At 36.2% G+C, this 144,179-nt stretch overlaps 2 long non-coding RNA genes and 2 pseudogenes across 5 annotated transcripts; 2 read left to right on the forward strand and 2 right to left on the reverse strand.

Moving 5' to 3' along the window:
* Positions 1-30,845: 30,845 nt before the first annotated feature.
* On the forward strand, positions 30,846-39,398 carry LOC118238579. The gene is made up of 2 exons (XR_004769179.1): positions 30,846-32,497; positions 36,451-39,398. It is a non-coding gene; the product is annotated as an uncharacterized LOC118238579 (long non-coding RNA).
* Positions 39,399-52,745: 13,347 nt separating this feature from the next.
* On the reverse strand, positions 52,746-58,950 carry LOC103160003 (annotated as a pseudogene).
* LOC103160002 lies at positions 57,962-79,741 on the forward strand. 4 transcript variants are annotated; one of them, XR_004769182.1, is made up of 8 exons: positions 58,985-59,160; positions 59,520-59,623; positions 62,375-62,458; positions 63,412-63,456; positions 64,699-64,880; positions 66,640-66,783; positions 70,901-71,158; positions 74,310-79,741. It is a non-coding gene; the product is annotated as an uncharacterized LOC103160002 (long non-coding RNA). The 4 variants fall into 4 exon arrangements; XR_004769181.1 differs by lacking the exons at positions 58,985-59,160; positions 74,310-79,741 and adding an exon at positions 57,962-58,099 and having other exon boundaries at positions 70,901-72,677; XR_004769180.1 differs by lacking the exon at positions 74,310-79,741 and having other exon boundaries at positions 58,987-59,160; positions 70,901-72,677.
* Positions 79,742-83,283: 3,542 nt separating this feature from the next.
* On the reverse strand, positions 83,284-100,694 carry LOC107978187 (annotated as a pseudogene).
* Between the last annotated feature and the right edge of the window lie 43,485 nt (positions 100,695-144,179).

The following is a 144,179-nucleotide window of genomic DNA, read 5'->3' on the forward strand; positions in this document are numbered from 1 at the left end:
TCCTTTTATTTGTCTATCATCATTCAAGTCTCAGGTCTCTGGATATTAAACAGCTTGAGATTTTACTTCCATCTCATGGTCTTGATCACAAACCTCATACTTGTTGATATTTTCTCAATTTTTGGCCAAAGTGACAAAGATATTATTTAAGATCACTCACTATTCTCTGTGTTATGTCATATTGATCATGAGAGACACCAGTTTCATTCCTACTAACTTTTAAGCCACTAACATGCTTATTAACCTTCCATTGTATTACCTGAAGCTTCTAAATGGCAGCAGATGGATTTCTTTGCTATAATGACATAAGCATAAAGCAACATCAACAATAGGTTCTTTCTCTCATAATTGAAGTTCTACTAATATTTTTAAACCATCTGTGAATATAAATTATGTCCTCATATGCATCCCTTTGGTCAAGAATAAAACCAAATAAAACATTACTGGCATCAGAGTGAGAACACTCTCTTATGTCTTCACAGTATAAGGGGTCTAGTTTCTCAATATCACTCTAAATATACTATGATTCATTTCAAGGAATTTCAAATAAATAAATAAGTTCACATAAGTGTATAGGTTGATTTTTATGTATATTATATGTGTGTATATGCTTCTTTACATTTTACTTGCCCTATGGGAGATCCCTTGGTGGAATGTTTATGGCATTCTAGGTTTATTCAGGAAAATTTGATTGACATAAATTACAATCAGTAACATTTGTAGACTCTACCCTGTCACCTAATTCTATGAATGAAACCACAATATAGCAGAGCCAATTCTCTTTTTATCATCCTATTCACATTAGGTTCTCACAGGTTTAGCTTGGCATTCTGTGCTGGTACTCTTACTCAAATTTTTATATAGAAATTATTTTACCTGATTTGTTTGTACAAGTCAGAGCATTCCAGTCTTAGAAATTAGACTGGAAATGACCTTTTTGGCAATCTATCTTTTACTGATGGTGGCAGGAGATTATGAAACATAGGATTTAATTGTTCTTATTTGAGTTGTTTTAATATGCTTTAAACAGTATCAACATCTTGTGCCTCCTGTCTCAGACTCTGAATTCCTGTGTCTGACAGTAAAGTTGAGACTGGGAAAATTGGGTCATTTTTTTAAAGAAACACTCTTCTTTACATAACAATCCCCCAATTCACTGTCCCTCCCATTATCACACCCTCCTCACGGACCCCCAATCCACCCCCCCACCCATTCTCCAAGGACAGTGAGACCCTTCAACGGAGACCAAGAAAATCTGTCATATCATTTGGGGGAAGGACAGTTTCCACTATCTTGTATCTGGGCTGAAATAGCACCCCCATAGGGAATATGTTCCCAAGTTCCATTTGTGCTCCAAGGATAAACACGGGTTGGACTTTTAGAAGGCCCTGTCTTCCTGATTGTTGCCCGCATTCAGAGGGCTTGTTCTCTACAATGCTGCTTCCCTAACTTTACAACTAAAGTCTCTGTGCTTTCACTAATTCTGTTCAAGTGTTTCTGCAGGTTTCTCCAGCACTGTTTTGGCTCCTTTGCTCATCCATCCTCCCTATCCTTAACTGGATTTAAGGAGTGTGTCTCAGTGATTATCTGTGGGTGCATGTTTCTGCTTTGATCAGATAATGGGTGAAAGGTCTAGATACGGCAACAAAGAGATTAATCAATCACATTATAGGGAAATGGCATCAAAGGCACCAGTCCCACCACTGTCTAGATTCTTAGTTGGGGTCATCTCTGTGCATCCCCTAACTTGTTCGCTATGACATACTTCTCCCCAAACCTATAATGGCTCCCTCTACCAAGACTTCTCCTTTCTGATCCTCCATTGTTTCCTGCCTGTCTCAGGCCTCCCATTTTCTCCTCATCTCTTGCCACTTGCTCTTCTTTCCCTCTCCCTTTCCCACACTCATCCTCTCTCCCTCAAGGCTCCCAGTTTGCTCAAAGGTACATTTCCCCTTTCCATTCTTTGTAAGAACATGTATTCTTCTCTTGGGGTCTGCCTTGTTCCAGAGGTTCTCTGGTGTTGAAAATTTTAGGATGGTAGACCTTCTCTATAAGTCCAATATCCATATTTGAGTGAGTACATACCCTGCTTGTCTTTCTATGATTGGGTTAACTCACTCAGTATGTTTTCTTCCAGTACCAATCATTTGCCTGCAAATTTACAGATTTAATTGTTTTTTTTTTGTTTCTCCTGAGTAATACTCCATTTTGTAAATGTATCACATCCCTCCAGCCATTCATCATTTTAGGGCCATTTAGGTTGATTCCAGGTTCTAAATATTACAAACAATTCTGCTATGAACATAGTTGAACATATGTCTTTTTGTATGAATGTGCATTCTTTGGGTATATACCAAGAGAGGAATTCCTGGATCATAAAGTAGATTGCTTCCAATTTACATGAGAAACCACAATATTGATTTCCAAAATGGTCTCAAAGTTGCTCTCCCACCAGCAAAGGATGAGTGATCCTCTTTCTTCACATCTTCTCCAGCATAGGTAATCATTGGTGTTTTTGATTTTTGCCATTGTGGCCTGTGCAAGATGGTATCTCAGAGTTGATTTCAGCTGCATTTCCGTGATGGCTAAGGATGTTGGGCACTTTCTTGCCTTTCAAACATTTTATATTACTATTGAGAATTCTCTAGTTATACACCCTACTTTGTAATTGGATTGTTTCATGTTTCTTTGTCTAGCTTTTTGATAATTTCCAAACATAAACCTTTGAAATTGTTGATATCTTTCTGCTATATTCTCAATACAAGAATGTGGCATTCAGTAAGAATTTGAAAAAGCGGGAATACATCAGAATATAGAACGCATTAGACACTTAGTTTCTATAGAAACGGCTTCCATACATGTTGCAGTGTTATTTCCCAACTTGTAACTAAAGGACAGATGTCACTGTTTATCAATATCTTATGAGGACCAAGGTTATTTCTGTTTGCCTGTGGCAGAAAGAAAGACATAAGTGTGGACTTTGGTAGCCCATTCCACATTGAGGGATACTCCCTGAGCCAAGACACACAGGGGTGGACCTAGGCCCTATTCCAAAGGATAGACTCTGATGACCCCTTATGGAAGGCCTCACCCTCGCTGGTGAGCAGAAAGGATATGTGATATTAGTAGGGGCAGTAATAGGAGAGGAGGGGAGGGAGTGGGAACTGCAATTGTCTTGTAAAACAATCTTGTTTCTAATTCAAATAAAAAATAAAGTATTAAAATAATAAAAAAGAAAGACATTCAACATATTCATTCAGTATATTCTCGGGATCCTAAACATTACCGCACCATAGGGTTTTCCTTCCAAGTCATGGTCTTGATCACATACATCATAATTATTGATGTTTCTGAACTTTTGGTCACAGTGACAACGATATATTTGAAGATCGCTCGCTCCCAGGGAACTGGGATTCACATGTACAATAATATTTCTAGTTCAAATAAAAAAAATCTCCTAATGAAAATATTGGGAAGGAATATTCTATGTGTCTCTTAAACCTATAATATCTATATAGGTTTCTCAAATATTTCACACATTAAGCAGTGATTATTTTCAATTCTCACGACTATTACCTGAGCAACACCTACAAACATGGAAGTTTGCCTTAATATATGGGATAGATTTAAAGCATGGCATTATATTTTGAAGAATATGATCAGGGTAATTAGGTAGGTGAAATCAAGATATTATAGGCATGACTAAAGCTTACTTGAAACTGAATAGAAGGAGGACAGGTACCTATGATATTGAAGGTATCACTGATTCAACTGGTAAGTTTATGTGCAGAATAAATGGTGTGCTATGTTTTGTTGAAGCAGCAATGTTTAAAGTATACGCAAGAAATTCCCATATATGTTAGAAATCAGAATATAACTGCATCTAATAGTGGGATTTTGTATCCTGCAATATCATATCAAAAATTTTCACTTAAAAAGTCCCCTGATGGCCCCTTTTCATTGTCAAGCTCTCTTCATTGGTGATATGAAGAGAGCGGAGCAAATCAATTTCAGAGAGAAAAATACAGTGACACTGATTATTTCCATGAGATAAAAAGTCTCACTAAAGGAAAACCATCAAGTGCCTATTATTTTATCTCCACTATTTGCAAATACTCAAAAGCAAATCACAGTATTTAAATATTTTTGAATATTTTCTTTTGTTTATATATGGTTTACTGGGACCTTAAAAATCCACTAAGATTACCACACAGAACATTGCATCACACACACACACACACACACACACACACACACACACACACACAGAGAAGAAGAGAGAAGAAGAAGAGAGAAGAAGAAGAGAAGAAGAGAGAAGAAGAAGAAGAAGAAGAAGAAGAAGAAGAGAAGAGAAGAAGAGAAGAGAGAGAGAGAGAGAGAGAGAGAAGACACACACACACACACACACACACACACACACACACACAAAAGCACACACACAAAAGCCAGATAATGGGAAGCTGATTAGGGTTCTGGGGTGGGGTATTGAGATTTTTTTAAAAGCTTTTTGGGGGACATCTGTGGAAATTATTTTTTTATTGTTGTTTTTCCAAGACAGGGTTTCTCTGTGGCTTTTAGATGCCGTCCTGGAACTAGCTGTTGTAGATCAGGATGGTCTAGAACTCATAGAGATCCACCTGCCTCTGCCTCCCAAGTGCTGGGAGTAAAGGTGTGCAGGTGTGCACAACCAACGCTCGGCCATCTGTGGAAATTATGGCCCTACACAAGAATGCCATTTTTGGAATGTGTAGAGTGTCCCGCCAGGCAGTTTCCAAATTAGCACACAGAGACTTGTTATTAATTTTAAATATTCACTCAGCAGCTCAGCTGTGTTAATGGCTAACTTATACATTGTACATTAACCAATTGTTCTTATGTAGCCTCTGTCAAATGGATTTTTTACATTTTATCAGCAATACAAGTTAATCTCCTCTGCATTTCTCATGATTCTGAGACACCTGGCTTCTTCCCAGCAACTATATATTTTAATTTGGAGTGAAAATCAATTTTGGGAAGTGTGTGGATTCTTCAAATAAAATACACATATAATAATATTAATAAACTTTTTCTGAATATGAAGGGATTAGGAGAAACAAAAATATGAGTGAAATTTTCAAATGCAACTATCCTACTAGGCTTTACAATAGAAAAAATTAATTCTTGAGAATAATTCATATTTAAAATTCTCCTTTCCAAAATAAGTGTATATTAACTTAATTATTTTTGTGAAGGCAATGTAAAATACTAGGTTCCACTAAGTTCAATTTGGTACATGGATTGAAAAAAGCATTTTTCTTCAAGCAAAGCATATTTTATTTAGCACTCTGATAAGTACATATTTATATATGTATATACATATATGTATATAAGCACATGCCTAAGATAGTGTTATAATACACATACACAAAATATATTCATAAATTATGATTATGCAATATTATGTTACATGTTATATAAATTTAATCCACATATAATTAAAGTACCTAAAATTATAGATTAAAAAACTCGTAAAACAGTTCACAACTAGGCAGCACAGTGTCACTACCATGAAAATCCAGACAGAACTGGAGACTACCTGGCATATAGTTTCAGCTAGTATTTGCTCAACCACCAGGCACCATTAGGGCGTGCTGTCTACTGCCAAATATCAAAATCATGGGTAAAATATATTTCATCATGTCTTCCAATTCACTTCCCCTGCTTCTTTCACACAAACAGGCAGGAGGGAGATATAGAAGAATCATCAGTTCTCTTGGAGATCTCCAAGAACTGCAGTCATTTGTTTCCATGTCTGGGTTTGAGATCTCTCTCCTGATTTGTTCCTATTGCATCTCTAAATTCATGCCCTCCTCCAATAGGAGGCATTACATCTAATGAAAATGTCAGTCCTGTAGGATTTTTCCTGTCAGGCTCCTGGATTAAGTTGGAATTTAGCCAAAGCCTGACTGTAAACAACCCCAGAGCAGGGAAACTGTCCCAGACACCTGCAGGAGACAGGGGCAATTAAAACCTAGGATAGATTAAGTGAATGGTGATATTTCCCACAATCCTACCACCAGTAACTGCTCCTGATTGCTGGGCAGAAAATGAGCCCCTGGCTCTGAATCCACAGCATTTGCATATTATCTTGATTACTGGCTCACTCTTGGATCCTTCATTTTGGGCAAGGAAGATTTACTTTTAACTCAATACTTGGCAAAATCACGCTTGTGCTGATCAAATGTGCCCTTGAAGATACAATGTAAATGACTATATTAGGGAGAATAATTACTTACCCATCTGAGCCTCCGTGAATTTCAAGTGTCAGAATCCACAAATATATGCATTTGTGGAATATGGCATGACATAAAAATCATTACAAGGCAGCAGGATCTAGCAGCACAGAGTAAAATTTCAACATCAGAAGGCAGAGATGGAGGATTTCATCTAGATAGCCAGGATATAGGCACAAGAAATTGGAAATATTTTCACCCCTACTTACCCCAGGATACATTTCTCTTTTGTTTATTACTCTTTCCAGGGCTGAGAATAAATTATATTATTTCCTGTCATCCATTTTACATATCATTTTTTTCCTGTGGCAGCACATGTTCACTTGGGAGGGATAAATGAATGAGCATCTAAGAACGAGATCTCCAAGCTTTTCTCAGAATTTGCTTTCCATTGATGGAATTGGGATCAATCTCCTCATTGGTTCAGACTCCAAGCAAAATTTAAATGCACACATACCTGAACTTCGAGAAATGTGGAGATTACATGTTGTCAAAATTGAAGGTTCTTCCTACTCAGGATCTGGCTATATGCCCAAACTCAATTGCTCTTAGGCATAACAAAATCCCACTGTCTATTTTCCTAGACAAAGGCAACTAACAGATACAGATATATGCAAGAGACATTACCCATACAAATTAGGAAATTCAGGATTCTTTTATTCCTTGTAGTACAGCTATGATTAACCTGATTCTGTCACATGTGCAGCAAGGCAATACCTGCATACTTATTTTCTTTACAATTGGTGAAACTCTTTGTCACACTTGAAGTTCTGTAAAACCTGCATTTAAAATACTTCACTTGAGGATAGTATCTGACATAGACTAAAGTTGTCCTGCTGTATCCTCACACCTGAGAGTTCATTGTGGGAATGGTTATTACATTGTAGTTTTATTAATGAAAACTTTGATTGACTGAAATTACAAGCAGTAACATCTGTAAAAGTGCATGTGGAGAATATTTCCAGATCTGAATCCCTTGAATGAAGAATGATTGTGTTGCAATGAACTGCAATCAACCAGAATCATCTTGAAGGGAAGGGTACACACAATTCTCCCATAGTCACTGTCAATCTCACTCTTATATGCTATAATTAGACTCTGTGCAGGATTCATCTTGACAATGTCTACAAAACCTTGGCTTAATTCCATGCACTCCATTACTGTCTAAAAAACAGCAATCTGTGTTCTGGGAGTGTCAAAACATGGGATAAATTCCCAACAGTACATGCATATCAGGATTGCACAAACCGGATACTTGAGCCCACAGATCTGTAACATTGAAAGGAAAATGATCAGGATAGCAAGCCTAGATGATTCAAACTTCACATTTGAAATTTAAATGGTCTTCTCATCCCTTTAATCTGCTACATCACTCAAAAACTGAAACCAACATAAAACACATATTAATATGTTCTTTTCATATAATTCTGATTATAAAACTGACAGTGGCATATGCATTTATTTCCTTATTTGTATATGTTTTATCCTGAGGTAAAATATTAATATATGTCCTGAGAAGATACTTCTAACACTACTATGAGTAGGTAAAATATAATACATAAAATTTCATAAGCAGAATAAGGAATGAAAATTAGTGAGCTATACAGTTTCTGGGCTACAACCAAACAAGTTAAAGTCATTTTGCATTAGTGTTATATGATTTGAAAAGAGGACACAGTTACCACATCAGCCCAAATGACAGCTTGTTATATGTAATATCCTACAAGTAGTAAAGATTTCATGATTAAATGTATTTCCCATTGGCATTTTCAGTATTTTCAGTTTTAGGATCCAAAGCCCATTGCTGTTAGCACTAATGGCTGATCTCCATCTGATATTTTTAAAATATTTCAACAGATAGTATAGAGCAAATTTGCAACTGAATGTTTGTCTTGTCTATACCATGAAATCAAAATTTGTAAAACTAAAATTTGTGACAGCTACTGGTTAAGAAATATTCACTCTGTGTTTGTCTGTTGTGATGGAAACCAATCTCCATTTGGTTGTTCATGCCCATATATATGCCCAAAACATGGGTACATAGGGTTATTATGATTGGACTTATTACTTAAAATAAAATTAGATTGCTGAGAGGTAGATTTGATGAGACAGGGAAAGTGGAGGAAGTGTCATGGATATGGATGTTATCAAGAAATAATGTATACATATAGGGAGTCTTCAAAATTGAATTACTTACATCTTATATCATTGTTTTAAAAAATGAAATATGGATGTTTATACAGATGAGGTACTACTTACTAAAAGGGTAAATATGAAGTAGTACATAATTCAACTTCATAAACAAATACTTCCTGGCAATTATTGTTACTTCATGCAATGATTAAAGAGGTAAAGATTCATGTGTTATTCTCGTTACCTAGAATATCTTAAAGTAATTATTAATACTTAATTTAATTTTTGTGATACATACAAGCATACATGTATCAAAGTTTGCTGTTGCTGTATTCTTAGTCTCCAAGTTAAATTATCGAATGTTAATTTTCAGTAACTTTCAAAGCACTTGTATAAAACTTGGCTGCATTAACTTATACAGGTGTGAAAAATATCTTGAAAGTGATAACACAATCATTTACTAAGTACATGTAGTGTTATATCTATTCCCATTTTTTCTTGTGTCATAATTTATTCACTGAATGGTCCACTTCAATATGTCATTAAAACACAGAATATTTCAGAATGTCTCTCCCAGGATGAACTAAAATTCCTTTGTGTATCTGTCACCACTTTACTCTCAGGATAATGTCCATTTAATCAGCATGTGGTATTCCTTCTAAGGATTTTAATGGTAATCCTCTTATTTATTTGGTTTCAACAATTATTTTTTGGCCAGTGTTACAAAAATACAGCTGATGTTTGCTAATCATATCCTCTTGTAAAATTTATAGCTCACAAAAGTAGAGAATTTATTTATTTATTTATTTATTTGTTTATTTTTGGTTTTTTGAGACAGAGTTTCTCTATGTAGCTTTGGAGCCTATCCTGGCACTCACTCTGGAGTCCAGGCTGGCCTCAAACTCACAGAGATCTGCCTGCCTCTGCCACCTGAGTACTGGGATTAAAAGCTTGTGCCACCAATGCACAGTGAGAACACAAGTCTTTACATGAAAGAGACCCATATCTGCCCCTGGACAAACTAATATACTACAAAGAAAGACACACTAGAAAAGGATAAAAAAGGAAATCACAATTTATCATTACAACACAGATGGTAAACTCTCTCAAATTTCCACACTTAGCAGAAAAACCGAGGATATCATTGGAAGCTAAGATGGAAAGGATCCATTTCTACTGAACCATACCTTACATTTACTTATTTTATATATGTACACACAAGTAACCTACAGTGTGTACACAATGTGGTGATTATGAATAGCTGTTTTTAGTATTGATCTTTTGTAACTGAAAAGCCTATGTAATGTCTAGGGCAATAGAAACAGATCTTTTCTAACTTTCTGTCCAAGATTGTTATTGGATTTTCTACAAAGTGTTGGTATTTGCAAGGGTTGGAATTATAATTTGCTATTTCATTGTGCTAACCTTTTTAGGTTCAGTTTGCTCTCCTTTAAGTTTCGTTGTCCTTCGAATTTTCTACACCCTCTTTTAAAAATTTGGTATCACTCTTATATGACAAATACCTAACAGCAGATTTCATTTTCGTTTGGATAGTAAACTATGTCTGGGTAAATTTCCATAAGACAGGAAGAAATATAGCAGTTCATAGAATTTCCAGAAGAAGAATCTCCTTCTGGCTCACTATCACCCTAGCCACGTTGACTAAGCTAAGCTTTAGTATTGGTGATCATGGTTTGTCTTCCTGTCAATGTTATATGTCTGCATTACCAGAAAAATATTTGAGTGAAGAATTCTTTCATACCTTTGACAAATGAAAGAATAATAATACATTAAGGGCTAAAGGATAGTAAAATATAATCACTGAATCAACTGGTAAATTTTTCAAGTTAACCTGGAAGTGTTATTGTCCTATTAGGTGTAATTGTCACCTTAATAAAGCAGAATGAACATAACTAATAATAGTAGCAACAGTAATAACTTATGGGTCTTTCTTGTGATCCTAACCGTGTTACAAATTGTTTAAATGACCTTATTTTTAGTGTAATAATAATACAACATGAAATTAAAATTACATATTGTACATTTTTATTTAAGAAGACTAATGAGCATTATCTTGTTGAATGTATTTCATTTAGTTAAAATAGCACAGAATAAAAACTGCCTTTTGTAGTAGATCAGTACTAATCACTAGAATAGGAATGGACTTTGGGATCCCATTTCACATAAAGGGATACTCCCTCATCCTTGACACATGGGAGAGGGCCTAGGCCCTATGCCAAACTATATGGCTGACCCTTAAGACCCTCATGAAAGGCCTCACTCTCAGTGGGGAGCAGAAATGGTATTGGAAAGGCAGGTTGTTAGTGGGGTGCTGGGGAGGAGGAGAGGGAGAGGGAACGGGGATTGACATGTAAAACAATCTTCTTTCTAATTTAAATTTTAAAAGATTTAAAAAACACAAAGAGAAAAAAGAAAAAAACTCATATATGTATATTTTTAAATACATTTTAACCTGTCTGCAGTTTTGTTTTTTGGTCTGAATCTATCTCTATTGTTCATTAACTGTATGAAGCAAATCTTCAATGTTAGTAGCAGTTAATAAAGTTTAGCTTAGTACATGTGTTGCAGGTTGGCATTGGTGGCTGCATCCCCGCCCTTGTTCCTATGAGTGGTAGCTTCAGAGCTGAGTATTAGGGAGCCATGTTTACAGCTGAAGCTCTGGGAAGTTGAGTGGTCCATGCTGACACTGAATAGATTGCTGACCACTGCTCCAAAACACAATTTATTTCTTTGTTTCTATTGCCTCTTAAAATTGCCATTCTGTTTTGGTCACTACCATATAGCCCAGAATTTGGCTACTAAGGATTCATTCCTCTATTTGACTCTTGCCTTGAGCTTATGCAAGTAAAGACAAGTTCACCAGGAGCCACTTCTGGATTTGTTTTGGACAATTAGAATAGATTTAAAAGCATGTTTAGGTCTTCTGTGAGTAAATCGAGAGAATATCAAGATGATTAATTCTTTTTTTTAACTATATAAGGACAGGTGATGCCTTGCCCTAGAGTTTGTCATTGATTCAACACCCAATTTCGTGTGCAAAGAAAGATTCTGTCCTAACTTTTATTGAGGAAACAATGGTTAAAATAATGAATGATATTACTATTTGCAGCTTGAAAAAGAATATTAATATACCTAATATTTGGATTATATGTCTGCACCTATCAGGTCAAGAACTGTTTTTTTCCTCCATTTTTATCTAATTAGAAACAAGATTGTTTTACATGATAATCCCAGTTCCTTCTTCTTCCACTCCTCTCCTGCCACCTGTCACTAACACCCTACTTATCCTATGACCTTGATGCTAAAGTAGTGAGTGTGAGGCCTTCCATAGTAGATCCTCAGCGTCTCTCATATCCTTTGGGAAAGGGCCTATGCACTCTTATGTCTATCTAGGAACAGGGAGTATCCCTCTATGTGGAATAGACTCACAAATTCCAGTCCTATGCTAGCAATAAATAATGATATACCATAAAGGGCCCCATAGATTTCCTAGGCCTCCTCTCTGACAACCACATTCTTGTGGACTGAATCAGTCCTATGCTGTTTTCCCAGCTATCAGTCTGGTGACCAAGAGCTCCCCCTTGCTCAGGTCAGCTGCTTCTGTGGGTTTCACCAGCCAGGTTTGGATCCATTTGGCCATCACTCCTCCCTCTCTGCACCTGGATTCCAGTTCAATTCAGTGTTTAGCTGTGGGTATTTGCTTCTACTTCCATTAGATGCTCGATGAAGGCTCTAGAATGGCATATAAATTAGCTATCAATCTCATTATCAATGGTGTGCATAGATGCTTAGATTGTTAGTTGGTGTCATCCTTGTAGATATCTGGACATTTCCATAGTGCCTGATTTCTCTTTAAACCAATAATGGTTCCCTCTATTTTGGTATCTCTTATCTTGCTCTCCTCTATTTTTCCCATGATTCAAACTACCTTTTCATTCATGTCCTCCTCACACCTCGTCTTCTCCACTTCTAATTCAACTAGCTACCTCTCCCCTCCCCACATGCTCCCAATATACTTAGTAGGTCTTGTCCCTTTCCCCTTCTCTGGAGGACCATGTATGTCTATCTTAGAGTCCTCCTTGATTCCTAGCTACTCTTGCAGTGTGGATTGTAGCTTGTAATCCTATGCTCTATGTCTAAAATCCATATATGTGTGAGTACATACCATGTTTGTCTTTTTGTGACTGGGTCACCTTGCTCAGAATGGTTTCTTCTAGTTCCAGCAATTGGCCTGTGAATTTCAAGTTTCAATTCTTTTATCCAACTGAGTAGTACTACCTTGTGTAAATGTACTGCATTTTCTCTGTCTATTATTCAGTTGAGAGGCATTTAGGTTGCCTCCAGGTTCTGGCTATTACAAATAAGGCTGCTGTGAGCATAGTTGAACAGATGTCCTTCTTGTATAGTGGTATAAAGTTCAGGGACCAGTCTTGTATACCAATTATTTCAAGAGTACTACCCAATTTATCTTCTAATAAGTTCATTGTGGCTGGATTTGTTTTGAGGTCTCCGATCCATTTGAGCTTATGTTGTGTGCATGGTGATAGACATGTATCTATCTTCAGTCTTCTACATGCCAGCATTCAGTTATGCCAGCAACATTTGTTGAAGATGCTTTCTTTTTTCCTTTGTGTAAATCAGGTGTTGGTAGTTGTGTGGGTCCATCTCAGGGTTTTCAGTTCAATTCCATTGGTTTGCTGCCTATTTATGTGCCAATACCAAGCTATTTTCAGGACAATAGCTTTATAATAGAGCTTGAAGTCAGGAATTCAGGAATGGCGATGCCTCAGGAAGTTCCTTTCTTATACAGGGTTTTTTTTTTTTTTTTGCTATCCTGGGTCTTTTGTTTCTCCATAAAATGTTGACTATTGGTTTGTCAAGGTCTGTGAAGAATTGTGTTGGCATTTTGATGTGAGTTGCATTGAATCTGTAGATAGCTTTTGGCAAGGTTGCCATTTTTACTATCTTGATCCTACCTATTGAAGATCATGTGAGACCTTTTCATTTTCTGATGTCTTCTTTAATTTCTTCCTTTAAAGACTGAAAGTTCTTGCTATACATGTCTTCACTTGTTTGGTTAGTCAAAAAACTGTTCCTTAAAAATCCTTTGATGACCCATTTTATTTCTCATCCTGCTACTTCCATAATTAATATGTGAAGATAACCACATGATCATGGAAGTTGAACCAGGAGGGTCCATGCTTAATTCCATATGGTAGGATAGTCATACATAAAAAACTGTGTAAATATAGGGGACAAATATTAGAATGAGCCATGAGATTGTCAAAACATATTAACCAATTAATTTTGTTACTCATTGACAAGAGAATTGTAGATGTGACTATAACTTATTTTATACTAGATATTTTTATGTAGGTGACTGTAACCTAGAATGTGTCACTGAAGTAACTGCAAAATTTTGTGCAAATTAAGATACTGTGTTTAGCTTTATTGATGAAACAATGTTCAGTCATATACATGAAACTGAAATATGAAGTTTGAACTCAATATTTCTGCATATAAAATTTAGATTTTATGTTCTCCAACTTTAATATCAAAACCTTTTTGTTTTCACAAGACATCTGCAGGTCCCCTCTATTACTCATGCTGCTGATCCCATTCTGTGACATGAAATAGAGAAACTCATATAGAAAGAGTAAAACACTGTGAGTATAATTATATTCATGAGATAAATAAAATAACCTATAAAGTAAAATATTCCATTGCTCATTGTTTTATGTCTACTATGTGCAATTTTTCAGTAACAAATTCACAAGAAGTAGCACTAAGTTATATGTAAAAATTGATTTTGTTTCTCATATGTGATGGGGGACATCCTTCTGTGTATGTTTATCTTTTTTCCAATTTTTTATTTGAATTAGAAACAAGATTTTTTTACATGTCACTGTATGTTTATCTTATTGGTTGTTGAATAAGGCACTGTTCAGCCAATGAGGTAGCAAGTTAGGTGGGACTGGGATTCAAAGAGTATTCTGGAAAACATAGTAAAGTCTTCTGATCCAGGCAGGAAGTGACACAGCAGGCAGACTCAGAATCTAAGCAGGGACAAGTAGGAAGTTTTTCTCTTCCTCTTCCTCTTCATTCTGCTCTCTGCTCTGGAGTTGACATGTGATTGCCAGTAAGACAGGATGTATTCCGGTGGCATCTTCAATAAGATAAGCTTTTAAAATATATAGACTAATAATTATGTTTGATAATTAAGAGTTCGAGACAATCCTGATCTACAAGATCTAGTTACAGGACAGCCTTCATAGCTAAGGAGAAACCATGTCTCAGAAAACCAAAATTAAATAAATAAATAAAAAATAAAAGAGAGGCTTCCTGACACAGAATAAGTGGCAAAAACTGCAAGGCTCTTTAGAGGTCTTGCTAATAACTGAATGATATGTATGAACAGTGGCAATGGCATGCTGCTTGATTTCAGCATAGAACAAAGTACTAAGCACAGCTCTCCTTGCTGGCAGTAAACTGATGCCTACAATCTTAGAAAGATATCTGCTAAAAGGGTGCTGCTTTTAATTTTAGCAGCATTGTTTAGCACATAAAAGACTGTGTGGCCAGAAAAGGGTAAAGATGTACTGTAAAGACAGATTCATATGAAGAAGAACCTCTAAATGTGTTTAAAAATATGCATAGTCTTATGAGAGAAAAGAAACAGGATAAAGTAATAGAAAGTAAGTAGGAAAGAAAGAGAGAGAGATAGAAAGGAAAGAAGGAAAGAAGGAATGATGGAAGGAAGGAAGAGAAGCAGGTGTTGGTAGTAAACACCAGTAGGATTTGATGAAGGAAGCAGAGGCAGGCAGATTTCCATGGAGAAACCCTGTCACATAAAAGGAAAAAATAAAAGTAAAAGAAATAGAATAATGAAAACTCCAAGTAAAGATGGAAAATACACAGAGTGTCTGGATACTTTATGCTATATTTTTCTCATTAAATTGTTTGATTGCTGAGGAATGAGTTACAGCTGCTAAAATACATTTGATTATAGGTACTCCTGAATTATCCAACTTGTACATTTTAAAAATGGTTTGACTTCAAAATTGAAGTCTAAGGACAGGCTACTTGGGAAAAGAATTTCTGGTTGTGTTTTCACAGAAAATGTAAAGCTGTGGATTCCATCCAGACTAATATGGATTGATAGAGCAAGATCCGCTGAAGCAGTGGCTGAACTCATCCTATATCCAAAACAGCTGAGATGATGCAGTAACAGACCACTACAGCCAGGATTTCTGTGTTTTATCATGATCCCCCATGATATAGATATTGTCCCCAACAAGCAGGAAGCAGTTTGGAATGAAATTTCCAAATATTGCTTTAACTTTATGCTTTCATTTAAATGTGGTTATTTATAAATGGTAATGATCACAGTCAGTCTTCTTTTAAAGGACAAAAGGGGACAAGGTTATAGGAATGAATACATTGGTATGGATTTTCATTTATTGATACAAATTTAAGGTTACTTTTGTTATATGTAAATTTCTACTCTTATTTAGGTATTGTGTTCATAGAGATCTTTAAAAATGTAATGCATAATTTAAAAAAGATTAATAGTCACCTATAATATTCAGAACTTTTAATTAGTTATGTTTATAGATATACAGAAATGTATTTTAGATGGGTAGATATTCTTCAAACCTGTCAATGACCTACAGAATATATGGCATTTGATTAGGGTTTTTCATGACAGTGAGACACAACTGCTCCTAACACACCAAATATGTCACAAAGGAGGATGGGGATCAAAGAAACTCAATATGGAGTTTGCTTTCAACATGACAAGATTAGCCATTTGGGCAAGAAACTGCTCTTGGCTAGACTGTTGTTGCAAAATAAACTGGACGTAAAGGACCCACAGTAAAGTGACTGCTGTACTTGCAAAACAAGACAGTCCTGAAGGGTCCTGCTTCATGAGAAGTCTTCCATACACACTGTGGTCTATAGGCTGAAGATGGATGTAACAATGTTACAGAGGAAATTTGAGTGACTGTCCAGAGAGTGCGATGTCTATGTCAGTATTAGAGTTTATATATTATCCTTCTGTGGTCTTTGATGGAGTTGAAGACAGATAGTTATGGTTATAGATTTCTTTAGTTATTATAAAATTCAGTTACAATTAAAACCTTAAACTCACAAAGAAAGGTTAGATGATCGAATATTTTCTTTAAAACTTGCTGAATATTAATGAACAAAATATTGTAACCATTGTTCTTACTTGATAACAGTTTTGTTATATATTTTACTATGATAATGTTAAAACCCTTCTTTTTATTTAGACAGAAAAGAGGAGATGATGGGGGACATCCTTCTGTGTATGTTTATCTCATTGGGTGTTGTATAAAGCACTGTTTGGCCAATGCGGCAGCAAGTTAGGTGGGACTAGGAGTCATGGAGTATTCTGTGAAATGTAGTAAAGTCTTGTGATCCAAGCAGGAATTGAAAAAGAAGACTGACTCAGAATATAAGCAGGGACAAACAGGAAGTCATTCTTTTCCTCTTCCTCCTGCACTCTGCTCTGGAGCCATCATGTGATCCCAGCAAGAGAAGATGCCTGACACTCCCGTGCATTTAGATAAGTATTATAAAATATATAGATTATGGTTATTCATGATAATTAAGACTGAGCTAACAAGTAAGTAATCGTAATCATTGGCAAGCAGCATGTGCCTAATATAAGTCTCTGTACGTTATTTGGGGCCCTAAAGTAGCAGACAGAACTCGGGAGGCTGGTGGAAAAATTTATTGTTACACACATGTTTTTCCTGGTAACTTGAAAAAATGAAATGATTACCACAGGTATTTTCATTGTAGATCCTTTAATTCTATACATGTGTACTATAGTTTGTTTTAACCCCAACTTGTCTTGACTATGAGACAGAACTGAGAGAAGCTTCCTCTATGCTGTACTTACTGCATTGTATGTGTGGGGATGTGACTTGAATGCACGGGCACTTGTACATTTTCTGACATTTATTCAGGAAATAGTCAAAGTATTCAGAAAATAGATTGTAAGCCGGGCATTGGTGGGGTACACCTTTAATCCCCGCACTCGGGAGGCAGAGGCAGGTGATCTCTGTGAGTGCGAGGCCAGCCTGGTCTCCAGAGCCAGTGCCAGGATAGGCTCCAAAGCTACACAGAGAAACCCTGTCTCAAAAAACAAAAAAAAAACAAAAGAAAGAAAGAAAGAAAGAAAGAAAGAAAGAAAGAAAGAAAGAAAGAAGAAGAAAATAGATTGTAATACTGGAGGAACTCAGAGGACTCTATATATCTAGGGAGAGAGGAGGACACTGTGATTTATATAATGTTTAGAAGTGCGGGCTCCTAGTTTATTAATTATGTATTTTTGTCTTTTGAGGATATAATGTATACAACCAGGGAGACATCTCAGTCAGTAATTTGCTCATTTGCATATTTGTAAACTTATAGAATGTTGATGCATATTAAATTTCAAAATGAGGCATAGTAGTATTCTATACTATCAGGATATAAGAGAAGTGTGGTAACATGACTTTCTCTGATTATGTAAGACTAGGTATTCAAGAATGACATATTCCAGTCAAAGGGGAAAACCTATCTGAAATAAGCTTGTTAAACACAAACAAACAAACAAACAAAAAAAAAAACAAGAAAGTGCAGCAAAGCAGAATTTGATCAATATGCAAGCAAATTACATTTAATTCAGACTTTAAAATTCAAAATCCCTGCTGCTTTGCCATAAAACAGGGAGGGGATAGAGAGAGATGAATCAGCAGCTCTGACGCAGACCTCCAAGAACTGCAGTTATTTGTTTCCAATCCAGCGTTTGAGATCTCTCTTCTTATTGGTTCCTGATGCATCTCTAAATGTATTCCCTCCTCCCTAGGAGGCAATCTGATGTAATAAAAATGTCTGCACAGGAGGATTTTTTCAGTCAGGCTGCTGGCTAATATCCAGCTCTTAGCTGGAATTAGTCAAACCCTGACTGAAAACGACTTCAGAGAAGGGAAAATGTCCCAGAGACCTGCCGGCGACAGAGACAATATAAACCTAGGATAGGGGGGATTTGGTGGGATGTACAGAGCTGCTGGGGCAAGACACTCTCTCCTGTTTGCAGTGCAGGTAATGTGCTCTTGTCTCTAAAGCCACTGTTTCTTCTTTAATATCTGCTATGCCATTGTAGTTTTGAATCCTGCAGTATTTGCAAGGCAGATTTGCTTTTGAATCAGTATCTGACAGAAATGTGTCTTGTGTTGATCATATGGGCTACTTTAAGATATAATACAAAAAAAATCTATATAGGGAAGAATTCTTACTTAGCCATCTAGAATTCTTTGTATTTCAAATGTCAGCGTCTCCAAATAAGAGACATTGGATAACATTACAAGCCAGGTCTAATTGGCAGTTCTAAATCACAGTCAGCAATCAGAAGGCAGAAAAGGAGTAATTCATTAGAAAGCCTGGATACAGGCACAAAGAACTGGATATATGTTCACCCCTACTTACCCAAGGATGCTTTTCTCTTTTTTGTATTGTATTCAGTGCTTAGGATAAATTATATTTTTCTTGTCATCCACACTATTCTGTGGTTTCTGCGGCAGCACCCGTTAAGTTTGGAGGGAGAAATGAGTCAGCAGCTATGAAGGAGATCTCAAAGCTTTCCTCAGCGTTTGCTTTCCATTGGTGGAATTGAGAACACTGTTCTTATTGGTTCAGACTCCAAATGCCATTTGAATGCACACAGACCTTCCTTGTGAGGCAAGGGGAGCTGACAAGTTGTCACAATTACAGTCTCTTACAAGACAGACTTGGCTACATTCCAGCTCTCATTAGCTCCTGCTGTAACAAAAGCCCAACTGTAAATTATCCCAGACAACGAATACTGTTCCTGATATATGTAATAGATAGATCCTATGGATATTAACAATATCAGTGACTGTTTGATTCCTTGTATTACAGCTATGAATCATCTGATAATTTCTCCTGTGTAGCAAGATGTCTGCTTCTTGAAATACTGATTATCTTTAAAGATGTGACATCCCAGTTTCATACCTCAAGTGCCACAGTATCTACAAGAAAAATAATTCTCTTTAGGCTTTAGTATATGACAGACATTAGGAGAGTCCTCTCTTTACTCTCCTTGTTGCAATGCTTATGGCATTGTAAATTTATTCATGAAAATTTTGATTACCTGAAATTATGAGCAGTAACATTTGTAGACTCTCCCCTATAACCTCATGCTATGATTAATAACATATAGCACAGGAAATTTTCTTGTTATTATCCTACTCAAATGAAGTTCTCACAGGTTCAGCTTGGCATTCTCTGCTTATATTGTCACTAAATTTGACATATAGAACTATTTTACGTAATTTTTTCTTACATGCCAGCCCATTCCTATCCTTGAAATCAGTCAGAGATGAGATTTTTTTTTGGAAATCAATGGTTTATTTATAATTGCACAGAGCTATTAAACATCAGATTTCATGGTACATACGTGTGTGTGTGTGTGTGTGTGTGTGTGTGTGTGTGTGTGTGTGTGTGTACCATGAAATCTAATATATATATATATATATATATATATATATATATATATAGAGAGAGAGAGAGAGAGAGAGAGAGAGATAGATAGATAGATAGATAGATAGATAGATAGATAGATAGATAGATATGCTTTAAACAGTGTCAACATTATTTGCCTCCTATCTCAGATAATAGCTTTCTTTGTCTGACAGTAAAGTTAACAACCTAAAAGATTGTTTTTTTTTTTTTAATCATCAACCACTTCTGAAACTGTTGGAATCATTCTGCTATCTTCTCAATACAAGCGTTTGGCATTTCATGGAGACAAGAAATACCAGAACATTGTACACCAAAGACACTTAAGGTCCTTACACTTTGCTGTGTTCTATCCCAACTTTTGTCTGAATCGCAGATCTATGTGTATATCATTATGACATTAGGACTCAGTTTATTTCTGTATGCCTCTTGCCAAATGATAGAAATTCCTATCTATCATCATTCTAGTCTCAGGTTACTGGCTATTAAAGCATCTTGTGATTTTTCTTCCATCGCATGGTCTTGATCTCAAACCTCATACTTACTGATTTTTTTCTCAATTTTTGGCTACAGTGAGAAACATATATTTAAAGATCACTTACTATTTTCTCATATAGGGCACTTAGATCATGACAGAAAAGAATTTATTCCTGCTAACTTTTAAACTACTAACATGCATGTTAACCTTAAATTTTATCACTTGTAGTCCTTCCCAGTGAAGCTTCCAAATGGCAGCAGATGGATTTCTTTTATATGATAACATCAGCAAACAGGGACATACGAAATAGGTTCTTTCTCTCGGGAGTGAAATTCTACTCATATTTTTTTAAATCATATGTGAATATCAAGTGTGTCCCCATATGCATAACTTTGGCCAAGAACAAATTGAAATAAGACATTACTGGCATCTGAGTGAGAAATCTACTATCCCTTCACTCTATAAGATATTCAGTTTTCTCAATATCTCTCCAAATAAAATATGGTATCTTAAAAGTAATTTAAATAATTATATAAGTGTATGTAAGAGTATATGTTGGTTTTCTTGTCCATATTGTATGTATGCATGTATGTATGTATGTATGTATGTATGTATATGCTTGTCTACACTTTGTTGACATATTTCAGAATTTCATGCATGATAACTGTATTTTTATTATGTTAGTCACCATTTGTTTCCTCTATATTCCAATGATTTTATTATCAACATGCAAATACACCAATAGCAAACCAAGGCTGATTACAGATTGTGGTTATTATGTGTAACAGATTTAACATTTTGGAATTGAAAGAACTATAGTATTATGCTTCACTGGACATAGATCCTTTCTATTTTACAGGCAATATATGCCCTTAACTTTTCTGCTATAATTGTGGAAATTGAGAGAGTTTCCTATGTGATTTCACAAGACAATTTGTGATGTCATTGTGCTATTTTTTTTGGTTGTTTCTTTGCTTTTATTTTCTTTGTACTGTTCTTCAAATGCCCTAAACTTTCTGTTTTTAATTACTTTACCTTCTTAGAAATCATTGTCTCCCTGACAGATACCCTTTTTCCTTTGGATAATAACCCACATATGACCATTGCAGGCAATGTTTTCTGAGTCTAAGAATAAAAGTGGGTTGTGCAGATTGATCAGTTGATAATGCAAGTTCTTGGTCATTGGACCAATTGTGAAAGTGTGTAATTATACTGTAAAATAGTGTTATTTTGTCCTGACAGTGACAAATAATGTTGTAAAAATAAATATTCAGGATAAAGTTGGTAATAATATGGCTTTAGAAAAGATGCAGATGATTGTTCTGTTTTTTGTTCACTATCATTCTAGCAATGTGGTGGAAGTTAGACTTCCACCTATGTTGCAAGATTTTTTTCTTTCAATGTTACATGCCTTCATTGCTGAAAAATATAGAGTGTAAAATTCAGACATGTTTAGGAACACAACCAGTATCCCCACAAACACCTAACAGTTAGTAAGTTATTGTGATTGAAGCAGGCACTAAATTCTTCAAATCCTCCTTGATGTTTTGTAAACTTCTTAGCTGCAGGTTTGACACTGTAAAGCAGAATGCTTATAAGTTTATTAGCTATTGAATAATTTATAATGTCTTCCATATCCCAATAGTGAATAGAATTGATAAAATGAACTGATTTTTGGAGGAATCATGATAGAACATATTTTACCCAATTCCGAGGTCTTAAGTACAGCAGATTGAACAGCATTGTACTTCTTGGATGTAATTGTTGATTACAAAACAACAGCAGAGACACTGGTATGTGTATATTTTTAACCACACTGTCTCCTTACTGTTATTTTTTTCTGTCTGGATCTCTCTTGTCTGAATATCTGTTTTCATTTCAAGAGACAAATTTTCAACTGTAGTTGCTGTAAAATGCAACTCAGCTTAATACATGTGGTGCAACATGGTAGTGTTCACTGAGTATGATTTTCATTGCTGAATTATCAGGGATCCATTATTATAACCACAGCTATGGCAAATTGTTGTAAGCCTTCTCATGCTGAATAGCTAACTGATCACTTCTCAGAACCTCATACAATATCTTATTTGTTGGTCCTCTTTTTTGATTTTCCTTTTTAATTATTAATTCATATTATATACTCCAGCACCAATTCCCTACACTTCCCTCCTCAGCCTTTCATCTCCTTAGAGAGGGTAAGACCTCCTGTATGGAGTCTACAAAGTGTTTTCTATCATCTGGCAGGTGCAAGACCAAATCTACACCCCCTGGACTAGACTGAGCAAGTTATCTCTTCATATAGAAAAGGGTTCACTAAGTTATATTGTGCATTACTGTTATATCTTTGATCCATTGCCAATGGCCTCATATAGTTTCTTAACTGAACCAATATCTCCTATGTTCTGGAAGTCTAGGTCATCTTATGCAGGCTCGCCCCAGACAGAGTGATCTCTCAGTTGCTCTGGTCAGCTGATTCTGTGGGTTTCCCCATTACTGACTTGAACCCTTTGTTCATATTACCTCCATTCCATCACTTTGAGTGTACCCAAGGACTAGAAAAAATCATACAGAGTGAGGTAACCCAGAATCAGAAAGACATATAGTACTTACTCATTCATAAGTAGATAACAGTCATAAACCAACAGATGCCCAGCCTACAATCCTCAACACCCTAAAGCTAGCAATTGTTCCAGAAAGAGATGGGAGAAGATGCAGAAACCAACAAGTAACCATTTGGTAGAGCTTTTTAAAATAGTCCTTCCCTGCTCTCATCAGGGACAGTCATCTTTTTGGAACTACCATTGTGGTTATGCCAGGAAAGCCAGGCACCTGAAAGCAGTTTTTCCTCAGGGTTGGGATATTAGAATTATTTAAATCATTTTTAGGACTTCTGTGAAAATTCTGGCCCCAGGAAAGAATGTGATTTGTAGGCACTGTTTTGTGTCCCACCAGCCAGTTGCCAAAAAAAGCACACATAGACTTATTATTAATTCTAAATGTCCAGCCTGCAGCTCAGGGTTGCTAATATCTAACTCAAACATTTTATGTGAACCTAAATTTTTATGTACCCTCTACTATGTGAATGTGCACCTTTTGTGTGTAACACAAGTTCAGCTCCTCTGTATTCTCTTTATGACTCCTAGAATCCATGCTTCTTCCCAGCAAACACTCAGTTTGCTTCTCCCACCTAACTTAATGTGTCTAAATCTAAGCCAGTCAGCATCTTTATTAAACCCACCACAGTGACATATATTCACACAGTATAAATGAATATTCCACACACTGCTATTTACTTTTTCACACATACTCCCTATTTAATACATTTTATTTATATGCTGGAAGATACATAATTTTGTATACTTCCCACCTCTTTTTAAAGCTTTATGATTAAAATCACATGATAAAAGTATTGGGAAATAATATTTTATTTAATTTATGTGTACATTTAGTCTAAAATATCTGTTTTTTACATATTTCACACATTAAGCAGTGATTATCTTCATTTCTCAGGCCTATAACTTGAACAACACCTTCAACATCATAGAAGGTGAACCTGTAGAGTTAATGTGTAATTTTATACATGCTTGTCCATGACCTGGAGTTGCCTTATTATATCGAAAAAAAAGGTAGAAACAGCACGTGCATTTTGAAGCATATAAAACATGATACACACACACACACACACACACACACACACACACACACACACACACACACCACATATATATATATATATATATATATATATAATATATATATATTCAAGAGATTATAGGCAGGATTATATTTTATTTGATACTGAATAGAAGGAGAGCAGTTGTCTGTGATACAGAAGGTATCACTGAGTCAACTGCAAAGTTTATGGACAGTATAAGAGACTGTGGTAAGTTTTTCTGAAGCAAAAATATTGAAAGTATATGCCTGAAATTCCCATGTACAATTAGAACTCAGAATATATCTGCTTCTAAAATTGGTATTTTGTATCCTGCAATATTATATCAAACATGTTTTCTTCAAAAGTTCCCTGAAGGCCCCATTACTTAGTCAAGCTACTCTTCCTATTTGTTGACATGAAAAGAGCTGAGCAACACAATTTCACAGAGTAAAACACAGTGACTCAGATTATTTGGATGAGATAAAGAAAACTTGGTAAAGGGAAACAACCCAGTGACCATTATTTTCTCTCTACTACTTGCAATTACTCAAAGGCAGCCACAAGAGACCCTGTGAATTTCAGTGTCAGATTCCCCACATAAGTGCAGTTGGGGAACCTGACATGAAAACAGTAAACTTTACAAGCCTGCTGTAATTGGCAGCACAGAATCACAGGCAGCAATCCGGAGGCAGATAGGGAAGATTTCATGTAGATATACTGGATATAGGCCCAAAGAGCTAGATATATGTTCACACCTATTTACTGCAGGATGTTTTCTTTTCTCTTTTTTAATGGTATTTAGGGCCTAGGATCAATTATATTATTTTCTGCAATCCATTTTCTGTATGGTTGTTTCTGTGGCAGCACACATTTAATTGGGAGGAGAATTGAATCAGCACCTCTGAAGATCTCCAAGATTTCCTCAGAATTTGTTCCATTGGTGGAAATGAGATCGCTCTTCTTATTGGTTCAGATTCCACGCACAATTCTGGATGCACACAGACCTTCAGAGAGAGAGAGGCACTGAGAGCTAATATGTTGTCAGGATTGCAGGTTCTTACCAGTCAGCCTCCGACTATATTCCAAAACTCAATTCCCCTGGGCATAAGAAAATTCACTGCCTATTTTCCTACTGAAAGGCAACTACCTATTGCTGATATATGCAGGAGATAGAACACAAACAAATTAGGAAATCTAGGGATTCTTTGATTCTTTGTAGTACATCTTTGGTTAACCTGATCCTGTCACCTATATTATAGCAAGGCGATTCCTCCTTATGAAATACTTATTTTCTTCAAAACTGTGGAAACTGTTTGTCACACTTGAACTTCTGTAATAGCTGCATTAAAATACTTCACTTGAGGGATAGGTATCTGACTTAGACTAAGGGAGTCCTGCTGTTTCCTCTCCCCTGGAAGACCCATTTTGTGAATGGTTATCACATTGTAGTTTTATTCATGAAATCTTTGAGTGAGTGAAATTACAAACAATAACATCTGTAAAAGTACATGTGAAGAATATAGACAGATCTGAATCCCTTGAATGAACAATGATTGTGTTGAAATTTAACTGCATATAAGCACAATCATCTGACAGGAAAGGTTACAGAAAAAGGTAGACACGGTCAATCTCACTGTTATCTGATAAGCTATACTTATTCTCTGTCATGATTTATATTGACAGTGTCTGCAATACATTAGTATAATTCCCTTACTTCACTAGAACAGTCTTTGTTCTGGTAGTGTCAAGTCATGGGAGATATTCCTCAAAGTACGTGCATAGCAGGAATACACAAACCAGATTCATGAGCTCACAGATCTGTAGTATTGAAAGGAAAATTATCAGGATTGCAGACAGTAGGAGATTGAAATTTTTCATTTGAAATTTAAAGGGTCTTCTCATCCTTTTAATCTGAAACCTCACTCAAATACTGAAACCAATGTAAAACAGATATGAATGTGTTCTTTTTATATAGTTCTGGCTGTAAATCAAACTATGACATTTGCTTTTATTTCCTTATTTTTGTATGTTTTATCCTGAGGTAATATGTTAATATATTTTAGAACAGGCACTTCTCACAACACCATGACTAGGTAGAGCATAATACAGAGAAATACATGAGCAGAATAAGGGAAAACCACCCCATTGTGAGAAATGAAAATTAGTTACCTGTGCAGTTTCTGGGGTAATAGCAAACATGTTAAATACATGGTACATGAATGTGATACCATCTGAAAAGAGAAATAAGTGACCACATAATCCCAAATGATATCTAGTTTTATGTGATATCCTAACTAGTAGAAAATAATTTATGATAAAATATATTAGATATTGTCATTTTCAGTATTTTCAGGTTTAGACTCCATGGTGCAGTGCTGTTGCATTAATGACAGTTCTCCATCAGATTCTTGTGAAGTATTTCCAAGCTTATGAAAGCTATTGAGAAAGGACAGAGCTCACTTGCAACTGGACAGTTGACTTGTCTATATCATAAAATCAAAGTCTGTAAAGGTAAATTTGTGACAGCTTCTGGTTTAGAAATATTCACTCTGTGTGTGTGTGGTGTGGTAAAAATCACATATTGCTTGGTTATCCATGCCCAATAATATGCCAAAAACTTATTACATACATAGGGTTATTATGATTGGCCTTATTACTTTATAATAATAAAATTAGATAAGTTGAGGGTAGATTGGATAAGCTGAAGGGAGTGTCTGAGAAATGGATGTAAACAATAAACAATATATACATATAGGAGGTTTTCAGAATTCATCATTCATCATATTTGGTTAAAAATTGAAGCATGGATGATGAGGCAAATGAGGTACTACCTAGTATAATGGTAAATGATACGTAGTACTTAATATATGTTGAAATACAGTTATATCCCTGGACACACATTTTGTTAATTCATTCAATAATTAAACAATCCTAGATGCATGTATTATTCTCATTTCCCTGAATATTTTAAGTAATTTTAATACTCAATTTAAATTATCTTTTTGAGATTTATCTGCAAGCATATATGTATCAAAATTTGTTGTTGCTGTTGTCTTAGTCTTCAATATAAATCTTATCAAAATTATTTTTCAGCAACATTCACAGAACTTGTCTGAAATTTGGCCGTATTAACTAAATCATGGGTGATGAAAATATGTTCAAAGCTGTAGGAAAGTCATTCTTTAAGAGTTAAGGAAGCATCTTTACTAAGGATATGTACTGTTATATCTAGTCCACATTTTGCTTGAGTCATAATTTATTTAGTGAATGTGCCAATTTAGGTCCTTATTTTCACCACTACATTCTGTGACATTCTGATCATGATTATAGTTATCCAAACACACACACAATGACACCCAGACACATACTTCCTTATATGATTGTGTTCTTGCATTCACCAAAATACTCATTTTTGATAATGTATGCTCACATAATTTATCACTTGTTTTATAACTTTTTCTAAGACTTTTCTGAGCCCAATAAAACGAGGCAAAATGTATAAGGCAAATATATGAAGGTGTATAAAGTTAAATATAAGATCATATTTTTCCATACATTGGGCAAGGAGGGAAAAGGATGACTTTAATCATTCTTTTTAGGATATTTGCCATTACAAAGTTACATAAACCTGATACACTAGAAATATATCTTTTCCAGAAAAAACTCCAATGTTGATTTTTATTTGAGTGTTGATTTACTTATGTATGTACTTATACAGCTATTTCTAATACACAAGACTTTACCTGAGAATTAAAGAAGATATAATAATTTCACCACAATAAAAGTACCATCTTTTCAGCATCCCTATTTTATGAAAAGCTAATGGTGATTATGCAGAAAGTCTTTCCCATTGTTTTGTTTCTAGAAAATACCAATTGGGCTCAGGATGCAACAAACCTCAACACAAGTTTGCATATGACTGTTTGAAAGTGATTTCTTGGGTGAACACTGTTTCTTAGGAACATATGGCTGACTATGTGAATTGTGAGAACAGGGATCCTCACCCAGCCCTGTATACAAAACAAAGAAAATCAGCTATTATTCCATAAACAGCAATGTGCATGCACAAGTTTCTCCAGCCCAATCCTAACACCTTTCAGTCACAAATAAACACACAGAGGCTTATATTAATTATAAACTGTTTGGCTGAATGTTCAAGCTTCTTACTGGCTATCTCTCTCCTAGTTGTTAATGCATTTGTATTAATATATGTATCTCCATGTGGTCTTGACTTATGGGAGAATACCTGGGTGTCCTGTCTTCCCAGTAGTTATTAGTGTTTGTCTTGAGACTCACTCTCTCTTTTTCTCTCTCAGAGTTCTCATAGTCTGGTGGCCCCACCTAAATTTCCTCCCTGATCATTGCCCAAAATACTAACATTCATTAACCAATAAGAGAAACACATATTCACAGCTTACAGAAGAACATCCTCATTATTACCTCTTTTCTCTCTAAATTAAAATGATAATTTTAATTTTAACATAATAAGGTTATGCATACATATGTATATATAATTATTAAGCCAGAAATATAGTGAATAAGATTTTCTTCATTAATATTTGTCAAAATTTAAAGAAAATATTCCATCATCTATCTATCATTCTGAGTCTAAATTTTATATGTAAATTATCTTTTATCATAAATAAGAATAAACCATAGTCGCAATTATCTATCCCCAACTCCAGCAAATACTCCAAAAGGATAATATATCAAATCTCGAATTGACAGAAAAATTTTGATGCCTAGGCAGTGACATAAGGTTCCTGTGTGACTTTGGCCCTTTTTCAGTCTATAGGACCAGAAAGTCTGTCAGACTTTTTGATGATGCAGGAATTTGAAAGACCATACTGTCCCTTGGCAAGTACGGCAGTCACTTTTCTTTGTAACTTTCTTATCCAGATTGGACAGAATGCTGTCAAACAGTCCAGGCAAGAGCAGTCTCTTTTCCGAATGTCTATTCCTGCCACATGTTGAAAGTAAAATCCATAGTTTCTTTGATGTCCATCTTCTAATCTGACATAATTGGTGTAACCAGGATCAGTGGTATCATTGGCATGAAAAACCTAATAAACACTCCAAAGCAAGGAAACAGAACTATGCACTATGTTTCATAATGACTAAAGCTTACACAGTACCCTCACTATATTTACATGCCTAGTCTAACTTAAAAATTCAGTATTTTGGAATAAATGGAGAGTAATAATTATAATACTATATTGAATTTTAGATAACAGGCAAATCATGTAGGTAAAAATTAAGCATTTTGAAGTTAATGCAGCTAATAATGTTACATATATGATTTTATTGGTAAAGTCATATCTACAAGCATTCACATGGAAACTGAAAGAATAAACATTTCTTTTTATGTAAATAGCTACTAATAAATACTTAAGTTGCAGTTTTTAAGGCAACAAAAAGGCAAACATTTACTAAAGGTACCTGCTGTATTAAAAACCAGGCTAATAAGAACTACTTACTAGTAGGAACTCCAGGAAGAGCAACACTGAAAGAAAGCCTACACCTTGCTGGCTCTGCTTCTTAAGGAGAAATTGAACAACAAGAAGGACACCATTATAACAATAGCAGTAATAAACTTAGTGATAAGTTTTTAGATGACAGTAGTCGTATACTTGGTGAATCAATTTAAAAACAACTCCTTATTACTTTGCAGTGACTTATTGGCTCTGGAATATGCCTGGCTATCTATAAAATCTCTTTCCTTATCTTTTGCTGCTTTTAAAGATTTGTTTTAGTTAACATTCTAGCAAACAGACTTTTTCATTCTTTGTTTATACCCTGTAGTTCCAGTGTCTGTTAGTACTAACCTTCAGTATTCTGCTGCATTATTGAGAATTGCCTATATTTTTATTCATATCACCCCAAATTTCTCATCCTTGAAGTCAATTTACAATTTATATTTCTTTTTAGTATTTGCAAGAAAAATTAGAGATCAAAGAACAAGAGGTATCTTTGGACTATTTCTAAGTAAAATAATGAGCTGGACTCTTGCACACATGTGATTCCAGCAGCTAGGACGCCATGGCAAGAGCATTAAAAAGGGCCACAATTGGCCACATGTCAACTTCAAGGCTATTCTTTCCCTGTCCCAGAAAATCAAATAGCCATATTAAGAACATTAGTCCTTGCTGATTCTGAAAAATAAGAGTTCATTAGCTGGGTAAACATGGGATTCATAAGTATCGAGATAGACTATAGCTCAAAATATGTTTTGCTACTCAGAGGATGGTCATATTTCTAGATGACCAATTACTATTTCACCATGTTAAAATATATAATCCATTTTTAGAGGAAATATATGAAAAAGAAGAAAAACATCAGCAATCATTACTACCTCTTGTAAATGAGAAGGAAATTGATAAAAAAGAAAACAACCAAAACGTGGTAAAACAGCTACCAACGAAGATTTCAACAAAAGCTATCTATGCTAATTGTGAAAGTTAGCTTGCTCACCATCAACAAAAACTTGGTTCTATCTCTATCAGCCTCATCTCTGCCAAAATGACTGATTTGACAAACTATATGGCACACAATTCACAGACTTTAACCATAAGCATAAGAAGCCACAATAAACACTTTGTTGAAATACCACCATAGGATACATGTATATGACACAAGATGGAATATTTACATTTATGAAAGATGAAACCATATACCTACTTTCTAGGAGGCTGGAAAACATATATATGGTTAGATGGTCTATTTGAAAGGCTATGTGCAAGTAATTCCTAAAAGGCTACTCAAGTTATTACTTAGGTCAAGACAATTATCAAACAAGAAAGTACAAATATTTAAACCAGGGGATTATGGTCCCATTAATCTGAATGTTTTCCATTAAATATCCTCTTTTGTTTAACTAAAGTCATCTAATTGCAATGCATTTACAGTTTGAATCTTGGGTATTGCCAAATCACCTGTGCCTTTCCTAATCTTGGAGTAGACATCTCCAAGAGACTTGGTTAAGTGCTATCATAAAATCACATTAGCAGTAGAAACATCACTTCCATAAACACAGAAAAATCTCTAAATAAAAAAAAGAGAAACAGTATTCTTTCCAAACTCTTCTGAGGAAAAGACAACAAGGATTTCTTTGTGTAGCCTGGGCTATTCAGAAAGTTGCTCTGTATCCCGGGTTGAACTCAAACTCAGAGATATGCCTGTCACTGTTTCCTGAGTGCTGGGATTAAAGGCATGTGCTACCTCTAGCTGCACCAGTTTTAAGTTTTACTGTTAGTGTTGTAGATGAGTTCTATCATCTGTAGCATTCTCAGATCCACTTGGAATGAAATACATATTTCTGAATATATGTCTTGGCTATATAGAATTATGTCTTAAGTTATTGTAAAGCTAAAATCTACTACATTCCTCTTCTTGATGAACGTATTTTAAGTTAATTATTATACCTTGTATCTTACTTTTTTTCCTGTAGAGCCTAGATACTCAGGAAATTGGATATTTTCAGTAACATGCAGCAGTATAGGAGTGGAAACCCCAAGTCTCTGCATGCAGCAGAGTGCACAAAGGAGATATTTATCACTAATGCAGAAATTGCTTCTTTGAATATAAACCTTAAATACAGTTATTTAAATAATTCAATAGAGATTAATTTGTAATATATAGATTTATATATAATGCAAATTGTGTATGTACTCTGAGTTAAGAAAAATGTTTTATTTAGGTACGTGTCTTTTCCTGGAATTTTCAGTAATATTCTATCTATTATATCTTTCAGGTATCTGTAGGACTTGATAAATGACAGTCAGTGTTATATTTTTTGCCACTCAACCTATCTCAAATAATTATGTATAAGAGTATACATTTTTATCTATTTCTCTCTGTGTGTCTCTCTGTGCTGTGTGTGTGTGTGTGTGTGTGTGTGTGTGTGTGTGTGTGTGTGTGCGCGCGCGCGTGTGTGTATACAAATGCACTATCATAAGTATTTCAAATACATGAGGTACTAAAGATCAGGTTGTGATTGTCTTGGCACTAGAGGTAGCTCTATGATTAAGTGGAAAACAGGATTTAACCAAACCTCTTAACACCATATTGGTGATTATTCCTCAGAGGGTGTATGTCCCTTACAAATACAATAAAAGATTGCAAACATTAGAGTAAGACTACACTTTGACCCTGTAGCAACAAACCTGTCAATTCATTAGTCTAAAGATAATGTGGTGTCCGATGTAAGCAGGAAGTTGATGGGGAAGTCCTTCTGTGTATATGTCTCTCTTATTGGTTAATGAATATTCTTGGCCAATAGGAAACCAAGATAGGCGGGACTAGAAGAGAAGAAGGATTCTGGGAAATGTAGTAGGAAGTCCCCATGACATCCGGGGAAGGAGAGGAAGTGTGAGGCTGGCATTCTTGGTAAGATAAGACCTTGTAAAAATACATATATTCGTATGTTTACTAGGATTACAACATTCTTCTAGCATTATAGGTTAATGCTTAAGACAGAGTTAGCTCTAGATATTGGCCAGCGCCATTGTAACTAATAGAGTCTCTTTGTGATATTTGGGTGCTCTAAAGTGGCAACGGGACCTAGGCAGGAATCCTGTTACAGCAGGTAAGACCTTGCTATTGAGTTTATTCACCAGTACTGTATTTAATATGTTGCTTTTATTATCATACTCAGCTGTTTAGGAGGAGTCAGAGTTAATGATACCGTTAGATAAACTGTTGATTTTCGTTGTAAAGTGAGTTCAAACCTCAGGAGAATATGTTCCCTGGGAATGAAGAACTTTTCACATTATTTCCTTTATTCCGACATTTCTATGCAGAAATCTCCTAAATTCTCAAAGCAATGTAAACCATTAAGATATCTAAAGCATTTCTCAATTACCTCTGTCATAAATCACTCTGTGTATACGTTTCTCCATCTCTGTTCGTTCTCTGTATCTCTATTTCTTTCTCTTACACTTCTTCTTCCCTCCCTAACTCATTTTCTTATCCATCCTTACTGCAATCCATATTTATATGTATCTTTCTGTGTACTTCAGACTACAATGTTATGGAGACAGATACCCCTTCTAACCCCTTTTTCCAAATGTAGGTCCTGCCATCAGTCCTGGTAGAAGGTGCATTCACTCACTGCCATTAGTTTTTCAATCTTCAATGATATTGGCAAGTATGTGGATGTGGGACCTGGGCTACCCTTTCAGAGGTCTTGTTTGACCAAACCATATTAGACTGGAAGGAATCTTCAACCTTTTCATCTGCTTTGGAAACAAAAGCAGAACCACTTTTCCAAAACAACATATCTTTAGATGCAAATTTTGAAGTCAAGATACCTTTATGCTGGTTTAGCTTAGAAATCCCCAAACATCAAATGTCTCCCTGTAGTTACATTATTAAGTCAAAAATTTCAAAGAAAACAAAATATATACATAATCCAGATATGTGTGTTTTCCATCTTCTTATTGCCCATTATATTTTTTTACTCTATTTGTTAGTGTATAACCGAATGATCTCGGTTTATTATCTTTTAATTAGTTTTTTTTTTTATCAATGACTCTGTCTATTTTATATCATATCTCTCCCAGGCCATCTACATTTACCAAACACACAGTGACCTACTAAGAGGCGTTTTTACCTGAATTTGTTTTTTATTGTGTATCTGTAATCTTTTCGTTTGTTTGTTTGTTTGTTTGACCAGGTTTTAAAATGGTAAGCAGGCCTTGTGAGGTCTAAACCTGAGGCTTTGGCTACTGCCTCCAAACTCTTTGACTTTCCAACATGAAGGGGGTATGTTTACTGCCAGCTCTGGTAGCTATACTCACCCACCCAGCTCTGTTCTATGCTGCCACCAAGTAGCTTGTACCACAGTAAACATAAAACTGTTTAGTTTGCATGAGTAAGACCTAAATCTACCATGCAGTTGCATGGCTTGGAAACACTTATATCTCCTGCCTTGGAATTCTACCATGCTGTGTTCAAGCCTGAATGCTTTGGCATCTTTGTGCCATAGCAAGTATGAGGCTATGAGACTAGGATACACACAGTCTGGCTGTTTTCCTGTGAATTCAGTACATTCATAAGGCTTTATGTGGATGTTAATTGTCCCTCTTTGTAAATGGAGGTTTCTCTCCTGGTTTCCAGTTTCAAAAACAAAACAAATAAAGAAAAAAAAATCAGAGGCTTAATAATTATAACTATTGGTTTAAAGGCTCAGGTATATTACTGCTAGTTCTCACAATTAAATTTCCCAGACTAATTCCTGGTTTTTGTGCGTGATGTTATCTTTACGGGAAACTTGAGAAAATCGGGGTAATTTTAAAGTCTCAACTGGAGTATTCTGTGAGGCTGTATTATCTTAGCCTGCAGCCTTGCAACTGGTTTAGATGTTGGATTACCTAAGCCATCTCCTTTTCTTATAATTGGATCCCCGTACTCTGAAAATACATAGACTTTAAAAGGTATAATAAATATATGCCTTAATACAAGTATAGATTATGCATTGTACACATCTCAGCCAAAGATGATTTTTTTTTTATGTTTGAACAGGTAAAATATGCATCACATGTTTTATAGTTTTTCTAGGCTTATTTATGTAGACAGGATTTTCAGGGCTTCTTCCCTGGTCAAACCTGATGCAAGTCAACCTGGAATGATTTCCTAGACTCTCATTTCCTGTAGAAATACAAGATCAATCTCTTTCCCCAAATAACATATCTTTTGATTTAATTTTGAATTCAAGACAGTTTTAAAATATACCAGTTGGGTTAATCCAGCAGTTTTCATAATCTAATGTGTCTCAACAGCTGTCATTACTTTATTAGCAATCAAAAAAAATCTAAAGACAGCACAATAACATAAATAATCCAGACTGTGTATTTAACATCATTTTGTGGCTTATAACAGCTGTGTTTAATATACATCTGCATCAAATCACTGTTTCATTGATATTTAAGCACAGAGGCAGTCATGCATTCCCAACAGCTGGAACTAAATACATAGGTCTTGTACTATACCCAGCATTCAAAATTTCCAGTATGTCTAGGGACAGCACTAATGAAGCAAACTGTTATTAAAATGACTATTTGTTTTAATGAGCTTACAGAAGAAGATTGTTTTTTGTTTTCTTAATTCAAGGGTACTTGCTATTAGAGGCTCCTCATTTTGCCAAGATGGTTCCACATCAATGCCCACACATAAGTGTTAAATAAAGTCAGTTGTTATTAAAGATGGAAAAAGAATGTAAACATGAGATGTAATAGTTATATTGGGAATAGGAGAGAAATTGTAGTAGTGGAAATGTGGTGGATTTTTCAAAACAAAATATTTATATATTAATATTAAGTACATATTTTATGACTATGAATTGCATCTGAAAAACAAAAAAAAAATGACAGCCATTGCATACAGGTAACTGTGTAATCACATATAAGGAGTTACAACAGACAATGGAATTTTTGAGACAATGAATATATTTTAAGATTTTTTCTAATTAATTTAATTTTAATTCACTTATTCATTACTAAGACACTATGAGATATTTTATTCCAGTTTGGTCTATTTGGAAGAGTACTTTAAAGCAGCATTTTTGCTTAAATTAAAGCAGGTTTTGTTTTGTGTGTGTGTGTGTAGCAGTCTAATATATATACATATATATGTATATATATATATTAGAATTATATTTATCATATTTCTGTTACATAAAAAATGACAGTTATAGAAACTGACACAAGGATCTCACAAAGTGTCGGCATTCAGATGCACTTGGCAGCCTAGAGCCACAACCATATGTCCAAACAGTAATGGAGACTTTTTGTGGATAGCTAGAATCCAGGCAACATAGCTAGATTCATACACAGTGCACCAACCACAATTAGCCAGTTTTGTCTACTGTACTGTTAAATGGAGGCAGAGACAAGGGTAAATTACGTTTTATCTCTGGCATTCTACTTTCAAATTCCTTGCTTCTTTTACAACACATGGTGTTGGGGGAGAGCTAGATGAGTCAGCAGCACTGATGGTGAACTGCAAAATAACTACAGTGATTTGTTTCCATACCTAGATTTGAGATCTGTCTCTGCATTGGATCTGAATGCTTTCTCTACTTGAATGCATGCCCTCCTCCAATCAGAGGCAATCCCATGTAATAAAAATGTCTGCACTGTAAGATTTTTCCAGTCAGGCTCCTGGCTAAATTCCAGCCCTTAGCGGGAATTTAGCCAAAGCCTGACTATAAAGATGTCCAGAGAAGGAAACCTGTCCAGGGACATGTAGCAGTCAGAGGCAATAAAAAAACCTATGATATCAGGGATTAAGTGGGATTTCTCAGATTCCTGCTGAATCACTTTCTCCTGTTTGCTGTGCAGGAAATGTGCTCCTGTGTCTGAAGCTACTGCCTTAATATCTGTGATCCTTGGCTCAGTATTGGACCCTGCAGTATGTGCAAGGAAGATTTACTTTGGGGATTAATGCATGAATGATACAAGGCTTGAACTGATCATGTGTTCCCTTGGAGGCTCCACTAAGTAAATGGCTATGTAAGGGCAAATTCTCACTTTAGGCACCCGGGCCTCTCAGATTCCAAAACTAAGTGCATTTGGAAAATCTGACATGACATATCAGAAAATGTTCCCGAGAAGCTGCAATTGGCAGCCCAGAATCCCAATCATTCATCAGCAGGCAGAAAGGCAGGCTTTTATGTAGATAAACAGGATATAGGCCAAAGTGGCTGGATATGTAATTACCCCTACTTACCTCGGGACATTTTTCTCTTTTATAATTGAATTCACGGCCTAAAGTAAATTGTGTTTCTTTCCTGTCATTCACTTTGTATTCTTGGGTTTTGCTGGGGGAAATGAATCAGCAGCTCTGAAGGAGATCTCCAAGCTTTCCTCAAGATTTGCTTTCTATTGGTGGAATTGAGATCACTTTTCTTATTGGTTCAGGTTCCAAGCAAAATTTGAATGCACACAGACCTTCATTCATAGGTAAGGGCAGTAAATAAAGCCTGCAGAGTTTTTTTTTTTTTTTTTTTTTTTTTTTTTTTTTTTTTTTTTTTTTTCCAGTCAGCTCTTGGCTATATTCCAGGTCTTATTTGCCCCTATATATAACCAAAGCCTGACTGTACATAGGCCCACACAAAACAGACAGTTTCTGACGTATAGGAGAGAGTGTCCATAGAATTCAGCAAAGGCAGGGATTGCACAGTTCCCAGCATTAGACCACTATGTCAACTCCTGTGCAGTAAGTAGCATGCTTCTGATTCTACTGCTTTTCTTTAAAGATGTGGCATTCCTGTGTTAGACTTGAAGGGCTGCAATATCAGAAAGAAAGATAATTCTCTTCAGGATTTAGTATCTGTAACAGACTAAGGGGTCCTACTCTTTTTCTCTTCTCTGGGAAATCCATTTTGGATATGGCTATGGCATTGTAGTTTTTTTTTTTTTTTTTTTTTTTTTTTTTTTTTTTCAGGAAACGTTAGAGTCACTGAAAATATCAGTAACATCTGCAGACACTACCCTGTTTCTCACCCAGGGCTCCTGATGAACAATAAATTATAGTGTAGGAAATTTACTTATTATCATTGTGTTCCAATTAGCTTCTCTGATGTTCAACTTTGCAGTATTACTTTGCATTGGCACTGAGTTTTGGCATATAGAATCTCTTGTAGATTATTTTTTTCTTCCTTGTGAGCCCATTTCTATTTGTGATATCAGGCAGGGCATGAACTTTGTTGGTAAACAATTATTTATTGAAGATGGCAGAGAGATATTAATGCTTTCCCTGAAAGTAATTAACACACCAGATTTCTTTGTTTTTGGATCTCTTCCTTTCTTATGCTTTAAACTGATGCAGCTATTATCTTGTGCCTGCTACCTCAGACTCTGAATTCCTATGTCTGATAGTAAAGTTGAGACAGGAAAATGTTGTACATTGGCAACATCAACCACTTCTGAATATGTTGAAATCTTTCTATCATCTTCTGATTGCATATGCATGCTGCTTTCAGTATTTTTTTTTTAATGAGGACATGAAAAAGCAGAACATATCACCTCAAAGACCTTTGGGTTCTCTAGAAAGGCCTTCCCTGTACATCATTATGTTATTTCCCAACTAGTGCCTGAGTAAAATCTCTGAGGGTCAAGTGATGCACAGACATATGGGTATATCAATGTCACTAAGACTCAGTTTATTTATATGACTCTTGTAGAATGAAAGTTATTGTTTTTGTATAAGGCTGTCATCATTCTTTTCTCATTCTTGGCCATTAAAGCAGTCTGGTTCACGCCTTCCTTCCATTATATGATCTTTATCATCATTCTCAGAATTGATTTCTCCCCTGATTTTTTGGTCACTGTGACAAAAATAGATCTAAAGTTTGTTTTCTATTTCTTTTTATGGCTTGTAATTGATGAGAATGAGGAATTTGTTCTTGGTGATTTTTATCCACTAACATGCAAATTAACCTTTAGTCACACTACATGTAGTTGATCCCAGTGAAACTTCTGAAGAGCACCAGATGGATTTCTATTCTAGGATGACATAAGTATATAACAACTTCAAAAACAGGTTGCCATCATATTGGGAAGTGTCAGCATAGTTTTCAAATGGTCTAGAAAGCTTCAGTGTGGGACTGTATGCATAAGCAAACCCAGTAACATATTACTATTACCAGAGACTGATAACTCTGAAATCCCTTCATGGTAGATGGGGTGCATTTTTCCCAATATCTCTCCAACTATACTTGGATACATTTAGATTACTTTCCATATGTACATACCCTTATGTGTGTGTATATGAATGTGCTTATGTATATACATACATACACAGGCATGTATGTGTGCTCTATTTTGACATGGTGTAGAATTTCATACATGAGAACTTCATTGTATTATTTCACACTTCCTTCTGCCTGCTCCTTCAAAACTATATCTGTACTACTAAGTGTCAAATAAATATCACTTTTTATTTAAATTACTTTATTTTATTGTACATATACAAATGTATACATCAGTAACCCACACTGTGTGTAGTATGCTGTGATTATGTGTAACCATTTTTAGCATTGAAACTTAGGAATTGTATGTACTAATAGTGTTAATGTTCACTAGAAACAGATTCTGTCTTAGCATCCATCTTATCTCCCTTGCTTTTCTGCTAATTGAGAGTATTTCAAAGAGTTCCCCAACTTTGTTGGCATTATCATTTGTGATGTCATTGTGCTATTATTTTTTGGTTCTTTCTTTGATTTATTTAAGGTGTTTTGCTGGATTTCAATTTTTCTAAACGTTGTGATTTGCTTTGTGATCATTAATTGTGTCTGATCATTGCGTGCAGTATTTTATGAGTCTAAGAATAATGGTGAGTTGCATGGATTGGTCAGAAATCCTTGGACAAAACATTGCAAATTCTTTGCCATATGAGAACTTGTGGAATTGTGCAACAATGCTTTAAAATGCATTTTTCCAACCGTTGCAATAATGTTTCCTCTGGGTATTTGGGCAAATATTTAGAACAGAGATAGGAAATGCATTCCTTCAGAGAAGTTGCAGATGAAGGCTCTCCTTCTGGGTCCACTATCTCCCTAAACATGTGTAGTATGTTAGGTTATTATATTGAACTAAGGTTTGTCTTCCTGATAATTATAGATTTCTATATTATTCAAAAATGTTAGAGTGGAAAATTCTGACCTGTCTGTGGATACCAACTACTAATACCCTATGAATGGCTAAGTGTTCCTAAATTATGACACTCAAAGGAGCTATTAAAATCATCCAGTTTAACTTTTTTCTATTTTTCTATTCTTAGAGTATACTTATTTTAAAATGGCACATCAGCATTAGCATACACTCCCAGGACATGAGGAATATGTACTGAATGTAGGACCTCTGAGTTTTCTGGCCAGCTGCATACCATGTTTTTCAAATTCCATGCCCTTTAGAAACACTATGTCAAACTACCATTGCTATTATACTGATGCATAAAGCTAGTATTTTTTAGGTAATAGCAATCTTGTACTATTGAATTCCCTTTGGCTGAGTTTGCATATGAAATTATAAAATCCAGACTAAATTCTACTCAAGTGGATGAAGGAATGTGAAGCTATAAACATAAATACTTTGAACATAGTTAGAAAATATATGCCTGCAGAGAAGTAGCAGATGAAAGCTCTGCTTCCAGATTTGTCACCTTCTGAGCCAGGCTTAGTAGGCTAGGTTACTATATTGGGCATATTTTGTCTTTCTGTCAATAATGTATGTCTCTGTTATTTAAAAAAAAATTAAAATGAAAAATTGACGAATATCTTTGGGAAGATAGACTTACTTTGGGAAGATAGACTTACTTTGGGAAGTAAGACTCTAATGCCCTATAAATCTAAGAAGAAGTTGTTTATATCATCACTTTTACCGTGACACATTGTGACACATTGTCAAACTCTTAGCAAAGGTTTTGACAATAACACTTCATGAGGGATATGAGTAGAAATAATTGTGGTATTTCTAAGAAATTAATCTAAGAAATTGTTAAAAGGTTCTCATTTTCAGGAAGAATCATGATAGAATATAATTTTACTGGATTCTAAAATTTTAAATACAGGAGAGTCCTCTGCATTCACTTTGTTCCATGTATGTCTGATTACAAAAGAACAGCGGAGACACTAGATTGATCTTAAGAATTGAATTCAGTATTCAATCAACAAATGTTGAAACTGGGGTGTCGCAGAGTATACAGTTATAAGAGAGAACTAGAAATGTTAGCTATGTACAAGCAACATCTGTGTGGTCTCGGAGTAATACCCCAGAAGCCATTTTGTGCTTTTATGTTTATATTATACCCCACTTGTAAATTGCTCTGTCTACAATAAACCTGATTGCTTGGATATATGAACAACTTCATCTATTTCTAGAATAAAATTATTAAAATTCAAGAATTCTAGCATTGTCATGCAATCTAGGAAATGGTGCATAGGTAGTGACAGTAAGAGCAATGAGTTTTACTCTCTAGCTTTCATACCACCATTGCCAATCTCATACCTGTGAGAAACTTTGTCAATCTGCCATTGCTAATAATCCTCTGTATGGAAAAAAAAGTATTAGATGGTTATTTAAGCATATGTGTACTATTAAATTCCCATCTTCTGAGTTTGCATACATAAAGCTTTCAGTATAAAACTTAGCCAACATTATACTCTGTCCTGAGGAAGATTCGTAAAGTGAAAACCTTATCAGAGTAGCTTATATTATTAATGAGCTGATGAAGTGGTAACGACAGATTTTGTCAGGTTTTCTAGTCCCAAAGGCTAAACATGTTGTAGATGACTCCATACCACAGAAAAAAAAAAAAAAAAAAAAAAAAAAAAAAAAAAAAAAAAAAAAAAAAAAAAAAAAAAAAAAAAAAAAACAGTGATTTATCTGGAGTCATATATCCCTAAATTAGAGTAAGTGTATGAAATAAGGCTTGGAAAGTAATAGTGCTGATTCCAGAGGAAATCTCATGGAGGGAATGTAGTGATTTTATCCTTTTTATTTAAATTAGAAACAAGCTTGTTGTACATGTCAATCCCAGTTCCCTCTCCGTCCCTTCCACCACTTCCCCTCACCAACCTCTAGCCCATCTCCTTTATGCTCCCCAGGGAGGGTGAGTCCTGCCATGGAAGATCTTCAAAGTCTGTTATATCATTTGAAGCAGGGCCTAGGCTCCCACCATGTGTCAGAGCTGAGAGAGTATCCCTCTATGTGGAATGGGCTCCCAAAATCCATTCGTATACTAAGGATAAATAATAATCCACTAATAGAGGCCCTATAGATTACTCAGGCCTCCTAACTGACACCCACATTCAGAAGTCTGGGTTGGTCCTATGCTAATTTCTCAGCTATCAGGCTGGGGTCCATGAGCTCCCCTTTGTTTAGGTCAGCTGTTTCCGTGGGTTCTCTAGCCTGGTCTTAACCCTTTTGTTCAACACTCCCCCCTCACTGCAACTTGGTTCTGGGAGTTAAGCTCAGTGTTTATCTCTGGGTGTCTGATTCTGCTTCCATCATGAGGGGGATAGAATATTGAGTAGGGAGAACAATAGATGAGAGCAGGTAAAGAGATGCCATAATAGAGGGAGCCATTGTGGCTTTCAAGAGAAATCTGGCAGTAGGGAAATGTCCAGATATCTACAAGGATGACCCCAACAAACAATCTAAGCAATAATGGAGATGCTACCTTAAATGACCTTCCTTGATAATGAGATTGATGACTACCCTACATGCCATCCTAGAACCTTCATCCAGTAGTGTATTTTTTGTTTTGATATTCTTATATTGATATTGAACAAATTGTTTCATGAAAATGAATGGGAACTGCAAAAGCAAAATGAATGCTAAATGAATGCAAACATGTGTGGAACCACATTTAAAATAACACATACAAACCTGAATGGTTGCGAGTATATATGTATACTATGAAATTTATTCTGAAGTTCATTACTTTCTGAAATAAATACTTGAGATTAGTTTTTTAATCATTAGTATGTTCTGAGAAAGTATATGCAAATTGGTAGACTCTGAGCAGGGCTTGAAAGTAACATTTCTATTTACAATACAAGCATCTTAGTTTGGACCCTGTGTGTGTGTGTGTGTGTGTGTGTGTGTGTGTGTGTAAATAGGTTATTCACCCTTGATGTAGTTGAGTATTTCCTATACAAGTGCTGTATTTATATTATTTCATACTTCTTTCTGCTTCGTCTTACAATTCCATGTGTGCTATAGTAAATATCAAATTAAATACCTTTTCTAACTCATTAATTTTCAAACATATGCAAATGTGTACATAACTAACCCACACTATGTATATAATGTGTGGATTATGTGTATCCAATTTAGCATTGACCATTTTGGGATATAAAAGCCTATCAATATTAGTGTCAAGTAGAAATGTGTTCTTTCAGTCATCACTTAAATTGTTAATCTCTACCTTCTCTGCTCAGGGTGTGTTTCTTTGGCTAGATAAATTTCCCTACAATTTTCCTGTCTCTTAGAATGATAAGTTGGTGTGTCAGTGTTATATTTTTTGTTTGTTGATTTGTTTTTAGTTTCCTGTTTGTTTTATTTGCCTCAAGGCAATGTTGCTTTCTGTAGCCTGTGCTGAACAGTAAGAACTTCTGTATCCCTGGTTGTCCCCAGAATGGGATTAAAGGCATGTTCCAGTTGCCAAATTTTAAACTTTATTGTTAGCTTCATAGGTGGGTTGCATTTTCCCGTGCTTCACCTGGAATGAAAGAAGTATTTCTAGCTATATATCTTTACTGTGTAGGCTCATGCATTTAATTGAAAGCACAGAGAACACTGATGTAGGAGGAAGTTTCTCTCCAGCCTATTCCCCCTACCCTTCAGTCCCAAATGATCACCCAGAGCCTTATATTAATTATAACTGTATGGCTCAGGATTTGTTATTGACGATCTCTTAATGATTAACCCATGTTTTTTAAATCTGTGTATCTCTACATGGTCTTGGTTTATATGTGATACCCATGATGTTCCTTCCTCATAAGCCACATGATGTCTTCCTCTGTCATGTCACTGTGTTCCTATTCCAAGCATTCTCCTAATCTGATAGCCCAACATATACTTCCTACCTGGCTACATTCTGGGAGCCCATTAGCAAAAACAGCATTATTCATCAACCAATAAGAGAAAAATATATTTATTTTTATCTATCCTATCTTTTGTGTCTAAAGTTTTATGTTTAACTTTTTTTATTATAACTAAGGAAAACCATATCCATAATATTTGTCTTCCACTCCATCAATGACCCCAGAAGGATATTATATAAACTCTAGAATTGGCAGTGATATCTCACTGCCTGGACAGTCACAAAAAAAATTCTCTGTAATGTTGGGGCATCCAGTATCAGCCCATAGGCTACGTGCCTGGCAGACTTTTTAATGAAGCATGACATTTGAAGATCTGTTCTGTTTTGTATTGGGGAAGTTCTTCTGTTGTTTTCTTCTGTAAAGCAGGATGCCTGAAGGACCACACTTTTTTATGGCAAGTTCTGCAGTCACTTTACTTCATAACTTAGTTGTCCAGTATAGACAGCATATTTACTGTATTGCTTTATTATTTCACGAGATTTATCTTAAATTGTTATCTCAGCCACTGTCACTGCTCAGCTTACCACTAATGCATGGTCATGGCAGATATCTCTTTCACACAGGCCTGTGTGAGACACTATGGGGATCTGCTATGTGGCTTAGCTCATGCTGGTGGGACTTGCACTGGTGGCTGAAGCCCAAAATGCCTAGGAGTCATGTCTCTGTACTATAGATCACATGGGAGACATGAGACTAGGAAGCTATATTTGATTCCATTTTTATATATTTAGCACCTGTTTTTAAGCTTTATCAGGTTTTATGTGATGTAGGTGCCAAATGTTTGGGCACCATTTGTAGACAGAGATTTTCATTGGGACCGCTGACCAGCTTTAACCACCCTGAAACTTAATATTAATTATAAATGCTCAGTTGATAGCTTAGACTTGTTACTAAATAGTTCTTACCACTTAAATTAACCCATATGTTTTTATCTAAGTTCAACCACGTGACTTATAGCTTGTTACCTAATTTTTTTGCAAGTCCTGTTTCCTCTGCATCTGGCTCACCCTTCATCCTAGTATCCTCCAAGTCTGGCTCTCTCACTCACCTAACATCTGCATGCCTATCTATAGATCACTTGGCTCTTTATAGACCAATGAGAATAATACATGTTTACAGTGTAAAAAGACTATTGCACAGCAATTATGAGTATTTTGTATAGGTTTCTGTATGTGTGTATGTGTGTGTGCACATAACTGTTTTGAAAACAGGAATTATGAGTAAACTGTTCTGATTTTGTTTTTATTTTCATTGATACTGGAATTTTTGAGGTTTTCTGCAAATTTTGGAATCAGTTAGGTAATGAGAATAAAGGAGTAAAACCGTGAAGATGCATGATAAGTCACTCAATGTCTTATGATTATTAGATTTATAGTGATGTTAAGACCATTTATGTGGTATTTTCCAACTCTATAAACCTTATATAGATCTTACTATTCACATGAACTATTTTACTCTTTAGCAAATATATTATAAAATTATTTATTACTCCAACATTTTCCTCCTTTTCTGATCCTGATGAATTTTCTCATTTGCTGATCATGCTAGTTTCAGATTCAGGCACTGAGCAGGTGCTTCTTTTACTGTGACACAGACCTACACCTAAACAGTGGAGTTGTAGGTAAAGGTGCTTTCTGTCTTGAATCCATTATTATTCCTTTTGTGTAAAATGTAATTGAATTGCCGTGATGTAATAATACATTTTCTGGCTAAATGTTTAAAATCTAGACATTGTGTGCACATCTTACTATTTCTTTTGAAACAACATGATGTCCTTTCCTTGAAGAGTGGTTTGTCCTTCTTGCCATAAAAAAATATGTAAGAATTGGAAAGACTTATTCCTCATTTTTGCCAATAATTTCTCTGAGAAATAAAAAGTTTCTCTTTTATTTCTAAAACTATGGATAATAAAGAGCCCTTGAGGATAGTCTGTATATACTTCCATTTATTATTTAGAAAACTGGCATGTATTCATGACTTGATTAGTTGAATTTTAAAATTCTTTCCTTGAAATTAGTTTTTTAATGGTAATTAATGATTTCAAATATTTGTATGAGCATTAGTAATGTTTTCCCCAATGTGCTATCCCATCTTCCTCTTTCTTGTGCTTATGCCATAATTTATAAATTCTATTACTATTTCATTTTAATTTTTAAATTTTCATAGAGTAGTATATTTACATAATTTCTATGTCTTCATCTCTTCAACTTTTCCTGAGTATTCTTCTTCCTACTTCAAATATATAACTACTGTCATAATAATTTTTGTTATACATAGTTGCATGTGTGTGTGATAAGTTCTGCTTACTGTATTTAATAGTCCTAGAGCTCTTCTTATCTCTAGTTTGAAGAAATAGTATTTATAATTTTTCACGATTACATGGGTTTAAGAAAATGATGAGTAGTTCCTGTAAGTAGCATGTAGCAAGTACTAATAATAACTGTAGAAAATTATAATGTATGAGGCACATAGAACCAGGTGTCAAGTGTCCTGTCCCTAATAATAGCACTGTGACAAACAGAAAGATGAAGAATAATTCTACATTGGTGGTTATTAATAGATATGGATACAACAATATGTCATTTGGACTTACTTTAATTCTATATTCCTCTATCAAAATGAGAATAATCATTTTTATTATGTCTGTGACCATTCTATTTTAAGGTTCATGGCCATTTTTTGCAGTGTTGGCTATATCTTTCATCTCACAAAGTTAATCATTATCCTCCTAAGTTGGTGGTTACTTCCCTCATACTTAGGACTCTATGGTAATAATGTAACTGAAGACTGCTCATTATTTTCTGATTTAGGGTATGTAACTAATGAGAGTGAGAAATTCTGTACCTGTTGGTTAGCTATTATTTATGATTTATTAAAGCTTGCCTGAGGATTCAGAAAGCAAAGTAAGCCATAAACCACAGAAGCCAGGCACACAATTTAATCCCAGCAGCCAGAATCTAGGAGACAGTGGTACACACCATTAGTCCTAGGACTCAGGATTAAGAGATTGATGGATCTCTGTGAGTTCAAGGCCACCCAGGGATACACGAGATTGAATATGTCTAAAATAGTAACAGATCACATGCCTTTAATACTAGAAGTGGAGGGGTATAAAAGTATGGTGTTCAGAATCCAATAAGAGGCATTCATTTTTCAGTCACATTGACAGGCAGCAGTTTGATAACTTGGTAAAGAGGTTGTGTATGGATCATCCCTTTCAGCCAGAGCTTGAATTGAGAGCTAGTGGCTGGCTGCTTTGCTTTTCTGACCTTCAGTTTATAGCCTGAACCCCTATAACAGTCTCTGGATTCTTTTATAATTTGTGTTACAATTAACCTTCAGCTATATTACTGACAATCAATACACATGAAGCTTCTAACAAAACATTGGAAGGAGGGGTTTCTGTTCTATGATACATAAGTAAGTACAGATTTCAGAAAAACGTTCTGACCATCATATTTGAAAGTAGAACCATGGTTTGAAAATGACCTGTGAAGCTCCAGTGGGGACCATATGGATACTTTTGGCCAAGAAGTAAACCAAATAACTTATTACTGGCAAACAAGAGAGATAACTCTGATATTCCTACATGATATAAAATATGCAATATTCATAATATCTCTCCAAATATACTTTGATCCATTTCAGCTACTTTCATGTGTATATATGTTTATGTATGTGTATATGTATATTTATATATTCTATACATATATACGTACATATTAATATATGCACGTGTATACTTCGTTGACAGAGTTTGCGATTTCCTACGTGAAGACTGTATTTAATTGTTTGGACTACTTCTTTCTGCTTCCTGCTGCAATACTATGTCTGCTCCAATAAAGGTCAAGATAAATGCAACTTATTATAAAAATTGTTTTTGAGCATATGCAAATATATGTAAAACTAGCCCACACTATGTACACAATGTGGTGATTATGTGTATCGATTTTCAGCATTGGCCATTTGGAACTGAAAGGTCCATCAATGTTATTGTCAAGTAGAGATGGTTGCTAAGTTAACATGCATCGTTTATCTGTAGTTCTGTGTTAAGTTTAAGAAGTTGAGAAAATTTACCAGACAGATTGTTAGCTTTTGGCATAAGTTCCATTATGTTTTTATGTTTACCATTCTGGCATACCTGGAATGAAAGAAATATTTCTCACTATGTAAGTTTGCTTTATAGCTCAAAAAACTACCGGCATACCTATTTTTGCTAAAAGAAGAATTTCACTTTATTATTATACCAAGTGTCTCTCCTTCCTTCCAGATCTGCCTAGATTTTCAGGAAATTGTATGATTCTAGTCACATGGAATAGGATAGAAGCTTATGAAAATACCAAGGCTCTCCATGCATCAGAGTTCACTAAGGAGATACTTATCTGTTTCATAATTGCTTCCAAACCTCAATAACTGTCATTTAAATATTTCAATAAAGATGAATTTATAATATATATAAAGGTGTCTTTGTCCTCTAAGAAAAAAGATTTTATTGTGTTACACACTTTTTACTGAAATTTGAAAAAATATTCTATTGCATCATTTGGCTATTTTTAAGACTTGCTAAGTGACAGTCAATGTTATTTTTGATCCTTAAAATTATCTCAAATAATTCTGTATATATCAGTATTATTGCGGTGAAATTTTGGTTTGTGAGTGAGTGAGTGTGTGTGTGTGTGTGTGTGTGTGTGTGTGTGTGTGTGAGAGAGAGAGAGAGAGAGAGAGAGAGAGAGAGAGAGAGAGAGAGAGAACATGCCAAATTGCATAAATGTTAGGAATACAGGAAATAAGAGTAAAATGCTCTGCTTTTGTTCTTATTTTCTATATATTTTCATAAATACTGTATTTCTTACATGTTATTGTCACTTAGGACAAAATAGTAGCACCTGGGATCTTGGATGGCCACTCACTGAATGTCTTATGAATATTAGATTTATAGTGATTTTATAGTGATATTATTCCAGACCTTTGTTTTCCTTTCTATACAGTCTATGCCCTAAAGTATTGGATGTTCCCAGTATCATGCAGCAGGATAGGTGCCTGAGAAAACACAAAGAGTTTCCAGGCATCAGTTTGTACCTATCAGATATTTACATCTTCCTTCAGAAATTGCTGCTTTGGCTGCAAATCTTGAAAAAATATTTATTTAAATAATTCAGTGGAGATGAATTTGTATGAAATATGAACTAGCTCATGTTTTAAATATGAGATTACATTTGGTAAATGATTTTAATTTAAATATTTTATTCTTGATGATAAAATTTAATACAAAATTATGTATTTGCTTTGTGTTCAGAAAAAGATTTTTGTGTGGATGTACTTGTTCCTGTTTTAAAAAAATTATACCTTTTATAACATTTGACTATTTGTAAGACAATTTAAATGATAATCCATGTTATTTTTCAACCCTCATTGTATCTCAAATAATTCTCTATTTCTCTTTCTTATTCTGTCTCTGAGTGTGTGTATGTATAAGTGTGTGTTTTAGAGGGTAGATTTATGTTGAGGTCTTTGATCTATTTGGACTTAAGTTTTGTACATGGCAATAGATATGGATCTATCTGCAATCTTCTACATGTCTTCATCCAGTTATGCCAGCACCATTTGTTGAAGATGCTTTCTTTTTTCCATTGTATAACTTTAGCTTCTTTCTCAAAAATAAGGTGTTCTTAGGTGTGTATACCCAAAGAATACACATTCATACAATAAGGACATATATCCAACTATGCTCACATCAGCATTATTTAAATTGTCAGAACCTGGAAGCAGCCTAGATGCCCCTCAACTGAAGAATGGATGGAGAAAATGTGGTGTAATTACACAATTTACTCATCAGAAAACAAACAAACAATAAAACCTTGATATTCCCAGGCAAATGGATGGAACTGGAAGAAACTATCCTGAGTGTGGTAACACTATGACAAAAAGACAAACAGGCTATAAACTCTGTCATATATGGATATTAGACATAGAACAAAGTACTACCAGCCTACAATCCACACTACCAGAGAAACTAGGAAACAAGGAGGACCCCAAGAGTAGAACACATAGCCCCTGAAGAAGGAGTGGGGGACAAGAACCCCTGATCAAATTGGAGGCACAGATCTTGAGAGTAGGGAGTTGGGAGGAGAAGAAGGGGATGGAGAACAGGAGCAAAGAGAAGGACTGAGATAGAAAAGGAAAAATGGAAGGCAAGAAAGGAGATGCCTTCATAAAGGGAGCCAGGTTTGGAGAGAGGACTGGGACAGAGAAAATGTTAGGGGATCCACCGGATGACCCCAACTAAGAATCTAGGCAGTGGTGGAGAGGCTGCCTTTGATGCCCTCCCCCTATAATGAGATTGACACCTACCATGGTTGCCGTTCTTAGTGCTTTCATCCAGTAGCTGATCTAAGCAGAAACAGGAACCCACAGCTAAACACTGAGCCATATTCCTGAAATCCAGGTGTGGAGAGGGATGAGGGATGAACAAAGGAGCCAAGACTGTGCTTGAGAAACCCACAGAAACATTTGACCTGACCTAGTGAAAGCACAGAGACACTAGTTGTAAAGCTGGACACAGCTGGACTACGTAATGGAAACAGCATTAGACCGAACCAAGCCCTCTGAATGTGGGTGCCAGCTAGGAGGCCAGGGAAGTCTATGGGTCCTCTTGGAGTGCAGCCAATGGTTATTTAGACCACAAAAGGACTTTGGAAACCCAATCCCTATGGAGGGGTGTAGGGAGAGACCCTGATTACAGGTACTGGGTATCATGCCAAAAATGAGGGGAGCCAGCATGTGGGCTGTCTCTGGGCTGAGCCAGCACTGGGAAGTGTTCTGGGTCTGATCTGCTCGGAGTGCCAACCTGGTCACTGGTTACCTTGTGTGTGTATATCCCCTAATAAATTACCAGTTAATAACCTATCTCTGACTCCAGTTGTATTCCTCAATAACTTGTGTCAGAAGGAGAAGTTTCACCCCTATGCCCCCTGTGGGTCATGAGAGCCCTCTGTGGGTCATTCGGGACTGCAGGGATGGCTCAGTACAACCACAAGGAATTTTGCTCAACTATGTTCAAAGTAGCATTATTTGTAGTAACCAGAACCTGAAAACAACCTAGATGCCCCTCAACAAATGAATGGATAAAGAAGATGTGGTACAATTACACAATTACACTATTCAGCAGAAAAAAAATCTTGAAATTTGTAGGTGAACAGAAAGAACTAGAAACAAGCATCCTTATTGAGGTAACCCAGACCCCGAAAGACACACATGGTATATATACACACATAAGTGGATAATAGATGTGTAAAGGAAAGGATTACCAGACATTGGATCACAAACCCAGAAGATCTAAGTAACAATGAGAACCCTAAGAGAGACATATGTGGATCCCCTCTGGGAAAGGGAAATAGAAAAGATCCCCTGAGAAAGCAGGGAGCCTGGGGGGGAGCAGAAGAGGAAGGTGAAGGGAGAACGGGGGAGAACAAGTTGGAATGGGATGATCAAGATGGATGAAGGACATAGAGGGAGAGCAAGGAAAAAGATGTCTCGAGTGCATGAATCATTACAGGGATAGTGAGAAACCTGCCAAGAGGGAAATTCCCAGGAATCCAAAAGGATGACTCCAGCTAAGACACTAAGCATCAGTGAAGAGGGTGAGTGATCTGGTCCTTACCTGTAATCATATTGATGACTACCTATATTATCATCATAAAAATTCATTCAGTAACTGATTGAAGCAGGTGCAGAGATCCAGAGCTGAGAGGTGGGCTGAGCTCCCAGAACCCAGTTGAAGAAAGGGAAGAGCTTTAACATAAGCAAAGGTGTCAAGAACAGTTTTGCAATACTCAGAGAAATAGAGGACTTGAGCTAGTGGTCCTCATTGATTCTGGACCCCCAGAGGGGGTACTTACAGAGGATCAAATTAGGCCCTCTGAATGTGACTGACAGTAATGTGCTTTGAGATGTCTGTGAGAACAATGGCAGTGGGACCAGGATTTGTCCCTAGTGATTGAACTGGTCTTTTGGTGCCCATTCTATTTATGGGGATACCTTTCTCTACTTAGATATAGGTGGGGAGGGCCTTGGTCCTGCCTCAATGTTCTGGAACCCATATGGGAAGCCTTATCCTCTTTGCAGAGCAGGTGGGGGTTGGGTAGGTAGGAGGTGAGGGTAGTGGAAAGAGCAGATGGAGTGGAAACTAGGATTAGTATATGAAATGAAAAAAGATTGTTTTTAAAATAAAAATATATTTAACAACTGAAGTTTACAGGCAGAAAAACTACAATCAAGATAATAAAATAACTTTGTACACAATGTCTAAATGAATTTACTTTTTGCTTTACATAATAATATCCCCATGTAGTCATTTTATGTTAATTTTACTTGGGATTGAGTGCATAAGGAAATGGGGTGGAGTGAGGAAGAGACAGAGATTAACTTGGTATGTACGCCCCCAAAATGCTGTGAGCACAGGAATGTCAAGGTCAGATATCTCAAGAAGTGTTTCAGGATGGACATGCCATAATACAAAATCAACTACAAGTATTTTTGTTTATTTACTATTCATGAAAGTTCCTCCAGATTCTTGGTATAAAGCAACTGCTATATAGTAATGATACAGGTCCAATATCCTGACCTAGACCCCATATTTAGTGTATTAATTCTGCCTGTGATTCCAGCTCCAGGGGCTAAGACTTCCTCCTGAGGCCTCTTTGGGTATTGTAAAGCATGTGCATAGATATAAATTAAAGTAACACATTTTTCAATTTTTGGTTTTTAGCCTTTAACACATACAGAGATACAGACACACACATGCACACAGTCACACACACACACACACACACACAGATACAGACACACACGTGCACGCAGTCACACGTGTGCACACACACACACACACACACAGTTCCTTATCTGATTGTATTCTTGGTACCAACAAAACTACTCATTTTTGCAAATCTATGCTCACATAATTTATTACTTGTTTTATGAATTTCTCTAAGATTTTTTGAGTCAAATAAAACAATGCACAATGGATAAGGCAAAACTTATGAGTTTATATATTGTTAATATGTGATCACAAGTTTCCATGTCCTTTGGGTAAGGAGGCACAACAATTTGAATAGTTTAGACATTTAGAATATTTGCCTTCACAAGGTAACAGGAAATTGATACAATAGGACAATACCTTTTCCAAATAGCAAACTCAAATACTAATTTTTTATTTCTGAGTTACATTTTAATTATCTATAGACTTTAACAGCTACGTGTAATACATAAGATTTTTGGTACTAAAAATTAAAGAAGTCACATCATACACAGTAATTTGACCAAAATAAAAGGAACATTTCTTCAGCCACATTTGTTGGTATTTGACCCCCAAATTTATGAAAAGCAAAGGATGATCATGTAGAAATTCTTTTACATTGTTTTATTACTAACAAACTACAAATGGGCGCAGGATGCAAAAAAAACTCAATACAAGTTTGCATATGACATTTAGAAAGGGAATATTGGGGTCAGCATTGTTTCTCAGGAACACATTGCTGACCATGTGAACTGTTAGAACAGGGACTCTACTATCCCTGTACACAAAACAAAGCAACTCAGTAAATGTTCCATTAACAGCAATGTGTAAGCACAAGTTAGTGTTCAGCCTAATCCGTCCACAATTCAGATACACACAGAGACTTATATTTTATAAGCTATGTGTCCTTTGGCTCAGGATACTTATTGGCTAGTTCTCTCTAACTACTAACCCATTTCTATTAATCAGTGAATGTCTAGGTGGTTTTGGCTTACCAGAGAATGACCAGGCAGCTATCCTCCCAGCAGAAACTACATGGCAACTGTCTGAAGACTCACTCTCTGTGTTCTCTATCAAAAACCTCCTACTCTCATGGCACTGACTATATGTCGTCCCTTGCTATATCCTGAGTGGCCATTGTCTAACACAGCTTTATTCATCAACTAAGAAGAGAAACATATATTCACACAAATATAGAAGGGCATCCCTCATCATCTCATCTTTTCTGTTTGGAAAAACAAAGAAGTTTAAATTTCATATAGTCCAATTATGTATTGCAAAAGTTTATAAGGAAAAACTATAAATACCAACATGTAATCCATTAACATTTGATAGAATTTAAGAAAATATTCCATCATCTATCCTATCTTTGTTAGTTTGAAGCTTTATATGCAACTTATCTTTTATTATCACTAAGGAAATACATAACCATATTTATCAGTCTTCAACACCACCAAGGACTCCAGAAAGAGTCTCTCTCTTCGAAGAATGTCACCCAAAGTTCCTCTGTCAGGTTGGGGGCATCCCTCTTCAGCCTATATGCACAGAATGTCTGGCAGACTTTCTGATGAAGTAGGAACATGAAGGATCATCCTCTTCCTTGGCAACTTCTGCAGTCACTCTTCTTTGTAACATGCTAGTTCAGTTTGGACAGCATGCTATCAAGCTGTCAAGGAAAGGGAAGTTTCTTGTCCAAATGGCTAGTCCTGCCAGGTCAAAGGCAAAAATCCATAACAAGTTTCTCTGATGCCCATCTTCCTCTCCGACCTAACCTCCTTACTTCATAAGATGATCATATTTCTAGATGACCAATTACCATCTCTTCAAGTTAATGTCTATAATCAGTTGTTTCTTTTAAAGGAAAAGTATGAAAAAGAAGAAAAAACTTAGCAATTATTGGCAGCTCTTGTAAACAATAAGGCCAAAATGGGCAAAAAAAAAAAAAAAAGGTAAAAAGGTTACCAATGAGGATTTCATTAAAAGCTATCAATGCTAGGCTTAGAATGTGGATTGCTCAGCCATCACAACAACCTGGCTCTATCGCTATAATCCCCATTTCTGGCAAAAAGACTGATTTGGCACACTGTTTACATAGTTTAACTATCAGCATAAAAAACCACAATGTTGAAAGAACAGCATACCATATATTTATATGCCACCTGCTGTAATGTTTACATTTATCACAGGTGAAACAGCACAACTCCTTTCTAGGAAGCTGTAACTATGGTTAGCTGCTCAGTTTACAAGGCTATTTACAAGTAATTTCTAAAAGGCTACTAATGTTATTACTTAGATCCAGATAATTATCTATAATGAAAGTACAAGATTTAAACCAGGAGAACATGGTCCCATCATTCTGAATGTTTTCCAGGAAAACATTCTATGTTGTTTAACTACAGTCATCTAATTAGAAAACATTTAAACTTTGGCAATTGGGGACTGCCCAAGTCATCTGTGTCTCTCCTAATCTTGAAGTAGGCAACTTAAAATTAATCACTGGTTGGAAAAAAACAGACTTTATAACTACTATAATAAAATTATATTAGGAATAGTAATATCACTTCCAAAAACAGAAATAAAAATCTAAATAATAAAAAGAGAAAAAAATATCTTACTACAGTATTCTGAGGAAAAGGTAAGGGGACTCACTATAGCAGCGATTCACGACTGCAGTCATCAAACTCTTGTTTCATGACATAACACAAAAAACCTGAATTACCCTATAGTCTACTATATAATCTCCTAAAATAACTTACGAAAATAAAAATAATACATATAATAAACCTAACATGCAACTATTCTCAACATACAACTTGATTCTACCAAAACACACTCTAAATAATCACCTGATTAAATACATGCATACTTTTACTTGTAATGTTTTATCTACAAGCACTCACATGGAAACTTAAAGAATAAACTTTTTTTTTTTTTTAGCTAAAAAGCTACTACTAAAACTTAATTTGTACTTAAAAAAAAAAAAAAAAAAAAACAACCAAACGGTACATATTCACTAAGGCTACCCTGCTCTATTAAAGACCAGGCCAAAAAGAACTATGTTCCAATAGGAACTCTGGGAAGAGCAAAACTGAAAGAAAGGCTATATCTAGCTTGCTCTCCATTGTAGGGAGCAATGGAACAGCAGGGGTGGGAGGGGGGACACAGTAATAAAAACAGCAGTAATAAACTTATTGATAAAACTTTTAGACAGCAGTAGTAGGAAATTTGGTGAATCAACTTAAGATAATTCCTTATTACTATATAGGGCTTTATTAGCTCAGTGGATTCCCTGGCCACCTATGACTTCTCTTACACTTTGCTGATTTTAAAGATTTGTTTTAATTAACATTCCAGCAAACAGCCTCTTCTTAAGTCTTCATTTAAACCCAGTATATCTAGTGTCTCTTAGAACTAGTCTGCAGTAAGGTCTTGTCCTAATGATGACAACCTTTATTAATATTTATACCATACCGAAATTCTCATATCTGAAGTCAATTTTCAATGTAATTTTTCATATTGGCAAGAATAATTAAGAAATCAAAAATTTTAGAAAGAGGTACTTTTGGCACATTGCTAAGTAAAATATTTAGCTGGTCCCACGGTTTCAAATGTGATTCCAGCAGCTCAGAAGCAGAGGCAAGAGTATTACAAACAGGACAGACTTGTCTACATGTGAAGTTCAAGGCTAGCTTTGCCCTGTCTCATAATAAAAAATAGCCATATTATGAAAATTACCCCTAGCTAATTCTGAAACTCTGAGATATCTTTAGTGGATAAACATGGGATTCATAACTAGTGAGACAGACCACAACTTAAAATATATTTTGATGACTTCAGATTTCCAATTCATATTTCTCCAAGCTAATTCTATAGTCATTTTTTTTAAAAAACAGGAAAAGAATGAAAAAGAAAACATTTAACAATCATTGGCAGCTTTTGTTAAAGATAGGGTGAACAATGGGTTAAAAAGATAAAAACAAAACAACATAAAAGAGAGGTAAAACAGCGACCAATGAAGATTACACTAAAGACAATTCATGGTCTAGGCTTGAACTGCAGCTTTCTCAGCAGGTACAAGGTCCTGCATCTATGCCGAAGATCCCCATCTCTGCCAAAACTACTGATTTAGCACACTATTCACAGAGTTTAACCAAACACATAAAAAAACACAATGGATACTTAATTGAAAGACCACCATAGCATACATTTATGTGTCCCAGGCTGAAATATTTACATTTATGAAAGATGAAACAATATACCTCCTTTTTAGAGGGCTGGAAAGGTTATGGATGAGTAGATGCTCTATTTATAAGGCTATTTACAAGAAATTCCTAAAAGGCTACTCAAATGATTACTTAAGCCAAGAAAATTATCTATAAAGAAACTAGAGGATTTAAGCCAGGAGAATGCAGTCACATCATTCTGAATGTTTTCAGGGAAAACATTCTATATCGTTTAACTGAAGTCATCTAATTACAAAACATTTACAGTTTGACACTAGGGTACTAACCAAGTCATCTGTGCCTTTCCTTATCTTGGAGTAGGCAGCATAAATTTGCTCACTGTGTGAAAAAAAAAAGACTTTATAGATACTACAATAAAATTACATTAGGAATAGCAACATCACTTTTATAAACACAGAAATAAAAATCTCTAACAAAAAAGTACAAAATGTCCTTACTTCAGTATTCTGAGGAAAAGGTAAGGGGATTCACTATAGCAGCGATTCAAAACTGCAGTCATCAAACTCCTGTTTCATGACATAACACAAACACACTAAACCTGAATTGCCCTATAGTCTACTAACATAATCTAATAAAATAAAGAAACCTAACATACAAATATTCTCAGCATAAAACTGGATTCTAACAAAGCACCCTTTAAAGGCACACTTTCCAACCTAATGCAATCTGAAACTACCTTAATTACTTACCAAACAGCCTTGATGTTATTACAGGTTGGTTATGTAATCATCAGTAATGAGAGTTAAATATTTATTTTCTAATGCCAAATTACATTTTTATATTATTTTTATTCCATAATCAATTAGTGTAATTTGTTAATCTTCAATGCCAATAGTTTGTGCTACTAATTTTCTCCTACACTTTAAGGAGACAGCATTTTAATATTTTCATTCTCGTTTTATGAATACTACTTTCTTAATGATCAATGGTTAAACCAACTTTATTAACTATTCTATTGTGAAAGGATATAATGAGATACCTAAGCTTTACAATCAAATTCAAGCTCAATTTTCTTTTATAATCGTCTTTGATTCCTTTATTTTTTTTCTACACCCACTGCTGTTAACCATGAAGAACATTCTGCATTCCCTGTGCAGCATCACTGGTTTCATCTTCTGAGTCAGACTCAATCTGGGATGTGGAGCTGTGTGACGAAGAGTTCCTGGGGGAAGAGCATTCTGGAGAACACAAATAATGCACCAGCGGGACGTCATACCTCCCACAGAAGTCCACAGTCACAATTTATCTGGCAAAGCAGTCAAAATACACTCTCCTATATTTGCGCTTCTGCAATTGCTGGCTGCACCCAAGTATCTTAACAGATTCCCAGGAAGATAAGAGTGAGTGTCAGAAATATTTCTGGATCTCAATGGTCTTTGCAAGTAATTTCAGAAGAGTTGGAGGCCATATGTTAAATCACTAACCATACACACAAACAATGGATTTCCTCGGAAACTCAGTTCTTCCAAATGAATAGTGTTGAGGATCTCTGGGGGCAGGTATGTCAGCAAGTTACTGAAGAGAGCTGGGAAAACCATGCAACTGCGAAAGCTGAGAAAACGCAGTAGAATTTTGTTGTCGCATTAACACCAAGCAATTGAGAGAAGGTAGATTTGCTAATTCTGGTGGGATTCGTTTACTGAAGTTTCCTCAAAGGAATAAGCATTCTAAATTCTGAGACTTCTCCATCTCACCGGGGATACTCTGGAATCAGTTGCACCCCAGGTTAAGGGTCTGTAGGGCTCCCCCTCCAAAAGCTGCCTAGGCCCCTCCTGGAAGCAATTGTCTGTGAGGCTGAGTACCTGGAGTCTGAGGCAGAGCTGTGACTGGGTCAGTTCCTCCAGCAGCATGCCTGTGTTGTCGAGCCTGTTGTTCCTGTCCATCAGCATGTCCAGTCGGCTCTGCCACAGCAGCTCTGTTCCCAGCGCCATGGGCGGATCCCTGCTCATGTCGGGTAGCTGGAGGTGGGGGTTAGCGGCTTCTCTGCGTCCTGGAAACATTGTCAGATGGTTGTAGGGCAGCAGCAGCCAAAGCAGCGCCACCTGAGAGCCCAGCAGCTCCTCGGTGCTCCCCTCTAGCTTCAGAGCCTAGGCCCACAGGCTGAGGAGGGAGCAGCTCAGTCCACGTCTCCCTTAGATGCCTCAGGGATCTGGCTGGATTCCCAGGCTGCTGCCAGCTGACACCGTGGCACCTCCCGGAACCGGAAGTGAGCTCTGTGTGGGATGTGGCTGGGCTAGGGGGTGTTCCGCTGCTTGCTCACTCTTTTTTTTTTTTTTTTAAGATTTAAGGGAAATGTGGACTTTTATCATCTTATGAACTGAAAATGTGTTGAAACATTCTATAATATAGATCGAATGTAGCTGAGATCATTGACAGATGATTAATTCATGTGTGAGATGGAGTACGTGGGAGAGCTCTTGTGACTGTCATTTTCCACGGCATGTCTTACAGACAGAGTTCCCACAGACACCTTTCTGTTTCCTCAGACTTCAGTGCAGGATCCAGAAAAGTTAAATTGAATTCTGAGAGGGAACAGAGAGCATAGCATCGAAGATGGGACAGAGGAAAACTGGAGGGTTTCAAAGCGTTTGTTGCAGTGTGTTTCTTGGGTTATAGTAAAATGATTTGCTTTTACATAAAGCCAAAATATAAATAGCTGTGTAGACGGGTCACTCAGCAATAGACTTGCATTACATGTATGAACCTTTGAGTTTTATCTCTCCAATAAGGAGGAGACTCAGTCAAAATTATGTGTTCTAGGAATCCCAGGACTTGAGAAACAGAAGTTGTCAGGTGTCTGTGGTTTGCTGATCACCCAACTGAAATAACGAGGTGAATTCCTTTTACTGAAAACAGTGACTCAGGTAAGTCCAGAGTTAGCAGTAATTTGTAGTGATGCAGTATTTTTGTTCTTGCTATATTTGCTTTCCAGGATAATGTATAAACCGGTCTACTGCTTTTGTCTTGTATGGCTCAAATAACAAACCAGCATGATTTCAATACATTTCAAATTTAGGAACAAATGAGTTATTGTGTTTCCTTAAGAATAGAGCTGAAGTATTACTTAAATGTGTATTGGTGTTCCTCCATCCCAGCATGCCACACCTAGAAAGTGTTTACCTAAAAGAACCGAAGAAAAAAAAAAAAAAAAGAAAAGAAAAGAACACTTGCCATAGCTGCATAAATGTACACACTGCTACAGCTAACCAAGGCACATACACATATCTATATATGTCCTACCCGAGGACACCCCTCCTGCAAATGACAGCAGAAATTCCTAAAGCAGGTAGTATCAGCTCAATACTCTTCTGAATTTTGTGCCATATCTTTTTTGTATAATATATATGTAATAATATATAATATCCTATATTATATATATATGAATTTAATAATATATGTAAATTTTAACACCTTTTGGTGAAAATATTTCTTATAGACTTGAAATTGTAATATAATTATATAATCTCTTCTTCCCCTTAGATGTATCTCATCCTGTATATTCACCATTGCTCACTTTTAAAGTCATGGTCACATTTTTTATTAATTATTGTTACAAGCATAAAAGTTTATGTGTAAACATATATACTCCTAAATATATAAGTATAACTTGTAACATCATTAATATGTTAAAGATGTGTGTGATTTCATGGCTGACCATTTGATATTGAATATGCAGTACGTGAACTATTCTCATTCTCACAAAATTATTTAATTACTTGTATTTCCATGGGAGGGGTTAAGACCTCATTGGATTTTCTAATATTTCAAATGATTTTTACACTTTTAGCATTTTGACTCTTTTCTGGGCAGGGGCACCACTAAGCTCCCAAGTAAGTAACACAGTGTAGGTAGCTTATTCTTTCTTATGAGTGCACAGTGTTATTTGGTTATTTCTAGCCAGCTTTTCTTAACTTAAATTAATCCATCTACCTTTTCCTTCTGGGCTTTGCTCTTTCTTAATTCAGCATATTTTAATTTTCTGCTTCTCTGGCTGTCTGTGTGGGTAGGTGACTGACTCCTGATGTTCCCCTCTTTTTCTTCTCTTACTGTACCTCCTTTTCTACTCCTTTCCCCTCTTTATAATCTCTGTTGGCAGTATCATTCCTCTACTGCTGGTGGGAGTGCCAACTCATACAGCTACTTTAGAAATCAGCATGGTGTTTCCTCAGGAAAATGGGAATCAATCTAACACAAGATCCAGCAATTCCACTCTTAGAAATATACCTAAAAGTTGTACATTCATACAACAAGGACATCTGTTCAACCATGCTCATAACATCATTATTTGTAATAGCCAGAACCTAGAAGCAACCTAAATGCCCCTCAACTGAAGAATGGATACAGAAAGTGTGGTACATTTACACAATGGAGTACTACTCAGTGGGAAAAAAAAACAATGGAATCTTGAAATTTGCAGGCAAATGGATAGAACTAGAAGAAAAGTTTCTGAATTAATTAACCCAGTAACAAAAAGACAAACATGGTATGGACTCTCTCTTATATGGATTTTAGACATAAAGCAAAGGCTTACCAGTACAGTCCACACTGCCAGAGATGCTAGGAAACAAGGAGGACACTAAGGGAGACATACATGGTCCCCTGGAGAAGGAGAAAGTGACAAGATCTCATAAGCGAATGGGGAACATGGGAAAAGGGAGAGAGAGTTAGAAGAAAGTGAAGGGGAGAAGAAGACAGGAGAGGAAGGCATGATGGAACAGAAAGATCTATTCAGGGGAAGAATAGAGGAGAGCAAAAAAAGAGATGCCATCATAGAGGGAGCCATTATAGGTTTAAAGAGAATTCTGGCACTAGGGAAATGTCCAGAGATCTAGAAGGTTGGCCCCAACTAACAATCTGAGCAATAGTGGAGAGGCTACCTTAAATGCCTTTCCCTGTTAATGACTTTGATGACTACCCTAAATGCCATCCTAATGCCTTCATCCAGCTTGATGGAAGCAGAAGCAGACACCCACAGATACACAATAAGCTGAACTCCTGGAATCCACTTGCCAAGAGGGAGGAGTGATGAGCAAAACTGTCAAGACCAGGTTGGAGACCCACAGACACAGTTGACTTGAACAAGGCAGAGCTCATTTACCCCAGACTTATAACTGGGAAACAAGCATAGGAATGATCCAACCCCCCTTTTTTAATATTTAGAAATTTGTGTTGATTTGTTCTTTGAAATTTGGATATATTTATATAGTGGAATTTGTTATATCCACTATTATTCTTTCCTGTAATTTCTGTATCAGTCCCCTTCCCAAATTAATGCCTTCCTTTTCATTTAATTGTTTATTATCCATAAAATTCAATTAATACAATTATTGCTGCTCATATGTGCATGGCCTTGTGAAGATTACATCATCTGCCACCAGCCACACATTAGTAAGAAAGTAAAAAAAAATAAGGAACAAATGAGTGGTGCAAAGAAATATTAAGCACAGTGGTCCAGTTAGGCTCCTTTGGTCCTGAGTTTGAAGAAGATACTGTAAATCCCAAGAGATCACTATTATTCTGTAACTGAGTGCTCATTTATTCATATTTCTTCATGGACTGTTAGGTGAGAGAATCTCAGTGGCACTGTTTACATGTTGGTTCTTTTTGTCCTGTAGAATTTGGTTCATAGGCACAATTGCACCATGAGGATATCTAGATGGATCACAATGATAATATGGGAAAAAACAGAAGCCTCAGTGGTGAGTTCACTGTGCAATTTTAATGATAAAGTTGAGTTTATATTCAAATGAATATGCAACATGAAAATGTAAGCTCTCATCATTGCATATATTAATAATTTCAATAGTAACTCTCCTTATGAATAATAGGTGATATAAAAGTGTTACATTTTTAAATTATATTTAATCATTCTTCTGTAAGTTCTCACAAACTTTGGTAATTGAATATTCATGAGGGTTTTTTTCTGATAAATGGGATCACATAGACAAACATAGTTGATTTCCCTAATAATAGAGTCCACATTTGGATCTTTCAGTTTTGAATGGTATGTTGACCATAAATCCTCTGACTATCCTTTTTTCATCCATGTAAATATTTATAAATATTCCATTGGCCACTTCCAGGCATTATTTTCTCATTATACAAGTAACAAGCCTGTGATAGATGTTAATAAAATTTCTGTGGAAGTGTGTGGAGCTTTCATAAGAAAATCCTGCTTTACAGACCCATTATATCAGTGGATGACACTGTATACTTTTGACCACTCAAGTAGTAATATAAAAGTTGTTTTATATTTACTTATGTGTATACAATTTTGTAAGAATTTAAGAAAATTTATGATGTAAGAAATACTTATATTTATAATTTGTCCCTAGATATGTTTAAAGTACTGTCAATTGATACACATGATTGATTTTGACAAAATGTTCATTATTAGAAAATACATCATTTTTTGTACATATGAGATATATTTACATATCCCTATATGCTTGGTTTGTTCTGCCCTCACAACACATAAAAATAGATATTATTTTATGTCTGTAACATAGCAGAATTCTAGAAGGAAGTGAATTCTAATCACTTTATTTTTATTAATATGTCTATCATCTGCTGATCTCACATGTGTTCTATTTTTATTAATATGTCTTCCCATGTACATGGAAAAAATTGTGCCATTTCTTCATTGAGAAAGACTTTTTTTCAACTGACATAGATTCTTCCTTCAAGTAGTCAGGAGGTAACTGTCTCTAATTATTAACAATAGTTTGCAATTATTATGTGATAATGGTTTATGGGCCCATCAAATGTTCACTGTGGCTATGTTTTCTGCTATAACACAGACACTAGAATTATATCACACAGTGTACTGCCAAATTCAATAGCAGGAATTGTCACAGTATTGACTGATTGGAAAACCAAAGGCCAACCCAAGTGTGTACCATTTGAAGGAGTTAATATTACAAAGTATGATATACATGTGTGCTGGATAATCTTATGTCAGCTTGACACAAGTTAAAGTCACCTGAGAGTAGGGAACCTCAATTAAATTAATGTCCACATAAAATTGGCTTATATGCAGGTTTGAAAGGCACTATCTTATTTAGTGATTAATAGGGATTTTCTAGACCATTATTACTGGTATAGTTCCTGGATATTTTCTCTTGTGTTCTGTAAGAAATCAGGCTGAGCAAGCCATCAGGAACAATCCAGTAAGTAACACCTAGCAATGGTTTCTCCATCAGTCCTTGCCTCTGGATTACTTCCCTGTTTCAGTTCATTCCCTTATACCCTCAATGGGTTAGTTAGTATGAGGAACTGTAAGATGAATTAACCCCTTTTCTCTACAACTTCCTTTTGGTCATGATATTTGTTTGTAGCAATAGAAACCCTAACTCTTATACCATGGGTAAGAAAATCCTAGTGTAAAAGCAGGAAATAATATAGGAGAAAATATATCAAATATTTGAAATAAGCAAAGTCCTCCAATAACCTGTAAATGTACACTGAGTACCATGGTACCTGCACAGCCAGAACTCTTACTTTAGTTTTAATAATTAATGTGTGTTTTCACCATGTTTATATATTCATTTAGAAATTTATTCCTGTGTCAACAGACTGAATGGAGATAGACAGCTGGTGTGAACCACATTCATTACTTCTGAGGTCCTGACAGTCTATTTCTAGGGCATTTGATTTTGGACACACAGAGCTTCTTAGGCTTTCTCAACCCTATTAGCTTATAATCTACTACTGTAATATGAATAACCAAGTTCAAAAGCCACTTTAACTCATGGATGTTATCCTGCTTGCATGATTATAATTGGCAATAATTTACATTATATCGCTATTTGATTTGTCTAATTGTGTTACAAATCAGAATGATAAACAATGTGTTTTGATCCATAAACACAATAACTCTCATAAACAGCCCATGTGAAATTTAATTTTTGTCAACTTGAAACAACTTTGTCATATTTAGGAAGTGTGAAACTCAATTGATGAATTGTCTCCATCCTACTCTGCTGTCATCATATTGTACTGTCCTGAATTTGGTTGGTTAAAGTTTGAAGTCAGAAGCCCATTGTGGGAAATCTCACTCCTGGGGAAGTCTTCGAAGTTTCTATAAGAAATCAAGATAAATGAGCCATGGTGAATAAGCCAGTAAGCATCATTACTTCACAGCCCCTGATTGAGTTTTCGACTTTTCAGATATGTCATAGGTTGCTTTCCTGATTCCCATTAATGAAGCACTATAAGATGTAAAGTGAAGTAATCTATTAATTTCCAGAGTTTCTTTGGTCATGCTATTTATCACAGAAATAGAGCCAAATGTAGAACAGACTAATATTCAGCAGTAGAAAATGCTACAACAATCTCAAGTAGATGTAAACAGAAGGAAATCATTTCACAAAGAAAATGAGACAAATTTGCTAACACAGAGTTTTAGTGTAAATGAGGACAGACACAAGAATCTACAGACATGATAACACAAGTACAAAGGACAAAGTGCTAAGTGCTCAGTCCCCACACATGACACTGTGACAAGAGATAACATTTAACACAATCTGTTAAACACACCACCCATGAAAATGCTTCACAGGAGCTCTCTGTTCCTCAAAAATATGAAAAAGAACTCTTTCAGTCATTCCTTGGAGATCATGGTGTGAGTGAAAACCTACTGCTGTGTCACACACTCATCTGAAAACCAAGGTGTCCAATGGATGAATGAGTTAAGTACTTTTGATAGAGCTATTTTGTATAATCATCTGTACTGAATTAATATCTCATTTTTATTATCATTCCTGGGTGACTGAAACAGAGTCAAGATGGAAGAAATCAGATTAACAATTATTTGGTATTAACAATTAATCTCATAGGGAGTTGGTATGGGTTACACTCATTGTTAATAAAAAATGACTTGGCCATTAGCAGGGCAAGCAGATATAGGGCAAGTCAGCCTAATGCAGAGAGAAAAAGGGGAGGAGAATGGGCAGAGTCAAGAGTCACAGGGAGGACTGCAAACCGGACATGGAGAAAGTGAGGTAACAAGCCATGGCCATGTGGCAAAGTATACATAGAAATATAGGATAATTTAAATATCAGAGTTAGCTAGTAACACGCCTGAGATACCTTATGAGCATTTATAATTAATATAAGCCTCAGTGTGTTTGAGTGTGGCTATGTGACAGGAAAACTTAGGTCTACATGTTTCCCATCATGGTGTGTGTACCCACATAAGACCTGAGAAAGCTTTAAAAAGGATTTAAACATACAGAAACAGATCCACACTGGAATTACTAGTTTCTCATGCCAGGCATGGTGCGCAGATGCATTTCTGGACAACTGCCTGGGAGATGGAGCTGACTGCCAAATGCCAAGAGCTAAGCAATGTGGCCAGTTTCAGGTATCTTTCACATAGGGTGCATTACAGAGAGACTTTGCTTAACCACTGAATGGAGACTTGATCTTTGAGCAACAGTTGGCTACATGACACACGTGAGCTTTTGCTCATGGTGACAGAAAAGGTTACAGAAACACAGTAAGAACAGATTCAGAAGGGAAAAAAAACTAAATGGGTTACAATGCACTTAAAAAATATCTATAGTCTGGGCGAGAGAAGAGAAGAGTATGTAAAAACAGTTTTAGAATAAAATAGTAAAGTCATTTAAAAAGAAATAGAGTAGTAAAATATAATGAGTCATGCAAAGATAGAAAATACGTAGAGAGTCTAGATTCTGATATGTTATTATAATGTCTTTAAATGTTTGGCTATTATAAGAGTTGGATTATGGAAACGGCTAGATTAAACCAACCTATATATTTTGAGAATGTCTTAACTCAAAATTTAAGTCAAAATGTATAATGCATTGGAGGGTGTTTTTGTTTCCACATTTAATGAGAGATTGTGGATTTTTTGCAGATTGAAAAAAATCAGGGTTGATCAAGGAAAATCCCCTGCAACACCCCTGATGGTAGTGGATGGTTCAAATGATTCAACAACTCAGAGAGCATGTGTTTCAGTTTCCTCTGAGTTATACATGCAGAATAACTTCAAGCTAGTGAGGTAAGAGCATCTAATCCCACAGACTAATCTACCCATGACGTGACAGTTATCCTAGATTTTTTCAATGTCCATCAAAGATAACAGCAACCACAAAACAATATAAATTAGTCTGGAGAATGATGTCCATATCCCCCCAAATAAATTATGAATATTTGTCATTGTTTAGGGGGTTTCATGACAAAATGTTATTGGTCATAGTCAGGAAAAAAGCTAAACAAGGAGTTAAATATAAATGGAATTTTATATTTATCCCAGGTCTATCCCAGAAGCCACTTCCACGTTACCACACAGATACTAATTGTAACTGCTTGGCTAATAGCTCAGACTTATTTCTAAGTCTTAACCCCTATTCCTTATTTATGATCTTGTCATGTGAGGATACCTTTATTAGCATGGCATGTTCGTCTCTCCTCCCTCTGCATCTGGCTGTAATCTTCAAACTCCAGGCTTGTTCCTCCTGACATTCTCAGTTTGCCATTCTCACCTAATTGTATCATGTTCAGCTATTTGGCCCTAAACTTGTTCATTAAAGCAAACACTACATCAAATCTTCACAGTGTATAAAACATATTATTCTAAAACAGCTAAATTGCAAGATCTCTTTCTAAATGAAAAAATGTTGATAGGAAATAAAAACAATATTATAAAATGTTAGATTATTGAATATAGGTTTATCATAAAACAACTGTTAATTTCAAAATACTTTTAAATTATAATGGATTTTAGTTTATTGACACAAACTTAAAGTTATTTTTGTTAGGCTATATATGTGTTTGTACTCTTGTTTGGTATATTGTGCTTAAGCAGCTCATTTAAAAGACAATGTATAGTTAAAAAGTACAAGTTAGTATGTTGTTATCTTAATAGTTAAACTTGTAGTCACATTAGCTATGTTGTCAAAGTCAAACTGCTATATTTAGATAGACAGAGGTTTTCAAACACTCCAAAGAGCTACAGAATATGGCATTTTTTAATATGTCCATAACATAAGGGGTTTTGTGACAGTAAGACTTACCTTCTCCTGGCAGCATCAATCTTCTTCAGAGAAGATGATAGACATTGATGAAATCCCACATTGTATTTGTTTTTTTTATTAAAAAGCTTGCCATGTGAGCAAAGAAACTGCTCTTGCCTCAATTGCTGAAAATATAACTGTCCAAATCAGACCAGCAGGACATAAAAATGGCGAAGGCCAGATATTGCCAATCAATATAGGACAGTCCTTCAGAATTCCCTGCTTCCTATAGAAGTGTATCAGATATTTTAGGCCTTTAGGGCAAAGTTGAATGCCCCAAGATTACAGAGGAACTTTGGGTTACTGTCCAGACAACCTGATATCCCTGTTATTGGGGAATATTATGTCCTTCTGGGGTTTTTGATGGAGTTGAAGACTAAATAGTGATAATTTTAGTTAATTCTTTAGCTATAACAGAAAGTAAATTATGCACATAATTTTAGACTCACCAATATAGATAAGTATTTTCTCTAATTTCACCAAATACAAATGGATTGGCATTGTTACTATAATTCTTACTTAATAAATTTTGTGTATAATTTACAATTGTAATGTTAAAATCTCACTTTCAAATTAGAGAAAATGGGGAAAAGCTGTGGATAATGCCCATTGTTAATAAAAAATGATTGTGTGATAGCCAGGAAAGAAGTGTTTGGGTGGGACATGAGTGAATTAAGGGAGGAGAAAGGGAAGAGTCTATGAGACTTGCAGGGATATCAGACAACTGCCAAGAAAGAAGGAAATGTAGAAAATAAGATAGGAAGTCATGAGCCATTTGAAAAATCACAAGTAGAAATATGGGTTAATCTAAACATAAGAATTAGCTACTAAAAAGACTGAGTTATTGGCAGAGCACTTATAATTAATTATAATAAGCCTTGGTGTGTTTATTTGAGAGTGGCTATAGTACAGGAAAACTTATATACACAGGCAGCTCAAGATAAAATTTCTCATGTATCCAGTGTGGTATGGAGCATTTCTAATATTTCTTTTCTTATTAATCCTAAAATCTTTAGAAAGATTACAATATTTCTAATAAGTGAAGTGCTTCATGACTTTTCAAATTTCTTTTCAATTTCACTTCCCATAAATTTTTATGTATTTGTTAATATCTAACTGTGGACTTCACAGAAAATATTATATAGTTAGTGATCTCATTCAACCATGTGGGTTCTAATATTCAAATCAAGTCATCAGGCTTCACACAAGGCACCTTTTATCCTGTATTTCATGTGGGTGGTGACATACAGTCCTTTTTTCAAATGTATATGTGTGTGTTCATTTATGAGCAACAGTAGTAAGGTGAGTTTTTAGTATTGATACTGTGAATGTGTTTGCCTTAGATTCATATTATATGAAACATTTTAAATTAATAATAGCACTTTTGTACATAGAAAGGAAGATGGTACAATCATTACAATTAATTCATTGTTAATGTTTCATTTAAAATTTGGATCAAGAGTATAAGTTTTAATGATACACAAATCCAATTAATTCTAATGTTACTTTTGTAGGAATATTATGTGAAATTATTTATTTAAAAAGAAGTGTGCACTTTGCAACAAGCATATTAAAGAAAGAAAATCCTTTCCACAATAATAGGCTAAGTCTGGTCAGAGTACTAGGGCAATCTTAAGTCTTAATTTAAATTAACATACCCAGAATTTAAGGAACATTCATGAAATTTCTATTATGCTAGCACTTCTGTATATTTGTCCCGTTTTAGTAAGTAGCCCTTGCTTCTTCTGGTGTTCACCTTTAACCACAAACTTGCAATAAGGCTGAGGAGAGGCTGGTAATTTAAACCCCTACTGACACAGAAGAATCAAAGCAATTGTATCCTGAGAGATACATGGACCTTTCCAAAAGTTGACATTTCCTGCCCAATATACAGGACATTCCTTCATACACTGTGTAAAACATTGTGTCTTTGTTGTGTGTCATTTATATGAAATAAGGGCTCACACTACCTCACATAATTAGGCAATGCACATTACCTATATTCACCAAATAAAAGTGTTAAATATGTTCAATAACATAAGTATCAGTTGGGATTCTCTAGAGAAAAATAATTGTAGAATGAAAATATTCAACGATGGAGAAGTAAGTATTGTATTGAATGCTACTGTCGATGTAATAGGAGTCTGCATGAGGCAGCTGATTACATTGTGTCTGTAATCGGGAAACAGAAAGCAATAAATCCTGGTGCAGAGCTTGTACATTCCCATACTTCCTCTCTCATTTATTTAACATGGTATTAATTGGTCACAATTTGTATTAATACATTTAGTGAATATTGTATATCATTATCATTATCATGTCCACCTATAGTACCTCTCCAAATAACTTTTGGTATTGATGAGGAACTAAATGTTTCACACACTGGCAAGCACTCTTCCACCAATATCTATCTGCAAACCCTCCCTTCCCAGTAATTGAGAACTATCTTATATTACTCCTGTTAACTTCAAGTTCACAGTATTTAGTTATTTTAAATGCATGGAGTTCATACATGAATTTTGGAATATTCACTGGAGCTTTGGCAACCTACTGCCAGGGAACAATCATACAAAGAAAAGAAACTTATTCTCTACAAACATGGATTTCAAATATTGTCTCAGCTTGTAATGGGTCCTCAATATACCCCTCCCTTTATATGCTGAAAATTTGCAGGTATTATACAGGTAACCACTGTAGTGCTAAGTGCATCTTTGCAAAAGTCATGTCACACCTAAAAAACAATAATCTCGGGAATCATTACCATTCCCACAATCTGAGTTCTTTCCCTTGTGTTCCTGTTCCTGGTCATACATTCATTCATGACCCTTTACTGCATTGATATAGACTTTATCAGTGGAAGAAGAGCTTATCAATATACAAGACAAGTAAAGGAGAATTGATCTTCTTATTCCAAGGAGAAGTTTCTAGGATACATGTATAGAATGCCCAGAGATAGGTATCTAAAAAGGGCCAATAAGGGAAATGGGAGAAGGCAAGGACCCTAAAACATCCAACCGAAGTTTCAATTATTGGAACTGTAGATTTCAATCCATTTCCAATTCAAAAAAAATTCTTAAATCTTTTAATTTGGCTGTCTTCAAGGCTCATCCCCTGTACTTCTCAGGATGTTATACTAGATGTCTACAAGTCACAAAGTTCCATTTCCTAGGAGCTCTCATCTGGGAATTGAGAAGACTTATTTTCAAGTTCATATACCAGGCTACAAATCTTGGAGAAAGACTTTGATATGACAAGGACTATCAGAAGATCTTAATGCCACTTTTGAGTGAAGGAACCATCCTCCATGACTCCTAGAGTTGGAACATCCAGTAACACCAAACCAACAAAGGATTAAGAAGAGTAGGTGACTAGGCTCATATGGAGTTGTGGTATTGATCTCATGTTGTAGGCAGAAGTTTCTCTCCCACAGGCCACTCCAAAATGACTGACACAGAGACTGAATATTGCTCATAAACGCTTGGTCACAAGCACAGAATTGGTGCTAGCAAACTCTTCCATTAAATTTAACCCATATTTTGTATCCATGCTTTGCCACATTGCTCTGCACTTGCTCTCAGTACAGCATATCTTTTTGGCTTTTCCCTGTACCTGCTGCTAACTCGAAACACTGTCCTTCCTCTTCCCAGGATTCTCTCAGTGTCAGGCTGTCTTGCCCAATATCTTCCTGCCCAGCTGTAAGCAATCAGCTTTTTATTAGCAATGAGAGGAATATATTTTATAGTGTACAAAGTTTGTTTCAAAGCATCATTCAATAAGGTGGATATATCTAATACAGAATCCAACATGGAAGGTTAAGCCACCGATGGTAATCACAGAAAGAGTGGGAATTGATCCTCACAGAACAAATTGATTTCCAGGATTGGGTGACAGAGGGCATCTTGCTTGCTCCATAAACCTAAGAAAGGTTCATGACAAAGCACTTCCCTCTGCTCAATTCCTTACTTATTCCATAGCAGGCTATTGGGCCGATAAGCAATGTTTAAGCACCTGGGTGTATGCTATTTTTGGAAACTGAAAGCTTTCTCTGATTTCTGTTTCTTGAGCTTGTCTCAAATGCAAACAAAATCTGTGAGGATTTTGTAGTATTCACCTGTACTATAAAGGAAATTATATCATATTTGTTTTAAATTCAGCGTAAGAGTCCAGAATTCAAACAGAGGCATCTATGGATGAGTTGGGCTGAAACGCCCTCTCAGTGTTTAGGAAAGCTTTGTTGGGGACTTTAAACCCTGAGGGGATTTAACCATTGCCCCATCAATCGATGACTACTGCATGTTAGCCCTTAGAGTTCTCAAAAAGAGGGGCACAAATTGACTGCTTCAAAGCTTTAACAGCAAATCCTAATTCAAAAGTGGGAAGCTGTATCTTCAACAGCCTCAGAATTCCATATGGGAGGTAGTGCATACACACTCTGGAAGCAGAATGGTATAGCAGGAATAGTGTCTGCTTGACTGGGCCATCTGGCAGATAGCAATCTCTTGTTGTAGATACCTCCCCACACATATGCCCCTTCTTCAGTCATGCTTCTCCATTCCCTATGCCTGTCAAATGTTCTGTTGTCTTTGCAAAAGACACTGAACTGAGCAAAGCCTTAAAATGATAGAGCACAAGGAATAAATTTTGCAATTCTCTGAGGTCAGGAACTAGATAAATTGCTACCTGTAACAGCTAGAAGCAAGCTTCATTCTGGTGGGAGGTGGCAGATGCACTTGCCAGTGGGTGATAAAGCCTGCTCCTTCTTGCCACCAGCTCATAGATCATATTTCTTTCTAATGGGAAGGAAACTCTCTCTCTCTCTCTCTCTCTCTCTCTCTCTCTCTCTCTCTCTCTCTCTCTCTCTCTCTCTCTCTCTCTCTCTCTCTCTCTCTCTCTCTCTCTGTGTGTGTGTGTGTGTGTGAGAGAGAGAGAGACAGAGACAGAGACAGAGACAGAGACAGAGACAGACAGAGACAGAGAGAGAGACAGAGAGAGAGAGAGAGGCGGCCAGGGGGGAGATTATTTCTCTCAGGTGCTAACTGTGCTGCCTAATAATGTGACTGAGTAATAGAAAGCTGACTTAAACATCCAGGAAGTTCCTCTGCTCTGCAACAGTCAGTTTATACAGAAAGTATGTTTACTAGTTTGTAAAAGATATACAAGAGTTTTCCTAGTCATAGGTCTCTAGCAGTAAGATTACTAGACTTGGGAGAGTTTTGTCAATATGCTCCTTGCCAGGGTCAAAAACTAGAAAACACCAGCTAAAAATAACAAATAGAAATAAGGAGGGATCATCCTGTTAGGATGGCATATAAATGGCCCCTGGGTCTTACTGCTCTTTCTGCTAACAAATCCAGCTTGTTTTTCTCCATTAGAGAGCATATTCTTTCTTTCCTTTCTGGCTGCTTTTCTGTTTGTCCCATCATGCACTGGGCACTCTATAATGACATTTTTTGTTTTCATATTCCAGTTCTTGTGACCTGAAAAGCTGAGCATTCAATATTCTCTGGAGTAAAGATGAATGTAATGCATTATTGATTCAGTCATTCTTTGCATGCTTACATTTTTTTCTTTTTTATTTATTGATTTTTTTATTTGAATTAGAAACAAGATTATTTTACATGACAATCCCACTTCCCTTCTCCCTTCCGTCCTCCCCTACCACCCACCAGACTAAAACCCTACGTATCACGTGTCCTTTCTGCTCCCCCTGAATGGTGAGGCCTTCCATAGGGTGTCATCAGAGTTTATTGTATCTTTTGAGATAGGGCCTAGGCCCACACCCATGTGTCCTGGCTCAGGGAGTATTCCTCTATGTGGAATGGGCTCCCAAAGTCCACACCTATGCTAGGGATAAGTACTGAACTACTACAGGAGGTCCCGTAGATTTCCAAAGTTTCCTCACAGAAACCCATGTTCTTGGTGTCTGGATCACTCTCATGCTGGTATCCCAGCTATTAGTCTGGGGAGCAAGAGTTCCCAAATGTTCAAGGGAACATCTTCACTGGTTCTTCTCTACATCTGGGTTCCAGTTTAGTTTGGTGATTAGTTGTTGGTGTCTGCTTCTACTTCCACTAGCTGCTAGATGGGGGCTATCAGGTGGCATATAAGTCAGTCATTAATCTTAGGAGAGCTACAAAGTTGACGCAAGCTAACAATCTAAGCAACAGACTAGAGACTACCTTAAATGCCCTCCCCTGTATAATGATATTAATGATATTGATTACTTAATTTCAGTATGAGCAAAATGAGTCAAACAGAATGTTTACTCCAGAGGACATTTTGATTGAAGGATTTTATACAGGAAAGGTAAGGAAAGTGATGTGTTGAGAGTACTAGGTATTAAAATTTCACATGGGAAAGAGGCAGGAATCGAAACAATCTATTCCTTCTTCCCATGACTACACTCACAGCCATGTAACTAAAATTCCCACAGGAAGAGAGAGAGAGAGAGAGAGGTTTAGAGAGACAGAGATTTAGAAAATACTCGAATGTATCTTCTTTTGTTTTACAGATTGATAGTCAGGAGCTGACTCAAACCCATAGGAGTGAGGGTCCTGCAAGATTGTGTTTTAAAGAGGAAGTACAGGGGTGAGAAATAAAGAAGACATATATCTGGCACTATAGGTTTTACAGAGCTGATAATCATTTCAAGAAAATTTATTAAAAAGTACAGCATCTTATATACTATTTACAGGGAGAATTAGCCATGGTCAGTAGAATGCTAAATCAGAGAATGTTGCCAAAGAAAACAAGTGTTGCCTCAGATACAGCTGTTATAGGACTGACAACCACAGATAATCAGAGGAAAAAGCCTATTTCCCTGGAATCAAAACCTTAAATCCTTTGACACCTAGGTTCTAGTCCCAGACCCAACCTACACATCTGTTTCTGGACAAGGACATAGAACTAATGTCCTCCTTGTACTTTTATAAGTTCTACTGTGAAGGCCTCAGAAACTTCTGACTTCCTACTATTCTCCTTGAGTAATATATTAAGTCCAGATGAATTATTTTTGTTTGAATGGCTAAGAGACCTGACACATTTTAACCAACAAATATCTCAGAATATTGCCAAAGAATCATTAACACAAGTAATTAGAAGATAATACTAAACTAAATGAATGTTGAAGGATATAAAAAGGCATGCCATCTCTGAGCTGCTATAATAAACATTTGTGTAGCTTCAGAGGATAACTGAATCCAAGATGAATATGTACCATATTGGTAACTAATAGCCTTATTGTTAATAACTCTATTGTAACATTACCATGAAGCCATATAACCAGCAAATGATTTTCAATTTTATCATTTTTAAATCTTCATTGTACCTTAAAGGATTAACACAGATACATAATTAACATAGCACAGAGAAGACCCATTAACACAAACACAAAGACGTATAACACTGTCAAGTTTATTGATATTGTTTTGCTTGTACTGTATCTCCTTGGTGTAATACCATAACTTCTAAACCATGTAACTTAGTATATTTTATTTGCATACCTGTGTTTTGTATTGTCAAAATTCCAGAAGTATTATAAGCAAGCTGTTTAATAAAATGGACAATTTGCATTTGATGTGTAAGGCATACTGTGCATGCAGCTACAAATGCCATGACTACTTCAAAAATGCATGTTACAATAAGACCTAGTTATCTCTTCCTTTTTGTAAGAGTTGGATGCAGCTCAAGGAGAACCTGTTGTCCAAAATCACCATACTATGTATCATTAAGAGGCACAAAACATACAAAGAAAGGCTGAAGAAGCAAGAGATGGCTTTTATGAACAGAGGGCAAGTTAACACATTAAATAGGATATAACAGATCCAAATAATTGTGATGGAACACACGTCACTGTGAATTTAGGAACTTCCAGTCAGTGATACATATATGGATGGTTAAATCAGGCAGTTAGTCAAATGTGAAATGAGGTCTATGTCATACTTATTTTCTCCAAAATCTCAATGGTGAACAAATTGTCCAGGTTTGTGGCTAACAGCAAATGTCTGGTAAAACCATTTTCTTGGAAATAATATGACATGACATAGAGAGTGAGGATGTTCTACGAATTTATCTTTATCCATACCAGGTTAGTGCCTTCAAGACAAGTTGCCCTTCACCTCAGGTTGTTCAGTCAGAGGCACAGAGTTGCTGATGCATAGAGGCAAGGAGAGAAAGAACCATGAAGCTTGTCACCTGAAGGTGTAAGGGACTTTGTTCTCAAACAGGAGCACCAGACTCAAACAGAATACAAAGAAATGTTTTTCAAATGGGGTAACTTGTGAGGGATTAGAGACTGAAAAACTCAAGTGATGAATGGTTGATGTGATTATAATAAACTGTACATCAGATCCCTCATGTATGGCAAAGACATAACCTTTATACATCACTCAGCTGAGAGAGACACATCCATAATGACCTACCGATGACAAACAAGTAGGAATGGTGAATGATATCCCATTACAACAAAACAGAACAGTGTAAGGCACTATATGAGGAACATCAAGAGAATCAGATACAGCATTCTGATACTTTTACCTATCATATAATATTATAATAGCCAGCTATTTTTAAATGAACTTTAATTTGATATATATAATAGACAGTTTTGTAACTGTTGATGTTAAACCGTAAAAATGTTGGTATCATTGATACTACCTTTAAGTCTCATGCTCTTGGTACCTTATATCATCTTCTATATAACTTAAATAACTCATTCTGTGCTTCACAACTCAAAAACCATCCAGGTTTCCATGAGCATAAATTATTCTGAGTCTTCATACATAAATCCCATTTTTATTGTTTTGTATATAACTCCTAACTTAATAAATTCTTCTCTTAACTTCATATATTTATTTTTTCATTTTATGATTATAATTAAATAAATATTAATTATTTTTCATACCATGAGATAATATAGTTATAAACAGAGAACTCTTGTTTTTTATTTTTAAACAAAATTGATTTGGTTGGTGTGTCCATCCTGTTAATTGTGAAGGAGTAAAAATATTTAATAAGTTTTATTTTGAACAATATAGGGAGGCACTGCTGAATACAGGAAGATAGAAGTTATTTAATTCAGTTGATAGATAAGTAGATTTGTATTAGATCCTAAAATATAAACATGTTTGATTATAATTCATATTTAAAGAGCTCTATGAGTTCAGAATTTGTTTAAATTCCTTTAAATGTTTGTGTTTATATATATAAAGTGTTTATATATATATGCATATATATATGTCATATTTAATGGTTAAGACATTTTACCTAAAGCAATTATCCCAAAGAAAAAAAATGTCCTGAAACATGGACACTCATCTCTTTAGACATGAAGAATCAAGTGAGCCAAACTGAGCAGATTTTTAGTACCAGCAGTTGTATTTATACTATGATTTTTGTTGCTCTTGTTGTTTAAATCTTTTAGTTTCAAAGTGATAGATATTGTTATGGGATACATAAAAGGAAATCTCCCAATATATCTGAAAAAAGTCTAATGGAGTCTCGATTTACTGTTGCAAGCAGTGGAGCAGGAATTAACCTCGAGTTTGTAGATCAGCACCAATTGTAGAGGAATTTATGGCTGGTCCAGAGACCACTTTATCTTAGGAATTTATTTCTCTTCTAAATGAGCAGAGACAAGTTTTTACCCAGAAATAGTTTTAGTGATTAAGATATTAAGAATGCTTTCAGAAAATACCATAACTATAGTTCAATAGCCAACCACAGTCTCTCTGCTGGTCTGTTTATCATGATGTAAAAGTGTATCAATTAAATAAAAACGACGATATTAAACTTACACAATAAACATATTCAGCTAAGGGAAGATAAGCCCATTTGTACTTGATATGGTGGTTGGAGGAGATGGGAGATAGAGAAATCTTTTAAGTGTCTCTAAAATATGTTACTTAGTCAGTTATAGTTTTGACCTTTTGTAAATAATATCTTAGGTTGTTTTGTTCTAGATTCAGTAACATAGTCAGAGAGCTATTCTGACCCATTTGAGGATTTTGGAAGACATCATTTTAAGAAAACACAGAGTCTGATGTGGGGAGGTCAAATTACCACATTGCAGAATCAGCTTTTAGGTCCAAACTGCACAGAAAAATTTGCCATCAGTGTCTGCTCTGCATTAATAGAGGGGTCTCACTAGCCTAACTACCACCTAAAATGTGATTCAGGGAATTAGGTTTAGATAATTTACCTAGTAAAACCTGATGTGCAGAAATGAACAACAGGAGTGCTTTTATAATCCAGCTATACTATATTTTAATCCTGGTCATTCCAATCCTCCCTTTCTTTTAGTCTCATAGTCTCAGTGATTTTATATACTTACCACTGTTGAACTCACACTAGATGATTTCTGCTGTAATTGAGTTTCATGTCTATGTACCAATTTTCCAGGACACACAGGAATATGGATCTCAAAATGTGATGTGTCAATGAAAAATGCTAATGAAAAATAATGAAAAGATATATCTGGAACCACAAGTTCTTGTATAAACTGATGACTTATGCCAAGAAAGTTTATTAAGAAGTGCATCATCCTCTGTCATTATTGTAGGAGGATAATGGGCTAAGACCAGCAGAAAGATAAATAAAAGAATGTTGGCAGAGTGAACACAGGATACCTTAGACAAAGCTGCATTAGGACAGATAGCCAAACATTGTCAGGAGAAAGTTAGGTTCCCTGAAGTCAGAATATTTAGGAAATAGAGACCCAGACCCCATCCCCCTACTGGATGCTGTTGAGTCTCTTTCAGGAGACATATATAGAATTAACATTATCTTTATTTTTTTCATCATGGCCTCTGAGAAAGCTTGGATCAGTCTGATTACCACCAACAAACATTGTGTCTCCTAGGCTGTCATTTTACCTATTGGGATACCTATTGTCAGTAACCTTTAAGAAAGGAAATTTCGGTGTTTTCTACATATGGGAATTACCTAAATTTTAAAAGGCAGTGTGCATTGGGATAAAGAAAAATTTTTGGATAAGTCCCTATAGGCCGATGGTGACATTGTAAGTAGTCATAAAAGTTGCTTCCTGTGGGTATCTCCAGACTTGAGCTAAGGGATTTACAGCAGCATTCTCCAGGCATCTCTGAGATCAGAGGGGGATCAAAATTGATGACTTCTGTTTACAGGGGATTAGTTCAAACTTTTACATAGTTGAGGGTTCATTTAAATTGCTTTCCCCCAGACTTTGAAGATTCCCCAAGGAAGTTGAGGCCTCACCTTCCTTGGGGAGCAGAAAGGGTTTGGGATGGTGGTGGGGAGCAGGAGAGGAGGGGAGGGGAGGTGAGAAGGAGAAGGAACTTGGATTGATATGTGAAAGAAGCTTGTTTCTAATCATAATAAAAGCAACTTTTTCCCAAATAAAAATATGTACCATGCTGTGTAGATGCCAGAAATAGTTGTGGCCTACTTAGAGTGCTAAACATTAAATTTCTGAGTCAAGATAAATGAATACATTAATAAATAAATTGTCTTTCCCTTGACTGGGAGATTGTAGCACATAGGGTCAAAGCAGCTGTCAGTCTTAATACAGTCAGAAATGTGTATATACTCTATAAGCATACCTTTTTTCATATTCCTGGCCTGTTCACTATCGTGTTGAGTTCAGCTCTGCCAGCTTACATAAGATCAGCTCATCTGGGCTTGGTGATTATTTCCATATCCTCATAGAAATTCAAGGAGTGTCACATGACTTGTATGTGAATATCTAGTGATTCCCTGCCACCAGTTTTATGCTATTCTTTCCTTACTGCACTTGTACACCAGGAGGAGGACAGTTGAAACATCATATAGACCAGTGAAGGAGCTGTGAGAAATTCACCATCTGTGTTGGAAAAAAATTGTTCGGGTTAAGCCTTTGGATGGAAGCCTCATTCCAGTGAGCAACCGATGCTCTGTTATTAGCCCAGTAAACTCAGTTGGTTCCAAAGAGTGGATTTGTTGGGTCTGTGAGTTACTTTGTTATTAGTACCTTAGGAGGAGTGGTAGATATTACTTACATCTCTCCATGAGGGGATGTATTTTAACAGCACTTGTGGTAGTTGGGTAGTTGTAGGGGATGGGGACTACAAAAAATCCTGAGGATGAGTTTGAATAGTGCAATGCTGTGCTTGGCATGGAGAACTGGACAAATACCTAAAAAATTTACATGAGGGTGCAGTCCTTTCAGAGGAAATTTCATATGATCATTTTTCCTTTTATATTTATAGGAACAGTGTCAGAGCCAAGGGCAAAGTGAAAGGTATTGAGACATGTAACTGGGGTGAGGGCACTTTATAAAGAAATGTGATTTGAGGACTGTTATTACAAATTGATACCATGATGATATGCATAGACCTATAGCAATAAAGTCATGTTAGCTCTCATCAGTCCCATCACCCTTTTCTTCCTCATAGTCCCATCTAGGGCAGGTGCAGTTCTCAGGGAGCCATGTTCCCTCTTTATACACGCTCCTTAAAATCATATGTATCTTTCTCATCTTCACTGTCTTCTTCCAATTAGCTTAGATGTTTTTCCTTCTAGGAAGAAATTTTGATGATGCAACATGTGATGGCTAACTTGGTACAATATCAGATCATTTGATACTGAATATCCAGTTGGTGTACTATTCCTCTCACTCTCATTATTACTTAATTACTTGCACTTCTGGGTGTAGGTTTGAGACCTTATGTGAATTTGTATTGTTTCAAATCATTTTCACTCTTTAGGCCTTTTGACTCTTTTTAGGGCAGGGACCTCACTCAGCTCCCAAGTAAATCACACATGGAGTGTTACTCTTACTTATGGATGCCCAGCCTTAACTTGGTTTGTTTCTAGCCAGCTCTTCTTAACTTTAATTAATCCTTCTACCTTTACCTTCTGGGATTTTATCTTTTTGAATCCTGTATATCTTACTTTCCATCTTACCCTGTGGTTGTCTGGGTGGCTGGGTGCCTGGCCCCAATTGTTCTCCTCTTCTCCTCGCACATTTCCTCGGCTTTTCCTCTTTTCTCCTTGTCTTTATAATCTCTGCTGGCCAGTGTTGCCTATCCTTTCTTTTGCCTCACTATTAGCCATTCAGCTCTTTGTTAGACCACCAGGTGTTTTAGACAGGTACAGAAAAACTGTTTCACAGAGTTAAACAAATGAAGCATAAACGTACATCACACACATTACTATAATATTCTACCACAGTTTATCTCTTCAGTGATAACATATCTATTACAAATGTCTTTTTTTTCAATTCATGTTTAGGCTCTGAACTTGTTGAAACGTGGTGTGTTTAGATTCTGACACTCATAGAAGATACAATATTGTATCAGTCTGCCAGATCTTCTACCTTTTATACATCCTCCCCTTCAATATGATTCCTCAGCCTTAGGTTCAAGAGTTGTACTGTAGATGTGTCCATTGGGATTCCCTTCCACAGCTATGCATAGTATATTGTCCTAGTAGGAAATAGTTTCTGATGCAAACACAAATGTCATGGAATGGGGGGGTGACTAAAGATATATGTGAATAATAGACAGGTATTTAGGATGTTAGGCATTCTGCTGGTTTACTAATTTATTATTCATTGATTCTCCTTAAGATTCATAACATCACTGCACGTAAATATCATGACATGTTTCTGGTTATAGCGATGGATGATTTCTCTCTTCTTGAGTAGGTCTGAAGTTCAATTAGAGAGTTCTTGATATCACTATTCGCTTAAGATTATTTTGACACGATGATCATAATTCTGGTTTACAGGATTCATAAGTAGTAGGATTGTTGATTGGTTCTCACCTTTGGAAGCTTGCATAAGCAATTCATATGCCATGGAAGCTGTTCCTCAGGAAGAGAGCTTTTAAATTAGGTACAGTGCAGGAGCATATGCATCATGCTTCTAAATGAAGCCTATAATGCCTATAATAAAATAACACAAAAGCAAAGACAGACAGACACACAGACAGACGGACAGACACACACACACACACACACACACTGTTCAACTCACAGTTGGGAAACCAACAACATTGCAGTATCTCAGAATGTTTCTTAATTACAATTGAACAAGAACTTGGAATCATTGTGTACAGATAAGCAGGAGGCAGGTATATTATATACATTGAACATGCACTCAGGTGTACCTGATCTTTGTAAAAAGGTGTGTTTGAAAGGGAGTAGAATTATGTCAGTAAATACATGGTGTTAAAATCTATGATTCGTGTTTTCTGCATATGATAAAAACATTTAAACTTGTGGTACCTGAGAAAGATATGATATCCCTATGAGATTCATCATATCTTTACAACTTGAAGTGATATAGAATCTGTAAATATTTTTCTTTGTGTATTTTCAGGTGACTTGTAGCACTGTCTATTCTTATATTCATGTAGTAGTTTACAATTAAAACTTTGTTTGTAAAAACACACTATATATGTGGTCATATTTTGTTATGTATTTTTCCTCAGGTATTTGTTAAGTAGTAGGCAGGTTGCTTTGTTGTACTTGTTTTTTTCTTTGGGTATTGGTTTTTCAAGACAGGGTTTTACTTTTTTTTGTAATTCATAATTTTTGCAGATTTTTATTTGAATTAGAAACAAGACAATCCCACTTCCCTCCCTCCCCCCCCGTCCTCCCCTAATACCCTCCCAACTAAAACCCTACCTATCACATATCCTTTCTGCTCCCCCTGGATGGTGAGGCCTTCCATAGGGTGTCACCAGTGTCTATCATATCCCTTGAGAGATAGGGCCTAGGCCCACCCCCATGTGTCTTGGCTCAGGGAGTATTCTTCTATGTGGAATGAGCTCCCAAAGTCCACATCTATGCTAGGGATAAGTACTGAACTACGACAGCATGTCCCGTAGATTTTCGAGGTTTCCTCACTGAAACCCATGTTCCTGGGGTCTGGATCAGTCTCATGCTGGTATCCCAGCTATTAGTCTGGGGAGAAAGAGTTTCCCCTATGTTCAAGTCAGCTGTTTCTGTGGTTTTCACCAGCCTGGTTTGAACCCTGTTGCTCATCACCCATCCTTCTCTGCAACTGGATACCAGTTCAATTCAGTGATTATTTGTGGGTGTCACCTTCTACTTCCACCAGCTGCTGGATAAGTGCTATCGGGTGGCATATAAGTCAGTCATCAATCGCATTATCAGGGGAGGGAATTACACAATAATTCTGGGTCCTGGCCATTATGTAATATGAATTTATGACCTGTGGAATGTTCAGAAATAAACCCCATTTGATTTTTAGTCATCATGCACATGCGAAGGTTTTATGGAAATAGATGCTGTAATTACAATGTGACATTCTTCTAAAGGCTAAAATTGGGGAAATGTTGATACAAGAAAAAAGGTAAAAAGAGTAGAAATCATGAGGGTCACTATGTAGAATAATAGCTCTCTCAACAGCTGTATTTACAGAACTGTTCCATATTTTTTTCTCATGAAATAACAATTTTAATCATTAAGTATAACATTTTCCCGCCTAACATCATACACATTTTTCAAATCTTTTGGGATCTTTTATTTATAATTTTTGGGAAAGTCTTGATTACATTGCTTAGGTCTTTTCTTAGAGTTGTCTGCATGTCTTTGTTTCTTAGACTGTAAATGAGCAGAGGTGTCAGAACGGTGTATGTCACTGCCAAGGGTGTGTCATCCCTGAAAGAGTCACTGTTCTTGGACCTCAAATAGACAAAGCAAGCAAACCCGTAATGTAAGAAAACCACAGTGAAGTGGGCAGAGCAAGTTGAAAAAGTCTTATACCTTCCCTTGGCAGAGGGCAACTTCACAACTACTGTCACAATGAAGACATAAGAAACCATGATCAAAATAAAGCTGCCCACCAACACAAAGGCAGTGAATGCAAGAAGAATCATTTTCTGATAAAAGATGTAATTACAGGCAAGGGAGACCACAGGCTCAATATCACAAAAAAGTGCTGAATGATGTTGGAATTACAAAAAGACAAGTTGGATATTATGATGACAATGCACAGAGAAACTGAGAAACCAAGCACACCAAAGGCCATGATGAGCTGGAAGCAGATCTTTTGAGTCATCAGAATTGGGTAGGGCAGGGGCTTGTGGATGGCAGTGTAACAGTCATAGGACATGGCAGACAAGATGAAACAGTTATTGCCTCCCAACCCAAAGAAGAAAAACATCTGTGTGGCACACTCAGGGAGTGAATGGCCTCTTATTCAAGAGAATTATCTTTGAAACTGTCTTACCAACTGTCTCTAAAATACCATCAAACTATTATTGTAGAAAAATGTAAAGACAATGGACATATGTATATATATATATATATATCCCCATTCAACTACAGGAAAACTGGTGATAAAACATGCTAGATCTCAATGACAGTATTTTCCCAAGATGTTATAAACATGACAGCAGTGGAACTTCTGGTGAGCTTTATGTTAGCATACATATTAAAACCAAATAATATATAGAAGATATACCTTTCTACTGGAGGCAGGGTGGTGGTGGAGGCAAAGCTTGAACTTTGTTTCCAGAGGGCTCTCATCTCCTGGCACAATATGGTTAAGATTCCCTCCCCAGAAGCCCTACAAACAGTGGGTCCTGTTGTGGGCAAAACAAATTGCTTTAGGATCAGTCTTTCTTCTTCAAGTCAATGTAGAAGATCACATAGCCATCACTGATAAAATATCACTTTATTTCCCATATTTACTATTAAATGTAATACTAAAGGAGCTTACTTCCAGACCACAAATGATATTGCTAGGTAATATACAATCAAAAAGTTCAAATTACAATGAAAATATAAAACTTCATGCTACTGACTTCATACTACAAAACATTAAATGTTTAATACAAAGAGAGTGAATGCTAACAAAACACTTCTTTTCTAAGCAAGGAAACATAAGTATGTACTACAGTTGAGATTGCCTAAAGCCAACACAGTTCCCTGCACCATACTTACATGCCTAGTCTAACTTAAAAACTCATCCTTTTGTACTAAATGGAGAGCAATAGTTATAATAAAATCTAAACATTTAGAAAAAGGGCAAAAATAGTAGTAATTAACTTAGTGATAAGGTTTTTAGATAGCAATAATAGGACACCTGGAGAATCAATTTTAAAATGTCTTTATAACAATGTACATTTATTTTTAATATAGGCAAGAACAAGTTAGACATGAAGATTTTTAGACCAAGAGGCACTTTTGGCACATTTCTCTGTAAAATACTGAGACAGGGCCATGGGTTATACATGTGATTCCAGCCTCTGGGAAGGCGAGGCAATAGCCTTACAAAAGGCCAGACTTTGCTAAATGTCAATTTTGAGCCCTTGATATTTCTGAAACTCTAAGAGTCCATTAGCTGGATAAACATGGGATTCATAACTAGTGAGAGAGACTACAGCTTAAAATACATTCTGCTGAGTTCAGAAGATGATCATAATTCTAGGTGACCAATTCTTATCTCACCAAGTTAATGTCTATAATTTTGTAAATTTTATTAGTTAAAATTAGGAACAACTTTGTTTCGCATGGCAGTCTCTTCTCCCTCTACCATCCCTCCCCCAACCACTTCGACTAATTATGACCTACCCCCACCCCATCCACCCTCAACTCTCCAGGCAGGGTAGGGCCTTCGACCGATGCTCCCCAAAGTCCACCACATCATCCTGGGCTGGGCATAGGGCATCCCCTATGTGTTCAGGCCAAGAGTGCATCCCGTTACATAGAATGGGCTCTCAAAGTCCCTTCTTACACCAGGGAAAAATACTAATCCACTACCAGGGGCTCCATAGAGTGCTGAGGTCTCCTCATTGACATCCATGTTCAGGGGTCTGGATCAGTCCTGTAATGACCTCCCAGATAGCATTCAGGGGTCCATGTGTTCCCCCTTGTGCAGGCCAGGTGTTTCTGTTGGTTTCACCAGCCTGGTAATGCCCATTTGATCTTCATTGCTCCATCTCTGAAACTAAGTTCAAGAGTTCAGTTCAGTGTATATCTGTGGTTGTCTGCCTCTGCTTCCATCAGCCATTGGATAAGGTCTGTTAGATGGCATAAAAAGTAGTCATCAGCAAGGGCATTTAGGTTATCCTCTCCACCATTGCCTAGATTGTCAGTTGGTGTCATCCTTGTAGATCTCTGGAAATCTCCCTAGTGTCAGATCACTCATGGTACCTATAATGGCTCCCTCTAATATGGTAACCCTCATGAAGCTCTCTTCTATTTTTCCCCCAACTCAATATTTCTGCTCAATCATTTCCTCCCCTCCTCTCCTCTTATCCTCCTCTCATTCTGGCAGCTCCCTCTCCCCTACCCTCATGCTCCCAATTAGCTAAGGAGTTCTTACACCTTCCCATTCTCTGGGGTCCATGCATTTTTATTTTAGAGTCCTTCTTGTTTCCTAGTTTCTTTGTTGAAGAGGATTGTAGGCTGGCAATTCTTTGCTCTATGTCTAAAATTCATATATGAATGAGTAGATACCATGTTTGTCTTTTTGTGACTGGGTTATCTCACTCAGAATGGTTACTTCTTGTTCCATCCATTTGCCTGTGAATTTCAAGATTCAATTGCTTTTTCACTGCTGAGTAGTACTCCTTTGTATAAATGTACCAAATTCCCTCTATCCATTCTTCAGTTAAAGGGCATTTAGGTTGCTTCCAGTTTCTAGCTATTACAAAAATTGCACTCCCACCAGCAATGGAGGAGTGTTCCTTTTTCTCCACATCCTCTCCAGCATAGATTGTCATTGGAGTTTTTTGACTGGAGTCATTCTGACAGGAGTGAGGTGGTATCTCACAGTTGTTTTGAGTTGCATTTCTCTGATGGCCAAGGGTTTTGAGCACTTGATTAAGTGTCTTACAGCCAATTCATATTTCTCTGTTAAGAATTCTCTATTTAGTCCTGCACCCCACTTTTAATTGCAATGTTTGGTGTTTTGGTGACTCGCTTCTTGAGTTCCTTTATATATTTGAAATCAGCCCAGTGTCAGATATGGGGTTGGTGAAGACTTATCATATTCCTTGGCTGTCATTTTGTCTTGCTGACTGTGTCTTTTGCTTTACAGAATCTTCTCAGTTTCAGGATATCCCATTTATTAATTGCATATCTCATTGTCTCTGCTACTGGTGTATTGTTCAGGAAGTGGTATCCTGTGCGAATTGGCGCAAGGGTATCTCCCACTTTCTCTTCTAGAAGATTCAGTGTGACTGGATTTATGATGAGATCTTTGATCCAGTTTCACTTAAGTTTTGTGCATGGTGACAGAATGGATCTAAATCTTCAATCTTCTGTATGCCCGAATCCAGTTTGTTGAAGATTCTATCTTTTTTCCAGTGTATAGATTTAGCATCTTTGTTGAAAATAAGGTGGCCATAGGTGTGTGGGTTAATATCAGAGTTTTCAAATCGATTCCATTGGTCTATCTGTCTATTTTTGTGCCAATACCAAGCTGTTTTCAGAACTATGGCTCTATAATAGAGCTTGAAGTCAGGTATGCTGATGCCTTAAGAAGATCGGTTATTGTATGGAGTTGTTCTGGCTGTCCTGGGTTTTCTGTTTTTCCATCTATAGTTCTTTCAAGGTCTTTGAAGAAGTGTGATGGGATTTTGATGGGGATTGCATTGAATCTGTAGATTACTTTTGGTTACATTGCCATTTTTACTATGGTGATTCTATCTATCCAAGAGCATGGACGATCATTCCATTTTCTTCTATCTTCTTTGACTTCTTTCTTTAAAGACTGCAAGTTTTACTGTACAGGTCTTTCACTTTTTGGTTAGTATTACTCCAAGATATTTTAGATTGCTTTTGGATATTGTGACGGATGATATTTCTCTGATTTCTTTCTCATTGAATTTGTCATTTGTATATAGTAGGGCTACTTATTTTTTTAAGTAAATTTTGTACACTGCTACATTGCTGAAGGTGTTTATCAGCTGTAGGAGATTCCAGGTAGAGTGTTTGGGTCACTTTTGGAGACTATCATATTATATGCAAATAGTGAAAGTTTGACTACTTCCTTTCCAAATTGCATCACTTCCATCTCCTTTTCTTGTCTTATTGTTCTAGGTAGAACAATATTGAAGAGATATGGAGAGAGTGGACAGCCTTGTCTTGTTCCTGAATTTAGAGGAATTGCATTGAGTTTCTCTCCATTTAATTTGATGTTGGCTGTTGGTTTGGGGTATATTGTGTTTATCATTTTTAGATATGTTCCTGTTATTCTTTATCATGAAGGGATGTTTGATTTTGACAGTCAGAAAGGCTCTATTAGCATCTAGTGATATGATCATGTGATTTTTTCTTTTTCAGTTCTTTTACATGGTGGATAACATTGATGGATTTTCATATGTTGAACCATCATTGCATCCATGGGATGAAGCCTACTTGATCATAGTGGATGATTTTTCTGATGTGTTCTTGGACTCTATTAGCCATTTTTTTGTTTATTTTTTCATTGATGTTAATGATGGATATTGTTCTGTAGTTCCCTTTTATAGTTATATATTTGTCTGGCTTGGGTAACAAAGTGATTGTAGCCTCCTAAAAGAGTTTAACAATGTCCATTCTGCTTCTATTTTGTGGAACAATTTGAGGAGTACTGGTTTCAGCTCTTGTTTGATTTCTTGTAGAATTCTACAGTGAAGCCAACTGGATCTGGGCTTTTTTGTTTGCAAGGATTTTGATGACTTCTTCTACTTCATTTGGGGTTATAGGTCAATTTAAACTGCTTATCTTTTCTTGGTTTAATTTTGGCAAGCGATATCTATCTAAAGAACTGTCCATTACCTCTAGATTTTTGAATTTTGTGGAGTAGAGGTTTTCAAAGTATGACCTGAATATTCCCTGGATTTCCTCAATGTCCTTTGTTATATCCCCCTTTTTGTTTCTGATTTTAGTAATAGAAATGTTCTCTTTCTGCCTTTTGTTAGTTGTATAGATGTTTGTCTATCTTGTTTATCTTCTCAAAGAACCAACTCTTTGTTTCATTGATTCTTTGTAATGTTTTCCTAGTTTCTACATTTTGATTTCAGCCCTCAGTTTGATTATTTCCTGGCATCTACTCCTCCATGGTGAGTTTGCCTCTTTTTACTCTAAATCTTTCAGCTGTTCTGTCAATTCTCTAGTGTGACTTTTCTCCAGATTCTTCATGTGGGCACTTAGTTCTATGAACTTCCCTCTGAGCACTGCTTTCAGAGTGTCCCATAAGTTTGGGTATGTTGTGTCTACATTCTCATTAAATTCTAGGAAGTCTTTAATTTCTTTTTTATTTATTCTTATTTATTTTCTTATTTATTTTTAATTTCTTTTTTATTTCTTCATCAACCCAGGAATGGTGCAATTGGGTGTTATCCAATTTCCATGACTTTGTACATTTTCTGCAATTTGTATTGCTGTTGAGTTCTACCTTTAGAGCATGGTATTCTGAAAAGATATAGGTTATTATTTCATTTCTTTTGTATCTGCCGAGGTTTGCTTTGTTGCCAAGTATGTGATCAATTTTAGAGAAGGTGCCATGTGTCACCGAGATAAAGGTATGTTCTTTTGTGTTTGGATGGAATGTTCTATAGATATCTGTTAGACCTAGTTGGGCATAACTTCTGTTATACCCTTTATTTCTTTGTTATGTTTCTGTATGGTGGTCCTGTCTAGTGGTGAAAGCAGGTTGTTGAAGTCTCCTACTATTAGTGTGTGTCGTTTTATATGTTGTTTCCTGTGATGACTATAAAATGCCCTTCTTCATCTCTTTTGGTTGATTTTAGTTTGAAGTTGGGTCGGAATAGGACAGGAGGAGAGGTACACTCACCTCGGTAGGCATCAGGCTGGCAGAGGAGGGCAAAGGAAGAGAGAGGTGTTTACAGACTCAGGGAAATTTTGTGTTTACCTGTAATGTTTTTCATTGTCTAAGTCTGTCTGACCTTAAAATGGATCTCTATACCAGGCTGTCCTCAAACATAAAGACCTTCCAGACTCTACATTCCACATACAGGGAGTAAGATGTGCCTTACAACACATGGCTCTATTTTTTCTTTCATTTCTTTCCATAAGTTGGAAACTTAGGTGGGTGGAATCTGTACACAACTATGGAAGCTTTCCTATTGTTTCTAGTTTGATTTCATTGTGCCCTGAATGCTGTGTGTGTTATCTTCCAAATTAGGGTCTTACATTCACTTGCAGTCAGCAAGCATAAACAATGGCAATACCCTTAATGATTTGGGGAGTGCCTGAGGTCTCCCAAGATAAAAATTCATAGGAAAAAAATCAGAGTCTTGTAAATAGTAGATTCATTTTAAAGTGCTATGGATTTGTTAAGGAATAATATCTACACATTTTTTTAAGTGAAGGTGTGTCATTCTTGAAGAAAGTGTGTTGCTAGGGCAGCTACTCAAATTTCAAAAGCCATGTCAGGTCTATCTCTCTTTCTGTGACAGTGAAACAGGTTGTAACTGTAAATAACCTCTCCAATGCCATCCCTGGGATACTTACTGCCATGTTTCCCACCATGATGATCATGGACTGAAACTCTGAAAAATGTAAGGATGACTCCAAATAAATTCTTTGTTTTCTAAGTGTTTGCTTGGTCATGGTGTATCTTCAAAGCAATAGAAAAGTGACGAAGATGTCCACCATTTACATTATCTGTTTAGCTTGCCTATGCATTTTGAGTTTTTTCTTTGGTAATTTTTCTTAAGATCTGGTAGGCTATACTGTTCATACAAAAATGCATATCTGTTTCTAATGTATCATTTTATATACTCAAATAAAATAAGCAATGTCTTTACTTTTGAATTCTCCCACCTGAATATTAGTTTTCTTTTTTTACTTCTGTTATCTTACATTTAAGTTTTTCTCATATTTTTTCATTTATTATAATCACTGCTGTCCTTACATTTCTCTTAATGATGCTTTAGTTGTTATTAGTTTTTCAACTTTTATTTTTGATAGATTGAACACAGAATTAACAACAAAGGGTACTAGATAATTTGTTTTGGAACTACACGTGGATGCCATGTCTGAGATATGCCCCAGTATCAACTGAGGATGTACTTTCAATAAGTTAATGTTCTAACATAGCAAAGAAAGGCATATATCAGGACACTTTTCAAATACCCTGCAAATAACTACAAAAAAAAAAAAAACACCCTGCTGGGGATGGGCCTAGTCCGTATTCCATAGGATATGATAGAATCTGATGACCCCCTATGGAAGGCCTCACACTCCTTGGGGAGCAGAAAGTATATGTGAGAGGTAGGGTTTTACTTGGGGGGTGGAAGGGGAGAAGGAAAAGTAGTGGGGACTAGGAGTGACATGAAAAACTATCTTGATTCTAATTTAACATAAAACAAAGGATGAAAAAACCCCAACACCCTGCTGGCATCATCAGGATGGTGCTTAGTGGACTAAAGGTTATGCATGATAAATTGTAAAAAGGTGTAGTTCCAGTAGAACTAAAATCTCTACATGTTTTTGAAGTTCTAGTCAATCAAAATTTTTAGGAACAACCTTTGCATTAGGAATTCCTGGTTACCTATTTGACAGGATTTTTAGAGAATTCATAGTCAAACATTCATAGGAGCCTCAATATCTCACTATAAAATACTACCTTTCAGTTTTTTTAAGAATGCCATAAAGTTGAGTGTTACAAATATATCCGTGTTTATCTGAGTTCAATTATCATACAACAAATCTGAAACTTAAATTTGCTATTTTTGCAGAATTGTTTTACTGGACCTCTAAAATTATCAATTCTTCCCCAAAATGATTAATTTCATATAAAAACAAACCCCAAATATAGTGCTACTCCATGCAATTTTTATTAGTTACATATAAATAAGGAGATTTTATGACAAACTAAAGCTAACACTGGCTTTCTTTTTAAAGGGATGCACAAATCTGATAAAAGAAAGCAAGAAATAAAATAAAATTTCATGTTGTACACCGATATTAAAAATAAGGAATGATGATGTATTACACATATACACAGAACTACTCTTTCTCCCCTAAGGTTCACAAAAGTCACTAATTTTTATCATTATGTTTGTTTCTTTGTTCATTGTTTTAATTTCTTAGTGATTACAAATGCAAGGAGAATGGGCCCCAGGTATATAGAACCTATCAGCTGTTCTATTTTTATTACACCACATTTTTACACAGAAAAATTTATATAACACTGTAAAAATTAACATACATTAAATTGTATAATATAAACAAAAAGTATTTTCACCCATTCTAAAAAAGAAAAAGGCCTACTAACTTTCTGGGTATTTTTTATGTAATTTCTACTCTGTGAGGGAGATTGAATGATGCACTATCTATGAGAATGAATATAAAATATTATGAATTAGTTAAATGTGATGACCACAATGCTGGTAATTGATTTCTCCTAGGGCATAGGATTCTGGCCCATGTAATAGGACAATGAATGGGTTGCATCTTGTGGAACGGGCTTTAAATGCTATTTGAAAACTTTTGTTAATTCCACTTAGATTCATGTCATTATTGTATCACTTGGCAGTTTTTCACAACTCATTCATTTTAATAACTGGGATCCAAACCTTTGCAAACTGATCCAGGAGGGATCAACCTTACAGGTCAAACTGTATAGATTTCTCACTGTCCTGTGATGAAGCCTGTGGTGTCTTCAGCAAAAGGGCCTTCCTTTGAAATTCTTGAGTTTAGCCAAGAATGTTAAAAATAGCCTGTAATGAATGTGGCCTCCCAGAAAATCAACTGAAAAGAGGTATCACATTCCTGGAATTGGACTTTGTATTAGTCTATAATGTCCAGTAGAGAAAATGTTGCCCTATTGTCTTTTGACATTATTTTAAAATGCTTCTATGTGTATCCATATGTTAAAGACATTTTTATGGTACAAGGTAGTCCTATTTCATATTCAAAATGACTTCAGTGTTATTTATTCTCCACCATTTTTCCTCTTTTCCAAGCTCCCAGACTTCTGCACATTAAACCCTGCCTGTACCATTATTTTTCCTTAGTCCTTTACACAATCATATTCCAGACACTTTGCTCTCTTTAAATATATGCTGATGCTCCCTTACAAGTTTTCTGATCTATATAATTATACCAAGTAGAATAACTGAAACACACATATCTGAAAATCAGTTGTAAGTTTTAACTATGAATTTAACAAACTTTCAGGGAATAGCCTTGAATTTGAGCTGTGATTCAGACCAGCCTAGAAATTCATTGTGATTTCCTCAACCTCCCAAGTAAATAAGATTGCAATCCTACATTTTCTGATACCTCTGAAAATTTATCTTTAAAAACTGTATGCAATCGTCATGGGGTAGGGACTAGTAGTATTTTAAGAAACTGTAAAGATAAGGAATAACAGGAAAAGTCATTATGCATTACTGATGCATGGGGCACAGGCCTAAAGATGAGAAAATATGACAAGTACATGTCATGTCTACCAATTATGTCCCTGGAAACAAGAAATAAAAGCTAAAAACTCCTGAAAATTTTAGGGATTGTCTAAAAATATTCTGAGTGTTTTAGACACACTCATACAAAAACATTTACAATGTATAGCTAGTCTTCGTATAAACCGACTACTTTTTCCATAAAAACAAAAGTAAATGAATTCATAATAAAGACTACGCAATGTTTCCCTATCCATATACTTATTAAAGCAACATGCAAATCTCAGATCTTCATCAAAATCTAAAATTTCAACCAACATGTGGGGAAATATAGTTCAGTAGTACACTAATTGCTTAGTTTGAGTGAAGACCTGATTCTGTCTGTAACAGGAGAGAGGGATCCGTCTTTCTTTCTTTCTTTCTTTCTTTCTTTCTTTCTTTCTTTCTTTCATTTTTTTAAAACTTAGCTTCAATAGGTTTTCTGTATTACTGTGTCTAATGTACAAATGTTATAGGATTAAATCCTCTTAAGTATTTGTTAAAGGGTGAGGTTTAGGCTAACTTTTTTGTATTTGCTTTAAAAAGTGTTAAAATTTACATTATCAAAATATGTAAACATCACTAGAAATTAGAATGTTATATTTTACTACAATAACTTTTATTCGTTGATAACTTAACTGCTCCAGGATAAACTATATCCCAAGAGGGCGATTCTCGGGGAAATCACAAAGCAGTCCCTGTGGTCCCTCTTTCCTCTACAGCCTGTTAGGGTCCACTGAGCAAGACTGGGATGTACTTTATGGCAATGTGCTCCTTCGTTGTTTCATTTATTAAAACATATTCCTACACTATTCTCAGGAGAAGACTTAGAAACAGAATTCGCGAAAACGCTTCCTGGTCATTACCGACTTTGAAAATCCACATTAAAGCTAAAGACTTAATGCAGTCCCTTCTCCCTCGACCCCTAAAAAGGACCCGGAACAGGAAGTGCGTCACAATCCCATTCTGGGGACGGACCAGGCTGCCTAGGAAACTACAGGAACCAAAGATTCTCTTTGTTGGCGATTTCCTTCAGAACAGCAATCACAGTCGCACTTCCTGGCTGCAGCTGAATAGCTTTGAGCGTTGGTTTAATTCTTTAAATGAAAGCTTCTCTTTATTTGCGATTTTACCCTATCAGCAAACACAGTCGCACTTCCACGTTGGGGAGAGTAGCTTTGAGAACGAAATTTCACTTTTTAAAAAATCTCTTCATTTGCGATTTCCCCTGACTACCAGAGTCGCACATCCAGGTTGCAGAAGAGTGACATGAAAGCAGGATTTCTTCGCTTAACTGAAGGTTTCTCTTTGTTTGCGATTTTTACGGAGCAGCACACGCAGGTGGCAGGAGAGTGACACTGTATGGGTTTATTCTTACATTTACAGTTTAGGGATTTCGTTGTTCAAGTTTATCATATATCTTTAAGGAGGACATGCCTTTTCTTGTTAAGCTTTTTTTTTTTTTTTTTTTTTTTCTGTAGACGTGGCTTTATATGTAAATGCTAAAGAGAATTTTGCTTTTCAACTCCATTTTTTCCGTTTATATTACTATTTCCTGTATCTGGAGTGTGTAAAGGAAACGATGTGGAAGTTTACCATTAATATCTCCATGTAAATCATGTGTCAGGAGGTCAGCGATCACAGTTAGTGTGGTGGGATCTCTTCTTCTGCTTCATTTTTAGATTTTTTTCTGTGTATGTATTTTGCCTACAATTGTTTTTTTCACCACAAGTAGGCTGATTCCCAAAGGCTTCAGAAGAGGGTGTTGGATCCTGTAATGGAACTTACCAACTGTTGTAAACGGTCATTTGGATAATGGGAAGGAAACACAGGTTCTCTGCTGGAATAAAAGTTTCCCTTAACTACTATGTCAGGATTTTGAACATGGGTTTTTCCATGTTCATTTAAGAATTTTTAAACTGTTGACCATATGTTGATGGCTTTGAATCTTTTCTGGTTGGATGCTGGAGTGTATCACAGTGTCTTCTTTAGTGGTGTTTTTACTTCAGTTTTCATTCAATGATTAAACAAGTCAAGATGCTTTTATACACATTTCCAAAACATTTTAAAATAATTTTAATACTCAATTAAAATTATATTGAGATTTATGTGCAAATATACATGTATGAAAAGTTGTTGTTGCTCTTGTCTGAGTCTCTTGGAATTTGGGAAAGCATGTGGCTATCCACTGAATATCCAGAAAAAAATGGTATTGAAAACGGTGTGTTTTATTCCCCTGTTTCCTTGGCTTTGCATCACCCGAGTTAGAGCATGTCATATTTCTGAGGGAAATATTACATTACTGTATCATATGAATGGAACCAGGCCTTATTGCTTTACGTTTACAACCTTTATACCTTATCCTCCTCAAAGATCCATGATTCTTGAGTGAGAGGGGTTTATGAAAACATCCCATTTAGACAGGAATACTTCAAAGTCTATCAAAATATGGCCCTGATGTGGGTCTCTTTCTTTCAAAATAAAAACTTGATGGCATTGGGAAAAAATGCAATGTGTTTTGAGAAGGGATTCAAATTTTCTCTGTATTTTATTTATTCCTCAACAAATACACTTGCATATAGAATATATGTTTTTTTCGAACTCATGTCCTATAGGTTTCCTTTATTGAATCAATGTTTGTTTCAATTAAAAACAATCTTATTTTACATAACAATCTCAGTTCCCTCTCCCTAGCATCTTCCCATGCTCCCATCACACTCCCAAGAATGTGTGAGGCCTCCCATGAGGGATCATCAATGACTGTCATACCACTTGGAGCAGGTTCTATGCCCTCCCCTGTGTGTCTAGGCTGAGAGAGTATCCCTCTGTGTGGAATTGGCTTTCAAAGTCCAATCATATAACAAGGATAAATATTGATCCACTACCAGAGCCCCATAGATTACCCAGGACTCCTAACTGACCCCTACATTCAGATTCCCTGGATCAGTCCTAGCTGGTTTCTCAGCTATCAGTCTGGGGTCCAGAAGCTTCCATTTGTTCAGCTCAGCTGTTTCTGTGGTTTTCTCCAGCTGCCTTGTCTTGACCCATATACTCATCCTTTCTCCCTCTCTGCAACTGGATTCCAGGATTTTGGCAGAGTGTTTAGCTGTGGATGTCTGTTTCTGCTTCCACAAGCTCTTAGAAGGAGGTTCTAGGATGGCGTATAAGGTAGACATCAATCTCATTATCGGGGAAGTTCATTTAAGGAAGCCTCTCCACTATTCCTTAGATTGTTAGTTGGGGTCAGTGTATGTACTGACACATTGTATAAATGCACGTATCTATGATTGCTTACATGAATATCCAAATATATTTAAAACTGATTAAAGATGAATGCTGAATTCTAATCTTTTATTATATGAACAGATCAAGCACAAAATTAATTGTTCCACATTTTAATTTCAGAAACCTTCCACAGCACTTGTGTGAAATTTGGCTGCATTAAATCAATCATGTGTGACAAACATGTTCAAAGCAGTAACAAATCACTCTTTATGAGATAAGGAAAGATCTTTAGTAAGTACATATAGAGTTATAGCATACATAGTTCCATTTTGCGTGAGTGTTAATTTATTAACTCAATGTTCCAGTTCAGATCCTTATTTTCCGCACTTCATTCTGTTATGTTCCATATATGATTATAGTTATATGAACACACAGAAAGGGACATCAAGACACAAACACATATTTATCTGAATGTGTTCTTGGGATCACCAAAAACTCATTTTTGAAAATGTATGATCACATTAGATGAAAACAAAAGTAAAATTTCTTCAGCAACATTTGTTGATATTTGACAGCAAAATATATGAAATAAGACTGATTATGTAGAAATTCTTTCCCATTGTTTTGTTACTAACAAACAACAAGTGAGCAAAAGATGCAAAAAATAGCAACCAAAGTTTGCAATTGATATTTGGAAAGTGACTATTGGGGTCATCCCTATTTCTCAGGAATACATTGCTCGACATGTGATCTGTGATATTTGTGACTCTCAACCATCCCTGTACACAAAACTAAGCAACTAAGTAATAGTTCCTTTAACAGAAATATTTAGGCAGAACTTAGTGTTCAGCTTGATCCTGCCACATCCCACTCCCAAATAAATGCACATAGGCTTATATTAATTATAAAATATTTGTTCTCAGGCTCAGGCTTCTTATTGGCTCGCTGTCTCTACTTACTAACCCAATTCTATTATAATCAGTGAATCTCCAGGTGTTTTAGCATATCAAAGAAAACCAGGAAAACCTATCTTCCTGGCAGTAACATGGCAACTGTCTGGAGACTCACTCTTTGTGTACCTTTCACAGAATTCTTCTACTCTGGATGCCTTTCCCATATGTACCCCCCCCCCCGATAGAAACTGCCTGGTCATCGGTCAAAATAGTTTTATTCATCAACCAAGAACAGAAACATATATTCACATCATACAGAAGGGCATCCCCCATCATGTCCTCTTTTTAATGAAGAAAACAAGGATTTTTTTTTTAATTTCACATAGTCTAATTATGTATTGCAAAGCTAATATTATAGTTACCAATATGTAGTCCATTAACGTTTTACGAATTTAAAGAAAATATTCCATCATCTATCCTATCTTTGTTAATTATATTACATTATAACTATGGAAATCCATAACCATAATTATTCATCTTCAACAACAGCAAAGAATCCAGAAGGATAATATATAAACTCTAGAATTGGCAAAGACATATCTCTTCCAGGAAACTCACCTAAGATTACTCTGTACTCTTAAGGCATCCATCTTCAGCCTATATGCCCAGGACATATGGCACATTTTTTTATGAAGAAGGAACTTGAAGGATCACCCTTTCCATTGGCAACTTCAGCAGTCACTCTTCTTTGTAACCTGCCTGTCGAGTTTGGACAGCATTGTGTCAAGCATTCAAGGAAAGAAGTTTCTTGTACAAATGGCTGGTCCTGCCATGTGAAAGGTAAACTCCATAATTAGTTTCCTCAATGAACATCTTCCTTTCTGACTTCACAAGATATTTATATTATAGATAACCAATTCGTATCTCATCAAATTAATATCTATAATCAGATTTTTTTTGGTTTTTAGAAACAGGGTTTCTCTGTGGCTTTGAAGGCAGTACTGAAACTAACTCTTGTAGACCTGGCTAGTCTCGAACTCACAGATCTGCCTTTCTCCTCCACCTGGGTGCTGGTACTAAAAGCATGTGCCACCACCGCCAGGCTATAATCAGGATTTTTAAAGAAAAGTATGAAAAAGAAAAAAAAAGCGATCATTGGAGGCTCTTTTATATCATAAGGAAAAATGGGTAAAAATGAAAACAACAACAACCCAAGAAGAAAAAAAGTTAAAACAGCTACCAATGACGATTTCACTATAAGCTATTGGTACAGGTGATAGGATGTAGTTTAGCAAGCATTACAGAACCCTAGATCTATCCCCAAAATTCATTTTTTTGCCAAAAGGACTTGTTTGACAATCTATTGACATAGTTTCACTATAACCATAGAAGCCAAAATAAATACTTTCTTGAAAGATCATCATAGGATACATGCATATATCACAGGCTGGAATATTTATATTTATAATAGATGAAACAGTATACCTCCTTTTTAGAGGGCTATAAGTGGTATGTACCGTTAGATGGTCTATTTAAAGACTATTTACAAGTAATGGCTTTAATAAAATGATACTTAAGTTATTACTTAGGTCAGCATAATTATCAATCAGGAAAGTAAAGTTAAACCCAGGAAAATTTGGCCCCATCCTTATGAATGTTTTCTCTGAAAACATTCTCTATTGCCTAACTAAAGTCATCTAATTACAAAATATTTACAGTTTGATACATGGGTGCAAACCAAGTCATCTCTGCCTTTACAATCTTGGCGTGGGCAACTTTAAATTGCTCAGTGAGTGAAAAAAAAAATGAGGCTTTATAAGAACTATGGCAAAATTAAGGTAGTAGTAGAAACATCACTCCTTTAAACAGATAAATAAAATTTTAAATAAAAAATGATCTTACTACACTAATCTGAGGAAAAGGTAAGGGGACTTATATAGCATCACTTCACAAATGCAGTCATGAAATTTCGTGTTTCATGATAAAACACAAACACACACAGACCCTGAATTACCCTATAATCTACTAATAAAATCTGCTAAAATAATCTACTAAAATGAAAACAATATATAAAAGGAACCTAACATGCAAATATTCTCAGCATACAACTAGATTCTACCAAAGCACTCTTTAAAAGCTGACGTGACTACCTAATGCAATCTGTATATACATTTAGTGCTTACCAACCAGCCTTTATGCTATTACAGGTTTGTTATTTAATCATCAGTAGTGAGAGTTAAATATTTTCTAATGCCAAATTACAATTTCAATATAAGGTTTTATTGCATAATTTTCAATTTTTTAAATCTCCAATGATAACAAATTATTCTAATATTTTGTTCCAACACCTTAAGCATACAACATTTATTGTTTTTGTTCCTGTTTGAACAATAGTGTACAATGCTTAAACAACTATGTAAGCTATTCTATTTTGAAAGGATAAAATGAGCTCTACTTCTCATTACCTTCAACGTTCTTGTCATCTAGTTGTTGTTTTCCTTTGAATGTAGAGAATGTTTTGCTTTAGTATACAACACCAGCAGAGGAGACACATTTGAAGTTTAACATCCATCCCAACGACCCTCCGCCCCAATTTGAGACAAGATTTCATGTCTATCATCCATACTGTCCTCTAATATGCCTAGGTTAAATCTGAATCCTGATCTGCCTCTACCTCCCAAGTGCTTGTTTGGAAGTATGCACAACCATGTCCAATTTTTTCATCATTGAGTCCCATGTTATAAAGCAGCTTTTCTTAGACTATTTGCTGTTTAGTTTTTTATGTCAGTAACAATTATTCTGTGTTTTGAAAATAGATGGATCATAACTGTAGCCTCCCTTATTTGTAAAAGCCAGGATTATGGTTGATCATGGCACTTAGAAAAAGCAACAGGAGGTAGAGAGCGGAGGTTCTCAGATTTCCTGATCAGCACATTCTTCATAAATAGGCCCTACCTGCAGAACTCATGCCTTACATATACAGTTGTTTATTTAGTTTTTTAAAGCATATTCCCAAATACTTTGCATTTTGTCAGGTTGTAGGTTGCTCTAAAATCATTTCTTGAATAAGCTTCCATATCATTGCTAGGATTATGGCACTGAATCATGTCATATTTAGAATGTATAATGTTACTAACAATCACACAAAACAAGAGCTGAAGGTCAAATATAACATTTAAGAGTGATAATCATTAATATATAAGTTAATTTAACTTAGGTCATGACCTGGGGTGACACAAAAAGAAGGCTCATTCTATTTGTGGCATAATTTTCAGCTAAACCAAAACAACTCTGGTAGTACAGCTGTCATGATGTCTTACTTTGATCATCCCAACTGTCCCAGGTGACATCACTCCAGGCTGATTCTGACGGCTCCCCAATGTCTACCATTCTGCTAGATTTTCATGAAACACTTAATTGAAAATTGTGACCAACCACAGTTTTGGACTGCCATTCAGAATAAATTCTACTCAAAATCTATACAGGGAACTGGACATGACCATGATGAACATATATATGAAATATAAATCCTTTGACAACATTGCAACTCTTACATGGACATTCAAGATGAAACCACTAAGATTTCCAAACATCTTCAAGCTCAACTTTCTTTTTTAATCACCTTTGGTGAGTTTAAGTATTTTTCTACACCCACTGCTGTTATCCACGAAGATCATTAAGCATTCTGTATGCAGGATTCCAGGCTTCATCTTCTGAGTCAGATGCCATCTGAGATGTGGAGCTGTGTGAGGCAGAGATGCAAGGGGAAGAGCATTCTGGAGAACACAAACAATGCCTCGGGGATGTGATACTTCCAACAGAAATCCACAGACTTAATTTGTCTGAAAGAGCAGTCAAAATACACTCCTCCATACTTGGGGTTTGGGCAATTGCTGGCTAAACACAAACATCTAAGGAGCTTCCCAGGAAGATCATGGGGAGTGTAAGAAATACTTCTGGATCTTAATGATCCTTGCAGGTATTGCCAGAAGAACTGGAGAGTCAAATGTTAAATCTTGACCAAAGGAAACAAAAAACAATGTATTTCATAAAAAACAACTCTTCCTGATGTGTAAGTCTGAGGATCTCTAGAGGCAGACATGTCAGCAAGTTATTGAGGGAATGCTCTGCAGCTGGTTTCCTCCCAGGTTCTGGTTGCCTCCCATGTTAAGGGTCTACAGGGCTCCCAGCTCCAACAGCTAGGCAGGCCCTTAATGGAAGCAGATGGCTGTGAGGTAGCGAACCTGTAATATGTTATGTAGTTGCACATGGACAGGTCATAGAGCAGCATTCCTGGATTTCAGATCTCTATGTCCATCAGAATGCTGGGGCTGCTCTGATGGGACAGCTCCAATCCCAGAGTCATGTGCTCATTCCTGGTCAAGTCCTGTAGCTGAAGGTTCAGAAAGACACTGCACAGCGCCCAGGCAGCATGTCAGAATGTTGTAGGCCAGCAGCATCCACAGAAACAACAAACTTGAGCCCTGTTACCCCTCAGGCCTCCCTTCCACCTTCGACTCCTGCTCCCTTCCACCTCAGACTCCAGAGTGTAGGCTAACATGCTGAGAAGGGAGCAGCTGAGTTCAGCTTCTCTGCATGTGGCCTCACCCATAGGCAGTAATCCCAGGCTCTTCCAGTTGACACCATGGAACGCTCTGCAACAGGAAGTGAGCTCTGTTTAGGACGTGGTGCCAGTTGGTGGGGGGAAGTAGCGTCGTGGGGGCGAGGAAAGACTACGTTCTGTAGCTAGCTGACCACTTTTCTGTAACATTTAGGATAAATGTGAACTTCTATCTTCTATTGCATTGAAAATCGATGTCGAGACATTCTGTAATATAGATCGAATATAGCTGAGATCCTTGACAGATGATTAATTCATGTGTGAGATGGAGTATGTGGGAGAGCCCTTGTGCCTGTCATTTTCCTCTGCATGTTTTAGGATCACAGACAGGATTCCCACAGACACCTTTTTGGTTCCTCAGATTTCAGTGCAGGATACAGAAACGTTAAGTTGAATCTTCAGAGGGAACCCAAAGCATAGATTCAGAAATGTAACAGAGGAAAACTGGAGTTTTTCAAACTGTTTGTTGCAGTGTGTTCCTTGAGTTATAGGAAAGTGATTGTATTTTAAATAAAGTAAAAATTTTCATCACTTGGTAATGGGTCATTCAGTAACAGACTTATACTGCATGTGTGAAATACTGTTTTTTCTCTCTCAAGTAAGCATGGAAGTCATTAAAATTATGTGGTAAGCAAGACCAGAACTTGAGAAGAAGAAATTGTCAGACCTCTGAGTTTGCTGACAATCTAGCTGAAAACAGTGTCTCACTTAAGTTCAGGAGTAGCAATAATTTGTATTGCGAGAGTGCTGACATTCTTGCTATATTTCATTTCCAAGAGGAGCTTTAAAAGGCTGTCCTCTTCAGATAAGTTTCCAATAACAAACTAGTAGTGTTTCAATGAATTTCAAACTAAGAAACAAATGGGTTTATTGGTTGCCCTTAAGATCAGAGGTGACATGTTCTCTCTCCCAACATGCCACACCCAGAGAGACTTTACCCAAAAGAAATGAGGGGATAACAGAAAGTAGGAGTTGTCATAGCTGCATAAACATACCCCGTGCTATAGTATACCAAGAAACACACACACACACACACACACACACACACACACACGTATGTATGTATGAGTTTTGTTCCCTATATCATTTTATATAGTATAATTTGTAGGTTTTCTACTATATGAAATGCATTAAATAATATGTATAACTTTCAACATATATTGATTTTAAAACTTTATTAAAGGTTTTGAAATTATACTTTAATTGTGTAATCCCAACTTTCACATACATATAATATCATCCGGTTCACCCTTCTTCTCCTTCATAGTCATGGCCTCATTTTTGTTAATTACTGTCAGAATCAAATATGTTTACATATAAATATATACTCCTAAGTATATAAGTATACCTTTTAACATCATTAATATGTTAAATGTATGTGTTCTTTCATGGCTGATAATTAGCTATTGAATACCCAGTTTGGCTACTACTCCTCTCACTCTCATTATTATTTAACTATTTGTAGTTCCATATGCAATGTTGAACCTCAATGGATTTTCTATTCTTTCCAATGATTTTTACAATTTGGACTATGACTCTTTTGAGAGGAGGCACACACCTAGTTCCCTAGGAAATCACACATGGTGGCTTAAACTCACTTATGAATGCCCAGACATAGCTTGCTTTGTTTCTAGCTATCTTTTCTTAAATTAATCCTTCTAGCTCTTCCCTCAGAGATTGTGTCTTTATTATTATTTATATTTCATTTCCTTCTTACTATATGGCTGTATGGGTGCCTGGCCCCAAATATTCTCCAATCCTTCCTCTCTTGCTGACTCTCCTCTTCTCCTTTCTTCTTCTCTTTATTCTCTAAGCTGGCGAGCCCTACCTATCCTTGCTCCTGTCCCACTATTGTCATTCTGCTCTTTATTAGGCCATCACTTGTTTTAGACAGGCACAGTAAAACAGCTTCACAGATTAAACAATACAGCATGAATAATTTCACACATCTTAAAATAATATTCTACCACAGTTTTCTCTTCCATGATAGCATATCTATTACAGATGTCCTTGTTCAGCTCATATTTAGGCTCTCACTTGTTGAAACAAAAGTTGTGAAGATTCTGACATCCCAAGAAGATAGTATCTTATGTCAGTCTTCTAGATCATCTGTCTCTTATACACCCATCACAATCATCCCTGAGCCTTAAGTGTAAGAAAGGTAGTGTAGATGTGCCGATGTGTCCATTGGTAATCCATTCCACATCTATGCATATGGTCTAGATGTCCTTTAAGGAAATATTCTCAACTGCAAAAACAAATGTTCTGCATGAAGGGTGGTGACTAAAAATATGTGAGTACAAGGACAGGTATTTACAATGTTGGGCATTCATAATTGTGGTTCAGAGGAATCATGCCTAGTAAAATTGTGATTGCTTCCCACCTTTGTAAGCTTCCATAATGACTTCAGGTTCCATGGAATCTATTTCTCATGTAGAAACCTTCAAATTAGATACAATTCAGGAGAATCTGCATTCTGCCTCACTATAAATAACATATAAGCATATAATAAAATGACACACAAGCAAACACACACACACACACACACACACACTACTATTAAATGTAATAGTAGATATTTAAGACATTTAAGGTTTTCTATGTTTAAATTAGCTACATATTAACTACATATATGGTCATATTTTGCGGGGTTTCTCAGGAATTTGTTAAATAAAAGGAAGTATGCTTTTTTTAAAAAATAAGAATTTTCTATGTGTAGTTGGGGTTGTCATTTTACTCCCTCTGTGAACAAGTCACTCTGTAGATTAGTTTCGCCTCAAACTCCTTGAGATCCACTTATTTCAATATTTATCTTTCAGTAGGCAAATTTTCCTAGGTGATTTCCAGGAATTGTACCTAAGCAACAACCATAACAGTATTTCAATACAGATTGATAATGCTAATAATATATCTAAAACTGTTATGTGTTTTATAGAATAAAGTTCATATATTCTTCAGTGGTTCAAAAAACATAAAGCTTAGATCCACTTCTCACAGGTCAATAAGTCTCCACATAAGTACAGCTTTTGTTATCCCACCTGTCTGTCCCTATGAATGGATTTTTTCTCCCCTGGTGTTGAAACTCCTCTCACTCCTGATCAGTAAATCTATGGGCCTAAAATTTCTGAGTAAGTATTTAAGTTTTAATTTCTATTCCCAATTTAATCATGTCTCAAACATGTTTCTGTTCCTGTCACATACATCTAGGTATCAGTTGCTGACAACAGTATCCTCCAAAAGACTAAAAGCTCTAGAATTACTGTGGATGTTAAGCAGTCCAGCTGATGTGAACAGTCCCTGCTTCTTCAACAGAGTCTGCCAACCAGATGCTTCTGATAAATTCTCCATTGCCTAAATTCCCTCCTTGCTTTTGACTAGCATTTCAGCCTGCTTGGGCCCCTGACTATGACACTCCTATGTAGCAGGAGGTAGCACAAAAAAGAATACATGATGCATTTTCCCTGGTTGAGATGCTCAGTCAATAAAAAATCTCCCTTACATAGGAGACAAGATGACAATAAAAATTGTCCATTAGTGCCTCAGGATTGGGCTACCTATAAAAAGAGGAGGGAATGAAAGGGGAAAACTAAACTCAAAGGCTTCACATCTAATAATTTTGAAATAAAGGGAACAGACCCTCACTCAGCCTCTGCTTTCACAGCCATAACAGGCTACAAAAAAGACAAGTAGGCCTCCTATAAAAAGGAAACACCAAATCCTCTGGCCTCCAGGAGGCAGACAAAACTGAACACAAAGAAACAAACTCCAGACCCCCTCTGGAGGCTGATGTGTCAGCTTGCAAGATGGGGCCCCTCCCACAAAAGGAACAATTTAATAAACCTTATTCATTTGCATCAGTGTTCTGTCTCCCTGGTCTCTTTAAGGATCCTTGTGACTCAGGCACAACAGTACATGTACACATTGGAGCATTACTCAGTGGTTAAAAAAAAAAAAAACAATGAAATTTTGAAATTTTAGGCCAACAGATGGAACTAGAAGAAACCATCCTGAGTGAGGTAACCCAGACACAGAATGAAAAGAATGGTATGTACTGAATCATAAGTGGATTTTAGACATAGAGTAAAGGACTACTAGATTACAACCACAACCCCAGAGAAGCTTGGAAACAAGGATGACACTAAGGATTATATGCATGAACCCTCCCAATAAGGGGAAAAGGACAATATCTCCTGAGTAAATTGGGGGCACAGGGAGGGGGAAAGGAAGGAGTAGATAGAGGGTGGGGGATGGGATTGGAGGATGAGAACATGAAGGATCAGAAAGATTGAGTTAGTATAAGAACAAAGAAGGAAAGCAAGGGAAGTTATGCCTTAATAGAAGGAGAAATTATCAGCTTAATGAGAAATCTGGCACTTTGGAAATCTCCAAAGATCAACAAGGATGACCATAACTAATAACCTAAGCAATAGTCAAGAGTGTTCCTTAAATGCCCTACCCAATAATGAGATTGATATCTACATTAAACTCCATAAAAGTGCCTTTATCCAGTAGCTGATGGAAGCAGAAACAGAGATTCAAAGGTTAGTACTGAGCCATTCTCCTGGAATCACTTCACAGGGGAGAGTGATGAGCATACAGGTCAAGAGCATTCTGGAAAAACACAAAGCAACAGCTGACTTGAGTAAGTGGGAGCTCGTGAACCCCAGTCTAACAGCTGGGGAACCAACATAAAACAGAACCAGATCCTCTGAAAGAAGGTATCTAGGCAAACTCTGAGGCCTCTGGCAGGGGAACCTCTTCTTATTTCTAGTGCATGAACTCGCTTTTTGGAAACCACTCCCTGTGTTGGGATCATGTGCTCAGCCTAAATGGGTGTGGCAGTGTTTTGGACCTGCCCAAAAGGATGTGAAAAATTTGATGGTTCCCCATGGCAGGAGTGGATTGGGGAGGACATGGATGGGAGAAGGTGGGGAGAGTGAGAGGATGGGAGTGAGAAGGAAAAGGGAATGTTTTGTAAAATAAAATTGTCTTTAATTTTAAAAAAATATTTAAGAAGTCCTACTAACTTATTATAAGTTGTTAAAATAATTAAGCCTTAAACTTTAAATAAGTCACCTCACTATTGATCAAATTGTTGAATGTCATCAAAACTTTGCTTACAATAGTAATAATTACAAATATAATTCATTTATAAAGACAATATTTAGACTTCTGTATATACATTCCTTGTTAACCCTAAAGCAAATACCTAAAAAAAATACATTTTTTTATAACATAGACTGGTTACCTTGCACAGGATTAACACAAAGGAGATAAACTAACAAAACAGGTTTCCAAAAAAATTTTGTACCATTCCTTATTTAAAGAAACTTGCTTAAATAAATAAAAATAACTAAATAATCCCAATCCTATAGAAACATGAGAGTTACACTGCAATGCAGGCATCGCTGTCTCTAGAGAACACAAGCAGAATGTGTCTGCTGGGAGCAAGGCCAAATAGCCCTGACTCAAGTTTCTGGCTCGAGGAAGCTCCTGAGGATTGGTGCAGTGAGATCTCTGCTGCTGAGATATAGATGAAAGTCCCATTCTTACCTCACCCCTGTTATTTTCCCTGCCTTCTGTAAAGCCTGCAGGGACCTTTCACAAAGTCATAGGCAGCTAATCTTATCAAGATTCAGAAACCAAAGAGTTTACATTTTAAACAAATGTTGGTTTGACATATAAGTACCTAGATTTCCTTTAAATACTGGATTAGAATCCAGCAGACTGATGGACTGAACTCAGATTAATTAGGGGACTGAAGAAAAAAATGATTTCAAACAAAAAGAAGTTAAACTTGAGGTAAAATTGATAATCCATACTCCAATGTGCAAGGTAACCATGTGACAGACTTTGGCATTTGGTATTCTCTCAGCCTAGGTCATAATGCAGTTTGTTGCCAAATTTTGCAATACTAGATCCAGAGAAATTCTTCTGAATTTTACATTCTCCACAGAATGTATCATTGTCTAAAGACACATATTTTGTCATTTTGTATGAAAGTGTTACCCACAGCAAGGTCCTGGTTCACCGCAGGAGTTAACATCATACAACACACACACATAGGCAAGAGCACATACATACATATGTAAAGGTTATAAGACTTACATATGCAGTACTTATTTATCCCTTCCTATTTGTATTAACATAATTGTACTGTAGATAAATACATAATTTGCACTGTGCACCTGGAGGCAAAGGGACACACACTGACTTTGACAAATCTCATAAGCCCTACAATAAACAGCAAAGTTACTGAGCACTCACAAATATCAGGCTTTCCATAATCTAACAAACCAAATATAAATCTCATTCCTTGATTTCCTGACTACCCCTTTCCCTATTTTTCTCTGTATGGATGGATCCTACCTTTGGTGTCTACATTTAGAATACAAACTGGTACATAATATGGCTACCCCACTTTTCCTTCATTGAAAACAATGGAGCCACACTCTCTTGTTAATTTCCTTCAGAGACAGTAGAAATCACATGGCAGTGTTCTTATACAGCTTTAAGAACAATCTATCAGACTGATCCAACTCCAATCTCTCAGTTTTCACTTTCTGCACACTGCCCAATTGAATCTATTTTCCATTTTCTGATCCTCCCCATCCTGTTCTTCCATTCTAGTATTCATAATCATTAGACAAATTCTCAAATTAAACTCATCATTTTCTGTTTAAATTTAATTGTTTTATTTTATTAAGTATTATTATTTTATTTTATTAAATACATTTAGTCTCCCTTGATTACTGCCAGATTTTCCAAGCCTCCTTATCCAACCAATTTTATGTCCCCTTTCTCACTCTGTAAAAAAGAGTGAGAAGAGAGAACTCAAAGTAATTGGCTTTGCATTTCCAACATGGCGAATGATGTTGGATATTTAAAAATGTTTTGATGTTTGCCAGTATTTCTTTGGTTTTTCTTAATTTTATTTAAATTGAAAACATACCAATCCCAGTTCCATCTACTTTCCTGCCTCCCCTCCACAAAACCAACACCCATCGTATCCTCTACCCATTCCTCAGGGTGTTGATGCCTCCATGGGGGATCACCAAAGACTGCCACATCATTTGGGGCAGGATGTAGGCACTTCCCCATGTGTCTAAGCTGAGAGAGTATCCCTCAATAGGGAATGGGCTCCCAAAACGCATTCATGCACTAGGGATAAATACTAGTTCCACTGCCATTCCTCAGCAATTCATATTATATCTGCTAGGATGATGATACCAGTATTAATAGAGATATTTTGTTTTATCATCATTTTTAGGTTTTTATGTATTCTAGATACTTATCTTCTATCAAAAGTATAATATGATAAGATTTTTGCCATTCTATTAACTGCCTATTCATACTATGAATAGTGTAGTTTGTTTACAGAATATTCTTTGTTTCACAAATTCAAAATTTCTACTTCTAGTGCTGTGAGTATTCTGATATGAATTCCTCCAATGAGTTCAAGTGTATTCCTTACTTTCCATCTGCATAACCTCATCAGATCTATCTTTTTCTCAGTCATACAATATAACCTGACTACAGACTATCCTTCCTTCACTTCTCCCTGCCTTCCCATACCTCACATCCTCCCCAGGTCTACTGCTTTTCTTTTGCCCTTAAAAAAGAAAGTAGACCCCAAGGATATCTGCCAAATAAAGAATTCTTAAATGCAATATGACTAAGGATAAACCCTAATATCAAGGCTAGACAGACTAGCATTGACTCTATTCTGTAGTTATAACTGGCTACTATTGTGCCCATCTATAATGAAAAGAAGCAAGGTCAGCCATGAAAAATGCAAAACATACAGTTTAACATGAAAAGGAATAGTAATAATGGTAGTATTACTAAGCTCATTGTCCAAGGAAAGCAGTATGTAAAGAAAAGCCTGAAGCTATATGGAAAGCAGGGTGGTGAGACCTTTGTGTAAGACTCCCACCCAGAGAGGCGTTCAGCTTGTGGAATAGAAATAAAGTAGGGCTTTAATTGTGAAGAATACCACGATCAAAAAGAAACTGATGTAACTGTTTTTAAACAGGGAGTCCAAGTGTCAATGCCAGTAACCAGAAGCATTTGGCAGCTAGAGCCATGTGGTTTTGATTTTAGAGTCAAAATGATGCAAGTGTTGAGACACTTAAAGAAAAGCTGCACAGTGGTGTGGAAACAACCTAAAAGAGAAGTGTGTGTTGCAATCAACAAATATGGGAAGAAATTGGAAATTTGTTATGGCATATTCCTTTACAATGTGTGAAGATGTTTTCCTGGGATTGGCATAAGGAAAAGCTAAATGATCAACAGCTAGGAAAGATACTGTGTCAGAGAAAATGAGGGGAAAAAGAAGGGCAGAGTTGTGAGGAGACACCAGTACTCCCCAGAGCAACATGGCCAGCACAGAGTAAAGGTAATTAAGCCATTAAGCAGAAAATAAATCAAATAGGTAAGGGATAGTTTAAGTATAAGAGCTAGTTAGAAAAACAACTAACCTATCAGCTGAGCTTTTAATATTAGTGATAAGTCTCAATGTCATTATTAGGGTGCCAGCAGTAACGATGAAAAAAAATAAGACTTCAGTGCTTTGATATTGGACATGAACAGCTCTCTGTGTGTGCTAGTGAAACAGTGTGCATATTACCTCACCTATGCCATCCCCGGGATGCCTTCTGCCATGATTCCCACTATGATGACCATGGATGGAAGCTCTCAATCTTTAAGGAAGACTCCAGCTAAATTCTTTCTTCTCTAAGTATTATTGCCTTGGTCATGGCGTATCTTCAAAGCAATTGAAAAGTGACCAGGATGTCCATCATTTAAATTGTCCATTTGGATTGCATATGAATGTTGAGCTATTTTAATCAAATTTTCCTTAACATCTGGTAGGCTATGATGTTCATAGAAAATGCATAATTCTGTTTCTTATGTATCATTTCATGTACTCAAATAAAATGTAGCAAAAACTTTTAATTTGAATTCTTCCACCTGAATATTAGTGCTTTACAATTCTGTTATATTTGTTTAAGATTTTCTCATATTTTTTTCATTTGTTTCAATCACAAATATCCTGACATTTCACTTAACAATGCTTTAGCTGTTCTTACTTTTTCAACTTTCACTTTTTGGTAGATTAAACACAGCATTAACAACAAAGGGGTAAGAGATAATTTGTTTTGGAACTACAAATGGTTGCCATGTCCGGGAAATGCCCCAATTTTGAATGTGGAATCACTTTCCTTAAGTTACTATTCTAACATAGCAAAGAAAGCCATACATCAGGATTCCTTTCAAATACCTTGCTGGTGCAAATGGATGGAACTAGAAGAAACCATCCTCAGTGAGGTAACCCAGTCAAAAGGACAAACATGGTATTTATTCACTCATATATGAATTTTAGACAGAGCAAAGGATTACCAGCCTACAATCCACATCACCAAAGAAACTAGCAAACAAGGAGGACTCTAAAAGAAGAGTGCATGGACCTCAGAGAAGGGGATGGGGACAGGATCTTCTGAGCTAATTGGGAGTATGAGCTTAGGGTAGAGGAATCATTGTGGGAGAATGAGAGGTGAAGAAGAGGAGGGGAGAGGAGGAAATGGGGGAGCAGGAAGTTTGATTTGAGGGAAGAATAGAGGAGAGCATGATGAGAGATACCATAACACAGGGAGCCATTACAGCTTTGAGGAGAGATCTGGCACTAGGCAGATTTCCAGAGATCTACAAGAATGGCACCAACTGAGATCTAAACAATACAGGAGAGGCTACCCTAAATGTCAGTCCCCAAAATGAGACTAAGGACTACCTTATATGCCATCCTAGAACCTTTATCTAGTGGCTGATGGAAGCAGAGCCAGACACCCGAAGCAGACACCCCAAAGACTGAACTGAACTTTGGAACTCAGTTGCAGAGAAGAAGTCCTGAAGAGCAAAGAGGTCAAGACATGGCTGGTGAAACACACAGAAACAGCTGACCTGAACAATGGAGAGCACATGCACACCAGACTGATGTGTGGAAGGCCAGCAGGGGACTGATCCAGACCCCTGAACATGGTAGTCAATAAGGAGGCCTCAACACACAATGGGGCCCGCTGTATTAGCTCAGCATTTATCCCTGGTGTAAGAAAGAAATTTGGGAGTCCATTCCTCATGGAGGAATGCTCTTTCAGCCTGGAAACATGGGGGAGGAATGGGTCCTCCCTAGGATTATATGTCAGATTTTGGGGATCAACAATAGAGGGCCATACCCACCCAGGGGAGCAGAGCAGGATAGGGTGGGGGCTGATGGGTGAGGGGGGGAGGAGAGAGAGAGGGTGAAGTAGTTGACATGTGAGGCATGCTTCTTTCTAATTTGCACAAATAAAAATAATTTCTTTGGGAAAAACCCTGCAAAACAAACAATCAAAAAACACCCTGCTGGAATCATCAGGATGTTACTTAGTGGACTAAACATTATCCATGATAAATTGTAAATAGGTGTAGATCTAGTAACTCCAATTTCTGCATGTTTCTGAAGTTCTAATCAACCTACTCAGGAACAACCTTTGCATCAGGAATTCATGGTTACCTATTTGACAGGACTTGCAGAGAATTCATTTTCAAACATTCATAGGCGCCTCAATATTTACTACTCAATAAAATAGTACTTTTCAATTTTTTAAGAAAGTTGATTGTTACAAATATATCCATGTGTCTTCTGTGTTCAATTCTCATACAACAAATCTGAAACTTCAATTTTCTATTTTTGCAGAGGTTTTTTTTTTTAACTGTTCCTCTAAAATTTTCCATTCTTTTCCAAAAATGATTGTTTTCATATAAAAAATCCCCAAATACATTGTTGCTCCATGCAATTTTTATTAGTTATATGTAAGGGGCATCTAAATAATTAGATAGTATGACAAGTTGAAGCTAACATTGGACTTCTGTTTTAAAGGAATGCACAAAGATGATCAAAGAAAGTAAGAAGGAAAATAAAAATTTTAAATTTTAAATGATATTAGCCATATGGAATGATAATGTGTCACACACATTAGCATAACTACTTTTTCTCCTCTGAGGTTCATGAAACTCATTAATATTATCACTAGAGTTGTTTCTTTGTTCATTGTAATTATTTCCTAGTGATTATAAATGCATGATGGACAGGCCCCAGATGTATATAAAACTTATCAGATGTTCCTTGTCTATTATACCACATTTTTACACATAGAAAATATATGTAACACTGTGTCAAAAATTAACATACATTAATATGTATAATATGAACTACATAAAAAAGTACTTTTCCCACCATTCTACAAAAGTAACGAGGCCTACACACTTGATGTGTATTTTTTATGTAACTTATACTGTATGAGGGGGATTGAATGATGCACTATCTATGAGATAGGATATAAATTATCAGGAGTTAATTAAATGCTATGACCACAGTACTAGTAGTGAATTTTTCTTGGGGATAGGGACTGTGTAGCCATAGGCTCCTGGCCCAAGTAACAGGACCATGTATGGGTTTCATCTTGTAGAATGGGCTTTAAATGCTATTAGGAAACATTCGTTTATTCCACTTATATTGATGTTATTATCGTATCACTTGGCAGTTTTTCACAGTTCATTTAATAACTGGGATCCAAACCTTAATTAGGATTGGTGATTTCTTTCCCCTCTGGTAGCATGCATGAAAACTCCCAGTATTTGCAAACTTATCCAGTAGGGATCAACCTTACAGGTCAAACTCTATTGATTTCTCACTGTCCTGTATTTACATCTGTGGTGTCTGCAGCAATAGGGCCTTGCTTTGAAATTCTTGAGTTTAACCAAGAATGTTAACAATAGCCCATAAGGAAGGGAACATCCCTGGAAACCAACTCCAAAGAGGTATCACATTCCTGGAACTGGACTTTGTATTAGTCTATAATGTCCAGTAGAGAACTTGTTGCCCTATTGTCTGTTGACATAATTTTAAAATGCTTATAGGTGTATCTAAACATTGAAGACATTTTTATAGTACTAGGTTGCCTTATGTCATATTCAAAATGACTTCAGAGTCATTTATCATCCACCATTTTCCCTCTTTTTTGTAGCTCTTCCATTCATCACTACATGTCACATGATTTTTCCTTAGTCCTTTACACAAGTGTTTTCCAAACACTTTGCTTTCCTTAAATATATGCTGATACTCCCTTACTAGTTTTCTGATCTATATAGTTATAGCAAGTAGAATAACTGAAACACACATATCTATAAATCAGTTGTCAGTTTTAACTATGAATTTAATAAACTTTCAGGGAATAGCAATGAATTTGAGTTGTGATTCAGACCAGCCTAGAAATTGCACCCTCCCAAGCAACAGACATTGCAATCCCATATTATCTGATACCTCTGAGAATTTATCTTTAAATCTGTATGCAATCATCATGGGGTGGGAATTAGTAGTACTTTAAGAAACTGTTATGATAAGGAATAACAGGAAAAGTCATTATGCATTTCTGATGCATGGGGCACATAGCATACAGGTAATAATATATGACAAGTACATGTCATGCCCCCTTTATCTCCCTGGAAACAAGAAATAAAAGCTAAAAACTCCTGAAAATTTTAGGGATTTTCTAATAATATTCTGTCTGTTTTAGACACACTCATACACAAACATTCACAATGTATTGGTAGGCTTGGTATACACAGACTACTTTTTCCATAAAACAATAGTAGATGAATTCATAATAAAGACCTATAGTGGCTCCCAATGATATGGTATCTCTCATTCTGCTCTCTCTCCTCTATTCTTCCCCCAACTCAATAATTCTGCTCCTCCATTTCCTCTCCTCTACTCCTCTTCTCTTGCTCTTATTGTAGCAACTCCCTCTCCCATAACTTCATGCTCCCAATTAGCTCAGGAGTTCATGCCACTTCCCATTCCTGGGGACCATTTATCCCTTAGAGTCCTTCATGTTTCCTAGTTTCTTTGGTGAAGAGGATTATAGGCTGGTAATCCTTTACTCTATGTCTAAAATTCATATATGAGTGAGTATATACCACGTTTGTCTTTTTGTGACTGGGTTACCACACTCAGGATGGTTTCTTCTAGTTCCATCCATTTGCCTGTGAATTTCAAGATTCCATTGCTTTTTTCTGCTGAGTAGTACTCCATTGTATAAATGCACCACATTTTCTCAATCCATTCTTCAGTTGAGGGGCAACTAGGCTGCTTCTAGGTTCTAGCTATTACAAACAATGCTGCTATGAACATGGTTGAACATATGTCCTTGTTGTATGAACATGCACTATTTGGGTATATACCCAAGAGAGGAATGGCTGGATCTTGAGGTAGACTGATTCCCATTTTTCTGTAGGCTACCTTTTTGGTATTTGTTTTAAAAAAATGTTAAAATTTACATTATCAAAATATGTAAACATCACTAGGAATTACAATGTTATATTTTACTACAATAACTTTTATTCATTGATAACCTAACTGCTCCTGGATAAACTATATCTCGAGAGGGTGATGCTCGGGGAAATCACAAAGAAAAAAAAAGCAGTCCCCGTGGTGTCCTCTCTCCTCTATAGCCCCTTAGGGTCCACTGAGCAAGACTGGGATGTAATTTAAGGCGATGTGCTCCTTCGTTGTTTCAATTATTTTTAAAACATAATCCTACACTATTCTCAGGAGAGGACTTAGAAACACAAAATTTGTGAAAAACGCTTCCTGGTCATAACCAACTTTAAAAATCCACATTAAAGGTAAAGACTTAATGCAGCCCCCCTCCCCCGACCCGTAAAAAGCACTTGCTACAGGAAATGTGTCACAATCCTTTTCTGGGGATAGAAACTAAAGGAACCAAAGATTCTCTTTGTTGGCAATTTCCTTCAGAACAGCAATCACCTTCCCACTTCCAGGCTGCAGTGGAATAGTTTTGAGCATTGTTTTAATTGTTGAAATGAAAGCTTCTTTCTATTTGCGATTTTACCCAATCAGCAAACACAGTCGCACTTCCACGTTAGGGAGAGTAGCTTTGAGAACGAAATTTCACTTTTTAAAAATAATCTCTTTATTTGTGATTTCCCCTGAGTACCAAACACAGTCACACTTCCAAGGAGAGTGACTTAAGCCCAGGATTTCTTAGCTTAACTGAAGTTTTCTCTTTGTGATTTCTCCCTAGCAGCAAATACAGTTCGCAGGAGAGTGACGCTGTATGGGTTTATTCTTACATTTACAGTTTAGTGATTTCATTGTTCAAGTTTAAATCCATTAATTCATGTACTTGCGATCATATATATCTTTAAATACACACCTTTTCTTGTTAAGCTTTTTTTTTCCTGTGGACATGCTAAAGAGAATTTTGCTTTTTAACCCAATCTTGTTTCCGAATATATTACTAATTATTTCCTATATCTGGATTGTGTAAAGGAAACGATGTGCAAGGTTACCATTAATATGTCCATGCATATCGTGTGTCAGGAGGTCAGAGATCAACATTAGTGTGGTAGGTTCTCCTCTTCTTCTTCATTTTTAAAAAGGGTCTTTATTGTTTCTTCCACTACATATTGTAATGTGCTTCTAGACAATAATCTGATCATTGATTTACAATTTCCCTCTCACTTTCCTCTTATGTTACTTTTTGGATATTTGGTTCTGTATAAACAGTATTTTAATTGTAATAAATTGAATTGAATGGAATTTACACACACACACACACACACACACACACACACACACACCATTCCACACATCTTTTCCTTTTATATTACTAAATATTTCCTGTATCTAGATTGTGTCCAAGAAATGATGTGCTACTTTACCATTAATATCTTCATGCCTACTGTGGAGAGAAATAGCATATATGCAGCTTTAATATGTAATTCATCTTCATTGTTATATAAAATATAACTTGTGTTGACCAGTTTATTTTAAAAACTAAGACACCTTGAAATACTTGGAATGAACATTACCACACATATGCATTGTAAAGGATTGAAATGAAATCTCTCCTTTGAGGTGAGATTCACGGAGATAGAAAACACAAATAAAATAAGAATATAGTTTCTACTAGGAGCCATTAATATCAAATATTAGAAAGTAACATTGATTTTAAGTGTCACAATCACTCGACCAGCATTTAAAAGTCATTAAGTGTTATTAAAAATGAGTGATTTTTAAAACAAGTCGCTACAGCATGCAAATTAGAGATGTGAAAGACAAAGAAAGGATTAGCAGTCAATGAGGACTAAAGCCTTCAAAGAAGACTAAACAAGAAAGCAATTCTCAAAAAATATAAATGGATAATCTATATGACACACTATGTGCTGTTCTGTTGCTAACTAAATATGCCCTTGAAATTAAAATGAAAAGAAAGCCTGGTGAACTGCGAAATTTGGATTTTGGAGAATAAAAAAAATATAGGGGAAATGGGAAGGAAGAGTAACAAAGAGATTCTATTAAGCAGTGCAGGATTAGGAAGGGTGAGAACCACTCTTAAAGGAACATGTCACAATTCCATGGAACATTAGGATTGGTCTTGTTAGGGAATTCTTAGCTCACAGCGCCACCTACCGTCCAAAAGAGTAAGGTGACTAAGGAAGGGTCATTTAAAAGTTCCGCAAAGGAAGCTGGTGGCTCAGGGACATATTACTGTGTTCATTTCATCTGAACTTTTAATTTTTTTTCAGTTTGTAATGTAACATATGACTGCTGGAGTAGAAGGATCTATTTCATGCTTCCTTTTAAAGAAATAAGGAATTATGTCCCATGACATCATCTTTTGCCCCTTCTTACACTTACAAGTAATGCAGATGAACAAAGTGAACAATATATGGCTGTTTTTTTATTTTATTCACAAACATGAAGGAAGATGTGCATATTGGCATGAACACATGCATTGTTTATTCTTGGATCCCAAATTTATTCCGTTGACCATTTATTGTGATAGTATTCTTCACTGACTCTGTTTTATTTCCATGAATATTGTTGTCTACAGTTGTTCATTGGTTCACAAGTCTAGAAGAATCTCATACGTTAAATCTTCCATGCATTTTAATAATGTGAGAGATGTGATAGAGTGGTATGCTTATTTGGTGCAGTCTCCAGGTGGTGTTGAGGCCCCTGACACCCTGCTGAAATCAGTTTCACTTGATGCCTGCAGTGCTGGGAAGCACCATTCTTTACAAAGTGACTGGCAGGCTAGCTGAGAAAACAGGGGTTTGTGCCTCAAGGCTAAGTCATAATGACCCATTGAAGGTTAACTCTTTTGTTCTCCATTGTGATGACTTGGTGTGAAAGAGAGTGGAGATCCTCTTCCTGTTTTCCTTTGTCTCTGCTGACATCAATTTACACCAGCTGTGGGAAATTTACCACAGTTCTAATACACACCAGTTATTTTAAAATGTGGCTAACAGAGAAATGTTTGCTATTTAATCTTCCTGTCTGTTTTGATCCTTGCTCCTTGAGTTGTTCTTAGTTTTAGATTGGCTAGGTATTTTCTCCTGAAAAAAGGCAGTACTTTTTGTAAAGAAGTATTTAATTTGTATGGAATTATTAACATCCTGCAACAAGTTTCTATTACTCATCTTATAAATTATCTTTTATTTATATTGATGTGAAATCTTCAATCCTAATGAATAATGTCATTGCCCTATTTATAGTAGCTAGCATGCTCTGATTATCCTTTATTGTTCTCTGTATTATATATTGCTTCTCTTTTGTTTTGTAATTTTGTAGCAAAATAATTTTAACATGAGATTTGTTAATACAATATCAAATATTCTCCATAGTGTTGAACAATAATTATAAAATACCATTTAAAATCTATGTGAGTTTCATTGAACTTTCTATTCTCTGTTTTAAAACAAGTACTTGGGTCACAGCCCTTCCTATCCTCACTTACTACAGTCTAGCACTTGGTAGTTTCTATTAAATTCCCCCCCCCGAGATTGGTCATTTCACTTTGCCACTTCCCTTTCCAAGAATGTTTGGATGTTTATTTCCTTAGAAAAGTAGGAACCGGACATTGTAATTAAGAGTTCAACAGTTTGTGTCTGTTCCAAATAGTAACGTAGCGAGGAATTGAAACCTTGTGACACATTGGTCATTAGGAGTTGGGGCTGGAAAACCTGGATAGACCACATGTGATTTAAGTAGACTTAGACATTAAAGAGCTGTTTACTAATGGAGGCTTTAAAAAGCAAAATAATACTTAATCTTGCAGGTCCTCCCTCAAGGTAAATTCATGGTAGAATATACCCAAACTAATGACTATAGCCATGTAGTTGGTGAGTATTTTGTTTTATCTCAATTTTATACTTTAAGATGGAAATGTTAGTACAACATTTGTGTAGGTAAGAGAAAGGACAGAACTTCACAAATGTACCATTAAGAATTGCAATCCTGATATTTTTACCTACCTTTTTTGTATAAATTCTTACAATATTTTCTTCATTAACTGTTCTTTTTTATTTTTATGACTCCCTGATTGTTCAGTTACATGTTTACCATTTTTCTGTTTTTCATTGCCTAAGGATGGCTGTCCTAAAAATGAGTCTCTAGGCTGGGCTGGCTTCAAACTCTTAGAAATGATAGCCTCTATATTCCAAATACTGGTACTAAAGTTGTGCACTACAACACCTTGCTCTATTTTTTTCTTTCATTTCTTTTCACAAGTTGGAAACTTAGGTGGATAGGATGTGTACACAACTATGGAAGCTTTCCTATTGTTTCTAGCTTGATTTCCATGTGCCCTACATGCAGTAGATGTTTTCTTCAAATTAGGGTCTTACATATGATAGCATTCAGCAATCATAAACAATGGTAATACCATTAATGATTTTGGGAGTCCCTGGTGTCTCCCAAGATAACAATTCATGGGAAAAATCACAGTCTTGGAAATAGTAGATGCATTTTAAATTGCTATGGTTTTGTTAAGGAATAATATCTAGACAATTTGGTTGGTGAAGGTGTGTCATTCTTGAAGGAAGTGTGCTGGAAGGGCAATTCATCAGATTTCAAAAGCCCATGTCTGGTCGAGTTCTCCTCCTGTGCTAGTGAAACAGGTTGTAACTATGAATTACCTCACCAATGCCATCCTTGGGTTGCTTACTGCCATGTTTCACACCATGATATTCATGGACTGAACCTCCAAACCTGTAAGGAAGACTCCAGCTAAATTCTTTGTTTTCTAAGTGTTTGCTTGGTCATGGTGTTACCTTCAAAGCAATTGAAAAGTGACCAAGATCCCTACCATTTAAATTATCCATTTAGCTTGCCAATAAATGTTGAAATTTTTCTTTGGTAATGTTTTCCTTACATCTGGTAGGCTATAGTGTTCCTAGATAAAATGGATATTTATGTTTCTAATGTATCATTTTAATATATACAAATAAAATGTAGCAAATTCTTTAGTTTTGAATTTTCCCCCAGAATATTAATGTTTTTCACTTCTCTTAACTTTTTTCATTTTTTATTTAATCATATTTATTTGAAGTAGAAACAAGATTGATTTACATGACAATCCTAGCACTTCTCTTATCTTACATTTAAGATTTTCTCATATTTTTCATTTGTTTCAATCTCTACTGTCCTTACATTTCTCTTAATGATTCTTTAGTTCTTCTTACTTTTTCAACTTTTATTTTTTGATAGATTGAACACAGCAGTAAAAACAAATGGGTAAGAGATAATTTGTTTTGGAACTACATATGGTTGCCATGTCCGGGAAATGTCCCAATTTCAAATGTGGAAGCACTTTCATTAAGTTAATATTCAAAGATAGCAAAGAAAGCCATATAACCTGATTCTTTTCAAATACCCTGCTGGCAACATTAGGATAGTGCTTAGGGGACTAAAGGTTAGACATGATTAATTGTAAAAAGGGGTAGTACCAGCAGCATTCCAATCTCTGCATGTTTCTGAAGTTCTAATCAATCAGTCTTTTCAGGAACTAACTTTACATTAGGAATTCCTGCTTACCTATTTGACAGGACTTGTTGAGAATTCATAGTCAAACATTCATAGGAGTCTAAATACCTCACTATAAAATACTAGTATTCAAATTTTAAAGAATGCAAAATGTTCAGTAAGTGATACAAATATACCCATGTGTCTTCTGAGTCCAATTTCACATACTACAAAACTGAAACTTAAATTTGCTATATGGTGCAGGATTGTTTTTATTGGTCCTCTAAATTTTTCCATTCTATATAAACATTATTGTTTTCATATAAAAAAATCTCCAAATATAGTGCTGATCTATGCAGTTTTTATTAGTTATATATAAGGGTCAAATAAACGGGGAGGACTTATGACAAGTTGAAGCTAACTTTGGCAATCCTTTTTAAAGGAATGCACAAAGAGATAAAAGAAAGTAATACAGATTCAATGCAATCCCCATCAAAACTCCAACACAATTCTTCACAGACCTTGAACAAACAATTCTCAAATTTATATGGAGAAACAATAGAACCAGGATAGCCAAAACATCCCTATACAATAAAGGAACTTCTGGAGGCATCACCATCCCTGACTTCAAGCTCTATTACAGAGCTATAGTCCTGAAACCAGCTTGGTATTGGCACAAAATATACTGTTAGACCAATGGAATAGAGTTGAAAACCTTGATATTACCCCAAACACCTATGAACACCTGATTTTTGACAAACAATCCAAATCTATACAATGGAACAAAAAGAATATCTTCAACAAATGGTGCTGGCATAACTGGTTGCAGACATGTAGAAGACTGCAGTCAGACCCAAGCCTATCGCCTTGCACAAAACTTAATTCAAAATGAATCAAAGACCTCAACATAAATCCAGCTACACTGAACCTATTGGAAGACAGAGTGGGAAATACCCTTGAATTAATCATTACAGGAGACTGCTTCCAGAACATAACACCAGTAGCACAGACACTGGGATCAACAATTGATAAATGGGACCTCCTGAAACTGAGAAGCTTCTGTAAGGCAAAGGACACAGTCAGCAAGACAAAACGGCAGCCCACTGACTGGGAAAAGATATTCACCAACCCCACATCTGACAGAGGGCTGATCTCTAAAATATACAAAGAACTCAAGAAGCTAGTCCCCCAACACCAAACAACCCAATTAAAAAGAGGGGTGCAGAACTGAATAGACAATTCTCAATAGAGGAATCTAACATGGCTGAAAGACACATGAGAAAGTGTTCAACATCCTTAGTCATGAGGGAAATGCAAATTAAAACAACTCTGAGATACAATCTTACTCCTGTCTGAATGGCTAAAATCAAAAATATCAATGACAGTTTATGCTGGAGAGGATGCAGAGAAAGAGGAACACTCCTCCACGGCTGGTGGGAGTGCCAACTTGTACAACCACTGTGGAAATCAGTATGGTGATTCCTCAAGAAAATGGGTATCAGTCTACCACAAGATCCAGCAATTCCATTCCTAGGCATATACCCAAAAGAAGCACATTCATATAGCAAGGACATCTGTTCAACCATGTTCATAGCAGCATTATTTGTAATAGCCAGAAACTGGAAACAGCCTAGATGCCCCTCAACCGAAGAATGGATAGAGAAATTGTGGTACATTTACACAATGGAGCACTACTCAGCAGAAAAAAAAACCAAAAAACAAAAAACAAAAAACAAAACAATGGAATCTTGAAATTTGCAGGAAAATGGATGGAACTCAAAGAAACCATTCTGAGCGAGATAACCCAATCACAAAAAGGCAAACATGATATGTACTCACTCATATGTGGACCTGCTTTATGATACATAGTAGTGACCATGCTTTATCAGAGCTGTTTTTAATGATGTTGCTCAGAATGGTTTCCTCCCAGATGATGACTGAAAAGCTAATTTAAAAAAAATGTTGCCAAGTACCACAAGAGTAACAGAACTGTGCTGTTTTCTGGGATTTTGTTTTTCACTTTGTTGTTGTTGTTGTTTGTTTGTTTTTTTTTAATGGAGTGTGCTGGATGTCTCTACAATTTTGTTCAAATGACTGCAGAACCTGGAAATCCTGTTGCTGCTATGCATGCATAACATATTGCTATTATTGCTTTCTCTCTCTCTCTCTCTCTCTCTCTCTGTATATATATATATACATATATATATGTATATATATATATGTATATATTAATTGAAACTCAAATATGTGATGAATCCAAGGTGTTTCAGTAAGTTCTCACCTGTGCATGCAAATTTGATTTCATCTTTAGTAAGTAGTAAATTTATATGCTTGCCAAAAAAAAATAAGTGACACACTGGAAGACAAATGTCACACATTTTCAATTTTATGTGTAACCTAGAAATGATGAACTTATGGAAACAGAGAGCAGAATTGTGGCTATTAGGCTTCAATGTGGGTTTTTTAACAGTGGGGAAACGATTGGTTTAAGGATATAAAACTGCAGTTGGACAAGAGGCATAAACTCTGTGACGTTCTGAGGTCTACTGAGAGCATGATAAGTATGGTTGTTAACAACATGCTATATTTTAAATGTTGTGAGATAGTATACTTTAAGTGTTATCAAAACAAAAATGATGAATATGTGTGATATAACATGTTAATTGGTTTAATTTAGCCATGCCATTGTGTACATACTGTATTGTGTATCATAATTGTGCATGACTTTGTTTATGAGCTGAATAAATAAATGGAAGAAAAAAAAGAAAGTAACAAGCAAAATAAAAATTTCAAATTGTACATTGATATTAGCCATATGGAAAGATGATGTGATACACACACTAACATAACTACTTTTTCTCCCCTAAGTTCACCAATGTTGTTAATTTTCATCACTATGGTTCTATCTTTGTTCATTGTTTTAATTTCATGATCATAAATGCATGGAAGATGCCCCCAGAGGAATATAGAACATATCACCTGTTCCATGTTTTTTATACCAGATTTTACACAGAAAAATTTATGTAAGACTGTGTCAAAATTAATATACATTAATTTGTATGACCAAAACTACTTTTCCACCATTCTACAATAATAACTAGGCCTACACACTTGGTGTATATTTTCATGTAATTTCTACTCTATGAGGTAGTTTGAATGATGCACTATCTATGAGAATGAATATAAATTATTAGAAGTTAGTTAAATTTTATGACCACAATGCTAATAGTAAATTTCTCCTAGGGCATAGGCTCCTGGCCCAAGTAACAGGATCATGTATGGGTTGCATCTTGTGACATGGGCTTTAAATGATATTAGAAAACATTTGTTCATTCCACTTATATTGATGTAATTATTGTATCACTTGGAAGTTTCTCACAGTTCATTCATTTTAATAACTGGATTCAAACTTTAGTAGGATTGGTGATTTCCTTTCCTCTTTGGTAGCATGCATGAAACCTCCCAGCATTTGCAAACTGGTCCAGGAGGGATCAACCTTACAGGTCAAACTGTATAGACTTCTCCTTGTCCCATGATTAAGTCTCTGGTGTCTTCAGCAATATGGCTTTGCTTTGAAATTCTTGAGCTTAACCAAGAATGTTAACAATAGCCTGTAATGAATGTGGCTTCCCAGGAAACCAACTCCAAATAGATATCACATTCCTGGAACTGGCCTTGTATTTATTAATCTTTAATGTCCAGCAGAGAAATTGTCGCCCTATTGTCTGTTGACATTATTTTAAAATGCTTCTATGTGTACCTACAGATTAAAGACATTTTTATAGTAGTAGGTTTCCATATGTCACATTCAAAATGACTTCAGTGTAATTTATCCTCCACCATTTAACCTCCTTTTCCTAGCACTTCCAGTCTTCTCTACATTTAACCCTGCATGTAACATGATTTTCCCTTAGTGCTTTATACAATTGTTTTCCAAATTCTTGTCCTCTTTACATATATCCAGATGCTCCCTTACTAGTTTTCTGATCTATATAGTTATACCAAGTAGAATAACTGAAACCCACATATCTGAAAATCAGTTGTCCCTGGAAACAAGAAATAAGCTAAAAACTCTTAAAAATTTATGGATTTTCTAATACCATTCTGTGTGTTTAACACACACTCATATACAAATATTTACAATGTATTGGTAGTCTTGATATAAACAAACTAATATTTCCATAAAAAATAATAAATTATATCATGATAAAGACTAAACGATGCTTCCCTATCCATGTACTTACTAAAGCAACATACAAAATCTCAGAATCTTCCAACATGTGTGGAAATAAACTTCATTAGTAAACTAGTTGCTTAGTTTTGAATAAAGCCATGGTTCTATCTGTAACAGGAGAGAGGAATCCATGTTTCTTCTTCTTTTATTAATTTAATTTTTACATAGCTTCCATTGGTTTTCTGTATTATTGTGTGTAATGTGCAAATGTTATATGATTAAATAGTGGTAAACTATTTGTTAAAGGGTGAGTTATATTCTAACTTCTTTGTATTTGTTTTAAAAAGTATTAAAATTGGCATCATTAAAATATGTAAACTTCATTGGAAATTAGAATATTGTATTATGTACAATAATTTTTATTCATTGATAATTTAACTGCTCCTGGATAAACTATAACTCTCGAGGGTGATGCTCAGGGAAATCACAAAGAAAAGAGAAAGCAGTCCCTGTGGTTTCCTCCTCCCTCCTGTTAGGGTCCACTGCACAAGACTGTGATGTACTTTACAGCGAAGTGCTCCTTCGTTGTTACAATTATATTTAAAACATAATCCTACACTATTTGGAATCAAAGACTTAGAAATACAGAATTCGTGAAAAACGCTTCCTGGTCATAACCGACTTTAAAAATCCACATGAAAGCGAAAGACTTACTGCAGTCTCCCTCCCTCCATGGCTTTGAAGGACCGGCTACAGGAAGTGCATCCCAATCCCATTCAGGGGATGGACCAGGCTGCCCAGGAAACCAAAGGAACCAAAGTTTCTCTTTGTTTGTGATTTCCTACGGTGCTGCCACATCGTTGCACATCCACGCTGCTGCAGAGTAGCTTTGAGCGTTGGTTTAATTCTTTAAATGAAAGCTTCTCTTTATTTGCGATTTTACCCAATCAGCAAATACAGTCGCATTTCCACTTTGGGGGAGAGTAGCTTTGAGCACGGAAATTCATTTTTTTAAATAATCTCTTTATTTGCGATTTCCCCTGAGTACCAAATACAGTCGCTAGTCCAGGTTGCAGGAGAGTGACTTGAGCACGGGATTTCTTTCCTTAAATGAAGGTTTCTCTGTGTTAGTGATTTCTCCCGAGCAGCAAACAAAGGTCGCAGGAGAGTGGCATTGAGTGCGTTTATTCTTACATTGAAGTTTAAGAGTTTAATTGTTTATGTTTAACTCGTTTAATTCATGTACGTGCGATCATATATATTTTTTTTAATGGAACGCCTTTTCTTGTTAAGTATTTGTTTTGTTTTGTTTTTCTCTACACGTGGCTTCATAGATACATCCTAAAGAGAGTTATGTTTTTTAACTCAGTCTTTTTCCGTTTATATTATTAACTATTTCCTGTATTTGTGTAAAGGAAATGATGCACAAGGTTACCATTAATATCTCCATGTTAATCATGTGTCAGGAGGTCAGAAATCAACATTAGTGTGGTGGGTTCTCCTCTTCTGCTTCATTTTTAGAAAGGCTCTTTATTGTTTCTACCACTGCATATGGTAATGTGCTTCTAGACAATGATCTGATCATTGATTTTCAAATTCCCTCTCAATTTCCTCTTATATTATTTTCTTTATACTTTGTTCAGTATGATCAATATTTTAATTGTAATAAATTGAATTGAATGGAATCACACACACACACACACACACACACACACACACACACACACACACACACGCACCATCCACACATCTTTTCCCTTTATATTACTAAATTTTTCCTGTATCTGGATTTTATCCAAGTAATGATGTGCTACTTTACCATTAATATCCTCATGCATACTGTGGAGATAAATAGCATATACTTGGCTTCTATATATAACTAATCTCTATTGTTATATAAAAATATAACTTGTGTTGATCAGTTTATTTTAGAAACTGAGACACCTTAAATATTTGGAATGAACATTACTACACATAAGCAATGTACAAACGATAGAAATGATAAGTTTCTCCTTTGAGGAGAGATTCACAAAGATAGATAACACAAATAAAATAACAATATAGTTTCTACTAGGAGCCATTAATATCAATATTAGTAAGGAACATTGATTTTAAAAGTCACAAGCATTCAACAAGCATTTAAAAGTCATTAAGGGTTATTAAAAATAAGTGATTTTTAAAACAAGTCGCTAAAACATGCAAATTAGAGATGTGAAAGACAAAGAAAGGATTAGCAATCAATGAGGACTAAAGCCTTCAAAGAAGACTAAACAAGAAAGCAAATCTCAACAAATATATATGCATAATCTATATAACACACTATGTGCTGTTCTGTTGGTAACTAAATATGCCCATGAAAAAAAAAATGAAAAGAAAACCTGGTGGACTGGAAAGTTTGGATTTTGGAAATAAAAATTTGGGGAAAATGGGAAGCAGGAGTAACAAAGAGATTCTATTAAAGCAGTGCAGGATTAGGAAGGGTGAGAACTACTGTCTTAAAGGCACATGGCACAATTCCATGGAGCATAAGGATTCAGGAAGTTAGGGAATCCTGAGCGCATTGCGCCACCTAATGCCCCCCAAAATTAAGGTGCCTAAGGAAAGGTCATTTAAAAGTTCTGAAAAGGAAGCTTGTGGCTCAGGGAAACATTACTGGGTTCACTTCAGATAAACTCAAATTTTCTTTTTCAATATGGAAATGTAAGAAATGATTTCTGGATAGAGGGATCTACTTCCTGCTTCCTTTTAAAATAAATAAGGAATTCTGGCCCATGCCATCTTTTCCTGCCCTTTCTTAAACATAATAGTAATGCTGACAATCAAAGTGAATAATATGAGGTTGTTCTTTTATTTTATTTACAAACATGGAGGAACAAGAAAATATTGGAATGAGCACAGACATTTTTCATATTTGTATCCCAAATTTATTCAGTTGACCATTTATTGCGATATTTATTCTCGGCTGATTCTGTGTTTTATTTCCATAAATATTTTTGTCTACAGTTGTTCTACAGTTCAAAATCTAGAAGAATCTTTTAAGTTAAATTGTCCATGCATTTTTAGCAGTGTGATCGATGTAATAGAGTGATATGATTATTTGGTGCAGTCTCCAGGTGGTGTTGAGGCCCCTGACACCCTGCTGAAATCAGTTTCACTTGATGTCTGCAGTGCTGGGAAGCACCATTCTTTACAAAGTGACTGGCAGGCTAGCTGAGAAAACAGGGGTTTGTGCCTCAAGGCTAGGTCATAATGACCAAGTGAAGTTTCACTCTTTTGTTCTCCATTGTGATGGCTTGGTGTGAAAGAGAGTGGAGATTCTCTCCCTGTTTTCCTTTGTCTCTGCTGACATCTATTTACACCAGCTGTGGGAAATTTACTGCAGGTCTAATACACTCAAATTTTTAAAAAATGTAGCCAACAGTGAAATGTTTACTATTTTCTCATCTTATCAGTTTTGGTCATTGTTGTTTGAGTTTATCTTAATTTTAAATTGGCTGAAAAAAATAAGCAGTATTTTTTGTAAAGTAGTATTTAATTTGTATCTAAATAACATGCTGAAACAAGTTTCTATTCCTCATCTTTATATCACAAATTATCTTTTATTTATATTGATGTGAAACTTTAATCATAATGTCAGTGACCTTTTTATAGTAATTATTATATTGTGTTTATGTGGCTTATCTTTTGTTTTGTAATTTTGTAGCAAAGTAAATTTTTCAATTTTATTTAAATTCTTAAAATACTACACATATTTACATATCCATCCACCCATTCCCTCGGCCTCCAATCCTCCCATGTTCCCCACCAACCCACACAATCCATCCCACAATGCCTCCCCAGGGATAGTGTGGACCTCCATCAGGGACATTCCAAATCTGTCATATCATTTGGGGCAGGGCCTGTGCCCTCCTTGCTGTGTCTGGGCTGCAATACCATAGGGAGTGGGCTCCCAATGTCCACTTGTGCTCTAGGTTTAGAGACTTGCTCCACTGTTTGAGGTCCAATAGATGCCTTCTAGCTGGCACGCACATTCAAAGGGCTTGGTTCGCTCCAATGCTGTTTCCCAAGCTTTATGAATATGGTCTCCATGTTCTCACTAGGTCAGTTCAACTGAGTCTCTGGGTTTCTGCAGACCTGTCTGGCTCCGTTTTTTCATCCCTCCTCCCTCTCCACAACTGGATTCCAGGAATATGGTTCATTGCTTAGCTGTCTGTGAAGGTTTCTGCTTCAAAAAGCTACCGGGTGAAGGCTCTAGGAATGGTAACCAAGGAAGACACCAGTCTCATTATAGGGGAAGGGCATCAATAGCATTTTATCTAACACCGCTTGGATTAATAGTTGGAGTCATAGCTGTGGATCCTGTAACATTACCCCTGTGCCAGACCTCTCTCCATACCTCTTCTGTCTTCCTCTATCAAGGAATCTCCTTTCTTGCTCTCCTCTATTCCTCCCATCCCAGTCTTCTAGTTCTCCTCACCCCTCCCCTTCTTCCCTTCCCACCTCCTTCGTCTACAACCCCCATGCTCCCACTTTGTTCAGGGGATCTTTCTGCCCTCCGCTTCTTCAAGGGACTATGCAATCTTCTCCTGGAGTCCACCTTGTTTCCTAGTTACTCTGGCTTTGTGGATTGTAGACTGGTAACCTTTTCCTCTATGTCTAAAAATCGTATATGAATTTCAAGATTCCATTGCTTTTTTCCACTGAGTAGTACTCCATTTTGTAAATGTACAAAATTTTCTCTATTCATTATTCAGGTGAGAGGCATCTAGGTTGCTTCCAAGTTCTGGCTGTTATAAATAATGCTGTGGTGAACATGGTTGAATTTATGTCCTAATTGTATGGATGTGCATTTTGGGCTATATGCCCAAGAGAGAAATTGCTGGATCTTGAGATAGACTGATTCCCTTTTTCCTGAGAAACTGCCATACTGATTTCCAAAGGGGTCTCACAAGTTTACACTGCCACCAGCATTGGAGGAGTGTTCCTCTTTCTCCACATTCTCACCAACATAAACTGTCATTGGTGTATTGATTTGAGTCATCTTATAGGAGGAAGAGGTATCTCACAGTGGTTTTGAGATACATTTCCCTTATGGTTAAGAAGTTGAGCACTTTCTCAAGTGTCTTTCAGCCATTTTAGATTCCTCTGTTGAGAATTCTCTATTTGGTTCTGCACTCCACTTTTTAATTGCATTGTTTGGTGTTTTGGTGACAACCTTCTTGTCTTCATTGTATATTTGCTGATCAGTCCTCTGTCAGATGTGGGTTTGGTGAATATGTTTTCCCATTCTGTGGGCTGCATTTTGTCCTGGTAACAAATTAATTTTAACATGAAATTTGTTAATACAGTGTCAAATATTCTCCATAGTGTTGAACAACAATCATAAAAAAACATTTAAAATCTATCTGAGTTTCATTGAACTTTCTCTTTTTTGTTTTACAACAACTACTGTGGTATGCGCACTTCCTATCCTCACTACAGTCTAGCACTTGGTAGTTTCTAGTTAAATCACCCACCATAAGATTGGTCCTTTCACTTTGAAATTTCCCTTCCTTAAAAAATGGTTGGATGTTATCAACTTAGAAAAGTGGGAACCAAACATTATAATTCAGAGTTCAACATGATGTGTCTGTTCAAAAGAGTCACTTAGTGAGGAATTGAAACCTTGTGACACATTGTTCATTATTAGTTAGGGGCAGGAAGACAGTGATAGACCACATGTGATTTAAGTAATATTAGATGGGACTCCCATTAAAGAGCTATTTACAAATGGAGGCTTTAAAAGGCAAATTAATATTTAATCATGTTAAGGTAAAAAAAAATGGTAGAATATACCCAAACTAATGACTATAGTTATATAGTTAGTCAGAATTTTTTTATCTCAGTTTTATTCTTTAAGATGGAAATGTTAATACAACATTTGAGTAGGTAAGAGAAAGGAAAAAAATTCACAATCATACAACTAAGAGTTGCCACCCTGATCTTTTACCTACCATTTTTTATAAATTCTTACACTTTTTGGTACATTAACTGTCTTATTATTTTTCAATATAAGCACATGGTTGTGGTGATACAAAAAAAGAAAATAGAAAAGAAATTGTCATAAAAACTCTCCCTTGTGCCTATAATTCCTGCAATGGAATAGCCAATGCATTAACTAGATTAGATTTCGGCAGTTTTATTTCACATGTATAGTTTTATCATCATTTCCATATCTGACCACAATTATTTATTTTTTTCCTTTTCTTTTTTTTATTAATTCAAGTTAGGTAACAAGCTTGTTTCACATGTAAGTCCCTTCACCCTCTCCCTCCCCTCACCCCCATCCCTCCTCCCCTACCGCAACCTACCCTCACCCCATCCACCTACCACTCCCCAGGCAGGGTAGGGCCCTCAACAGGGTCTCAAGTCTGTCAAATCTTCCTGTGCTGGACCTGGAGTATTCCCCATGTGACCACAGTTATTTTTATGCACTGTATAGCATTTAATATATTCACAGAACAAGTGAAGTGTGGAACTCCACATTTAATACTAAAACAGACTATTAGACACAATATTAATCTTTGCAGTAAAACCTGGACAGCATTTATCAAAGACAGTGGATATAGGAAGAAAAACAGATATTCACTCTTTTTTTCTGGAGTTTCAAACATGATTGAATTACATGACAATCCCAGTTTCCTTCTCCCTCCCCTCCTCCCCTACCATCCCCTAACTAAAATCCAACCTATCTCATATCCTTTCTTCTAATCTATACCTGACTCAAGCTTTCTGCTCCCTCATGACCTCTGTATCCTTCCTTTTCTTCCCTTCTCATTCTCGTACCTCCCTGTACCCTCTTCCCATGCTCTCAATTTGCTCAAGGGATCCTGTCCCTTTCTCCTTCTCCAGGGGATGAAGTTTGTCTCTTTTAGAGTCCTCCTTGTTACTAGTTTCTCTGGCAGTGTGGATTGTAGGCTGGTAATCCCTTACTCTATGTTTAAAATCCACATATCAGTGAGTATATATCATGTTTGTATTTTTGTGTTTGGGTTACTTCACTCAGAATGGTTTCTTCTAGTTCCATCCATTTTCCTGCAAATTTCAAGATTCCATTGTTTTTTTCTTCTGCTGAGTAGTACTCCATTGTGTAAATGTACCACATTTTCTGTATCCATACTTCGGTTGAGGGGCATCTAGGCTGCTTCCAGTTTCTGGCTATTACAAATAATGCTGCTATGAACATAGTTGAACAGATGTACTTGTTGTATGAATGTGATTCTTTTGGGTATATGACTAGGAGTGGAATTGCTGGATCTTGTGGTAGACTCATTCCCATTTTCTTGAGGAGTCACCATACTGATTTTCAAAGTGGCTGTACAAGTTGGCACTCACACCAGCAGTGGAGAAATGTTCCTCTTTCTCCACATACTCTCCACCATAAACTGCCATTGGTGTTTTTGATTTTAGCCATTCAGACAGGAGTAAGATGGTATCTCAGAGTTGTTTTGATTTGCATTTCCCTGATGGCTAAGGATGTTGAACACTATCTTATGTGTCTTTCAGCCATTTTAGATTCCTCTATTGAGAATTGTGTGTTTAGTTATGTACCCCATTCTTAAATATATTGATTGGTGTTTTGGAGAATATCTTGAGTTCTTTGTATATTTTGGAGATCAGCCTTCTGCCAGATGCAGGGTTGGTGAATATCTTTTCCCAGTCTGTGGGCTGTCATTTTGTATTGCTGACTGTGTCCTTTGCCTTACAGAAGCTTCTCAGTTTCATGAGGTCCCATTTATTAATTGTTGATCTCAGTGTCTATGCTACTGGTGTTAGGCTCAGAAAGCAGTCTCCTGTACCAATTAATTCAAGAGTATTTTCCACTTTATCTTCCAGTAGGTTCAGTGTGGTTGAGTTATGTTGAGGTCTTTGATCCATTTTAACTTAAGTTTTGTGCAGGGCGAAAGGCTTGGGTCTATCTGAAGTCTTCTACATGTTTGCATTCAGTTATGCTGGCAGCACTTGTTGAAGATATTCTTTTTGTTCCAGCGTATGTATTTGTATTGTTTGTCAAAAATCAGGTGTCCGTAGGTGTGTCAGTTAATAGTAGGGATTTCTACTCTATTCCATTGGTCTACCTGCCTATTTTTGTGCCAATACCAACCTCACCAAATTGCACAATTTATGGGTCCAGGAAGAAATAAAAAAGCCATTAAAGATTTCCTAGAATTCAATGAGAATGTGGAAACAATATATTGAATCCTATGGGATACTTTGAAAGCAGTGCCAAGAGGAAATTTCATAGCACTAAATGCCCACATAAAGAAACAGGAGAATAATCACAATAGAGAATTAACAGAACAACTGAAAGCTTTAGAAATCAAAGAAGCCAATACACTCCGGAGGAGCAGACACCAGGAAATAATCAAGTTGAAGGCTGAAATCAATAAAATGGAGCCTGGGAGTACAATACAAAGAATCAATATAACAAAAAGTTGGTTTTTCAAGAAAATCAACAAGATAGACAAACCTTTATCCAAACTTACCAAACAACAAAGAGTGAACATGCAAATTAATAAAATCAGGAATGAAAAGGGGGTCATAACAACAGACTCAGAGGAAATCCAGAGAATCATCAGGTCATATTTTGAAAACCTATATTCCTCAAAATTTGAAAATCTAAAGGAAATGAACAATTTTCTGGACAGATTTCACTTACAAAATTAAATCAAGAAGAGATAAGCAACTTAAATAGACCTAAAACCTCCAATGAAATGAAAACAGTCATTAGAAGTCTCCAAACCAAGAAAAGCCCAGGGCCAGATGGCTTCAGTGTAGAATTCTACCAGAAATTCAAAGTACAGCTAATACCAATTCTCCTCAAAGTATTCCACACAATAGAAGCAGAAGGTTCATTACCAAACTCTTTTTATGAGTCTTCAATAACCTTGATAGCTAAGCTACACAAAGACACAACTAAGAAAGAGAACTAAGACCAATATCCCACATGAACATTGATGCAAAAATTCTCAATAAAATATTGGCAAATCGAATCCAAGAACACATCAGAGAAATCATCCATTGCTATTAAGTAGGCTTCATCCCAGGGATTCAAGGAAGGTTCAACATATGAAAATCCATCAATGTAATCCACCAAATAAACAGACTGAGGAAAAAATCACATGATCATCTCATTAGATGCCAAAACAGCCTTTGACAAAATCCAACACCCCTTCATGATAAAGGTCCTGGAGAAATCAGAGATAACAGGAACATATCTCAACATAATAAAATCAATATACAGCAATCCAACAGCCAACATCAAATTAAATGGAGAGCAACATGATCCAATTCCTCTAAAATCAGGAACAAGACAAGGCTGTCCACTCTCTCCATACCTCTTCAATATTGTCCTTCAAGTTCTAACTAGAGCAATAGACAACAAAGGGAGATCAAGGGAATGCAAATTGGAAAGGAAGAAGTCAAACTCTCACTATTTGTAGATGAAATGGTAGTCTACATAAGTGACCTGAAAAACTCAAACAGGGAACTCCTACAGCTGATTAACACCTTCAGCAAAGTGGAAGGATACAAGATTAACTCAAAAAAATCTGTATCCCTACTATATACGGATGACATATTGGTGGAGAAAGAAATCAGAGAAGCATCCCCCCTTACAATTGCCACAAACATAAAACCTTGGAGTAACACTAACGAAAAAAGTGAAAGACCTGTACCATAAGAATTTTGAGTTTCTAAAGAAAGAAATAAAAGAAGATACCAGAAAATGGAAAGATCTCCCATGTTCTTGGATAGTAAAAATGGCAATCTTGCCAAAAGCAATCGACAGATTCAATGCAATCCCCGTCAAAATTCCAACACAATTCTTCACTACCCTTGAAAGAAAAATTGTCAACTTTATATGGAGAAACGAAAGACCCATGATAGCCAAAACAACCGTGTAAAATAGAGGAACTTCTGGAGGCATTACCATCTCTAACTTTAAGCACTATTACAGAGCTATAGTCCTGAAAACAGCTTGGTATTGGCACAAAAATAGACATCAAAGACATTTTGTTTCAAAAAACAAAGTAAGCAGATTATTTTAACATATCCAAATAATTTTCATTTCTAACATTTTTTTGTATTTACTTATATTGGGATTTTTTCTGTGTATGTGTTTTGCCTACAATTATGTTTTTACATCACATGTAGGATGGTTCCCAAGGGCATCATAAGAGGGTGTTGGATTCCTATAATGGAAGCTATCAACTGCTGTAAATGGTCATTTGGTTGATGGGAAGAAAACACAGGTTCTCTGCTGGAACAAAAGTTTCTCTAAACTACTAATCTAGGATTTTGAACATGGATATTTGATGTTCATTTAAGAATTTTTAAACTGTTCACCATAATGTTGAGGGCTCTGAGTCTTACTGTTTCGATGATGGAGTGTATCATAGTGCATTATTTTTTTCTATTATTTATTTTTTATTAGTTCAAATAAGGAACAAGCTTGTTTCACACGTCAATCCCTTCTCCCTCTAACTCCCCTCCCCCAACACTCCTCCCTTACCCTCAACTACCCCCATGCCATTCACCTTCCTATACCCAGGCAGTGTAGTGCCATCGATGGGACCTCCCCAAAGTCCACCGCATCATCCTGGGCTGGGCCTGGGCCCTCCCACATGTATCCAGGAAAAGAATGCATCCCTTCACTTGGGATGGGCTCTCAAAATCACTTCTTACACCAGAGAAAAATTCTAATCCACTACCAGGGCCCCCCTATAGTGCAGAGGCCTCCTCATTGATATCCATGTTCAGGGGTCTGGATTAGTCCTGTTCTGGCCTCCCAGAAAGCTATCAGGTGTCCATGTGTTCCCCCCTTGTACAGTACAGCTGTTTCTGTGGGTTTCACCAGCCTGGTACCCACCCTTAGTCTTCATTCCTCCCTCTCTGCAACGAAATTCCAGAGGGCAGTATATCTGTGGGTGTCTGCCTCTACTTCCATCAGCCACTGGATGAGGGCTCTAGGAAGGCATAGAAAGTAGTCATAAGTCTCAATATAGGGGCAAGGCATTTAAGTTATCATCTTCACCATTGCCTAGATTGTCAGTTTGTTTCATCCTTGTAGGTCTCTGAAAATCTCCCTAGTGCCAGATCTCTCATCGAACCTGTAATTGCTCCCTCTAATATGGTATCTCTTATACAGCTCTCCTCTATTCTTCCCCTACTCAATATTTCTGATCATCCATTTCTTCTTCTCCTCTCCTCTTATCCTCCTCTCATTCTGGCAGCTCTCTCTCACCTACACTCATGCTCCCAATTAGCTCAGGATTTCCTGTTCCACCCCATTCCTGGGGTCCATGCATTTTTCCATTAGAGTCCTTCTTATTTCCTAGTTTCTTTTGTAAGAGGATTGTAGGCTGGTAAGTAACCCTTTTCTATATCTAAAATTCATATATTTGTCTTTTTGTGACTGGGTTACCTAACTCAGGACAGTTTCTTCTAGTCCCATCCATTTGCCTGTGAATTTCAAGATTCCATTGCTTTTCTGCTGAATATTCTCTGGGGTCCATTCATTCTTTCTTAGAGTCCTTCTTATTTCCTAGTTTATTTGGTGAAGAGGATTGTAGGCTGGTAATCCTTTGTTCTATGTCTAAACTTCATATATGAATGAGTACATACCATGTTTGTCATTTTGTGACTGGGTTACCTCACTCAGAATGGTTTCATCTAGTTCCATCCATTTGCCTGCGAATTTCAAGATTCCATTGCTTTTTTTCTGCTGAGTAGTACTCTATTGTGTAAACTTACCACATTTTCTCTATTCATTCTTCAGTTGAGGGGTATCAAGGTTGTTTGAAGTTTCTAGCTTTTAAAAACAATGCTGCTGTGAACATGTATGTATGGACATGCATTATTTGGGTATATGCCCAAGAGTAGAATTGCTGGAATTTTAGGTAGACTGATTGCCATTTTTCTAAGCAAAAGCCATACAGATTTCCAAAGTGGTCTTAAAACTTTGCACTCCCACCAACAATGGAGGTGTGTTCCTTTTTCTCCACATCCTCTCCAGCATAGTCTGTCATTGGTGTTTTTGATTTTAGGCATTCTGGCCTGTGTAAGATGGTATCTCAGAGTTGTTTTGATTTGCATTTCCCTGATGGTGAAGGATGTGGAGCAATTTCTTAAGTGTCTTTCAGCCATTTCAGATTCTTCTGTTGAGAATACTCTATTTAGTTCTGCACCCAACTTTTTAATTTCATTTTTTTGGTGTTTTGGTGCATAGCTTCATGAGTTCATTTTATATTTTGGAAATCAGCCCTCTGTCAGATGTGGGGTTGGTGAAGGTCTTTTCCCATTCTGTTGGCTGTTGTTTTTCTTACCGAGTGTGTCCATTGCCTTACAAAAGATTCTCAGTTTCAGGAGCTCCCATTTATTAATTACAGATCTCAATGTCTGTGCTTCTGGTGTAATATTCCAGAAGCGGTCTCCTGTGCCAATTTGTTCAAGGATATCTCCCACTTTCTCTTCTAGAAGATTCAGTGTGGCTGGATGTATGTTGAGATCTTTGATCCATTTGCTCTTCACTTTTGTGCATAATGACAGATATGGATCTATCTACAATCTTCTGCATGTTGTGCCAGCTATATTTGTTGAATATGCTATCTTTCTTCCATTATATACATTTAGAATCTTTGTCAAAAGTAAGGTTTTCATAGGTGTGTGGGTTAAAATCAGGGTTTTGAATTCCATGCCAATGGTCTATCTGTCTATTTTTGTGCCAATACCAAGCTCTATCATAGAGCTTGAAGTCAGGGATGGTGATGTCTCCAGAAGATCCTTTATTGTACAAAGATTTTGTGGCTATCCTGGGTTTTTTATTTTTCCATATAAAGGTGAGAATTACTCCTTCAAAGTCAGTGAAGAACTGTGTTGGGATTTTGATTGGGGATTGGGTTGAATCTGTACATTACTTTTGACAAGATTGCCATGTTTACTATGTTGATTCTCCCTATTGAAGAGCATGGGAGATCTTTCCATTTTCTGGTAACTTCTTTAATTTTGTTCTTTAAAAACTCAAAGTTTTTAATGTACAGGTCTTTCACTTTTTTGGTTAGTGTTACCCCCAGACATTTTTTAATTTTTTTTTTATTAGTTCAAGTTAGGGAACAAGCTTGTTTCACATATAAGTCCCTTCTCCCTCTCCCTCCCCTCACCCCTATCCCTCCTCCCCCACCCCAACCTACCCCGAGCCCATCCATCCACCACTCCCCAGGCAAGGTAGGGCCCTCAACGGGGCTGAGACCTTCCCCATGTGTCCAGAGACAGAGTGTATCCCTTCACTTGGGATGGGCTCTCAAAGTCTCTTATTACACCTGGTAAAAATACTAATCCACTACCAGCGCCTTCCTGGAGTTCAGAGGCCTCCTTATTGACATCCATGTTCAGGGGTCTGGATCAGTCTTGTACTGGCCTCCCAGACAACATCTGGGGTAAATGTGCTCTCCTTTGTTCAGGCCTACTCTTTCTGTTGGTTTCTCCAACCTGGTACAGACACCTTCGATCTTCATTACTCCCTTTCTTCAACTAAATTCCAGATTTCAGCTCAGTGTATGTCTGTGGATGTCTGTCTCTGCTTCCATCAGCCACTGGATGAGGGCTCCATCTGTGATATGCCACCAAGAGCCCCAGAGAGGACCATGGCACCATCACTTCGTGAAGTCACCTCACAACTCCAAAAGCCCCCAAGACATTGTATGTTGCTTGTGGATATTGTGAAGGTTGATGTTCCTCTGATTTCTTTTCTCATTGGATTCAGCATATGTATATAGTAGGGCTACTGATGTTTTTTACTTAATTCTCTATCCTGCCATTTTGCTGAAGTTGTTTTTAAGCTGTAGGAATTTACTGGTAGATTTTTTTGGGGTCACTTATGTAGACTATCATATCATCTGCAAGTAATGAAAGTTTGATTTTGGCCTTTCCAAATTGTATCCCTTTGATCTACTCTTCTTGTCTTATTTCTCTTGCTAGAACTTCAAGTACAATATTGAAGAGATATGGAGAGAGTGGATGGCCTTGTCATGTTCCTGATTTTAGAGGAATGGCATTGAGTTTCTCTCCATTTAGTTTGATGTTGGCTGCGCTTTGTTTTATTTTTACTTTTATCATGTTTATAAATGTTCTTGTTATTCTTGTTCTCTCCAAGACCTTTATCATGAAGGGATGTTTGATTTTGACAATCAGCAAGGCTTTATCAGCATCTAGTGATATGATCATGTGATTTTTCTTTTTCAGTTATTTTACATAGTGGATAACATTGATGGATATTCATATGTTGAACCATCATTGCATCCATGGCATGAAGCCTACTTGATCATAGTGGATGATTTTTCTGATGTGTTCTTGGACTCTATTTGCCAATTTTTTTGTTTATCTTTTCATTGATGTTAATGATGGATATTGTTCTCTAGTTCTCTTTTATAGTTATATATTTGTCTGGCTTGAGTAACAAAGTGATTGTAGCCTCCTAAAAGAGTTTAACAATGCCCATTCTGCTTCTATTTTGTGGAACAATTTGAGGAGTACTGGTTTCAGCTCTTGTTTGATTTCTTGTAGAATTCTACAGTGAAGTCATGTGGATCTGGGCTTTTTTGTTTGCAAGGCTTTTGATGACTGCTTCTACTTCATTAGGGGTTATAGATCAATTTAAACTGCTTATCTGTTCTTTGTTTAATTTTGGTAAGTGATATCTATCTATAGAATTGTCCATTACCTTTAGATTTTCGAATTTTGTGGAGTAGAGGTTTTCAAAGTATGACCTGAAGATTCTCTGGATTTCCTCAATGTCCTTTGTTATATCCCCATTTTCGTTTCTGATTTTGATAATAGGCATGTTCTCTTTCTGCCTTTTGGTTAGTTGTGTAGATGTTTGTCTATCTTGTTTATCTTCTCAAAGAACCAACTCTTTGTTTCATTGATTCTTTGTAATGTTTTTCTAGTTTATATATTTTGATTTCAGCCCTCAGTTTGATTATTTCCTGGCATCTACTCCTCCATGGTGAGTTTGACTCTTTTTGCTCTAAAGGTTTCAGCTGTTCTGTCAATTCTCTAGTGTGACTTTTTTCCAGCTTCTTCATGTGTGAACTTAGTGCTATGAACACTCTTAGCACTGCTTTCAGAGTGTCCCATAAGTTTGGGTATGTTGTGTCTACATTCTCATTAAATTCTAGGAAGTCTTTAATTTCTTTGTCAACCCAGGAATGGTGCAATTGGGTGTTATTCAATTTCCATGACTTTGTACATTTTCTGCAATATGTAATGCTGTTGAATTCTAGCTTTAGAGCATGGTATTCTGAAAAGATACAGGTTATTATTTCATTTCTTTTGTATCTGTCGAGGTTTGCTTTGTTGCCAAGTATGTGATCAATTTTAGAGAAGGTGCCATGTGTCACCGAGAAAAAGGTATGTTCTTTTGTGTTTGGATGGAATGTTCTATAGATATCTGTTAGACCCAGTTGGGCATAACTTCTGTTGACCCTTTATTTCTTTGTTATGTTTCTGTCTGGTGGTCCTGTCTAGTGGTGAAAGCAGGTTGTTGAAGTCTCCTACTATTAGTGTGTGTCATTTTATATGTTGTTTGAGCTTTATTTACTTATTTATTTATTTGTTTGTTTGTTTGTTTGAGACAAGCTTTAGTAATGTTTCTTTGACAAATGTTGCTGCCTTTGTATTTGGGTCATAGATGTATAGGATTCAGACTTAATCTTGATGGAATTTTCCTGTGATGACTACGAAATGCCCTTCTTCATCTCTTTTGATTGATTTTAGTTTGAAGTCTAATTTTTTAGGTATTAAGACTGCTACACCAGCTTGTGTCTTGGGCCCATTTTATTGGAAAAATTTCCCAAACCTTTACTCTGAGGTAACACTTTTGAAGTTGAGGTGCATTTCTTTTATACAGCAGAAGAATGCATTCTGTCTTCATATCCATTCTGTTAGCCTGTATCTTTTTGTGGGCAGGTTAAGACCATTGACATTGAGAGATATTAATATTCATTGATTTTTGGTTCTTTTTTGTTTTGGATTTATTGTTGGTGGTATCATTGTATGTATATTTCGCTCTCCTGTTTCTTTTCATGTTTGGTAAAATTGGATTATTTTTGTATGCTTCGTATTTTTTCGTATGTGTGTAATTGATTTCGTTGGGTTGGAGTTTTCCTTAGAGAACTTTCTATAGTGTTGGATTTGTGGATATGTATTGTTTAAGTCTGGTTTTATCATGGAATATCTTGTTTATAGTGATTGAAAGTTTTGCTGGATATATTAGTCTGGGTTGGCATCCATGCTCCCTTAGTGTTTGTAGGATATCTGCCTTTCAAATTTTCCATTGAGAAGTTGGGAATGATTCTGGTATGTCTGTTTTTATATGCTACTTGGACTTTTTTTTTGCTTTTAATTTTTTCTCCTTATTCTGTAGGTTTTGTGTTTTGAATATTATGTTTCTGGGGGACTTCTTTTATGGTCCAGTCTGTTTGGTGTTCTGTAAGCTTCTTATACTTTCATAGGCATATCCTTCTGTAGGTTGGGGAAGTTTTTTTCTATGATTTTGTTGAATATGTGTTCTGTACCTTTGAGCTGTATTAATTTACCTTCTTCTATACCTATTTTTTTCTTTTCTTTTTCTTTTTCTTTTTTTTGGGACATGGTTTCTCTGTGTATCTTTGGAGCCTATCCTGGCACTCACACTGTAGACCAGGCTGAACTTGAACTCACAAAGAGGCCTGCCTCTGCCTCCCGAGTGCTGGGATTAATGGTGTGTGCCATCAATGCCCGGCTATACCTATTTTTCTTAAGTTCAGCCTTTTCATGGTGTCCCATATTTCCTGGATATTTTGTGTTAGGGATTTTTGGACTTGGGATTTTCTTGGGTTGCTGACTGTATATCCTCTAGTGAGTCTTCAACAACTGAGATTCTCTCTTCCATCTCTTGAATTCTATTGGTTAGACTCATATCTTTAGTTCCTGATTGTTTATCCAGCCTTTCTATTTCCAGCATCCCCTCATTCTGGGTTTTCTTTATTGTGTCTGATTCAGCTTTCATGTTTGAACTGTTTGGAGTGTTTCTTTCACTTGTTTGGTTGTTTTATTCTTGGCTTTCTTTGGATTCTTTAAGAGATTTGTTTACTTCTTGTATTTATGGATAGTCTTTTCCTCCATTTCATGTAATTTTTGCTTGTTTTTTCTTCTATATCTTTAAGGTATTTTCTTGTTTCCTCTTTAAAGGTCTCTATCAGATTCCTAAGATAATTTTTGAGGTCCATCTCTTCTTCATCCCCTGTGTTGTGCTTTTCAGAACTTACTGGTGTGGAGGCCCTAGATTCTGGTGGTCTCATATTGGTTTTTCTGTTGTTGAGTGTGTTCTTACTCTGTCTTTCTCCCATCCCTTTTTCCAGTGAGTGCAGGTGGGGTCTCTCTTTCTCTCTGGTGTCAAGTGGAGGGTTCAGCCTCTGGAGGCAGCCAACTGATAGATGCTGATGGGTGAACAATGGTGGAGTGTGCTAGGACTCCAGTCTGGGCAGGTCCACTCTTGGCCTGGTAGGCCCAGGCAGAAGCAAGTAAGGGTTGATGGGGAGTTTGGGAGGGGCAGAATAGCACTCAGATTCACCTGAGGCTTGGGTGCCTGCTGCACGACAGAGGGTGGGTTGTGGACAGGGTTCCATAGTGTCTTCTTTAGTGGTGTTTTTACTTCAGTTTTTATTCAATGATTAAACAAGTCATGATGCTTGAGTTTTATACTCATTTTTCAAAATATTTTGAAATAATTTTAATACTCAATGAAATTATATTGAGATATATGTATAAATATGTATGCATGAATATTTGTTGCTGTTGTCTGAGTCTCAGGGAATTTGGTAAATGATTTGGTTATCCAGTGAATATCCAGAAAAAAAGGTATTAAAATCTGTGTGTTTTATTGTCCCTTTTCCTTGGCTATTCCTCACACATGTTAGAGCATGTCATTTTGCTGAGCAAAAAATTACATTACTATGTCCTATGAATTGAATCAGACCTTATTGCATCACTCTTATGACCTTTATACCTTCTTCTCCTCAAAGGTCCATGATCCTTGAGTGAGAGGGGTTTATGAAAACATCCCATTTAGACAGGAGTACTTCAAAGTCTATCAGAATATTGCCCTCATGTGGGTCTCTTCATTTCAAAATAAAAATTTAATGGCATTGGGAAAAATTGCAATGTGTTTTGAGAAGGGATTGAAATTTTCTCTGTATTTTATTTTTTCCTCAACAAATTCACCTGCATATAGAATATATTTGTTTTTCTTCAAACTCATGGCCCCTAGGTTTCTTTTATTGAATCAGTGTTTGTTTAAATTAAAAACAAACTTATTTTACACATCAATCTCAATTCCCTCTCCCTAGCATCCTCCCATGCCCCCATCTACCCCTATCACGATCCACATACACACTGCAGTGTATGTGAGGCCTCCCATGAGGGATCATCGAAGTCTGCCATATTATTTGGAACAGGGCCTAGTCCCGCCCCTGTGTGTCTAGGCTGAAAGAGTATCAATCTGTGTGGAATGGTCTCTCAAAGTCCATTCATATAACAGGGATAAATAATGATCCACTACCAGTGACCCCATAGATTATCCTAACTGACCCCCACATTCATATGCCCTGTATCAATTCTTTGCTGGTTTCCCAGGTATCATTCTGGGATCCAGAAGCTCCTGCTTGTTCATCTCAGCTGTTTCTGTGGTTTCTCCAGCTGCCTGGTATTGACCCATATACTTATCCATCCTCCCTCTCTGCAACTGAATTCCAAGATTTTTGGCTGAGTGGTTAGCTGAGGATGTCTGCTTCTGCTTCCACAAGGTATTGGAGGAAAGCTATAGGATGGCCTATAAGGTAGACTTCAATCTCATTATTGGGGAAGTGCATTTAAGGTAGCCTCTCCACTATTCTTTAGATTGTTAGTTTGGTTGGTGGATATACTTACACATTGTATAAATGTACATATCTATGATTGCTTATATGAATATCCAAATATATTTAAAACTGATTAAAATAAATAATGAATTCTAATCTTTTATTATATGAATATATCAAGCACCAAATTAATTGTTCCACATTTATTTTTCAGTAACATTCCACAGCACTTGTGTGAAATTTGACTACATAAATGAATCATGTGTGACAAACA

The sequence above is a fragment of the Cricetulus griseus genome, chromosome 3 (assembly GCF_003668045.3).
Source record: "Cricetulus griseus strain 17A/GY chromosome 3, alternate assembly CriGri-PICRH-1.0, whole genome shotgun sequence".
NCBI classification, from domain to species: Eukaryota; Metazoa; Chordata; class Mammalia; order Rodentia; family Cricetidae; genus Cricetulus; species Cricetulus griseus.